A 114,331-nucleotide genomic window follows, 5' to 3' on the forward strand; every position below is an offset into this window, starting at 1 on the left:
TCGAAACAGAAGGCTTTTTATCACAAGACAAGAAATCAGCCCTCAACAACTTAACCGGCGGAAAATATTTTTTTGAAAAAATCCCTAAGGCCCGGGGTCACAATTTCAGCAAAAATCTGACTTTTGGCAATTCACTCAAAAATGGTGCCAGAAGCTTGCAAATGCTCCCCTGAAAGTTTTGGCGATGGAAACAGAAGGCTTTTAATCACAGGACAAGAAATCAGCCCTCGACAACTTAACCGTCGGAAAATATTTTTTTGAAAAAAATCCCTAAGCCCTGGGGTCACAATTTCAGCAAAAATCTGACTTTTGGCGATTCACTCAAAAATGATGCCAGAAGCTTGCAAGTACTCCCCTGAAAGTTTTTGCCGTCGAAACAGAAGGCTTTTTATCACAGGACAAGATATCAGCCCTCAACAACTTAACCGGTGGAAAATATTTTTTTGAAAAAATCCCTAAGCCCCGGGGTCACAATTTCAGCAAAAATCTGACTTTTGGCAATTCACTCAAAAATGGTGCCAGAAGCTTGCAAATGCTCCCCTGAAAGTTTTGGCGATGGAAACAGAAGGCTTTTTATCACAGGACAAGAAATCAGCCCTCAACAACTTAACCGTCGGAATGTTTTTTTGAAAAAAAAATCCCTAAGCCCCGGGGTCACAATTTCAGCAAAAATCTGAATTTTGGCAATTCACTCAAAAATGGTGCCCGAAGCTTGCAAATGCTCCCCTGAAAGTTTTGGCGATGGAAACAGAAGGCTTTTTATCACAGGACAAGAAATCAGCCCTCAACAACTTAACCGGCGTAATTTTTTTTTTTTTACAAAATCCCTAAACCCCGGGGTCACAATTTCAGCAAAAATCTGACTTTTGGCAATTCACTCAAAAATGGTGCCAGAAGCTTGCAAATGCTCCCCTGAAAGTTTTGGCGATGGAAACAGAAGCCTTTTTATCACAGGACAAGAAATCAGCCCTCAACAACTTAACCGGCAGAAAATATTTTTTTGAAAAAATCCCTAAGCCCCGGGGTCACAATTTCAGCAAAAATCTGACTTTTGGCAATTCACTCAAAAATGGTGCCAGAAGCTTGAAAATGCTGCCCTGAAAGCTTTGGCCATCGAAACAGAAGGCTTTTTATCACAGGACAAGATATCAGCCCTCAACAACTTAACCGGCGGAAAATATTTTTTTGAAAAAATCCCTAAGCCCCGGGGTCACAATTTCAGCCAAAATCTGACTTTTGGCAATTCACTCAAAAATGGTGCCAGAAGCTTGCAAATGCTCCCCTGAAAGTTTTGGTGATGGAACCAGAAGGCTTTTAATCACAAGACAAGAAATCAGCCCTCGACAACTTAACCGTCGGAAAATATTTTTTTGAAAAAATCCCTAAGCCCTGGGGTCAGAATTTCAGCAAAAATCTGACTTTTGGCAATTCACTCAAAAATGGTGCCAGAAGCTTGCAAATGCTCCCCTGAAAGTTTTGGCGATGGAAACAGAAGGCTTTTTATCACAGGACAAGAAATCAGCCCTCAACAACTTAACCGGCGGAAAATATTTTTTTAAAAAAATCCCTAAGCCCCGGGGTCACAATTTCAGCAAAAATCTGACTTTTGGCAATTCACTCAAAAATGATGCCAGAAGCTGGCAAATGCTCCCCTGAAAGTTTTGGCGATGGAAACAGAAGGCTTTTTATCACAGGACAAGAAATCAGCCCTCAACAACTTAACCGGCAGAAAATATTTTTTTGAAAAAATCCCTAAGCCCCGGGGTCACAATTTCAGCAAAAATCTGACTTTTGGCAATTCACTAAAAAATGGTGCCAGAAGCTTGCATATGCTCCCCTGAAAGTTTTGGCGATGGAAACAGAAGGCTTTTTATCACAGGACAAGAAATCAGCCCTCAACAACTTAACCGGCGGAAAATATTTTTTTAAAAAAATCCCTAAGCCCCGGGGTCACAATTTCAGCAAAAATCTGACTTTTGGCAATTCACTCAAAAATGATGCCAGAAGCTGGCAAATGCTCCCCTGAAAGTTTTGGCGATGGAAACAGAAGGCTTTTTATCACAGGACAAGAAATCAGCCCTCAACAACTTAACCGGCAGAAAATATTTTTTTGAAAAAATCCCTAAGCCCCGGGGTCACAATTTCAGCAAAAATCTGACTTTTGGCAATTCACTCAAAAATGGTGCCAGAAGCTTGCAAATGCTCCCTTGAAAGTTTTGGCCGTCGAAACAGAAGGCTTTTTATCACAGGACAAGAAATCAGCCCTCAACAACTTAACCGGCAGAAAATATTTTTTTGAAAAAATCCCTAGGCCCCGGGGTCGCAATTTCAGGAAAAATCTGACTTTTGGCAATTCACTAAAAAATGGTGCCAGAAGCTTGAAAATGCTGCCCTGAAAGCTTTGGCCATCGAAACAGAAGGCTTTTTATCACAGGACAAGATATCAGCCCTCAACAACTTAACCGGCGGAAAATATTTTTTTGAAAAAATCCCTAAGCCCCGGGGTCACAATTTCAGCCAAAATCTGACTTTTGACAATTCACTCAAAAATGGTGCCAGAAGCTTGCAAATGGTCCCCTGAAAGTTTTGGCGATGGAAACAGAAGGCTTTTAATCACAGGACAAGAAATCAGCCCTCGACAACTTAACCGTCGGAAAATATTTTTTTGACAAAATCCCTAAGCCCCGGGGTCACAATTTCAGCAAAAATCTGACTTTTGGCAATTCACTCAAAAATGGTGCCAGAAGCTTGCAAATGCTCCCCTGAAAGTTTTGGCGATGGAAACAGAAGGCTTTTTATCACAGGACAAGAAATCAGCCCTCAACAACTTAACCGGCGGAAAATATTTTTTTAAAAAAATCCCTAAGCCCCGGGGTCACAATTTCAGCAAAAATCTGACTTTTGGCAATTCACTCAAAAATGATGCCAGAAGCTGGCAAATGCTCCCCTGAAAGTTTTGGCGATGGAAACAGAAGGCTTTTTATCACAGGACAAGAAATCAGCCCTCAACAACTTAACCGGCAGAAAATATTTTTTTGAAAAAATCCCTAAGCCCCGGGGTCACAATTTCAGCAAAAATCTGACTTTTGGCAATTCACTAAAAAATGGTGCCAGAAGCTTGCAAATGCTCCCCTGAAAGTTTTGGCGATGGAAACAGAAGGCTTTTTATCACAGGACAAGAAATCAGCCCTCAACAACTTAACCGGCGGAAAATATTTTTTTAAAAAAATCCCTAAGCCCCGGGGTCACAATTTCAGCAAAAATCTGACTTTTGGCAATTCACTCAAAAATGATGCCAGAAGCTGGCAAATGCTCCCCTGAAAGTTTTGGCGATGGAAACAGAAGGCTTTTTATCACAGGACAAGAAATCAGCCCTCAACAACTTAACCGGCAGAAAATATTTTTTTGAAAAAATCCCTAAGCCCCGGGGTCACAATTTCAGCAAAAATCTGACTTTTGGCAATTCACTCAAAAATGGTGCCAGAAGCTTGCAAATGCTCCCTTGAAAGTTTTGGCCGTCGAAACAGAAGGCTTTTTATCACAGGACAAGAAATCAGCCCTCAACAACTTAACCGGCAGAAAATATTTTTTTGAAAAAATCCCTAGGCCCCGGGGTCGCAATTTCAGGAAAAATCTGACTTTTGGCAATTCACTAAAAAATGGTGCCAGAAGCTTGAAAATGCTGCCCTGAAAGCTTTGGCCATCGAAACAGAAGGCTTTTTATCACAGGACAAGATATCAGCCCTCAACAACTTAACCGGCGGAAAATATTTTTTTGAAAAAATCCCTAAGCCCCGGGGTCACAATTTCAGCCAAAATCTGACTTTTGACAATTCACTCAAAAATGGTGCCAGAAGCTTGCAAATGGTCCCCTGAAAGTTTTGGCGATGGAAACAGAAGGCTTTTAATCACAGGACAAGAAATCAGCCCTCGACAACTTAACCGTCGGAAAATATTTTTTTGAAAAAATCCCTAAGCCCTGGGGTCACAATTTCAGCAAAAATCTGACTTTTGGGCAATTCACTCAAAAATGGTGCCAGAAGCTTGCAAATGCTCCCCTGAAAGTTTTGGCCGTCGAAACCGAAGACTTTTTATCACTGGACAAGAAATCAGCCCTCAACAACTAAACCGGCGGAAAATATTTTTTTGAAAAAATCCCTAAGGCCCGGGGTCACAATTTCAGCAAAAATCTGACTATTGGCAATTCACTCAAAAATGATGCCAGAAGCTCGCAAATGCTCACCTGAAAGTTTTGGCCGTCGAAACAACTTAACCGTCGGAAAATATTTTTTTGACAAAATCCCTAAGCCCCGGGGTCACAATTTCAGCAAAAATCTGACTTTTGGCAATTCACTCAAAAATGGTGCCAGAAGCTTGCAAATGCTCCCCTGAAAGTTTTGGCGATGGAAACAGAAGGCTTTTTATCACAGGACAAGAAATCAGCCCTCAACAACTTAACCATCGGAAAATATTTTTTTGAAAAAATCCCTAAGCCCCGGGGTCACAATTTCAGCAAAAATCTGACTTTGGGCAATTCACTCAAAAATGGTGCCAACCGGTTGCAAATGCTCCCCTGAAAGTTTTGGTGATGGAAACAGAAGGCTTTTTATCACAGGACAAGAAATCAGCCCTAAGCAACTTAACCGTCGGAAAATATTTTTTTGAAAAAATCCCCAAGCCCTGGGGTCACAATTTCAGCAAAAATCTGACTTTTGGCAATTCACTCAAAAATGGTGCCAGCAGCTTGCAAATGCTCCCCTGAAAGTTTTGGCCGTCGAAACAGAAGGCTTTTTATCACAGGACAAGATATCAGCCCTCAACAACTTAACCGGCGGAAAATATTTTTTTGAAAAAATCCCTAAGCCCCGGGGTCACAATTTCAGCCAAAATCTGACTTTTGGCAATTCACTCAAAAATGGTGCCAGAAGCTTGCAAATGCTCCCCTGAAAGATTTGGCGATGGAAACCGAAGACTCTTTATCATTGGACAAGAAATCAGCCCTCAACAACTAAAGCGGCGGAAAATATTTTTTTGAAAAAATAGCAAAGCCCAAGGGTCACAATTTCAGCAAAAATCTGACTTTTGGCAATTCACTCAAAAATGGTGCCAGAAGCTTGCAAATGCTCCCCTGAAAGTTTTGGCGATGGAAACAGAAGGCTTTTTATCACAGGACAAGAAATCAGCCCTCAACAACTTAACCGGCAGAAAATATTTTTTTGAAAAAATCCCTAAGGCCCGGGGTCACAATTTCAGCAAAAATCTGACTTTTGGCAATTCACTCAAAAATGGTGCCAGAAGCTTGAAAATGCTCCCCTGAAAGTTTTGGTCGTCGAGACAGAAGGCTTTTTATCACAGGACAAGATATCAGCCCTCATCAACTTAACCGGCGGAAAATATTTTTTTGAAAAAATCCCTAAGCCCTGGGGTCACAATTTCAGCAAAAATCTGACTTTTGGCAATTCACTCAAAAATGGTGCCAGAAGCTTGAAAATGCTCCCCTGAACGTTTTGGTAATGGAAACAGAAGGCTTTTAATCACAGGACAAGAAATCAGCCCTCGACAACTTAACCGTCGAAAAATATTTTTTTGAAAAAATCCCTAAGCCCTGGGGTCACAATTTCAGCAAAAATCTGACTTTTGCCAATTCACTCAAAAATGGTGCCAGCAGCTTGCAAATGCTCCCCTGAAAGTTTTGGCCGTTGAAACAGAAGGCTTTTTATCAAAGGACAAGATATCAGCCCTCAACAACTTAACCGGCAGAAAATATTTTTTTGAAAAAATCCCTAAGCTCCGGGGTCACAATTTCAGCCAAAATCTGACTTTTGGCAATTCACTCAAAAATGGTGCCAGAAGCTTGCAAATGCTCCCCTGAAAGTTTTGGCGATGGAAACCGAAGACTTTTTATCATTGGACAACAAATCAGCCCTCAACAACTAAACCGGCGAAAAATATTTTTTTGAAAAAATCCCTAAGCCCCGGGGTCACAATTTCAGCCAAAATCTGACTTTTGGCAATTCACTCAAAAATGGTGCCAACCGGTTGCAAATGCTCCCCTGAAAGTTTTGGCGATGGAAACAGAAGGCTTTTTATCACAGGACAAGAAATCAGCCCTAAACAACTTAACCGTCGGAAAATATTTTTTTGAAAAAATCCCTAAGCCCCGGGGTCAGAATTTCAGCAAAAATCTGACTTTTAGCAATTCACTCAAAAATGGTGCCAGAAGCTTGCAAATGCTCCCCTGATAGTTTTGGCGATGGAAACAGAAGGCTTTTTATCACAGGACAAGAAATCAGCCCTCAACAACTTAACCGGCGGAAAATTTTTTTTTGAAAAAATCCCTAAGCCCCGGGGTCAAAATTTCAGCAAAAATATGACTTTTGGCAATTCACTCAAAAATGGTGCCAGAAGCTTGCAAATGCTCCGCTGAAAGTTTTGGCGATGGAAACAGAAGGCTTTTAATCACAGGACAAGAAATCAGCCCTCAACAACTTAACCGTCGGAAAATATTTTTTTGAAAAAATCCCTAAGCCCCGGGGTCACAATTTCAGCAAAAATCTGACTTTTGGCAATTCACTCAAAAATGGTTCCAGAAGCTTGCAAATACTCCCCTGAAAGTTTTGGCGATGGAAACAGAAGGCTTTTAATCACAGGACAAGAAATCAGCCCTCGACAACTTAACCGTCGGAAAATATTTTTTTGAAAAAATCCCTAAGCCCTGGGGTCACAATTTCAGCAAAAATCTGACTTTTGCCAATTCACTCAAAAATGTTGCCAGAAGCTTGCGAATGCTCCCCTGAAAGTTTTGGCCGTCGAAACAGAGGGCTTTTTATCACAGGACAAGATATCAGCCCTCAACAACTTAACCGGCGGAAAATTTTTCTTGAAAAAATCCCTAAGCCCCGGGGTCACACTTTCAGCCTAAATCTGACTTTTGGCAATTCACTCAAAAATGGTGCCAGAAGCTCGCAAATGCTCCCCTGAAAGTTTTGGCGATGGAAACCGAAGACTTTTTATCATTGGACAGGAAATCAGCCCTAAACAACTTAACCGTCGGAAAATATTTTTTTGAAAAAATCCCTAAGCCCCGGGGTCAGAATTTCAGCAAAAATCTGACTTTTGGCAATTCACTCAAAAATGGTGCCAGAAGCTTGCAAATGCTCCCCTCAAAGTTTTGGCGATGGAAACAGAAGGCTTTTTATCACAGGACAAGAAATCAGCCCTCAACAACTTAACCGGCGGAAAATATATTTTTGAAAAAATCCCTAAGCCCCGGGGTCACAATTTCAGCAAAAATCTGACTTTTTGCAATTCACTCCAAAATGGTGCCAGAAGCTTGCAAATGCTCCCCTGAAAGTTTTGGCCGTCGAAACAGAAGGCTTTTTATCACAAGACAAGAAATCAGCCCTCAACAACTTAACCGGCGGAAAATATTTTTTTGAAAAAATCCCTAAGGCCCGGGGTCAGAATTTCAGCAAAAATCTGACTTTTGGCAATTCACTCAAATATGGTGCCAGAAGCTTGCAAATGCTCCCCTGAAAGTTTTGGCCGTCGAAACAACTTAACCGCCGGAAAATATTTTTTTGACAAAATCCCTAAGCCCCGGGGTCACAATTTCAGCAAAAATCTGACTTTTGGCAATTCACTCAAAAATGGTGCCAGAAGCTTGCAAATGCTCCGCTGAAAGTTTTGGCGATGGAAACAGAAGGCTTTTTATCACAGGACAAGAAATCAGCCCTCAACAACTTAACCGGCGTAATTTTTTTTTTTTGACAAAATCCCTAAACCCCGGGGTCACAATTTCAGCAAAAATCTGACTTTTGGCAATTCACTCAAAAATGGTGCCAGAAGCTTGCAAATGCTCCCCTGAAAGTTTTGGCGATGGAAACAGAAGGCTTTTTATCACAGGACAAGAAATCAGCCCTCAACAACTTAACCGGCAGAAAATATTTTTTTGAAAAAATCCCTAAGCCCCGGAGTCACAATTTCAGCAAAAATCTGACTTTTGGCAATTCACTCAAAAATGGTGCCAGAAGCTTGAAAATGCTGCCCTGAAAGCTTTGGCCATCGAAACAGAAGGCTTTTTATCACAGGACAAGATATCAGCCCTCAACAACTTAACCGGCGGAAAATATTTTTTTGAAAAAATCCCTAAGCCCCGGGGTCACAATTTCAGCCAAAATCTGACTTTTGGCAATTCACTCAAAAATGGTGCCAGAAGCTTGCAAATGCTCCCCTGAAAGTTTTGGCGATGGAAACAGAAGGCTTTTAATCACAAGACAAGAAATCAGCCCTCGACAACTTAACCGTCGGAAAATATTTTTTTGAAAAAATCCCTAAGCCCTGGGGTCACAATTTCAGCAAAAATCTGACTTTTGGGCAATTCACTCAAAAATGGTGCCACAAGCTTGCAAATGCTCCCCTGAAAGTTTTGGCCGTCGAAACAGAAGGCTTTTTATCACAGGACAAGATATCAGCCCTCAACAACTTAACCGGCGGAAAATATTTTTTTGAAAAAATCCCTAAGCCCCGGGGTCACAATTTCAGCCAAAATCTGACTTTTGGCAATTCACTCAAAAATGGTGCCAGAAGCTTGCAAATGCTCCCCTGAAAGTTTTGGCGATGGAAACAGAAGGCTTTTTATCACAGGACAAGAAATCAGCCCTCAACAACTTAACCGTCGGAATGTTTTTTTGAAAAAAAAATCCCTAAGCCCCGGGGTCACAATTTCAGCAAAAATCTGACTTTTGGCAATTCACTCAAAAATGGTTCCCGAAGCTTGCAAATGCTCCCCTGAAAGTTTTGGCGATGGAAACAGAAGGCTTTTTATCACAGGACAAGAAATCAGCCCTCAACAACTTAACCAGCGTAATTTTTTTTTTTTTTACAAAATCCCTAAACCCCGGGGTCACAATTTCAGCAAAAATCTGACTTTTGGCAATTCACTCAAAAATGGTGCCAGAAGATTGCAAATGCTCCCCTGAAAGTTTTGGCGATGGAAACAGAAGGCTTTTTATCACAGGACAAGAAATCAGCCCTCAACAACTTAACCGGCAGAAAATATTTTTTTGAAAAAATCCCTAAGGCCCGGGGTCACAATTTCAGCAAAAATCTGACTTTTGGCAATTCACTCAAAAATGGTGCCAGAAGCTTGAAAATGCTGCCCTGAAAGCTTTGGCCATCGAAACAGAAGGCTTTTTATCACAGGACAAGATATCAGCCCTCAACAACTTAACCGGCGGAAAATATTTTTTTGAAAAAATCCCTAAGCCCCGGGGTCACAATTTCAGCCAAAATCTGACTTTTGACAATTCACTCAAAAATGGTGCCAGAAGCTTGCAAATGGTCCCCTGAAAGTTTTGGCGATGGAAACAGAAGGCTTTTAATCACAGGACAAGAAATCAGCCCTCGACAACTTAACCGTCGAAAAATATTTTTTTGAAAAAATCCCTAAGCCCTGGGGTCACAATTTCAGCCAAAATCTGACTTTTGACAATTCACTCAAAAATGGTGCCAGAAGCTTGCAAATGGTCCCCTGAAAGTTTTGGCGATGGAAACAGAAGGCTTTTAATCACAGGACAAGAAATCAGCCCTCGACAACTTAACCGTCGGAAAATATTTTTTTGAAAAAATCCCTAAGCCCTGGGGTCACAATTTCAGCAAAAATCTGACTTTTGGGCAATTCACTCAAAAATGGTGCCAGAAGCTTGCAAATGCTCCCCTGAAAGTTTTGGCCGTCGAAACAGAAGGCTTTTTATCACAGGACAAGATATCAGCCCTCAACAACTTAACCGGCGGAAAATATTTTTTTGAAAAAATCCCTAAGCCCCGGGGTCACAATTTCAGCCAAAATCTGACTTTTGGCAATTCACTCAAAAATGGTGCCAGAAGCTTGCAAAAGCTCCTCTGAAAGTTTTAGCGATGGAAACCGAAGACTTTTTATCACTGGACAAGAAATCAGCCCTCAACAACTAAACCGGCGGAAAATATTTTTTTGAAAAAATCCCTAAGGCCCGGGGTCACAATTTCAGCAAAAATCTGACTATTGGCAATTCACTCAAAAATGATGCCAGAAGCTCGCAAATGCTCACCTGAAAGTTTTGGCCGTCGAAACAACTTAACCGTCGGAAAATATTTTTTTGACAAAATCCCTAAGCCCCGGGGTCACAATTTCAGCAAAAATCTGACTTTTGGCAATTCACTCAAAAATGGTGCCAGAAGCTTGCAAATGCTCCCCTGAAAGTTTTGGCGATGGAAACAGAAGGCTTTTTATCACAGGACAAGAAATCAGCCCTCAACAACTTAACCGGCGGAAAATATTTTTTTAAAAAAATCCCTAAGCCCCGGGGTCACAATTTCAGCAAAAATCTGACTTTTGGCAATTCACTCAAAAATGATGCCAGAAGCTGGCAAATGCTCCCCTGAAAGTTTTGGCGATGGAAACAGAAGGCTTTTTATCACAGGACAAGAAATCAGCCCTCAACAACTTAACCGGCAGAAAATATTTTTTTGAAAAAATCCCTAAGCCCCGGGGTCACAATTTCAGCAAAAATCTGACTTTTGGCAATTCACTAAAAAATGGTGCCAGAAGCTTGCAAATGCTCCCCTGAAAGTTTTGGCGATGGAAACAGAAGGCTTTTTATCACAGGACAAGAAATCAGCCCTCAACAACTTAACCGGCGGAAAATATTTTTTTAAAAAAATCCCTAAGCCCCGGGGTCACAATTTCAGCAAAAATCTGACTTTTGGCAATTCACTCAAAAATGATGCCAGAAGCTGGCAAATGCTCCCCTGAAAGTTTTGGCGATGGAAACAGAAGGCTTTTTATCACAGGACAAGAAATCAGCCCTCAACAACTTAACCGGCAGAAAATATTTTTTTGAAAAAATCCCTAAGCCCCGGGGTCACAATTTCAGCAAAAATCTGACTTTTGGCAATTCACTCAAAAATGGTGCCAGAAGCTTGCAAATGCTCCCTTGAAAGTTTTGGCCGTCGAAACAGAAGGCTTTTTATCACAGGACAAGAAATCAGCCCTCAACAACTTAACCGGCAGAAAATATTTTTTTGAAAAAATCCCTAGGCCCCGGGGTCGCAATTTCAGGAAAAATCTGACTTTTGGCAATTCACTAAAAAATGGTGCCAGAAGCTTGAAAATGCTGCCCTGAAAGCTTTGGCCATCGAAACAGAAGGCTTTTTATCACAGGACAAGATATCAGCCCTCAACAACTTAACCGGCGGAAAATATTTTTTTGAAAAAATCCCTAAGCCCCGGGGTCACAATTTCAGCCAAAATCTGACTTTTGACAATTCACTCAAAAATGGTGCCAGAAGCTTGCAAATGGTCCCCTGAAAGTTTTGGCGATGGAAACAGAAGGCTTTTAATCACAGGACAAGAAATCAGCCCTCGACAACTTAACCGTCGGAAAATATTTTTTTGAAAAAATCCCTAAGCCCTGGGGTCACAATTTCAGCAAAAATCTGACTTTTGGGCAATTCACTCAAAAATGGTGCCAGAAGCTTGCAAATGCTCCCCTGAAAGTTTTGGCCGTCGAAACCGAAGACTTTTTATCACTGGACAAGAAATCAGCCCTCAACAACTAAACCGGCGGAAAATATTTTTTTGAAAAAATCCCTAAGGCCCGGGGTCACAATTTCAGCAAAAATCTGACTATTGGCAATTCACTCAAAAATGATGCCAGAAGCTCGCAAATGCTCACCTGAAAGTTTTGGCCGTCGAAACAACTTAACCGTCGGAAAATATTTTTTTGACAAAATCCCTAAGCCCCGGGGTCACAATTTCAGCAAAAATCTGACTTTTGGCAATTCACTCAAAAATGGTGCCAGAAGCTTGCAAATGCTCCCCTGAAAGTTTTGGCGATGGAAACAGAAGGCTTTTTATCACAGGACAAGAAATCAGCCCTCAACAACTTAACCATCGGAAAATATTTTTTTGAAAAAATCCCTAAGCCCCGGGGTCACAATTTCAGCAAAAATCTGACTTTGGGCAATTCACTCAAAAATGGTGCCAACCGGTTGCAAATGCTCCCCTGAAAGTTTTGGTGATGGAAACAGAAGGCTTTTTATCACAGGACAAGAAATCAGCCCTAAGCAACTTAACCGTCGGAAAATATTTTTTTGAAAAAATCCCCAAGCCCTGGGGTCACAATTTCAGCAAAAATCTGACTTTTGGCAATTCACTCAAAAATGGTGCCAGCAGCTTGCAAATGCTCCCCTGAAAGTTTTGGCCGTCGAAACAGAAGGCTTTTTATCACAGGACAAGATATCAGCCCTCAACAACTTAACCGGCGGAAAATATTTTTTTGAAAAAATCCCTAAGCCCCGGGGTCACAATTTCAGCCAAAATCTGACTTTTGGCAATTCACTCAAAAATGGTGCCAGAAGCTTGCAAATGCTCCCCTGAAAGATTTGGCGATGGAAACCGAAGACTCTTTATCATTGGACAAGAAATCAGCCCTCAACAACTAAAGCGGCGGAAAATATTTTTTTGAAAAAATAGCAAAGCCCAAGGGTCACAATTTCAGCAAAAATCTGACTTTTGGCAATTCACTCAAAAATGGTGCCAGAAGCTTGCAAATGCTCCCCTGAAAGTTTTGGCGATGGAAACAGAAGGCTTTTTATCACAGGACAAGAAATCAGCCCTCAACAACTTAACCGGCAGAAAATATTTTTTTGAAAAAATCCCTAAGGCCCGGGGTCACAATTTCAGCAAAAATCTGACTTTTGGCAATTCACTCAAAAATGGTGCCAGAAGCTTGAAAATGCTCCCCTGATAGTTTTGGCGATGGAAACAGAAGGCTTTTTATCACAGGACAAGAAATCAGCCCTCAACAACTTAACCGGCGGAAAATTTTTTTTTGAAAAAATCCCTAAGCCCCGGGGTCAAAATTTCAGCAAAAATCTGACTTTTGGCAATTCACTCAAAAATGGTGCCAGAAGCTTGCAAATGCTCCGCTGAAAGTTTTGGCGATGGAAACAGAAGGCTTTTAATCACAGGACAAGAAATCAGCCCTCAACAACTTAACCGTCGGAAAATATTTTTTTGAAAAAATCCCTAAGCCCCGGGGTCACAATTTCAGCAAAAAACTGACTTTTGGCAATTCACTCAAAAATGGTTCCAGAAGCTTGCAAATACTCCCCTGAAAGTTTTGGCGATGGAAACAGAAGGCTTTTAATCACAGGACAAGAAATCAGCCCTCGACAACTTAACCGTCGGAAAATATTTTTTTGAAAAAATCCCTAAGCCCTGGGGTCACAATTTCAGCAAAAATCTGACTTTTGCCAATTCACTCAAAAATGTTGCCAGAAGCTTGCGAATGCTCCCCTGAAAGTTTTGGCCGTCGAAACAGAGGGCTTTTTATCACAGGACAAGATATCAGCCCTCAACAACTTAACCGGCGGAAAATTTTTCTTGAAAAAATCCCTAAGCCCCGGGGTCACACTTTCAGCCTAAATCTGACTTTTGGCAATTCACTCAAAAATGGTGCCAGAAGCTCGCAAATGCTCCCCTGAAAGTTTTGGCGATGGAAACCGAAGACTTTTTATCATTGGACAGGAAATCAGCCCTAAACAACTTAACCGTCGGAAAATATTTTTTTGAAAAAATCCCTAAGCCCCGGGGTCAGAATTTCAGCAAAAATCTGACTTTTGGCAATTCACTCAAAAATGGTGCCAGAAGCTTGCAAATGCTCCCCTCAAAGTTTTGGCGATGGAAACAGAAGGCTTTTTATCACAGGACAAGAAATCAGCCCTCAACAACTTAACCGGCGGAAAATATATTTTTGAAAAAATCCCTAAGCCCCGGGGTCACAATTTCAGCAAAAATCTGACTTTTTGCAATTCACTCCAAAATGGTGCCAGAAGCTTGCAAATGCTCCCCTGAAAGTTTTGGCCGTCGAAACAGAAGGCTTTTTATCACAAGACAAGAAATCAGCCCTCAACAACTTAACCGGCGGAAAATATTTTTTTGAAAAAATCCCTAAGGCCCGGGGTCAGAATTTCAGCAAAAATCTGACTTTTGGCAATTCACTCAAATATGGTGCCAGAAGCTTGCAAATGCTCCCCTGAAAGTTTTGGCCGTCGAAACAACTTAACCGCCGGAAAATATTTTTTTGACAAAATCCCTAAGCCCCGGGGTCACAATTTCAGCAAAAATCTGACTTTTGGCAATTCACTCAAAAATGGTGCCAGAAGCTTGCAAATGCTCCGCTGAAAGTTTTGGCGATGGAAACAGAAGGCTTTTTATCACAGGACAAGAAATCAGCCCTCAACAACTTAACCGGCGTAATTTTTTTTTTTTGACAAAATCCCTAAACCCCGGGGTCACAATTTCAGCAAAAATCTGACTTTTGGCAATTCACTCAAAAATGGTGCCAGAAGCTTGCAAATGCTCCCCTGAAAGTTTTGGCGATGGAAACAGAAGGCTTTTTATCACAGGACAAGAAATCAGCCCTCAACAACTTAACCGGCAGAAAATATTTTTTTGAAAAAATCCCTAAGCCCCGGAGTCACAATTTCAGCAAAAATCTGACTTTTGGCAATTCACTCAAAAATGGTGCCAGAAGCTTGAAAATGCTGCCCTGAAAGCTTTGGCCATCGAAACAGAAGGCTTTTTATCACAGGACAAGATATCAGCCCTCAACAACTTAACCGGCGGAAAATATTTTTTTGAAAAAATCCCTAAGCCCCGGGGTCACAATTTCAGCCAAAATCTGACTTTTGGCAATTCACTCAAAAATGGTGCCAGAAGCTTGCAAATGCTCCCCTGAAAGTTTTGGCGATGGAAACAGAAGGCTTTTTATCACAGGACAAGAAATCAGCCCTCAACAACTTAACCGGCAGAAAATATTTTTTTGAAAAAATCCCTAAGCCCCGGAGTCACAATTTCAGCAAAAATCTGACTTTTGGCAATTCACTCAAAAATGGTGCCAGAAGCTTGAAAATGCTGCCCTGAAAGCTTTGGCCATCGAAACAGAAGGCTTTTTATCACAGGACAAGATATCAGCCCTCAACAACTTAACCGGCGGAAAATATTTTTTTGAAAAAATCCCTAAGCCCCGGGGTCACAATTTCAGCCAAAATCTGACTTTTGGCAATTCACTCAAAAATGGTGCCAGAAGCTTGCAAATGCTCCCCTGAAAGTTTTGGCGATGGAAACAGAAGGCTTTTAATCACAAGACAAGAAATCAGCCCTCGACAACTTAACCGTCGGAAAATATTTTTTTGAAAAAATCCCTAAGCCCTGGGGTCACAATTTCAGCAAAAATCTGACTTTTGGGCAATTCACTCAAAAATGGTGCCACAAGCTTGCAAATGCTCCCCTGAAAGTTTTGGCCGTCGAAACAGAAGGCTTTTTATCACAGGACAAGATATCAGCCCTCAACAACTTAACCGGCGGAAAATATTTTTTTGAAAAAATCCCTAAGCCCCGGGGTCACAATTTCAGCCAAAATCTGACTTTTGGCAATTCACTCAAAAATGGTGCCAGAAGCTTGCAAATGCTCCCCTGAAAGTTTTGGCGATGGAAACAGAAGGCTTTTTATCACAGGACAAGAAATCAGCCCTCAACAACTTAACCGTCGGAATGTTTTTTTGAAAAAAAAATCCCTAAGCCCCGGGGTCACAATTTCAGCAAAAATCTGACTTTTGGCAATTCACTCAAAAATGGTTCCCGAAGCTTGCAAATGCTCCCCTGAAAGTTTTGGCGATGGAAACAGAAGGCTTTTTATCACAGGACAAGAAATCAGCCCTCAACAACTTAACCAGCGTAATTTTTTTTTTTTTTACAAAATCCCTAAACCCCGGGGTCACAATTTCAGCAAAAATCTGACTTTTGGCAATTCACTCAAAAATGGTGCCAGAAGCTTGCAAATGCTCCCCTGAAAGTTTTGGCGATGGAAACAGAAGGCTTTTTATCACAGGACAAGAAATCAGCCCTCAACAACTTAACCGGCAGAAAATATTTTTTTGAAAAAATCCCTAAGGCCCGGGGTCACAATTTCAGCAAAAATCTGACTTTTGGCAATTCACTCAAAAATGGTGCCAGAAGCTTGAAAATGCTGCCCTGAAAGCTTTGGCCATCGAAACAGAAGGCTTTTTATCACAGGACAAGATATCAGCCCTCAACAACTTAACCGGCGGAAAATATTTTTTTGAAAAAATCCCTAAGCCCCGGGGTCACAATTTCAGCCAAAATCTGACTTTTGACAATTCACTCAAAAATGGTGCCAGAAGCTTGCAAATGGTCCCCTGAAAGTTTTGGCGATGGAAACAGAAGGCTTTTAATCACAGGACAAGAAATCAGCCCTCGACAACTTAACCGTCGAAAAATATTTTTTTGAAAAAATCCCTAAGCCCTGGGGTCACAATTTCAGCCAAAATCTGACTTTTGACAATTCACTCAAAAATGGTGCCAGAAGCTTGCAAATGGTCCCCTGAAAGTTTTGGCGATGGAAACAGAAGGCTTTTAATCACAGGACAAGAAATCAGCCCTCGACAACTTAACCGTCGGAAAATATTTTTTTGAAAAAATCCCTAAGCCCTGGGGTCACAATTTCAGCAAAAATCTGACTTTTGGGCAATTCACTCAAAAATGGTGCCAGAAGCTTGCAAATGCTCCCCTGAAAGTTTTGGCCGTCGAAACAGAAGGCTTTTTATCACAGGACAAGATATCAGCCCTCAACAACTTAACCGGCGGAAAATATTTTTTTGAAAAAATCCCTAAGCCCCGGGGTCACAATTTCAGCCAAAATCTGACTTTTTGCAATTCACTCAAAAATGGTGCCAGAAGCTTGCAAAAGCTCCTCTGAAAGTTTTAGCGATGGAAACCGAAGACTTTTTATCACTGGACAAGAAATCAGCCCTCAACAACTAAACCGGCGGAAAATATTTTTTTGAAAAAATCCCTAAGGCCCGGGGTCACAATTTCAGCAAAAATCTGACTATTGGCAATTCACTCAAAAATGATGCCAGAAGCTCGCAAATGCTCCCCTGAAAGTTTTGGCCGTCGAAACAACTTAACCGTCGGAAAATATTTTTTTGACAAAATCCCTAAGCCCCGGGGTCACAATTTCAGCAAAAATCTGACTTTGGGCAATTCACTCAAAAATGGTGCCAGAAGCTTGCAAATGCTCCCCTGAAAGTTTTGGCGATGGAAACAGAAGGCTTTTTATCACAGGACAAGAAATCAGCCCTCAACAACTTAACCGGCGGAAAATATTTTTTTGAAAATATCCCTAAACCCCGGGGTCACAATTTCAGCAAAAATCTGACTTTTTGCAATTCACTCCAAAATGGTGCCAGAAGCTTGCAAATGCTCCCCTGAAAGTTTTGGCCGTCGAAACAGAAGGCTTTTTATCACAAGACAAGAAATCAGCCCTCAACAACTTAACCGGCGGAAAATATTTTTTTGAAAAAATCCCTAAGGCCCGGGGTCACAATTTCAGCAAAAATCTGACATTTGGCAATTCACTCAAAAATGATGCCAGAAGCTCGCAAATGCTCCCCTGAAAGTTTTGGCCGTCGAAACAACTTAACCATCGGAAAATATTTTTTTGAAAAAATCCCTAAGCCCCGGGGTCACAATTTCAGCAAAAATCTGACTTTTGGCAATTCACTCAAGAATGGTGCCAGAAGCTTGAAAATGCTCCCCTGAAAGCTTTGGCCGTCGAAACAGAAGGCTTTTTATCACAGGACAAGATATCAGCCCTCAACAACTTAACCGGCGGAAAATATTTTTTTGAAAAAATCCCTAAGCCCCGGGGTCACAATTTCAGCCAAAATCTGACTTTTGGCAATTCACTCAAAAATGGTGCCAGAAGCTTGCAAATGCTCCCCTGAAAGATTTGGCGATGGAAACCGAAGACTCTTTATCATTGGACAAGAAATCAGCCCTCAACAACTAAAGCGGCGGAAAATATTTTTTTGAAAAAATAGCAAAGCCCAAGGGTCACAATTTCAGCAAAAATCTGACTTTTGGCAATTCACTCAAAAATGGTGCCAGAAGCTTGCAAATGCTCCCCTGAAAGTTTTGGCGATGGAAACAGAAGGCTTTTTATCACAGGACAAGAAATCAGCCCTCAACAACTTAACCGGCAGAAAATATTTTTTTGAAAAAATCCCTAAGGCCCGGGGTCACAATTTCAGCAAAAATCTGACTTTTGGCAATTCACTCAAAAATGGTGCCAGAAGCTTGAAAATGCTCCCCTGAAAGTTTTGGTCGTCGAGACAGAAGGCTTTTTATCACAGGACAAGATATCAGCCCTCATCAACTTAACCGGCGGAAAATATTTTTTTGAAAAAATCCCTAAGGGCCGGGGTCACAATTTCAGCAAAAATCTGACTTTTGGCAATTCACTCAAAAATGGTGCCAGAAGCTTGAAAATGCTCCCCTGAACGTTTTGGTAATGGAAACAGAAGGCTTTTAATCACAGGACAAGAAATCAGCCCTCGACAACTTAACCGTCGAAAAATATTTTTTTGAAAAAATCCCTAAGCCCTGGGGTCACAATTTCAGCAAAAATCTGACTTTTGCCAATTCACTCAAAAATGGTGCCAGCAGCTTGCAAATGCTCCCCTGAAAGTTTTGGCCGTCGAAACAGAAGGCTTTTTATCAAAGGACAAGATATCAGCCCTCAACAACTTAACCGGCAGAAAATATTTTTTTGAAAAAATCCCTAAGCCCCGGGGTCACAATTTCAGCCAAAATCTGACTTTTGGCAATTCACTCAAAAATGGTGCCAGAAGCTTGCAAATGCTCCCCTGAAAGTTTTGGCGATGGAAACCGAAGACTTTTTATCATTGGACAAGAAATCAGCCCTCAACAACTAAACCGGCGGAAAATATTTTTTTGAAAAAATCCCTAAGCCCCGGGGTCACAATTTCAGCCAAAATCTGACTTTTGGCAATTCACTCAAAAATGGTGCCAACCGGTTGCAAATGCTCCCCTGAAAGTTTTGGCGATGGAAACAGAAGGCTTTTTATCACAGGACAAGAAATCAGCCCTAAACAACTTAACCGTCGGAAAATATTTTTTTGAAAAAATCCCTAAGCCCCGGGGTCAGAATTTCAGCAAAAATCTGACTTTTAGCAATTCACTCAAAAATGGTGCCAGAAGCTTGCAAATGCTCCCCTGATAGTTTTGGCGATGGAAACAGAAGGCTTTTTATCACAGGACAAGAAATTAGCCCTCAACAACTTAACCGGCGGAAAATATTTTTTTGAAAAAATCCCTAAGCCCCGGGGTCAAAATTTCAGCAAAAATATGACTTTTGGCAATTCACTCAAAAATGGTGCCAGAAGCTTGCAAATGCTCCGCTGAAAGTTTTGGCGATGGAAACAGAAGGCTTTTTATCACAGGACAAGAAATCAGCCCTCAACAACTTAACCGTCGGAAAATATTTTTTTGAAAAAATCCCTAAGCCCCGGGGTCACAATTTCAGCAAAAATCTGACTTTTGGCAATTCACTCAAAAATGGTTCCAGAAGCTTGCAAATGCTCCCCTGAAAGTTTTGGCGATGGAAACAGAAGGCTTTTAATCACAGGACAAGAAATCAGCCCTCGACAACTTAACCGTCGGAAAATATTTTTTTGAAAAAATCCCTAAGCCCTGGGGTCACAATTTCAGCCTAAATCTGACTTTTGGCAATTCACTCAAAAATGGTGCCAGAAGCTCGCGAATGCTCCCCTGAAAGTTTTGGCGATGGAAACCGAAGACTTTTTATCACAGGACAAGATATCAGCCCTCAACAACTTAACCGGCGGAAAATTTTTTTTTGAAAAAATCCCTAAGCCCCGGGGTCAGAATTTCAGCAAAAATCTGACTTTTGGCAATTCACTCAAAAATGGTACCAGAAGCTTGCAAATGCTCCCCTCAAAGTTTTGGCGATGGAAACAGAAGGCTTTTTATCACAGGACAAGAAATCAGCCCTCAACAACTTAACCGGCGGAAAATATATTTTTGAAAAAATCCCTAAGCCCCGGGGTCAAAATTTCAGCAAAAATCTGACTTTTGGCAATTCACTCAAAAATGGTGCCAGAAGCTTGCAAATGCTCCCCTGAAAGTTTTGGCGTTGGAAACAGAAGGCTTTTAATCACAAGACAAGAAATCAGCCCTCGACAACTTAACTGTCGGAAAATATTTTTTTGAAAAAATCCCTAAACCCCGGGGTCACAATTTCAGCAAAAATCTGACTTTTTGCAATTCACTCCAAAATGGTGCCAGAAGCTTGCAAATGCTCCCCTGAAAGTTTTGGCCGTCGAAACAGAAGGCTTTTTATCACAAGACAAGAAATCAGCCCTCAACAACTTAACCGGTGGAAAATATTTTTTTGAAAAAATCCCTAAGGCCCGGGGTCAGAATTTCAGCAAAAATCTGACTTTTGGCAATTCACTCAAAAATGGTGCCAGAAGCTTGCAAATGCTCCCCTGAAAGTTTTGGCCGTCGAAACAACTTAACCGCCGGAAAATATTTTTTTGACAAAATCCCTAAGCCCCGGGGTCACAATTTCAGCAAAAATCTGACTTTTGGCAATTCACTCAAAAATGGTGCCAGAAGCTTGCAAATGCTCCGCTGAAAGTTTTGGCGATGGAAACAGAAGGCTTTTTATCACAGGACAAGAAATCAGCCCTCGAAAACTTAACCTGCTGAAAATATTTTTTTGAAAAAATCCCTAAGCCCCGGGGTCACAATTTCACCAAAAATCTGACTTTTGGCAATTGACTCAAAAATCGTGCCAAAAGCTTGAAACTGCTCCACTTAAAGCTTTGGCAATGAAAACAGAAGGCTTTTTATCACAGGACAAGAAATCAGCCCTCAATAACTTAACCGGCGGAAAATATTTTTTTCAAAAAATCCCTAAGCTCCGGGGTCTCAATTTCAGCAAAAATCTGACTTTTGGCAATTCTTAACTTAACCGGCGGAAAATATTTTTTTGAAAACATCTCTAAGCCCCGGGGTCACAATTTCAGCAGAAATCTGACTTTTGGCAATTTACTCAAAAATGGTGCCATGCGGTTGCAAATGCTCCCCTAAAAGCTTTGGCCATGGAATCAGAAGGATTTGTATCACAGGACAAGAAATAAGCCCTCAAAAACTTAACCCGCTATAATGGGAATTGGGGTTGCTTGTGCGTAAACCACAAACTGCTCCAAGGTGGTTGTATAGCTAAACCTCTCCCTGGCTGGACAGCCCTTACAACGCGACTGTCTCAGTCACTGGCAGAATCCATCAGTGGGCGTTTCCTAAATTTCTTCCAACATAAAATTTCCTTGACTCCAAGTCTCCTCCTAGATTCTCTGCGCGGAAGCTTTCTGCGCAGCGTAGGCGTGCCAAGCGGAGGTCCTGTGCTCTCCCCACTGATCTCACTGGAAGAGTCTCGGAGCCTTCCCTCCGCAGTACTCTCAGCCTCCCCTTTCTTCCTGGTGTCACCTTGATTTCCTTCCCCAGCGGAAGCTCTCTCTCTCTCCTTGCTTGTTCCCTCCCCTGCATCATTGGGGAGCCTTATCTCTCCTCTTGGCTCTGATGGCAGTTCCCTGACATCCACCTCCCTCCCAGGGCCCTCCCCCTCCCCCGTCCGTTCCTTGGACGGTGATGCGGGGAACCCCACAAAGGAGCTATCCCCTTCCTCAGATGATTCAAACACTGCTTTCCACCTGCTGCTGTCTCTTTCCGCTGCCCAATCTCCCCAGTCGGATTCCTCTCCCTCGGATACCCCCCCTTCCTCTTCTTCGGAGGCGGGCCATCCCACAAACTCTTCTTCCTCATCCGTGGTCCCAAATTGCTCCTCCCAGAACCTCCCTAGTGGTTTAGGCTTCCTTGGGAACGTGCCATGAAACTCCTCCTGCAGATACTCATCCCTGATCTCTTCTGCAGGAACCCAAGTGTTCTCCGACTCTGGTTCCCGCTCCCAAGCCACCAAATATTCCACCCGTCTCCCTCTCCACCTTGAATCGAGAATTTCCGCAGCGTGACCACTAAGTTCCCTTTCCTCCACTCGTGGATGCATGGGGATTTCTCTTTCTCGCCCCAGAAATTCCCTCCCTTCCCGGTATGGTGAGAGTAAGGACCTGTGGAACACCGGGTGCAGTTTCATGTTGGTGGGCAATTTGAGTCTAAAGGTCACAGGATTCACCTGTTGTGTTACCTCGAAGGGTCCCAGTCGCCTTGGCCGTGATTTCTTACAACCCCCTTTGAACGGTAGCCCTTGGGTTGACAACCACACCTTGTCCCCAACCCTTATTGTCTCCCCTTCTCTGCGGTGCTTGTCTGCCTGCCTCTTGTACGCTTCCTTAGCCCTCTCCAGGTTAACCTTAAGTTGTTGGTGTAAAGCTTCCATTTCTTCCACAAATTGTTCGGCCGCCGGCACACTCCACCTCCCCTCCCCCTCCCCTGGGAAGGCCCTGGGGTGACACCCGTAATTCGCCATGAACGGACTCATCCCCGTGGACACATGTTCAGCGTTATTGTATGCAAATTCGGCCAGCGCTAGTTTTTCCACCCAATCGTTCTCCCTTTCGTTGACGTAGCAGCGTAGGTACTGTTGAAGTATGCTATTAGCTCTTTCTGCTTGTCCGTTGGTCTCCGGGTGTCTGGCCGTCGAGAAGCTCACCTCGACGTCCAGCAGGCTCATGAGCTTCCTCCAGAATCTGGAAGTAAATTGCCTCCCTCTGTCGGACAAAACCCTCAAGGGGGCGCCATGCAACCTGAAGACGTGATCTACAAACAGCCTAGCTGTTTCCTCTGCCGTCACTGCATGCGAGCAAGCAATAAAATGGCACATTTTGGTCATCAAGTCAACTACCACCATGACTGCTGTTTTCCCCCTGGACTTGGGTAAATCGGTCATAAAATCAATGGATACCACCTCCCATGGCCTCTCCGGGGTGGGTAAGGGTTCCAGTAACCCCGCGGGTGCTGCCTTCTCCCCTTTAGCCCATTCTGGCTACCAAGTCGAGGCACAGATCAATCCAATGGCCTTCCGGTTGACACTCCTGGAGGGTTCCAGAATGCACCCGGTCTTTCATAGGTCGGTGCTCACACCCTACAAGGAACCCCACAGGTTTCAGACCCCAAGGGCCGCACCAGACCCACTCAGCAAATCACCAACAGGGGAGGGGTCACCGAGGGCGGCACCACTCAACGAGGTCATGGAGATTTTAGACTCGAGATGGGGGGAAGAGGGAGTTGAATATCTTCTCGCCGAGGAAGGTACCCCGGCCAGCGCCAACAGGTGGGTACCGGACTATGCCTTGGAGGAGCACTACCTCAAAGACGAGTTCCATGCACTATTCCCACACAGACCTATGCCGGAAGATTATTTCGACGACTGGCTCTTCACACCCACACTCTCAGCCAGCACGTTCCAGGGGTTCTCATCAGATGAGGAGCCGGCGCCAGACACACGATCCCCGGAGGGATCACTCTCGGGATTTGCCACAGACCGCTCTTATTGGTGGGACAATCAACCGGAGGTGGGGTGGAGCAGGGAACTGCTGAGGGGGCCCTTACACGCAGCATCGCCCGAGGCAACAGGGGGACAGACGGACATGGACGTGTTGGGGGAGGATCCTGGGTTCGAGCACAGCTGCAGAGACATAGAAGCAGAGGAGAGCGACGTCGACGAACCCATCACGGACAGGCCGGATCCAGCTGGCGAGCTGCACACCAGGGGGGAAGAACTGTACCCCGCACTCACCTCCACAGCACTGGAGCACCCGGAACCCACACCCGAAGAAGGGGAGGGGGGAAGGGGGGCTTCGAGGGGGGGATGGATGTCAGGGGCTCAGGAGCAGAGGCGCAGGGGAGAGAGGAAATGGAGAGCGAAGGGGAAGAATCTGAGGGCAGCGGAGGGCAGAATGACAGTGACCCGAGAGATTCCATAAGCCTCTCCAGTGAATCAGAAGATTCCCAGAAGGGGGTGCCGATGGCCAGGGCAAGGGGGGTCCCAGGGGGGACACACCAGAAGCAGGGGGCCAGCGGAGACTCCCAAAGCAGTAGCTGGAAATCAGGACCAGCTTCCCCACCAGAGCGTAGTGGGGGGGAAGAGCCCCATAGGTCAGAGTCAGCGTCTCCTCCGGCAAGCAGGGAGGAGGAGTCAGACCCAGCTGGCATCCCCGAAGAGGGAAGCAGCGACAGGAGCAGTATAACGGTCAGAAGGAAGGTGGCAGGCTGGGCGCGCACGCCAAGTTCAAATGTACAGGCGTGCGGGACAGCAGAAAACCCGGATTGGGAACCGGGTCCTAAAGCTCGCCGGAGGGAGGGGGAAGACTCAGGGGACTCAGCGTCAGAAGAGTCTAGGAAGGGCAGGACCTCGGCGGACAAGCGGACCCAGAGGGGGAGGGAGCAGAGGAAGAGTTGGAGCAAGGCTAGGGTCTTAAACTGGTGTCTGGGGGGAGGAGACTCAGACGGAGCTTCGGCGGTCTAGGGTTTAAGACGTAGAGCTGCGCGCCGTGGCTGTAAAAGAGAAACTGAACTTCAATAAAGACTATTTTATATAACAATGGACTGGCGTTGGTCCTCTGTGAGCTGGGACCTGAGGCAGCTCTGACAGTGGGTGTAACAAAGCCCTGGTAACGTGGTTGTTACCGCCGGCGCCATGGGATGTGGGTGGCGCTGTGGGTTAAACCACAGAGCCTAGGACTTGCCAATCAGAAGGTTGGCGGTTCGAATCCCCACAATGGGGTGAGCTCCCATTGCTCGGTCCCAGCTTCTGCCAACCTAGCAGTTCGATAGCACATCAAAGTGCAAGTAGATAAATAGGTACCGCTCCAGTGGGAAGGTAAACAGTGTTTCCCTGAGCTGCTCTGGTTCGCCAGAAGTGGCTTAGTCATGCTGGCCACATGCTAGCTGTACGCCGGCTCCCTCGGCCAATAAAGCAAGATGAGCGCCGCAACCCCAGAGTCAGCCACGACTGGACCTAATGGTCAGGGGTCCCTTTACCTTTTACTGCCGGTGCCAACTGCTTGATAAAGGTGCACTGCCCCTTTAAGCTGCTGGGGGGCAGGATGGCAGCGAAGGAACCCCTTCCATGCCAGCCCTTACCCTCCTCCCGTCCCCTCAGGCCGGCTCCATGCCCACCAGCAGCGCCTCGCCAACCAGTTGCCCCCTTAACATGCTTGCGGGTCCCATGTGGCGGCCTTGGCAACCTTAAAAGTTAGGGAAGCACCAAAAACACAGGCAACATATGCAAATAGAATTAGCAAGAAGAGAAGTCTGAATCACAACAGTTTATTGTACAAGAGAATCTCCATGTAAATAGTGGTGGGTTAATCTTTAAAATAAAGCTCTCCACCCAAACTTCCCAAACTTTGAAAATAAACTTCAATGCAGGGAAAGTCATATGCATGAGAAACAACAGCATCAAAAATAACCCAGAAGAAATGAAGTATAAAGGTGAGGTATAGGTAACTTATATTATTACTGGTAGCGCCTGCTGTGTTTCTGTTCTGGCTATTATTTTGAAACAAGGTTTTTTTATATATAAAAATATATATGAAAAAGAGCATGTTTCTGGCACCTCTTTAGTCCGGCTCCCAACAGTGTCTGAGGGACAGTGAACTGGACCCCTGTTTAAAAAGTTTGAGGACCCCTGGTTTAGACCAAAGGTCTATCTAGCCAGCATCCTGCTTTTAACAGAGGCCAACCAGATGTCCATGGAAAGCCTGCAAGCAGAGCATGAACATAACAGCCCTCTCTAACTCATGGCTCCCAGAAAGTGTTAGACAGAACCATACACTCTTGGTTACCAGAGGCAGCAGTCACATGAGTCCATTCAATAAGTTCTCTTGATGCCAGATACAAGGCCCCATGACAGTATGCTACTAAGACCTAGCTTGATCTGAGAACTATTGCTAAATCTTGTCTACACACCAGCCCTCCACTGCACCTGAAACAACTCAGCTCCTGAACAGAATTCCATGTAAAACCCAGTTATCACAATGGATAATTAGTGTCCATTCCATCTGGTTCTGTTGAGCAATAGCATCCTAAAATGCCTGTCAATCAGGGTAACCATTGAACTGTCTTGAGATACAGGGCATATTTTTAATCACAATAGCAATAACTATATTCACACAGGAACCCAACTACACACAGAACAGGAATGCTTGTAGATGATGGTTCATGCTGCCAAGCTACCTTTCAGTTTTAAAAACATCTGTGTATACTTTTGGTACTGAAGAGTAGGTCAAAGAAACATCCAGTTACATGTGGGGTTTTCTTATGTGGATGCACATAACCTTCAGTAAAGCCTTGTATGTGCTTTAAAAATAGATGAATGAGTCATGGGGACAGCTTTAAAACACCATTTCATCCTTTTCAAGTCAGCTATAGCACGTTGGGCAGAAAACCTGCAGCCTTCCCAACTCTTCCAAACCACATAGGCTGCTTTGATCGAGCTTCTTCTCTTCCAATATTCAGCTTCCAGAAAAACCTTCCTAGCCATGGCCTAAAATGTTAATATTGCTATCAACTTTCCAAAAATATGTAATGTAGTGGACTAACTAAAAGTGGGCTTTGCCCAGTAATTCTAAGAAACCAAAAAATATTGAGATGTACAAATGGATAGTGTAATTTGGTTTTTTTTCAAGTAATGTGCTGGTAAGGCAGATCCCTGCAACTTATGCGTCAGCGGGGGTTCAGTTCTGCTCAGTTTGATTCCATGTGAATGTGTTCTGCTAATGAGGACAGGCACCCTGTCAAAGTGTGGTGTGGGTCTGTTTAAAAGCCCTCTTGCAAACTTCTGTAGGCTGCCTTCTGGGGAGGCTGCTTGTGTCTCCTTGCTGCCCAGTGCTCCACCCCTGACAGCTCAGCATTGCCCTAGCTGGCCTAACCCAACCGGAGATCTGAGGTGGTCCAGACCCAAGTTGGTTGAACCTCATATCCACCCAAGTTAGCCTGATTTGGTTTGGAATTTGCCTGGATCCATGCCATTTTTTTGTTAAAATCATTACAGTTTTGAAAGGTTCAGCTGGCCACCTTAATTCAAAATGGCAGCCAGTGGTATCGAGTCATAAACTAAAACCTGCTGCTCCATCTCAGAAACTGTTGTGCTAAATTGTGCACATTATCTTCGGAATTTGGAATGGTGTGGTCTACCATATTGCTTCAAAATGGCACCTAACAGTATCCAAACATAGACCAAAACGTACTCCTTGAATTCAGGAACCATCACACCGAATTGGAATGACAGTATAATCTGAGGCATCCAAGTCAGTGCAGTTTGGAATAGTTTGGTCGGCCACCTTTCTTCACAATCATGTCCAATTGTTTTCAAATAAAACCAGAAACCACTCCTCAATTTCAGGAAGTGTTGTGGCAAAATGGGCAATGATATCTTCAGTAGCATCCAAATCAGCCCAATATGGAACTGTCATGCTAAACTGGTCAACAATATATTCAGAGGCTTTCAAGTTGTTGCAGTTTGGAATGGTTTGGTCCACCATCTTGCTTTAAAAGATGGTCCACCATCTTGCTTTAAAATGGCGTCCATCTGTTTTCAAACATAGGCCAAAACCTGCTCCTTGATCTTGGAAGCTATCACACCAATTTGGAATAGTGGTATCTTCAGATGTATCTGTTATGTACTGAAGTTCTCACCCTGGGCCAGCAGGGGGATACTGTAGATAGTTATGCAAATGAAGGATCGAAAGTGATGTTCAGTGATTGGATGGAAACTGTAAATAGTTATGCAAATGAAGGATCGAAAGTGACGTTCAGTGATTGGATAGTTTTAGAAAGTTGTTACAGTAACATGGTACTGGAGCTCTATATAAGCAGGCTGACTGAGCCCTTCAGTTCAGTTCTGTTCTGGCCTCTGAACAAAGAAGAGCTGTTTGAAGTATCGCTGTGTCGTCTGATATGTTCACCCACAACTTAACAGTATCCAAATTGGTGCAGTTTGGAACCAGCACACCAAACTAGGTGATGTTCTTGGCAGTGCAGTTCACCATCCTGATTCAAAATGCCGTCCAATGGCTTGCACTCCAAAACCCACTCCTTAATCTCAGGACCCATCACACCAGATTGATGGACAATATCTTCAGGGGCATCCTGATTGGTGCAGCTTGGAACTGACTTTATTCCTACTACTTGCCCCCTGCCCCACCCCCACCCTCTGCCTGCTGCTGGCATGTACATCAATCTTTCACATCGTAGAGAGGTGACGAACCACATCCCTGTGAAAATGAGCACCAGAGGATTTTATATTAGGGGCAATTTTAGTCAGACTGATTTCATAGATGTGAACAGTGCGAACAGAAGTACAACAGCTTCCACACTGTCCCTATTGGCACACCAGCCAATTCAGATTGCACAACAAAAGTGGATTTGGTGCTTTTGCATCACAAACCTTTCTCCCCCCCCCCTTACGCCCCCCCCCCCCCATAAAAAAGAAGATTGAAATATGATGGGCAACGCGGCGAAAAGTGTTGCGTAATAATTGCTTGAGATGGTATCGTATAACTTCCCACAAATGAAGGAGAATGAATGCTCAGTAAACAAGGAGACGCCTTAAAATCTCCCTGCCAGCTTAGTACAAACAAATCAGGATGAACGCTCAATAAAACAGGTTCTCTGGAAGCGGCCTCAGTCCCGCTGGGTCCCGCATGAGCACGCACAAAACTGCAGCTGTAGTTAAAGCATGAGGCGCCCTCCCCTTCCCTCCTCCCTCCAGCTTCAGAAGCATTTACAGGAATAGCCGAGCTTCCCCAAAGCTGCAGCTTTCCAGGGCCGTCTTTGAAGTAGAACAGCAGGCATGGTTTGGGGACACTTTGGAGCAAGCACTAATTGCCTACAGCTGTGCGCTGCCTCCCCCTTGGGGGGAACTTGGCCTGCAACGAGGAGGAACCGTAGAAATGGTGAACTGTGGCACATCTCGGGTGTGAAGAAGATGCTGCGCCCCTGACAATTTAACTCTCGGCTGCCTGGCTCTGGATGACGGCAGATGTGAAGCCCTTGCCGTTAAGCGCACCTCTCCGTGCTACTGCACAGTTGCTAGCCTGGCTTTGTTCCTGGTGATATAAGACAGCTGCAGGCATTAATTAACACCCCTCTTTTATTTTATTTCGCTCTAAAGGAAGTCATTCAGACCCTGGTGATGGGAGACTTCTGAAGGCATTTTAAACCTATCGCTTGTAATCACTGGCTCCCAAATCCACGATATGATCTTTTCCAAATGGGCGGGCAGAGCCTCCTATTTCATTTCCAAGGAAGTGACAACAGCCTTGGCAAAGAAGGAGCCTTAATGACACATCCAGCCCAAAGAAGCGCCTTGGAGCCTGGGATTAACTGTTCACAGGGCAGCCCTTAAGCATCTTCATATGTTTATTATACTGGGGGTGGAGAAGAGATTGCTTTCTTCCTGAAAGCTCCCCGTGCTCATAAATCACATCAAAAAGAATACACCAACATGTACCTTCCATGCTAGTGTACCAGGACCAGCCCAATGTAGTCAGGTCTGTGCCAGAAAGGAAGGTGGCAAAAAAAAGCAGGATTTGGGGAGCTCCAATTTTAACTCATTCTCCACCTGACCCTTGGAAGAAGGTTGTCTCTAAGCTGTAGGGTCAGCTGCCCATTTCACTGCCGTCTCTTTCTGCTCGCTCCATAAAAACAAATGGAATGAAAGCCCCTTCACTCCACTTGCTTGCGTGAAGGTGGAGGTGCCACGAGGGTAGGACTTCAGGGCAGAGGTCCAGGTCCTTGCACGATGAGCAGGACTGTCCCAATTGCAGGTGTGCTGGTGTGGCACGTTTGGAAGTACAGTGGTACCTCAGGTTACAAACAGCTCAGGTTACAGACTCCACTAACCCGGAAGTAGTACCTCGGGTTAAGAACTTGACCTCAGGATGAGAACAGAAATCGCACGGCGGCAGTGGGAGGCCCCATTAGCTAAAGTGGTACCAGGGACGTCTTACCCATAGAGGCTAGTGGCACAGGGTGCCAGGGCGCCAAGTTCTGGAGGGCGCCAGGGAAGAGGCAGAGGCTGGACGCGGCACCTGCCGGCATCAGCTCACCACCTTCGCCTGCCTCCGCCATGCCACGCCAAAGCAGTGCCACGCCTGGAGCCTCCACCTGCTGTGGCCACCACAGCACAAAGCGGCCAGCTAAGCCGGGAGCTGCCGCGTCCAGCCTCTGCCTCTTTCCTGCCAGAGGAGCTGCTCTCCAGCCGCTGTCCACCTCCTCCAGCCCCACCGGCAGCGCCGTCCTCCCTAAAAAAGGTCGGCAACTCTGGGAAAGCGGGGAGGCCACCGGCAGGATCTTCGCACCACGGCGCCAGATACGCTTAAGATGGCCCTGAGTGGTTGTTGTTGTTTAGTCGTGTATGATTCTTTGTGACTCCATGGACCAGAGAACACCAGGCCCTCCTGTCTTCCACTGCCTCCTGCAGTCAAATTCATGTTCATAGCTTCAAGAACACTGTCCAACCATCTTGTCCTCTGCCGTCCCCTTCTCCTTGTGCCCTCAATCTTTCCCAACATCAGGGTCTTTTCCAGGGAGTCTTCTCTTCTCATGAGGTGGCCAAAGTATTGGAGCCTCAGCTTCAGGATCTGTCCTTCCTGAGTGGTGCCTCAGGTTAAGAATGGTTTCAGGTTAAGAACGGACCTCTGGAACGAATTAAGTTCGTAACCAGAGGTACCACTGTACACATTGCTGCCTAAAGCTTGGGGCTCCTGGAAGAGCAGTAAGGCCAGAATCTGAAGCTACCTAACTGTACTTCTGCATGGATCAGAGAAAAGAAACTCTTGAGGTAGCACTCCCCAAAGCACACACGCACGCACACTGCATAAGACGAGATGCTGGGGGTCCCATAAATTACACTCTACCTCGGGCAGCAAACTAGCCTGAGCCACCCCAGCAACGCACAGCAGATGCCAATTTGTCTTTCTCTCCCATTACAGAAAGCCAATCCCCTGACACAAGCAGGGTGGCCTCCAGGCCTGATGATAATCACCTTGCTTCCCAGAATTGCTTCACTCCGTAAACGGTGCCGTCCACCCGCATCTGGGTTGCGAGCTAACTGTTTTGAGGCAACCACGGAGGATGTCAGTAAAATGTTGAATAATATTCTTTTAATGGGGAATAATCATGTCGACCTGGCAGCGCTCACGCAGCATCTCCATATGGCAGGCACATGATCCGCATTCTGCACTCTGCACCAGTCCTCTCTCCGTCGGGTTTCAAAACTGCTTCAGTCTAGGCGATGATTCCGCAGCCAGTACGTGATTTGCGATAGCTTGCTGGAAGAATGACTGAGAGAGACAGAGAGGGAGACACGGGGAGATGAGAGCGGGGCAGTATCATGCACTGTTTGAGCCATGGGGATGCGCTGGACTCCTGGAGCTGTCACCGAAAATGGCCTCCCCACAGCAAGGGCTGCCCATCTCACTCGTAGTGCTTGCGAGTTCTTTCCATGGGTGGGATTCAGCTAATGAGTCCCATCAGTGGAAGCCCTGCCCAATGACTTCTGCTTGCATGACAGGGTTTGCCTCACTGGCTCAGAGTGTGTGTGTGTGTATCAGAATCCATGTTGTGATTGCGGCATGGCATGTGAACTTTGCTGGTTGGGTGGGGTTATTCGACTTGTGGAGCGCATTTCCCCTATGAGAACCAGTGGTGCAGTTGGGTAATCACCCCCCTGGTTTACATGTCAATCTATATTCGGTGCCGGATTTATAGCTATATAGCTATATTTGGTGCCGGATTTATAGCTATAGCTTAGGGCCCCACTCGCTTGGGGTCCCCCCAAAAAAATTTAAAGGGAAAAAAACTGGATGTACATTTCCAAAATATAAGATAAAAAAACAAATAAATTAAAACCTACATACGGCAACAGTGTTTTGTGTTGCGTAGGCTCCTATGATGTAAGTAATGGGCCTTGCCGGCTCCCTAAAATATTACTGGTTTTCTCGTTTCTATATATAGGGTGCCTACATTCTGCATGGACTGGTTGCCTGGCAATATGGGCAAATGGCTTTAGATACCTGTTAGGTCCATAAATTACCACATAGCATATATTCAACACGAAAAACAGTGACAATTTGTTGCTGACAAAGGACAGCGGGACATATAAAGGGCCCCATTACCTTCAGCAGCTTAGGGCCTCATCAAAGCTAAATCTGTCTATATTATTGCACTGACTTCAAAATGCGGTATGCCAGCATTGCTGTATCTGGGTGCCTTGCTGAACATTAAGCCAAGTGAGGCCTTGGCTTCTGCCTAAATGGTGCCACTGGCAACCACCTGAGGTTGCTCAAGCCCAGCTTTTCTTCCTTCTCATCTGAAGAATGACTGTAGATCCTACTTTGCATTTGGGTGGGTGTTGTGGTGTCATTTTGGTGTGAATTAATAGAAACAATCACTCACTTGCTTGGGTGAGTGGTGTTTTTGTGCAGTTGTATTCTGCAGCACCTCATTGACACCACAATAGTGAATTAGCGGTGGATCAATACTGGACTGGCCACACATCGTTCTGCTTTATTTAGTTGTTATATTTTGCCCCAGTGTTACTGCATTGTTGCTGTCAGAGGGAGGAACACTCTTGTGCTATAGTACAACCAAACAGGACAAAGAAACCCCTGAAAAGTTATTGGGATTCAGCAGGAAGCTACAGGACTTGCATGGATTGGAAATGAAGGAGGATACTTACCACGAAACCTCTGCAAGTGTCAATAGTATTGAAAGTGGGATTTCTGCCCTGATACCATCATGAGCACACATTCTCAGGAACGCACAATAAAAAGGACTTTCGGAGGGACAGCTTGGAAATAATATAGGAATCTGCTGCTCTGATTCTATCTACGTTTAATTATATATGTCAGGATAAATATGAAGGGGTGTGTATGTGTGTGTGTGTGTGGGTGAGAGAGAGAGAGAGAGAGAGAGAGAGAGAGAGAGAGAGAGAGAGAGAATGAGTTGTAACCTTTCCCTCAAGGCCATCATGATAAAATGTAAAAACATTATCCCATCTTAAAAGTTAAGTCCTAACAAATTACAGTACGTAATGCACATGCAATGGGAGGTTAATGGGAGGTTGCCTGTTTTTTAAAACAACAATCACAGAGGAAGCCAGGTCCAAAGTAAGTAGGTGGATTATTTTTTAATAGGTCATAGGATGAAATGCAGCTCCAGCGAGAATTATCCACAGCTCATTGCCATTCGATAGCTCTTTGGTATTTCCCCCTCCCCTTTTTTTAAACTGAAGGATCACAACATTGTCAACCAAAGCTTAGGCAACAAATCCATCGCTGATTGACTATTGTAATGTGAGAAGCAAGCGGGGGGGGGGGACTTCATGGCTGTAATCCAACAGAGGAAGCGCAGAGCAATTGCAGGGGTGTGCAGGTACCTTGCTAAAGAAAGCTGAAACCCCACCAAGCAACTGGCAGGAGGGGAAGGGGGAGGCTATTGGACTAAAGTCGCCCCCTCCTCCAGTCCCTTTCCGAGCAGACTGGCAGCATATGAGCTTCTAAAAAATAAAATAAAAAATGCTAGATATGCGCAGCCTCACTACTGGAACAGGCAGGAGAATTGTGCTGTGTCTTCCCATCCAGCAATGTGTGTGCATGTCTGATAATAATAATAATAATAATAATAATAATAATAATAATAATAATAATAATTTATTACTTGTACCCCGCCCATCTGGCTGGGTTTCCCCAGCCACTCTGGGCGGCTTCCATAGAAACCAAAAAACACTAAAATATCATACATTAAAGACTTCCCTGAACAGGGCTGCCTTAAGATGTCTTCTGAATGTCAGGTAATTATTTATCTCTTTGACATCTGATGGGAGGGCGTTCCACAGGGCGGGCGCCACTACCGAAAAGGCCCTCTGCCTGGTTCCCTGTAGCTTTGCTTCTCGCAATGAGGGAACCGCCAGAAGGCCCTCGGTGCTGGATCTCAGCGTCCGGGCAGAACGATGGGGGTGGAGACGCTCCTTCAGGTATACTGGGCCGAGATACATGATTTCACATGTATCTTGTCCCTAGCGGAGTGGGGCACATCAATGACTCCAGACCAGCATAAAACTAGGGCACTGTCAAGTCCCCTTCGTACATTATTTTTAATATGCATTCATGACTGTTTGTTACAGATAGGTAGCCGTGTTGGTCTGCCATAGTCAAAACAAAAAAAATTCCTTCCAGTAGCACCTTAAAGACCAACTAAGTTAGTTCTTGGTATGAGCTTTCATGTGCATGCACACTTCTTCAGATACACTGAAACAGAAGTTGCCAGATCCTACTGAAACAGAAGTTGCCAGATCCCAGGACATTCTATACAAGATCTCAAAGTAGCTGTTTTACTACAAAGGAATTTCAGAAATAGACTGGAAAGAGAAGCTGCTGAATTGCAGCTTATTACCAAACTTAAAACCATGGAGAGACCTGGTCTGAACAAAGACATTGGATTCTTATCTCATTATACATGACAAAGCCATTTTTCACCTTCTCACCCCTTGCTTTTTCCTGTAAGACCTATTGCAGTCGTTAAGAGCCGTCAACAGGCTCATCACAGCTATCTGCCAATCACCCATTCCCACCACCCTTCTGAGTAATACCCCTCCCCACCTTCTCACTATATAGAAGGATCTGGCAACTTCTGTTTCAGTGTATCTGAAGAAGTGTGCATGCACACGAAAGCTCATACCAAGAACTAACTTAGTTGGTCTTTAAGGTGCTACTGGAAGGATTTTTTTTTTGTTATGACTGTTTGTGTTCATGATGGTATCAAGCCATTTATACACAATCACACTTTGAATACTGTTCGTGACTGCAGAAGTTTCAGGGTGGCATACGGCTTTGTTTCCATTTAGTATATGTCCCGTAGGTACCCGCTGAAGACTTTTTTCGGCCACCAATGTTCTGTTGTGCATGTGTTTTGCCCTGCATTTGTTGTGCATCTTCAGGTAGCGATGGTGCCCCAGCTGAAACCTGCACAATAAACTCCCAGGCTTAGCACTGCAATGTGCTTCCTGCTTTGGGTGTGAGCGTCACACACACAGAGAGAGTGAGAGTTTACAAGTACAGCAATCCTACACCCAATTTCTTGCCTGAGCTCAATAGACTTACTTCTGAGTATGCATGCATGCATAGAATTGCATTGTAAACATACTAGGCTCAGCATTCCTCTCCTCAATTTCACCTCTCTGGACTCAGACCCTCCAAGTGTCCCTATTTTCCAGGGACAGTACCAGATTTACAGACGTCATCCCAGTTTCAGATATGATCCTGGAATGTCCCACTTTTCCTTAGGATGTCCCTATTTTCATCGGAGAAAGGTTGAAGGGTTTGGAGTTATGTGACCCCCTGAGCCAAGGAGATAAGTAACTTTACAACCTTTAGAAGGCATCTGAAGGCAGCCTTGTATAGGGAAGGTTTTTTTTAATGTTTAATGTTTTATGATGTTTTTATATATGCTGGAACCTGCCCAGAATGGCTGGGGAAACCCAGTCAAGTAGGGTAGAATAATAATAATAATAATAATAATAATAATAATAATAATAATAATAATAATAATAATAGAATAGGATGTCCCTATTTTCATTGGAGAAATGTTGGACGGTATGTGGGCTGTCCACTTTTGATGTAGTTCTGCACTCAAATTCCCACCATATAGAGAACGAACTCTCAGGGAGATCTACCTTATCTTTCCCCCATTTCTATATTTTGGAAACTGTTTTTGCATGTGGGTGGCTGGGGGAAGCTTTTGTTGTATAAGCCCTCACATGCTCATCGTCTCCTCTATAGTTGCAAGAAGGAGGCCACAGAAGAAAGGGAGCGAGAGGCCGGTGGGTGGAAGTTGCATGCTTGGAACTAGTAACATAAAACAATATTGCCCTCTAGTGGGTTCATGACAAGTTACTTGTCAGGCCATTCAAGAGAAATGGGATGCAGCAGCAGCAGCAGCAGCAGCAGCAGTCAACTAAATGTGTTTCGCACCACAAAGAACTCATAACCCACCTACTTTCAGCAGTCAGAAACACCATAACCAGACACTGGAGAGACCTGTCAGGAGTAAGCATGGACCAATGGTACCAAATAGTATGGGAAACAGCCCTACTAGAAAAATTAACTAATAAACTGAAACTGACACGGGGACAAACAGAAGAAGACACCTTCACCCCGGTATGGCTCCCCTTTATCACATACACAGCCCAACAGGACAATGACAATAATCCACCAACAGCATACAAATCAATATGGCTAACCTGATCCAAAACACCCACCCACCTCACTCACACACGAAAACAAAGATCACCACAGCCAATCACAAGCAAACAATCACACCCTAGGCCAACCCCAACCTCTCTCACCACCAAAGGAACACAAGTGAACAACACAAGCATGCTGACACCAAACTCTACATACATTAAGCATAATAGAAACACCGCTACCCGACCCCACCCCCATCCATCTCCCCTCCCTCCACCCCCTTTTTTTTTCCTTCTCCCCCTAATGCCTCAACAAATGAAACGGATTTGTAAAAATGTTACATGGGGGGGGGGGAAATACGAGGCATTACACTTACACTGTAAACAAGAAAACCCTTAATAAAATATTTTTTTAAAAAAAAACCTAAATGTGTTTCGGATCAGGATGGCAGACAGAGAGAATAGGTTATCTCTTTTATGCAACCAATGTTTATTTGTTAGGAAAAACAAGCATGCTTTCCATTAATGTTTCATCATGCTCTTCTGTACCACAAAGAGCATGTGTGTTTTGCTTAAGCCTGGAGACAGATCTGCAGAACTGCTTACGTTGTGGAAAAATATTGTGTTCCTTCATTCCAACATCCCCAGGTGTAACTTGAAACCTGCACAGCACTCAGAAGATTATTGATCTATTAAGGCTGCTATCTCTTCCACCTATGGATGGGGAAGAAATTTAATTTTTGTTTGCATTTTTAAACCAAGATATGAATGGAAACACAATCGCCCTTTGAAATTCACACTAAACGATTGAGTTCCTACAAATGCAGAACCGGTATTATGTGGCACCTGTAATTCCACTGGCTGAAGCAGTCAAACAGGCATCTGTGGAGTAAGGTGATCTCATAGGTAAACTGGTCTCAAGGGCTTTATACGCAAATAGCAACACCTTGAACTTGGCCCAGTAGCAAACTGGCAACCAACGAAGATCTCTGAGCACAGGTGTTCTCAGTGTTATATGCTAACAAAGCTTCACTCCTGTCAGCAGTTGTGCTCCAGCATTTTCACACTAACTGCAGCTTCTGGATCAAGCATGATGGAAGCCCCACATAGAGCGCATTGCAGTAATCTGGTCTTGAAGTAACCAGCGCATGAACTACTGTGGCAAGGAATGCATGCCCTCCAACTTTTTTCCAATGAAAACAGAGACATCACCTCCAACATTTCTCCAATGAAAATAGCGGGTGGCACTGTGGTCTAAACCACAGAGCCTAGGGCTTGCTGATCAGAAGGTCAGCGGTTCGAATCCCTGCGACGGGGTGAGCTCCTGCCAACCTAGCTTCTGGATCAAGCATGATGGAAGCCCCACATAGAGCGCATTGCAGTAATCTGGTCTTGAAGTAACCAGCGCACGAACTACTGTGGCAAGGAATGCATGCCGTCCAACATTTCTCCAATGAAAACAGAGACATCCCCTCCAACATTTCTCCAATGAAAATAGCGGGTGGCACTGTGGTCTAAACCACAGAGCCTAGGGCTTGCCGATCAGAAGGTCAGTGGTTCGAATCCCCGCCACAGGGTGAGCTCCTGCCAACCTAGCAGTTCGAAAGCACGTCAAAGTGCAAGTGGATAAATAGGTACTGCTCCAGCGGGAAGGTAAATGGCATTTCCATGCACTGCTCTGGTTCACCAGAAGCGGCTTAGTCATGCTGGCCACATGACCTGGAAGCTGTCCACCGGCTCCCTCGGCCAATAAAGTGAGATGAGCGCCACAACCCCAGAGTCGTCCACGACTGGACTTAACAGTCAGGGGTCCCTTTAACTTTACAGAAAAGTGGGGCATTCTGGGATCAAATCAGAAACCAGGACAGTTTCTGTAAATCCAAGACTGCCCCTGGAAAATAGGGAGACTTGGAGGGTCTGGAATGGCTATAGCTGTGAAACCAGGCACAGTTTGTAAAAGGTCCTTCTAGCTGCTGGCGTGTTTATTGCAATTTCAGTCTCTGGGCAATCCCTCAAATGTGTGGGAATGTTAAGGACAGTAGGAATTATCCTTCCTTCACTCACGCTAGTGAAGTGATGTAGCAAAGCAAAAACTAGCTGGAAGCTAGTTTGCAGATTCCTTTGAATCTCTTAGTTAAGATCATTTCCTGGTGTCCCCTTTAATCCTTCTTTAAAGAATAAAGACACAAAAGTCTTTCTGAGTAAAGTAACAAAAAGTTTACTCACTTTATTTCAGTTCACGATACGATCCCTGAAAGGCAGACTTTACTTGGTAGTTACACAAAGAAACTGAGTTTATTTCCTATGGAGACCGAACTCATGTGCTGCTGGCTGAGAGCCAGCAGACAGCAAAAATTACATTAAGAGAATACAAAATGGCTGCAGGAGAGCAGCATGGCAGCAAGAGATAGGACAAGACAACAGACAAGAAGACAACAGACAAGAAGACAAAACAGACTGATCAAGACTCAGAAAATAGCTGCATGACTGGGCTCTTTTATGGAGTCATCTACACGCCACAATGAGCAGCACTGATTCCACATTTAACCACCACCACCCCGGTCTGGAAGCACCCTCAGATAACCTGTCTGGAATTCAATTAAATGCTGGTTTAGGTTCTCGATTGATGTTGCCTTGAGATTAATGCAGCCTGTCTGTGTGCTTGCTGCTGCTGGTGGTCTCATAATGCCTGTTCATGCAGGTCATTTGCGAATAAGTAGATCACTACAGAGGCAATATATATTTCTGGTGTAAACCATCCCAGGCAGATTGAGCTGTGTAAAGGCTGAAATGAATTCACAGGGTTTGGGGAAAGGAAGAAGGCAAAATACTGTTCTTCAGGATCAGATTAGATGCGATTTTAATTGCATTTTTGTATCCTGAGCTTGTCATCAGCTACATATTTCTTCACAAATAATATTTCTGCCGCCACCCTCCCCTTATTGGAAAATTAATGTCATAGTGATTCCTATTCTCATTGCTCCTCTCCCTGATCAGAACTGTGGTGAAATTACATGGAACCCTCTCATAGGGTTGTTCTGTGGATAAAATGAGAGGATGAATAACCCTGAGTAACTGGAAGGAAGGGTGGGATATATATTTTTTGAAGTGTAATCAAAATAGTGTAGTGTTCATGTGGTTACTTTACCACAAAGTGGTCAGCAGTTGTTTGAATTATCGTGGGACTATAAACGTGGCTTTTGTTGTATGTTGTGTGTTTCGAAGAGCAAGATGCTGAATTCTTTATGGACTCTCAGCATGTGGAACTGGTCATGAGGAAAAATGGGCCAATGGCTGATTTTGCCACAAGAGAAATACCGGTAATTTCCTTGAAGGAAGAGCTGCTCCATGGCTCAAGAATCTTTGCTTTCCAGAGCAGGAAACCCAAGAGTGCTCACCTCAGCAAGTGAAAAACATAAGAATTTATTTATTTATTCAATTTATATCCCCTCTTTCTTCCAAAAAGCTGGTTCTAACCCACTTCTCCATTTATCCTCAAAACAACTCTATAAAAGTAGTTTAGACAGAGAGACTGTGGCTGGCATAAGGGCACCGAGGTGGCTGCATAGCTGAGTGGAGATGTGAATCCTAGCCTCAGAGATCCTAGTCCAGTACTCTAACCATTACCCCACACTGCGGTTTTAAAAATGGGGTTTTGTGTGTGTGTGCCATGTTACTCTGTGATCTTCTGAAACTGAGTAGGCCATGCTAAGGTAAATTCCAACCTGTTTTTACTTCCTTATTGACATTTGCGGCAAGCACTTCTCATGGGAAGGAGAGAACTCCTGATATAAACGCAGTGTAATGTAGCGGTTAAAATATTGAATGGAGACTGGAAGAATCTGAATTCAAATCTTCACAAACTCATATAATTCACTTGGTGTACCTGTCTCCCAGCCTAACCTGATGTGATTGGAGAACAATGTGCAAAACCCTGAGCTCGTTAGAATAAAGGTGGAATACAAAGGGACGCGGGTGGCGCTGTGGGTTAAACCACAGAGCCTAGGACTTGCCGATCAGAAGGTCAGCGGTTCAAATCCCCATGACAGGGTGAGCTCCCGTTGCTCACTCCCTGCTCCTGCCCACCTAGCAGTTCGAAAGCACGTCAAAGTGCAAGTAGATAAATAAGTACCGCTCCAGGGGGAAGGTAAACGACATTTCCGTGCGCTGCTCTGGTTCACCAGAAGCGGCTTAGTCATGCTGGCCACATGACCCGGAAGCTGTACGCCGGCTCCCTCGGCCAATAAAGTGAGATGAGCACCGCAACCCCAGAGTCGGTCACGACTGGACCTAATGGTCAGGGGTCCCTTTACCTTTACCTTACAAAGGTGAAAAATAAAAATATTTTCCAGCAATAGCTGACTTATCTTAGAATAGCTGTTGCATGAAACAGTAGATTAATAACCCCAGTGTCATTTTCAATAGCTCAGAGAGCTGTAATAGACAGATTCCTGGCTTTATCATTTCAACAAGGTCAAGCGATGGGAGGATTTTAGACAAGTGTGAGAAAACGTCTCAGTGTATTTCATTATCTTGTCATTGCTTTTGCAGTTGCATTTGGCACAGAAACCCAGCTGAATTTTTCTAAGCAGCTACTTTCGGAAAAGGCATGTATCCTGAAAATACATGCCGCCATTCCAGCTCCAAGGCCCAATCTGCCCTAGATCGCCCCAGAAGTTCCTTCAGGCTTTGCTGCGACACCACAATAAAGTATTTCAGGCAAACGGCACATCAAATTCTTTCTCTTGCGGGTGGTCTTTTGAGAACAGTAGGGCCCTGTCTGTCCTGCCAGTCATGATATTAAGAGTGTTTACAACACTGGAGATCAATGGTTCACTTAAGCAAAAAGATTTACTGCACTGTAAATTGCTTGTCTAGACAGATTTGCTGCTCTGATCTCTGTAAAAGTAAATCTTTGACTCTCTTAAGGCCGCAATCCTCAAGCCACTTACCCCAGAAAAGTCCTACTAACTAGGGTGGGATTAGACCACAGCAAGTGACTGCAGAGCTGAAGCCTTAGAGCTACAGGGCAGATGTAATCTGCCAGGCTGGGAGCACATTGTACATGGTCATGGGTTAAAAGCAGTTTCCCACCCTCTTAATCTGCTTTTCGTTGTGACTGACAAAGTGCAAATATTCTGCACGAAGCCGTGTCCCCTTGAGGCAAGCTCAGCGACTGGAAAGTCTCAAAACGTAGTACACCTGGCTGAGCAGAACCAGTTGACCTTTTTCTTGCAATTTCCCAGGGAAATACTGGCACCCTGTTTCCTGTGAGAGCTCATCCAAGATGCCACCAACATTGTCTTATGAGTCTAAGGCAGGCATAGGCAAACTCCAGCCCTCCAGATGTTTGGGACTACAATTCCCATCATCCCTAGCTCACAGGACCAGTGGTCGGGGATGATGGGAATTGTAGTCCCAAACATCTGGAGGGCCGGAGTTTGCCTATGCCTGGTCTAAGATCTTGAAAGCTAGGGTCAGAGCTACTGACACCATGCCTCTCCTGGCTTGTCTTTTTTTGAAAGTAAAAAGCCCCATGCAGGAGTGTCAACTTGGCCCTGTGATCATGGGTGCCCAGGGCTATGGATGCCATACAGCATGGCCCTGGCACCAAAATTTGTGGGTGCTCGGCCCCTTCATGGGAAATTTTGTAGGCACTCAGGGCCCCATATGTCTCTAGAGTATCACAACACTTCAGGCAAAATGATCCAACAGCGAGCTCATTACAAGTGTCTGGACTGAACCAAACCCAAATAAATGTTGAGAAATTAACTATCAACTAGGCCACATTTCACTGACGTTTTAATGTTTGTTATGTGGGTTTAAAAATGGAGGCAATGAACATAAAACAATAAAACCAAAAGCAAACAAAGTGTAATATTCTTTAGTTTATAAGCCTCATTTATTAGTTTATCCTACTGGATATTAGCCATAACAGATGTATTAGTTAACAGTAGTTTGATAGTCTATGACTCGGCTCAAACTAGGCAAGATCACTACATTATAGATCAGCTAAGTTACCAGCCTGAAATGGTTAATTGGTTAAATTAATAGATTAAACACTTTTAACCAAGTAAGAAGGTGTTCCTGATTTTAAAATTTATATATCATTTTAATACAAATCTTGATAACTGCACGTAGAAAATACCGTTTTAAAGGAGGCAGTTTTTCTAAGATAGCGCCTACTATGTTTCATATTAGCTTCAAGCAGAGAAATTGTGCAACCTGATTCAGGACATTTGCTTTTGTCCACATGCAACTTTAATCAATTAATTAAAATTTATTAAGTCATATGATCAAACAGCTAAGATTTGTTGACAATGGTCCCACAAAGCACTCATTTCTCCCTCTTGCTCCTCCTAATAACTAATAGAGTCCAACCCTTCACAGGGCTGGGGCTGACGGAAGTTTAGACCAAAACATCTGGAAGTCATTAGGTTGGTGAACCTGTTTCTTCCCCATGCTGGTGGAAGGAGCTTCTGAACACGCTCTTTGAGCCCCCCTCCTCCACCATCTCCTCAAAAACTCTCTTCATATTTTTACATTTTAATTCTTTCAGACGTAGTGAAATAAATCTTCAGAACAATACTACACTGTTGTGATCAATGTTAAGATCAAATCAACATCAAAATCAATGTTGCAAAAATCAAATTACATCTAAGCGTGCACCATCTGTAAACTCTGGCTCCAAAGGGACTACAGAAGCAGAAATACTTAATATATGGCATTGAAACAGGACAAAAAAAGACAGAGGTTGTAGGGCTCTTCTTACTCATAATGAAAGCCTTTCAATGAATCAAGCTCACTCCTGGCATGTTCATACCAGACAATCCAGACAGGATCTGCAGCAACATAAGCTCCAAAGAAGGCTTTCTCAGGTACTCTTTCCATTCTTCTTCTCTTTTTCTGTAAATCTAACTAGTATAGTCTCTTGTAACCAGTCACTGTGGATGATCCATTCAGGAATGCACTTTATGATCCTTGCCTTTAGAAGGTATATATAAAAATGGGGAGACACATTAATATCTCATGCATATGGTTAGGTCTCATAAGATTCAGGCTGATCGTTTTTGCATGTGATTTTTACAGGATAGCACATTGTGGGTGAATGGTAAACGCTACTGCTCAGATGACGGCCTTCTCGGTGGTGGCGCCTGCCCTGTGGAACGCCCTCCCATCCGATGTCAAGGAGATAAACAACTGTCTGACTTTTAGAAGACATCTGAAGGCAGCCCTGTTTGGGGAGGTTTTTAATGTTTGATGTTTTATCATGTTTTTTAATATTCTGTTGGGAGCTGGGTTTCTGGGGAAACCCAGCCAGATAGGCGGGGTATGTATAAACAAACAAAAAACATTATTATTATTATTATTATTATTATTATTATTATTATTATTATTATTAATCATCTGCCTTTTTTAGGGTGGCAGTGAGAAAGGTGCAATGGGAGTTTCTAGGCCAGCTGTCTATTAAGCATCCATGCAGAGACGCTCGCACAAAAACTTGTGCTGAAGTTATAGGACATTGCCTATTTATCGTGCAATGCACCTTGCATCTGCTTGCTCAGTCCACAAGCTGGCAAGGGGTTGGGATGTGGCAGATTGTCCACCATTTCACTCCCTAGCCCCCTTACCCATTTAGGATTGCACTCCTAATTTTCATTGGGGGATAAGTCCCACTGGACACAGTGGGACTGACTTTGGAATAGGCATGGATAGGATTGGGCAAGAAATAATGTTATTGAAGAATAGTCTTCAAAAGCCACCAGGAGCCCCTAGATGTTGGTGATGGGGAACCCTAGCCATCTCCTTCATCTGATTAAAGTTTGCAGTTCAATTACCAAGAATTCATGAGATAAGGATCCACATGTCTCGTCCCCAAATGTGACACACTCCAACGATTGTCTAGCAAAGTCTTCTGCTGACTTCATGAAGAGATTGGTCTTTGCCCAGTTGGTCATTGGAGTAGAGACACCCAAAGGAGTCAAAGCCTAAACCAAGAAACAAACACAACAGCAGCAGCAACCTTTTCACAATCTTGAATGCTTTGTACATTATAGGAGGCTTAAATGACAATTAGTGGAAAAAGGCATCTCCTAGGATGGACTAAAGGAGAGGAATGGACATGTTTCGCATAATTAAGAAGAAAGAATAGAAAATGGCAAAAACATCCAAGGTCTCCCGGTATCTCATCTATGCAGACGATTTAGATTTATTGTAAAAGCAGAGAGATATAAATTACCTGTATGATAATTCCCTTTCCTTTATATTCTGCTTGAAGCACTTTGGAAAACATACATACAAAAGCCTAGACAGACAAAATTAAATACATGTTAGTGTTTTGCACTTTAATTAATTGCCGAAACATCAAGAATCCCATCCCCACCCCCCCCAAACACTCTGATTTATCTTTCTTATCACTAGAGATAGAAGGATTTGTTAATTTTGGATATCCCAGTTTCTAATTTTTCCAATCTTAAATCCAGTTTGCTGGATCCATTTCTACAGCAAATTTGTGAATTTTCTTTTTTTAAAAATCCTGATGAAAATTCATCAGCATTTTAGTGTGACTTTCTCCTAATAAACACAAGTTTTGCAAGTCATGCTTCCTCATATAGCACGATTTTGTAGTTTTTAAATGAATACTGTATATTCCTTTATATGCACACTTTTACCTAATATGTGCATTTCTGTAAACATTAGTTAGATGGAGAGCTGCATTGCCAAATTCGGATCAATGCAAATTTCAAAGGCTACATGGTGTTAAATGCTATGATTTGGGGTGATTTGTGATATGGAGGAAGAATATAAGCTGCAAAGGAATTTCTGGGTAGTCTGGCCAAACTAGGGCCGTTAAGAGAGCCACTGTGGGTCATGACCACAGACTGGAGTATCTACTCTGAAGGAGGCAAAGGGCTTCTGGGAAGAAGAAAGGGGAAGAAACAAACCAGAAGCTTTCTTATTAGGAATTTTAGGTCCAGAAATACCAAAAGAGCAGAAAAAACTGTTTATGTACTCTACGACAGCTGCGCGGATGTTGCTAGCCCAAAGATGGAAGAGAAGAATGGTTGCAAAGATGATGGGCTATGCCAAAAATGACCAGAAAGATCAGAGATGAAGAAGATAATAAATTTAATAAAGAATGGGGGAAATTTATAAGTTACTTAAAAGAACACTGTAAACATTGGCCGGATTCTAAAAAACACACCTGCAATGTAACAAGACCTATGGTGAGAACTGAGTTTTAAGGAAGTATGGAGAACATTATAAGATGCAGTTGGAAAAGAATAACCAGGGAAACTATGGAGGGGTGGAGGGGAGTCGAGGAATTTGGAGAATAATACATGTACATGATTATGACTTATTTGTGATGCTAACTGTTAAAACTAAAAATGAATAAAAATATTTTTTTGAAGAAAGGGGAAAAAAGGGTGAAATCCATCTTGGCAAGGGAGAAGGACAGACTGCCTGCGATGCTTTGGGCCATGCTGTAAGATCTGGAACCCCTCCATGCAGACTGAGGGTGAAATAGGCGAATAAACCTTATTTCTTAAAGTGCAAGAGTCTCCACTGTGTCTTCTATTCTCCAAAGGGACACAGATCCTGTGTTGATGCCTGTGATCCCATGTGCTCTGGACACTGCTTGGCAGTGGGCTTTTGTAATAATACGTTTTGTTTCCTCTGTAGGTTGACGAGCATGCAGAAGAGAATCTTTTCTCCTTGTGGCACCCAGACTGTGGAACTCACTTTTCCCTCAGAGATCTAGCAGATCCCCTACCTGATGGTGTTTAGACACCTAGCAAAACAGTTTTATTACAGCATGCCCACAGTATATGAGCAGTGTTTGGGTGTTTATTCCTATCTTAGCTTCTTCTAATGTGCTGCTCGTACTGTCTCTACATCCTGTTGCTCTGAGCTGCCTCAGGTGACCCATTAATGGGATGGAAAGGCAGACAGGTAACCCCCACACACATATTTACATAAATATACGTGTGTTAGAGTGTGGAGAATTCGGTTTGAGGTGCGTCTCCTCCCTTTCACAGAACTGCACTTCTCAGGGGACATTCCAAGGCCCATGTGAAGATGCTGAAAATCACGCCAGGGACCTTCTGCCTGCAAATCATAGGCTTTACCCATGAGTTGCTACCTTGCCTTTGCTTCCAGTAGATCCTACTTCCACTGGAGATAAGGACAGCAGGCTGCTGCTGTAATTTCAATTTCCTTCTGGTCCCATAAATCCTAGAACGACGCAGAAAATGTCTAAAGCAAGCACAGAATTCTTACCTTAGAGGCAGAATAGACTGCATATAACGGACAGACGAAGGTGGCTACGGCAGAAGAGACGTTCAGAATCAGTCCCTTTTGTCTGAAAAACAACATGACATAAAACTTGCAATGTAAACACTCTTTCGTTTTGTAACCTAATGTTAAACATACCAAGGGCTTCCCATAAAAGGTAATGGTAAAGGACCCCTGAATGGTTAAGTCCAGTCAAAGGCGACTATGGAGTTGTGGTGCTCATCTCGCTTTCAGGCCAAGGAAGCCTATGTTTGTCCACAGTGATCATGATGTTCTCCAGGGAGACATGCCCCTGCTTGCACCAAGTAACACAACTGGGTTCTGGAAGTTAAACCAAAGTTCATTCCAGTTCGAAAGCTTCTTCTTGGTTTTTTCCTGTTTGTTTGTTTGTTTTTTAAAATCTTGAACATAAGAAAGAGGTTTACCTTGACACCATCTGTTTCAAAATCATCCGTGTCATCTAAAAATATATATATACATGAATAAAACAACAACAACAATTTATTTATACCCCACCCATCTGGCTGGGTTTCCCCACCACTCTGGGTTGCTTGCAACAAAATATAATAATTTATACGAGCCAGAGCATTAATACAGAGTAGGCCATCTGGAATGTGCTATGTACCAAACTCCACAGCTCAACATTTCATGCAAATCCACCAAATTCGCACTTCCTAAAACAATACTTTAGCCAAAACACAGCTATCCTTTGGAATCCAGGCTTCTCTGAATTTTGTGATCCAGTTCCCCAACCAAAAAACTGCGTACAAAAGTGAATATATTTGGGGACAGGTTGTAATTTGTAAGCAATTTTCCCAATATAAATATATATATTTAATGTTATATTTGCTAATCTGTGCCTTTTTATTAACATTTCCCGTGTTAAACACATTCTTAGCACATTTTTGGGTTGGAGAACTGCATCGCAAAATTTGGAGAAGTACCATTTTCAAAGCATATCTGCCTTTCGGTTCATGTATCATTTTGGGAAGTGGAAATCAGGTAGGTTCGCATTAAACTGTGAACTGAACGGAATGTTCCTTCATCTTCGTGGCTCAGACAAGGCTTTCTAAGAATGACAAGCATTCCGTTCAAATGTTGCACTTTTGTTCTGGCAGGCACACAACCTGCAACATGTCTCCATAAAGTGTGAAGCAGCCCACAGCAACCACAATTCAGTTTGGTCCTCAAAAACTCCTCCAGGATCTTTTCAGTGAATATGAAACATAGCTATCACCAGCTATCCACATTGTGTGAGGAAAACATCTTTGACCACAGCCGAGATGTCTGTGAAATCTCCCAACCCCCCAAAAAATATCTTTATTTTCCACACATGCATAGCTATTGTGTGGTACATACCTTGGTGACAGAGAAAATGTTGCAGTTGATGAGGTCCTATAGGGAATAAAAAGTAGATTACATGAGAGGCTGACTGATCTGGTGGGGAGAAAGAGTTCCAGAAAGTTCAATTGCACATACAGTGGTACCTCAGGTTACATACGCTTCAAGGTTACATACGCTTCAGGTTACATACTCCACTAACCCAGAAATAGTGCTTCAGGTTAAGAACTTTGCTTCAGGTTGAGAACAGAAATTGTGTTCCGGCGGTGCGGCAGCAGCAGGAGGCCCCATTAGCTAAAGTGGTGCTTCAGGTTAAGAACAGTTTCAGGTTAAGTACAGACCTCCGGAACGAATTAAGTACTTAACCCGAGGTACCACTGTAATGTCTAAAACGGGAATGGAGCGCGTTTGGTGCTGCAAGCGCTGTTGAATTTCATCTCCTGTATTCTCCTACCGTTGGCCATCTGGCTGGAGCAGGACAGGGGTTGAAGTTCAACAACATCTGGCGGGCCACAGGAAAGAAAGGAAACATTTAAGGATGAATAAAGGTTGTCTGTGGCCAAACATGCCTTTTAATATAATGTGGAAGAAAAAGAATGAATTTGTTTGCATGGGGCCACCCCACCAATAGGGATGAGGCGCCCTGCCTCAAATAACAGGCTTTGGGAGACCATTAAATGGGCCACAAAGTGTCAGATATAGCTTATTTATAAAAAAAAACAAAAACCCAATACTCTCTCTGTGCATGGGGGGGGGGGGTATTTTCTACCTTGGATATCAAGATGTTGTGGGCCATTTTTCCATCTGCAGAACCATCTTTTGAGCTATGTAGTATCAAGAATGGGATGATTGTTGCACAGTGAAACATCGGCTGCCCAGAGTGGCTGGGGAAACCCAGCCAGATGGGCAAGGTATAAATAATAAATTGTTATTGTTCTTGTTGTTGTTGTTAGATGCACAGTGAAGATGCACTTGATTTATTCCCCAGTGATTAGGGCCAGCGGCGGAGCAAGCCAATTGTGGTGTAGTGGTTAAGAGCGGTAGATTCATAATCTGGTGAACCGGGTTCGATTCCCCGCTCCTCCACATGCAGCTGCTGGGTGACCTTGGGCCAGTCACACTTCTCTGAAGTCTCTCAGCCCCACTCACCTCACAGGGTGTTTGTTGTGGGGGAGGAAGGGAAAGGAGATTGTTAGCTGCTTTGAGACTCCTTAGGGTAGTGATAAAGTGGGATATCAAATCCAAACTCTTTAAATTGGGTGCCTGGGACGGCAGCATGCCCTGCGCCCTGGGCAGGGGCAGCCACCTGTGGGGCGGGGTGAGCCGGGGCAGAACATCCCGCGGGGCCTCCGCAGTCTGTTTGCCTTCTCCCACTCAGCTGCCCTACAGCTGAGGGGGAGTGGCGAGTGGACCATTTGGGCAGCACGGAGCCTGCGGGCGCCCAAGCAACTACGTCACTCCCAGGAGAGCTGCGTGGCTCAGGCGTGCTGCAGGCCCCGCGGTGAGTGCCGCCCGTCATTTTGTCACCCCCCTCAGCGGTGACACCCGGGGTGGCCCGCCCCTACTGCACCCCCTTCGTCCGCCCCTGATTAGGGTGGCCATGTGTCCCACTTTGAGCGTTGACCAGTACACATCTGGTTTAAAGTGAAGGAATAATCAGGTCGCACAGGCACGGCTGAAACAGGAAGCAGCTCAACTCTCCGTGTTTTACTGCGTGCAAAACTGCATGGTCACCGCACCCTCCCCTCGCTAAAGTTACTGTAATCTAAGCAGAAAAGATATAAATCTGGCTAGTAAATATAAGGCAGGACACTGTCTGCTAGATCAAAACAGCTACTCGCTGGGACCAGTGAGATTTATAATATAGCCCTATTCATGTTTGTTCAGAAGCAAGTCCCATAGTTTTCATTGAGACTTACTCCCCGTAGGTGTGCATAGGATGGCAGCCTCAATTTTGCTTTCTCTGTTATGTTCAGGCCATCATAAAGTTGGGCAATATAGATTAATTCTACTGCATTTTCCCATTCCCTTCCCTTATGCTTGCAGGTTTTTTTCCTATGGATTCTGCAGAGACTTTATCATTTCTGCACTATGGTCTTCAGGGAAATAAAGGAAGGTTTAAGGGCTTTGGCTAAAAATAGCTGGTCCAGTAACTCTGTGGAAATGTCATATTCTAGGGGGAGTCCATCTGGTGCCCTTCAAATGTTGCTGGACCACAATTCCCATCATCCCTGTTCACCGGCCATTCAGGCTGGGGTTGATGGAAATTTGCATCTAAGAACACCTGGAGGAACTTGCGATACCGGCTATACTTGCTCTGTTCAGATCAAATGTAACTTGATTGAAATTAATTCAATGAACAATAAATGTTGTTGTTTAGTCGTTTAGTCGTGTCCGACTCTTCGTGACCCCATGGATCAGAGCAAGCCAGGCACTCCTGTCTTCCACTGCCTCCCACAGCTTGGTCAAACTCATGTCCATAGCTTCGAGAACACAGTCCAACCATCTTGTCCTCTGTCGTCCCCTTCTCCTTGTGCCCTCAATCTTTCCCAACATCATGGTCTTTTCCAGGGAGTCTTCTCTTCTCATGAGGTGGCCAAAGTATTGGAGCCTCAGCTTCAGGATCTGTCCTTCCAGTGAGCACTCAGGGCTGATTTCCTTCAGAATGGATAGGTTTGATCTTCTTGCAGTCCATGGGACTCTCAAGAGTCTCCTCCAGCACCAGAATTCAAAAGCATCAATTCTTCGGCGATCAGCTTTCTTTATGGTCCAGCTCTCACTTCCATACATCACTACCCTTGTCTACCATCACTACCCTCATGGATCAGTGCCTTGTCGTGGCGAAGGGGCTTGAATAACTCAGAGAAGCTATGAGCTATGCTGTGCAGGGCCACCCAAGATGGACAGGTCATAGTGGAGAGTTTTGACCAAACGTGATCCACCTGGAGCAGGAACCGGCAAGCCACTCCAGTATCCCTGCCAAGAAAACTCCATGGACAAAGACAATAATAAATAAATAAACTAATTTCTCCGTTCCATATGAAAGGAAATTGTGGGCCTTCTGAGCAGTTGCTTTCAAGAGCACAAACATAGAATAATCCTTACCCCGTCATTCTCTGGTCCATTAAGAAAACGGGTTGGAGAGGGGCGAGGAAGCATTCCAACGTTGTTAACTAATAAACAGAAACACAGTGAGTCACACAACTAGTTGGCACAACTACTTAGACCAGTTGCTGCTGGTTTAACCTGGTGCCTTCCAGATGTTTTGGACTAAAGGACGCCTGGACGGTTAAGTCTAGGCAAAGGCGACTATGGGGTTGTAGCGCTCATCTTGCTTTTCAGGCCAAGGGAGCTGGTGTTTGTCCACAGACAGCTTTCTGGGTCATGTGGCCAGCATGACTAAACTGCTTCTGGTGCAATGGGACACCGTGATGGAAGCCAGAGCGCATGGAAGCGTCGTTTACCTTCCCACTGCAGCGGTACCTATTTAGCCACTCGCGTTTCTGTGCTAAGTTGGCAAAAGCTGGGACGGAGCAATGGGAGCTCACCCCACCGTGCGGATTTGAACCGCCGACCTTCCAATCGGAAGCCCAAGAGGCTCAGTGGTGGTGCTGTGTTTGGGACTACATCTACCTGGGACTGATAGGAGTTGTAGTCCAAAGCATCTGGAAGGCACCATTAGTAAAAGTTGCCTTAAACTGAGCTACTGTGAAGGCATGGCATCTGTTGAACTCATTCAGAAGATAATAGGCCCTTTAAACATAATACAAAATTGACCCCAGATCAGCCACTTGTAGGTCTGATGAGGGCCAGTTTGACACAATACAATTTCAATAACTATGAGAGAAGAGTTTGTTTTATTTACATATTTGTTGCCTTTATCCCACCTTTGTCCCCTTCCAAAGGAGCTCAACGTGTTCCTGGTGTTCCTCCCTTTCCATTTTATCCTCACAACAACCCTGAGAGGAAGGTTAGGCTGAGAGGCGGTGACTGACCCAAGGTCACCCAGTGAGCTTCAAGATGGCTGAGTGGGGATTAGGAACCCTGGTCTCCCAGGTCCTAGTCCGACAATCTAACCCAGGCATAGGCAAACTCCGGCCCTCCAGATGTTTGGGACTACAATTCCCATCATCCCTGACCACTGGTCCTGTTAGCTAAGGATGATGGGAATTGTAGTCTCAAACATCTGGAGGGCCGGAGTTTGCCTATGCCTGATCTAACCACTACACCACACTGCCTCACTGCAACCCAAAAGGAACTCTTGAAAAGCGCTATTGGAAACTTTACCCAAAATTCCAATTTCTAATCCTTGAAGACCATCTTCAATGTCATTGTACACGTTCCTTCTGGTAAAGTCAGCTTGTATAATTTTCACTTTTCTCCCTGTGGACTGCTCTGCATTTGGGGGGAGAGAAAGAGAGTCATTTTTGTGCTCTTTAAGAATTTCCTTGGCTACTGCTAAGACAGCAATGCATTTAGGCAATATGCTAGGTCAATGGTTCTCAAAGGTGTCTCCTCCTCCCAAGACCTCTTGAATATTGTTGGGGGTCTCAGCTTTCTATAAAGCAAAACACATACATAAGTCATGTTTTAGCAACGCTTTCCCTTAAGCACAGGCAGAACCACCAAAACTACAGTAGTGCTGTATCATGAAAATCGCAGGCCCTAGGCCAGGATATTGACAAGGGATTCTTTAACTGGTGATTTTAAAGGGGAAAATTAGTAGACTGTAGCAAAACTGTATTATGGAAATCACAAGACTTAGGCCATAGTCTTGAGAGCATCACGGCCCTGCTCAAAACGACCCCTTATTGCCATCATCATAAATAAACAAAGTCAAGTGCAGGATGGAGTAGAAATATTACCGAGTATGTTTTTCTGTGAAACTCTTTAATGAAACAAGGTCACAGTTTGAAAACCTGCGTGCTGGATCCTGCCTTACACCAAAGCAATGGCTCCAACTATTGCACCAGCACAAGAGCTCTTAAATTTAATTCTACATATGTACAGCCAGCTCACAACTTCAAATGCTCTGTCAAGTCTGGATCAACTTTTATTTGCCAGCAAAATGGGTTGTCGGGTTGGGCTGTTAGATACAACATACACTTTCCTGGCAAAGGAGAATCTGGGATGCCCCACACTCCATGCAGCAAAGGTTTTTTCCTAGTCAGGCTATCGCCTAATTAAATAATTCCTAGTTGATTAATAAAATGAATTTTACAGGGCACTTCTAAGCCTGTTTATACAGCAAAATGTCCCACTGAATTCAAAGGTACTTCCTCCTGCACACTTAGCAAGTATGCTTCGGATTACAGTGGTACCTCGGGTTGCATATGCTTCAGGTTACAGACTCCGCTAACCCAGAAATAGTATATCGGGTTAAGAACTTTGCTTCAGGATGAGAACAGAAATCGTGCAGCGGCAGCGCAGCAGCAGCAGGAGGCCCTATTAGCTAAACTGGCACTTCAGGTTAAGAACAGTTTCAGGTTAAGAACAGACCTCCAGAACGAATTAAGTACTTAACCCGAGGTACCACTGTACAACCTAAGGCATAAAGATATCAAGTGATAACTTTTTCACATATTAGATACTTACCAATTTCAGAGGCTACCTTCTGCATTTTTGTTAGTGTTCTGCTAATCAAAACAATATTTAATCCACGTCTGGCGAGCTATGGAAGCAAGTCGTAAATATATTAGTATTTCAGGAATGATTGGGCTGCACTGATATGGCAGAAGCTACCCAGATGCTTGTTGCATTTGTTGCAAACTGCAGAGGATACACAAGTTCAGCTGAAAGGAAGCAATTGCTTTCCAGTCGTGCAATGCAGGTCAGAGTGAACTGGGAAATTCTGACTCCTAGTGGCAAAAGTATTGAAATGCTAATAAAGGGTGAGATTATGAGCACCATTCAAGGTGCTCATTCACTGTCTCTATCTCCTGGTGGGATTCAATCACGTGCTGGCAAATTCAGGCTGAACAATTATAGTGGACTGGGAAGTTTCATGTAACCAAAAGATGAAACTTTTTGCAAGAAGGGAAATGATGGGGACCTGAACAGGAAGACACAGAACACTTGCTCTGATCAATGGCTTCTAATCTTCCCGCAAACAAATCAGGTGAATGCTTTAAATAGCCAACATCATCTAATCTTCCTGCAAACAAATCAGGATAAATGCACAATAAGCAGGTCATAAGGAAGTTCCCTAACTCACTTCTTTACATTCTCTAACCTTCCCTCTCCTCTGTAGTATAAAAACTGGGAACCAAATAAGACAAGACTGGGGTGGGTGTGAGAAGTACAAGATATCACTCTTAAAATACTTGAAATAGTGTCACATAAAGATAAAGGTAAAGGGACCCCTGACCATTAGGTGCAGTCGTGGCCGACTCTGGGGTTGCGGCGCTCATCTCGCTTTATTGGCCGAGGGAGCCGGCGTACAGCTTCCGGGTCATGGGGCCAGCATGACTAAGCTGCTTCTGGCGAACCAGAGCAGCGCACAGAAACGCCGTTTACCTTCCCACCAGAGTGGTACCTATTTATCTACTTGTGCTGGTGTGCTTTCGAACTGCTAGGTTGGCAGGAGCAGGGACCGAGCAACGGGAGCTCACCCCGTCGTGGGGATTTGAACCGCCGACCTTCTGATTGGCAAGTCCTAGGCTCTGTGGTTTAACAGGGCAAAGACTTCTTCTCTGCTGCCCTAGAGAGCAGGACTAGATGAAATAAGTTTAAATTACAGGAAGGTGGGTTTTAGTTGAACACTAGGAGTAAATGAATGCAGGCCAATTATGGGACCATTTGTTTATTTGGAAATAATACCACAGGAGGCGGTGTTCAGTAAAAAACACACACATTTAAATTCAAAACAACAACTCATAAGCAATTAAATATACCAATAATAAAAAAACCCACAATAGGCAGATGAAGATGATGGACTATATGGAACTTGCCGAACTGACTGGGAGACTCCGAGACCAGAGAGAAGAGATGGTGGAAGAAGACTAGAAGAAGTTTAAGGAATATTTGAAAAAAATATGTTAATATTTAAATCTTTGAATAGCTTTGGAAGTGGATATAGGCTGTAGGGTTAGAAGCAGAAGAAAGTGTATTTTAAAATAGTATTATTTGTGATAAAATGTGAAGTTATTTTAAGTTTGATTTAAAAAAAGATGGTTAGAAACTATGATATATGTAAACTGCTAAAGATGAAGTAAAATGAAAATCAGATAGGTGGGACTTGGGGAAGCCCACTTAACAATGTTTAGAAAAATAAGGATATGACAAGAATTTGTTTGTATTGGAGTTTTTTTGTGTTCTTTATTTGTGTTATAAAATGAATAAAACAATTTTGGGGGGGGAAACAAAATAAAAACAACCTATCTCAATTATAGCAGTCAGGAATCATTCAAGTGGGATCAGGCCAAAGTAAGTTTGAGTAAGTAAGTTGCATTTTAAACAGCCGGCAGGAGCTCACCACAGTTGGTCCCCAATGTGTCTGGGTGGAGAGACAAGCTCTCCTTCCCTGGAAGTCTTCAATTAGATGCTGGACAGCATCTCTTTGGGATGATTTGGTTCCAAGACTTCTTGCATCCGACAGCAGGATAGACTAAGTGGTCCACAAGGCCTCCACCCCAAACTCTATGATTCTCTGATGTGTCCACACAGGGGCGAAGGAAGGAGAACCGGCACCCGGGGCGGGGGCGGGGCAAAGTGCCCACCGGTGCATGCACACACAATGTACGTATAGCACATGCGCACGTGCCGCTACTACCACGTGTGGCGATCACACAGGGTCCCAGGGCGTTTCACCGTCTATTGATCCCTGTGCCACCACTTTATTTCTCACTGCCACCACCCAGGCCCTACCTGGTACAGTACTGAGTCCAGTCAGGGTTAAATTGGAACATAAACTTCTGTTTATTTATTGCAGTTTAACAAGTGTGTGGTTTCATAAACGGTATCGGTCAATTACATTCATGGGGAGCCTATCCAGACCTATAACTTCTGCTACCTGCTCTCACCTCTCAGATATTTACTTGTCTTCCAAGCCCCTAACTGTTCCTGACTCAGCCTATTTCGTTACACTAACTCAACCTACCCACAACTCTAGCCCAATTCACTCCCACTCCAACCAACCACCCAACTCCCAACGAACTCCTAACGAACTCATCCCTTTGCCCCTCCCAGAGCTGGTTTTATAGTCCCTCTGACTCCACCCCTGGGTTCTGATTGGGTAACCTGTTTAACTATTTCACCTCCAGCACTCTCATATGTTAACGTCACGCCACGCATGCCGCTACATACAGTGCATGCATGCACACAGTACGCACAGTGGTGGGATCCTCTGCTCGCGGCAGCAGCGGCGGCAGAGGGATCCCACCGCCATCCGTACGGGGCAGGCATGCACGGTATATAGCGGCGCGGATACCGCCGCCGTCCATATGGCACATGTGTGCAGCCCGCATGTGCGGTATGTACAGCACACGCGCATGTGCCACTCGGCGGTTTGCTGACGGCACCACTCGAGCGCTGAATAGACGGTGGCGGAGGGTGCTGCCGTGAGCGGAGGATCCTTCGCACGCAGCTGCAGCGGTGCGATGGCGGTGGCTTGTGCTGCCGCGCCCGGGGACGGTGGGACGAGCCCCTTGCGGGGTGCCTTCTTGTCACCCCTCCTCAGAGATTGCACCCGGGGTGGACCGCCCTCCCACCCCCTTCCTCCACCACTGTGTCCACATCAGTCTGACCCTTATGTTTCCCTCCCCTTATGGTTTTGATCTATGGGCTACTATTAAAACGAGGCTGCATTTTAAATTATATTTTAACCTGTATTTTAAATTGGTTTATTTTTAATTTTTATTTTTAATTGTAATTTTACTGGTGCTAGCCGCTCTGAGCCTGGCTCTGGCCTTGGAGAGCGGAGTATAAATAAAAATTTATTATTATTATTATTTCTTATAGAAGCTTCTCTCTTCCTGCCTCTTCAATACATCAGTGTTATGCACAATGCAATCCCCTTGCTCCAAAGACTGTTGGTTCCATGTTGCAGGAGCTTTGGGATAACATTTCCCCTGATTTCCTTTGTGAAGCACCATGGGGAGGCTGCAAAGAATGACTTTCTGTAGCAGACAGTCCCTGAGCTGGCTTGAGCACTAAGCTGTTCATCCCATGGAATTCCACCATCATGTTGCTGTGCCCTTAATTCCCATACATCGAGGGAGCTTCCCACATAGCCACATGCACTCTCCTGTCCCTTGGATAAATATAGTTTTACAGGACTGTAAGGGTTGCTGTGAGAAACTAAGGTCCGCTGGCCAGAACTCCTCTGACATGATTTTATATCTCCTCACAGACACAGATAAGTATGTGACCTGGCGTGTAGCACTCTTTGCAACTGCCGCTAGGAAAATTAGAGCAAATTAGAGCAAAAAGATAGCCACCAACTGTAAAGGAGATGAATTTATTTGACCCTATCGACATCAAGCTATATTCTATCTTTATCACCAAACTCCGAATATAATTGCACATTGTACTAATTAATATTATTTTTTAATATATTAGTGACCATGTGACGATTTTAGCCTATAAATTTTATTGTTTAATTTCTTAACCTGTATATTAAGGTACTCTTATAGCTCTGTTTACAGTAGGTAATAATAATAATAATAATAATAATAATAATAATAATAATAATAATAATTTATTATTTATACCCCACCCATCTGGTGGCTGGGCTTCCCCAGCCATTCTGGGCGGTTTCCAAAAAAATATTAAAATACTGTCTTGATCATATAAATGTTTTACGTTTTTTGTATTAATCCAGCATATTTTAATTGTTGAATGATTCTTGTGTATATTGCGGCAGCCTTTGGCTATGTGCAATAAACTAACTGACTGACTGACTGTGAGAAACATGTATGCAAAGCCCTATGAATAGTCCAAAACGTGACATAAATGCAAAGAGATTCTGTACATGTTTATCATACCTCAAAGGAATAGGCTTTTCCAATCCCATCGCCAGATCCTGTGATTACTAAATAATGAGACAATAAAGACAGTATGTGATCTTTAGTTGGCTTGTTATTTCTTGCATTTCAAACACTGCGATTCCACGTGATTTTTTTTTTTTGGCATCCCAGTCTCATTGATGGAGAAATGCAGAGACAGCATCCATTGAGATATTGCTGGGCAATAGCTCCCATCATCTCTGACCATCGGTTTGGATGTTGGTGGGTTTCAATTATATAAAATTGTGCCCCCCCCCTAAACGACCTATATGCAGGGATTTGTTTGCTTTTTAGGCAGGGTGGAATCTAGACATATATAAAAAATGCTGTGAAAATGCTTTTTTAAAAAAAGTTTTGAAAAATATATTGAATTTGCCATAGCTCACCATCGCCATCTAGTCTCACATTTGTATAATGCACTTTACAACACACTTATTTGCGAGTTCCCTTACCTTTTAAAAATTAAACAATTGTTATTTTTGGTAATGGATATACAGTGGTACCTCGCGTTAAGTACTTAATTCGTTCCGGAGGTCCGTTCCTAACCTGAAACTGTTCTTAACCTGAAGCACCACTTTAGCTAATGGGGCCTCCCACTCCCGTCGCACGATTTCTGTTCTCATCCTGAAAAAAAGTTCTTAACCCGAGGTAATATTTCTGGATTAGTGGAGTCTGTAACTTGAAGCATATGTAACCCGAGGTACCACTGTACATACCCCCAGTGCCTGAGCCAAAAATCCCCTATATCTGTAATCAATAAAGTTGTGGCCATTTCTAATCCAGATCACTGTCTGGGTGTGGGTGTGTGGCAGCACTGTGACTGGGCCCACAACAAACAAACAAACAAACAAACAAACATTTTGGTGAGTTCCTCCCTTTTCCTCCCAGAAGAAAAGCACTGCATATGTATGTGTACAAGCTACTCAACTCCTCACATGAACAGAACACATACTTCTAAATATGGGTTCTACAGGAAAGGGTTTAGGGCAGCACTATATATTTTGGAGGTCACTATATATTTGGAGGTCCCAGGTCGCAAGGATGTTAGATTGGTCTCAACTAGGGCCAGGGCCTTTTCAGCACTGGCCCCGATCTGGTGGAACACTCTGTCCCAAGACACCAGGGCCCTGCAGGACTTGACATCTTTCTGCTGGGCCTGCAAGACAGAGCTGTTCCACCTGGCCTTTGGTTTGGACTCAGTCTGACCCTTATGTTCCCTCCCCTTATGGTTTTGGTCTATGGGCTACTTTTAAAATGAGGTTGCATTTTAAATTGCATTTTAACCTGTATTTTAAATTGGTCCCCCCCCCCATTATGGTTTTACTTTAATTTTACTGGTGTTAGCCGCCCTGAGCCCAGCTCTGGCCGGGGAGGGTGGGGTATAAATTATTATTATTATTATTATTATTATTATTATTATTATTATTAAGGAAATGGTAAGAAGTATGACTAGAAATGGGACGGGACGCGGGTGGCGCTGTGGGTAAAACCTCAGCGCCTAGGACTTGCCGATCGCATGGTCAGCGGTTCGAATCCCCGCGGCGGGGTGAGCTCCCGCTGTTCAGTCCCAGCTCCTGCCCACCTAGCAGTCCGAAAGCACCCTTAAGTGCAAGTAGATAAATAGGTACCGCTTTCTAGCGGGAAGGTAAACGGTGTTCTGTGTGCTGCGCTGGTGCTGGCTCGCCAGACGCAGCTTCGTCACGCTGACCACGTGACCCGGAAGTGTCTCCGGACAGCGCTGGCCCCCGGCCTCTAGAGTGAGATGAGCGCACAACCCTAGAGTCTGTCAAGACTGGCCCGTACGGGCAGGGGTACCTTTACCTTTACCTTTATGACTAGAAAACTTGTGAGTTTTAAACTAAATTGGGAAACAGATTTTAATTATGATACGTATTGAGAACAGAATGTGGACCAATAGACTAATCAAACAACTTTCTGTAAGGGTGAGGGAACTCGCTCTCAAAATAAACCGCAAGTCTCTCTTTCATGTTTTACCTCCAGGCTAGTGCTCCAGATTGCTAGCAGGGATGTGGGTCCTCTTGAACTCACTTCCATTTATGGGGGGGGGGGCATGTCTACTAGTTAAAGTCTTTGGTTTAAATTAGCAGGCATGTCCAAAGTCCATTTCGGGGGCCTAAACCAGCCCGCCAGTCGACTTAATCCGGCCCCCGTGGCAGTATATGTCCTGGGGTAAAATCCTAAAAAAAGCTGAACAACTTTGGGGTAAAACTGTAAAACTCTTTAATCCTAAATTAAATCAACAACTTTGGTCGGCCCTAACGCATGTTCACTTCATCAAATCTGGCCCTCTTTGGAAAAAGCACCCCTGGAAGTTTTTGAAGAAATCTCTAAAATTATTAAGGAACCTATTCAATTCACCCCACAATTGGTACTCCTCTCTTTATTTGAGGAGGGTAATCATGACATAAAAGCAAAATAAAAAAACTGCTTCTCTTATTCGCAGCAGCAGGTCTCTCAATTGTACAAAAATGGAAAACTTTGTCTAACCTCTGTGTTTCTTCTTGGTTGAAAAATGTTTGGAATATTCCTCTTCTGCAAAATATTCCATGGCATGTGAGAGCTTTCTTGGACGTTTGGAATGTGTGATTCTCATTTTTTCAAAACCCCAAGGACAAAATTATTTATCTGGTGTTTGTTGGCACCCTTGACAAAAGCTGTGCAACATGTCCATGTCCATGACCTCTTTTCACTTTGTTATATTTTGTGTTTTACTTTTGGGGACTCTTTACTTTTTTGTTTCTTTGGAAAATCACTGAAAATTATTATTTTTTAAACTACTTTTACTCAGAGTAGATGTATTGAAATTAACAAACACGACTAAGTTAGGTCCATCCATTTCTTTGGAGCTGCTTTGCATAAAGGTTTACAAAGCATCCATTATCTTAGCATCCAAGCCCATGGGTTTGTTTTTATTTTAAATTATCAGTTTGTAGTCACATCACTGAGCAGGAGATCTCTCTATTCACTCATAAAAAATGATAATGGCCGGAGAACTTAGGTTTGTAAATCGTATTAAGATGATGTGAGTTAGGAAGCTGCCGCAGGCAAACCAGTCATTGCCATAGGCAAAAGTAATTCTCATTGCTGTCCTGCATGTGTCTGTTCCAAAACAAGCTCCACTGAGTTTACTGGAGCTTAAAGGTAAAGGTACTGTAAAGGGACCCCTGGCCATTAGGTCCAGTCGTGGCCGACTCTGGGGTTGCGGCGCTCATCTCGTTTTACTGGCCGAGGGAGCCGGCGTACAGCTGGTCATGTGGCCAGCATGACTAAGCCGCTTCTGGTGAACCAGAGCAGCGCACGGAAACGCCGTTTACCTTCCCGCCAGAGCGGTCCCTATTTATCTACTTGCACTTAGGGGTGCTTTCAAACTGCTAGGTGGGCAGGAGCTGGGACCGAACAACGGGAGTTCACCCCGCCGCGGGGATTCGAACCGCCGACCTTACGATCAGCAAGTCCTAGGCACTGAGGTTTTACCCACAGCACCACCCGCGTCCCCTTACTGGAGCTTACTTCCAGATAAATTTGTGTAGGACTGCAGCCTGAATTTCTTTGTATTTCAAAAAGATTGAAGTTGCATATTAACGCTTCTCTTTTTTTTTATAATAAATTTTTATTAGTTTTCCATAAATAAAGAATAAACAAAACAAAAACATAGACATAAACAAACAAAAACATGACTTCCCCATACCACCCCTTTCCTGCATTCTTGTTTCAAGATTTTTTAGCAACCCTCTGATCTTAACTTAAATATATTTCATGTATTTAACTTCAGTTAATTATTAATACAACTGTAGTTCTTTATCTCTTATAACTCTGAGCCCCTAATTTTCCAAATTACAACAGTTTTTAAGATAAACTTTGAATTTGTTCCAGTCTTCATCCACCGCCTCTTTCCCCCGGTCTCGAATATTAACGCTTCTCAGTTACATAACTGCATTTAAAAAAACATTTCAAGGGTGCATGTGTCAATATTATAATATGTTTTTTGCGTTGAATATATGCTATATGGAAATTTACGGACCTAATAGGTATCTAAAGCCATTTGCACATCACAAAATATGTATTTTATCGAAGTAATTGTTGAACTAAAATACAATTAAGAAGAAGTACAGTGGTACCTCTGGATGTGAATGGGATCTGTTCCGGAGCCCCGTTCGTATCCTGAAGCGAATGCAACCCACGTCTGTGCGTGTGTGGGTCACGATTTGCCTCTTCCGCACATGCGCGTGACATCATTTTGAGCGTCTGCACATGTGTGAGTGACAAAACCCTTAAGTAACGCGTTCCGTTACTTCTGGGTCGCCGCGGAGCGCAACCCGAAAATGCTCAACCCGAAGCTACTTCAACCCGACGTATGACTGTATATTAATAATGAAAGAATTATTAAGTGATTCTTAAAATGATTGGTGGCCTATTACTTACATCATAGGAGCCTAGACAACACAAAACACTGTTGCTGTATGTAAGTTTTATTTTATTTGTTTTTTATCTTATATCTTGGAAATGTACATCCAGGTTTTTTCCTTTAAATTTTTTTGGGGCCCCCAAGAGACTGGGGCCCTAAGCTATAGCTTGTTTAGCTTATACAGTGGTACCTCGGGTTACAAACACCTCGGGTTACAAACACTTTGGGTTACAGACTCCGCTAACCCGGAAGTAGTACCTCGGGTTAAGAACTTTACCTCAGGATGAGAACAGAAATCGCGCGCCAGTAGCACGGCGGCAGCGGGAGGCCCCACTAGCTAAAGTGGTACCTCAGGTTAAGAATGGTTTCAGGTTAAGAACAGACCTCCGGAACGAATTAAGTTCGTAACCAGAGGTACCACTATACGTAAATCCGGCACTGCCCATGAACCTTTGAAGATTGAGAGCTAGTGTCGTGGTTAGAGGATTGGAATAGGTCCATCTAGATTCCAGTTCAATACTTCCCACTCTGACTGGCATCAACTCTCCAGGATTGCAGACAAGAGTCTTTCTTAGCCCCGTTTGGTGATGCCACAACCTGGGACCTTTTGTGTTGCAAAGCTGGTGCCCACTGAGTTGATCCCCTGCTCCCATCCCTACACATCAGTTCACATTTCCCCAGAAATAAAAATATGAGGAAAAGTTGCTTTACCTGCCCATTCTCCCATTGACCGAAAAAAAGACTCAGGCACAGTCCTCCATACAAGCGGAGAGAAATATTTCAAAAGCCGAACGCATTTCACCAGGAAAACGAGACAAGTGATGCCTCCAAGGCAAGCGAGGAACTGCTGCAGGAATTCACCCATGATGAACCGATGCTGTGGGGCTCAGACAAGATACTGCCACTGTCTCTCTTCTGATGCACTGCTACTTTTCCCTCTGGTAAAAGGAAGAAGAAGCCTGTCTAATCATAAACGTGTGAGTCATGTGAATTTTTTTTACCCATAGAGATCATAGAATAACTTTCTTGGCCCAGATCATAACTTTCTTGCATGGAGAGATGCTCATTCTCAGAGCACATTGTGGTCAGGGTCAGGCCAGCTGGTTTGCAGGATGATGTTGCCTTTGGCTCTCTGCTGTCTGTTGCCGAGATAAAAGATGTTCCGGAACATAACCCCCCTAAGGATACAATATGCCTACTCCTAGTTAAGATACTCACATACGGGTACCGAAATCACAGTCGTCTGTTATTCCAGACCTGGAATAAATCTCATTTCCAGCATCTGGGCTTTTCTCTCCGGGTTCCAGTGGTGCTCTCCTAGTTTTGTGGTTGGTCCCTGTGACAGGACCACTTAACCAGCTCTTGAATGAACAGCGCAATTTTGTACACTCTTAGTTGGCTCTGCCCTTGAATCCAGTCTGGAAGCCGAAACTAGTAAACAATGTAGCAGCCAGATTTCTCACAGGAGCAGGTCATTGGCAAGATGTTATTCTCCTGTTGAGAGAGCTACAATGGCAACCAATCTGCTATCAGGCCAGGGGCCTGTGTTAATTCACAATGACTTAAATAACTTGCACCCAAGGTTATTTAAGAACCACCTCATTCCTTACATTCTGTCTCAGTCACTGAAGTCTTCTGATGGGGGACTGTTTGTGGTCTCACATGCCCCTGAAGTCTGGCTGGCCTTTACTTCACTTCACTTCACTTCACTTAACTTCACTTCACTGCCTGGTGGAGGGGCTGAACCACTAGTATGGCAGGCTGTGTCTTGTGGTACCCCTTGCTAATAGAAGTTCAGCAAGAGTCATACCTTTCTCTTTTTACATGTCTTCTAAAAACTATATTTATTAGGCAGGCTTTCTGAATCTCTGTTTCTTTGCCAACCCTCTCTCACTGATGTCTTTGATTTTTATTTTGTAATAGGGTGCTTTTAGCCTTATAGGAAAGTGCAGTGCATACAATTTTAAAATAAATACTCAAATGTAAATCTCACTGATTTCAGTGGGGCTAATTCTCAGCCATTTTGCTGTCGTTTAACTGTGTGATGGTTTGTTTTGCCTTTGGGCAAAAAAGTGGTCTAAACCACTGAGCCTCTTGGGCTTGCTGATCAGAAGGTCGGTGGTTCGAAAGCATGTCAGCGCAAGTAGATAAATAGGTACCACTGCAGTGGGAAGGTAAACGGCGTTTCCGTGTGCTCTAGCTTCCATTATGGTGTCCCATTGCACCAGAAGCAGTTTAGTCATGCTGGCCACATGACCCGGAAAGCTGTCTGAGGACAAACGCTGGCTCCCTCGGCCTGAAAGCAAGATGAGCGCCGCACCCCACAGTCACCTTTGACTGGACTTTAGCTTTAGCTTTGCCTTTAGGACAAAGGACTCATTACATGAAGGCACAAGGATTCATCACCAACCCTGGTGGCTGAGACCATCCAGGATCTAGAATGACCATCACAAGCCAGTTATTATGCAACCCCCTGAGGTTCCCATATGGACCTCCTGCCGGCATTAGAAACAGCAGAACAGCAACCAGTTCCTTGAGAAAGAAAAGCTATAGCATTGAGCAGAGGCTGGAGGCACAAGACACTTTCTTTGACCATTGTTGACTGCTGGAAAAACCTGCTTTATCTCAAAGTACCTTGAAAGCATGTGCATAATGTGGGCTGAATCGTGCATGTTTTTAGTGCTTACTACCACCAATCACGGGTGGGGACTGGGTGGCGCTGTGGGTAAAAGCCTCAGCGCCTAGGACTTGCCGATCGAAAGGTTGACGGTTCGAATCCCTGCGGTGGGGTGCACTCCCGTTGCTCGGTCCCAGCGCCTGCCAACCTAGCAGTTCGAAAGCACCCCCGGGTGCAAGTAGATAAATAGGGACCGCTTACTAGCGGGAAGGCAAACGGCGTTTCCGTGTGCTGCGCTGGCTCGCCAGATGCAGCTTTGTCACGCTGGCCACGTGACCCGGAAGTTTCTCTGGACAGCGCTGGCCTCTTGAGTGAGATGGGCGCACAACCCTAGAGTCTGTCAAGACTGGCCCGTATGGGCAGGGGTACCTTTACCTTTACCTTGAAAGCATGTGCTTGAGGGGGTGTGTGTGGGAAATGGTAACTGAATCTAACACTCTATGCTAGAGCTTTCCAAACTGTGTTGGCCGCAGGGTGTAGGTGTGTTGCGCAAATGCTCCCCACGCTCTTCCTGGGGCTGGAAAGGGGTTAGTTTAACCTCTGGTTTGTCAGCAATACTGAATTATTGTGTTGCGAAATGATGCATGCCTGCAAAGTATGTCGCCAACATGAAAAGTTTAGAAAGTTCTGCTCTACGACCTACTCCCATACCCATATCAGCAGTGCTAGGCATTGTCAGTTGCAGCCCAAGCTCCCGAATCGAGCATTCAACCTGGGGAATCTCAAGTGCAAAGCTCCATTACTAGGTCAGGGTAAATAGATTTTGGGGGTAAGTCAGTTTTGATGAGATTGGCACAGGGTTAAGAGTCAAGCTTCCTCTCACTGCATTGTAGCCCCAATCCAATTCCATCCTTTTCTTTGGGTGCTCATGAGGTGCAGTGAGGCTGTGATCTCAGGCGGGAATCTGGAAAGGTGTTGATTAAAAATGAGACTGCTCATGGTAGACTTAGGATCATAGAACAGAGTTGGACCACAAGGGTCATTTAGTCCAACTCCTGAACCTGCCTGAAGGCTCATAAAAGCACAAGGGAAAAGGGACAAGGAGGGGAGAGGCCAGGGCAGGGATCAAACTCAGGTACAGTGGTACCTTGGGTTACATACGCTTCAGGTTACATACCCTTCAGGTTACACACTCCGCTAACCCAGAAATAGTGCTTCAGGTTAAGAACTTTGCTTCAGGATAAGAACAGAAATCGGGCTCCAGCGGCGCGGCAGCAGCAGGAGGCCCCATTAGCTAAAGTGGTGCTTCAGGTAAAGAACAGTTTCAGGTTAAGAACGGAACGAATTAAGTACTTAACCTGAGGTACCACTGTACCACCTTTTAAACAGTTATTCTTATAATGAACAGTTGGAATTAGGAGGTAGCTAATTTCTTCTGCTGAGGCAGACAAAAGATATCTTATTATTGTCAACATATGCATTCTTATGTATACAGTGGTACCTCAGGTTACATACGCTCCAGGTTACATACGCTCCAGGTTACATACACTTCAGGTTACAGACTCTGCTAACCCAGAAATAGTGCTTCAGGTTAAGAACTTTGCTTCAGAATGAGAACAGAAATCTTGCTCCGGCGGCGCAGCAGGAGGCCCCATTAGCTAAAGTGGTGCTTCAGGTTAAGAACAGTTTCAGGTTAAGAACGGACCTCCGGAACGAATTAAGTACTTAACCTGAGGTACCACTGTACCCTATTATGGCTGGAGAACTGTATTGCAAAATTCAGAGAAGATCACATTTCAAAGGACGGCTGTGTTTGGGTTCTCATATTGCTTCCGCAAAAATGCAGATTTGCATAACTGTCAATGTTTCCCTTTTTTAAAGGGAAATTCCCTTATTCTGAATAGGATTCCTCGCAAGAAAAGGGAAAGGTTGACAGCTATGGATTTGGTTGGTCTGCCTTTAAATGTGAACTAAATCGAATTTACCCCCCAATGCTACTTGATCTGCTTAGTAAAATCCAGCACCAATTTTTCACTCACCCAGGGTTGTGCTTCCACTGGGAAATCAAGGCACAATGGAGTCTGCAGATATGGTTTATTCACACATACAGTACCTGTGATTCTATGATATACACCTGAGTTGATGGAGAGTTCTGCCCACTTCCTGCTCCTTCCTGTGTTGTAAGAAGGCACCCTCTCTTCCCGTGGTGACATCGTGGCCCCTGTTACCCTGGCAGCTTCTCCCTCTGTGCCTGACACAACCTTCGACCTGGTTGAGGACTTCCATCGAGCGGCTGGCTATCATCCCCATCGTTTCGACCCACCGCCACCAGGATGGCCTCATGAGGAGGTTAGCTGGCATTGCTCTCAGCCAAGTCCAGGAACCTGTGAGTTTGCTCAAATTCTGACCCTCCCCGAAGGCAGAAGACATTATGGGGAGTCTGACTGGCCTGCCAAATTAATTACAATACGAAATGTAGCTTGACTTACATGCCACTTACTCAGCAGTGGGCCACAGTAAACAGCGCACTTGCTAGCAGCTCAGAGGAAGCTACCTGAGAACAAACTCTCACCCGTCACATTCCCTCACCCTTCCTTTCTTCAGTTGGAGGCAAAAGGTGCCAGGGAAACCTGTCACACCCATATCTGATAAGCAGCAGCCTATCATGACAGAGGCGGGGAACATTTAATCACATTGAAGTTTAACTTTTATAGGCTAAGGTTCAAAGGGTGCTGCATCTATCAGGAACGTGGAAACGAGAGGAATTTGAAAGTGCCCTTCTCAAACAAAAATGCCCCTTGCTTCCTCCATAGACTTAATTTGAAACGAAGGGAGAGGTCTTTTAAAGGGTGCAAAATGCGTCTGGCCTGTCTAACTAGATTCTAGTCGTAGGCTTTATCCACAAGAACTGTTTCAAGCTCACGCTCAGCAACACCCCAAGAATTCTGGGAAATGTAGTCTGTTAAGGGTGCTGGGAATGGTAGCTTCGTGAGGGGGTAAACTACAGTTCCCAGGATTCTTTGGGGGGGGGGTTACTTTAAATGTGCTTGAGAGGTATGGTGTTCACAGCCATAGACCGCATTTGAAATACCACATGTTGCTAATACTTTCAGAAAATAAACCCTCCCATCCACAGGGAGAAAGGGTAGTATAAAAGTCCTTTGACCTGTGAAAGTTGGGCTCAGGTGATGAAACAGTGTCTGGGTACCACTTTAGATTGGAGGTGTGAAGAGTCCCATATGTTGGTGCTGACCTTTAAAGCCCTAAAAGGCTTTAATAAAATTAAAATGTGTCCGCAAGAACAGAAAGGTTGGTGGTATTTGCCTTAAGTGAATTCAACTTTCCTTTTTACATTATAATCCTGCATTTAATATATTCTTCTTCTTTTTAGATGCCAGGCTTTTAGAAGCTGGTGGGTTAAGTAATTTTAATGATGTTGTTACTTATGGAATTTATGGAAATTATTTTAATGTTTCTGTTTATTGTGTACAGTACTATCTATTACCCTAGATTTGTAAACCACCCTGTGACCATTTTTGGTGAGATATAGATTCCCCAATAAATAAAGATGCCATAGCTCTTTAGAAATTGTATGAATTTTGAATTATTGATCTCAGCAGTTGATTGGTCACATGGAACTTTAGGTCAGATATACAAAATATTAACAGAATTGCTATAAAGCAAGATGGCAAGCAGATTTGTCTATTCAAATACTGACAGACAAATGGTATTTGATTTGGAAGCTCTTAAAGGAACGTTCTGTACGGATTTGACAGGATGGTACCTGACTCCTGCCAGGTTGAGTAAAATATTTTTGAGGGCCAGTGACCCATGAGGGAGATGTGGAACTTCTGATGCAAACATGTTTCACGTCATGTGGGCATACTGAGCAATCAGATTTTGGGAATTTGTGCTGACAGAAATAACAAGCATCCTGGGCTATCATTTCCCAAAAGATCCTGTTGTAATTATAATTGGACAGAGTAAGGATATTAAAGCAGAAGAGGATTGGGAAATGACTTTCAGCTATTAATAGCGGCCAAAACAGTCATCTGTCAGAGACAGAAAACTCCCATATCATTATCTCTAGGTGCCTCGGGAGCTAAAGTTTGGGAAGGTGCTTACATGATGAAATTTGCTAACTTCTAGGAAAGGGCAGGCAAGGCAGTTGGAAAGGGGAGACAAAAAGACAGCGAATTCATTGCAAAAAGGATTTTATTTATTTTTAATTAAGTACAAGATGAAAGAATTCCCATTTTTTTATTTTGAGACATATAAAAGGTTGTAGTACAATGTGGTAAAATATAGGCAACTTCGTTCTTATAAGAGTGGTCTATAAATTTTAAGGACAAACCTAGACAGCATCTTAAAAAGTAGAGACATCACCTTGCCAACAAAGGTCCGTATAGTTAAAGCTATGGTTTTCCCAGTAGTGATGTATGGAAGTGAGAGCTGAACCATAAAGAAGGCTGGTAGCCAAAGAATTGATGCTTTTGAATTATGGTGCTGGAGGAGACTCTTGAGAGTCCCATAGACTGCAAGAAGAACAAACCTATCCATTCTTAAGGAAATCAGCCCTGAGTGCTCACTGGAAGGACAGATCGTGAAGCTGAGGCTCCAATACTTTGGCCACATCATGAGAAGAGAAGACTCCCTGGAAAAGACCCTGGTGTTGGGAAAGATTGAGGCCACAAGGAGAAGGGGACGACAGAGGGTGAGATGGTTGGACAGTGTTCTCGAAGCTACCAGCATGAGTTTGACCAAACTGCGGGAGGCAGTGGAAGACAGGAGTGCCTGGCGTGCTCTGGTCCATGGGGTCACGAAGAGTCAGACACGACTAAACGACTAAACAACAACATAAATTTTAAGTAACAGAAACATCAATGTAACAACCCTTTTCTTGAGGTTTTCTGTACCAGTGCACCATATTCTCTACAAACTAAGATGAAGTATTTGGTTGCTTCTATAAATTTATATGTGTATACAATCATTCTATCTATGGATTTATTTGTAATTATTTTGCAAAAATTTAAAGGAAAAGAACCCAAAATAACAACAGTGTCTAGGATCTTTCACACTATACTTGTCCTGGCTAATGTAAGATTGCTCCCCAGTTAATACTGGGGCTCTTTTCATCAGATCATTCTGAATATGGCATCTCTGTTGAACATGCAGAGTCGTGGAAGTGTACTCAGCTTTTAACAAGTTTTGACTCATTGGGCAGGGAGGAAGCAGCTGTGGTCTTCAAAAGTTGTTGGGCTAGACCTGTCATCACCCCTGGCCATTGGACATGTTCCCTAAAGCTGATGGGAATTGGAAAGTAATATATACAGAAGGCCACAGGCGCCTCAGCCCTAACTTTAAGGATCACACAATCAGGCTGGGAGGAAACAAACAGGTCTCCACACTGATGTTTTAGAACAGGCATCGGCAAACTCGGCCCTCCAGATGTTTTGATACTACAATTCCCATCATCCCTGACCACTGGTCCTGTTAGCTAGGGATGATGGGAGTTGTAGTCCCAAAACATCTGGAGGACCGAGTTTGCCTATGCCTGTTTTAGAACCTGGCCTGGATAGAAAAATCTAAAGCACGAGCTGGGTCAAAGTGAAGCTGTAGCGTTGCCCAAGTGGATTTTTCTGAACCACGGAAGAAACGTGGTCTGGGTGTTTGTTTCCTATTCCTGATATCTCCTGCTCTGCACAGAGTTCCAGAAACCAGCTCTGATCTGTGGTGGAAGATTGATGGTCTCCTACATGCCCAGATGCTCCTCACCTAGCATGGGTGAATCAAACCCAGAAATGACCAGACCAACAGCCATTTAAGCCTGGAGAAGCTACAGGCCAGCTCTGCCCCTTCCATTGCAAGGTTGAGAATGCTCTGCCTACATGTTTATGCTCTTTGGCTGTTCATTGTTTTTTCTCAAGTGATCCAGCAGCAAAAGGGAAAACAACCTATCTGTGACTGTACAGCAAATGATTATGGAAATAGGTTTGGATATCGCTGAAGAAAACAGTTTCATGGAGAGAATTAAATGACTAATAAAAATGAACTCTCGTACTCAAGTATACTGGCTTGGGTCAAAAGATGCCATTGCCTAAGAGGAAATGAATAAAGGGGCTTCCTGATGTTGTCTATTTCCCAACTCCCACTGAAGTCGGCACCAAATTCTATGACATTCCATATGGTCCCCTAACCAGAGAGGCTCTTCAGTGGGTCCAAGAGGCTGGAGCAGACAGGTGGGAAGCAGGGAAGGGCCCACACTGCTGACGCAGGATCCCATATCACTCATATCTCCACTGGGAGAATCACACAAGGAGTGTTGGGGCAATAAGAGAGAAATCCTCAATGCAAACAAGGCACGCGGGTGGCGCTGTGGGTTAAACCACAGAGCCTAGGGCTTGCCGATCAGAAGGTCGGCGGTTCAAATCCCCGCGACGGGCTGAGCTCCCATTGCTCGGTCCCTGCTCCTGCCAACCTAGCAGTTCGAAAGCATGTCAAAGTGCAAGTAGATAAATAGGTACCACTCTGGAGGGAAGGTAAACGGCGTTTCCACGTGCTGCTCTGGTTCGCCAGAAGTAGCTTAGTCATGCTGGCCACATGACCTGGAAACTGTACGCTGGCTCCCTTGGCCAATAAAGCAAGATGAGAGCCACAACCCCAGAGTCGGTCATGACTGGACCTAATGGTCAGGGGTCCCTTTACCTTTACCTCAAGCAAACATATTGAACACTTAAGCCTGTCCTTCAGGCACAGCAATTTTTTGGGCACCAGATCTGCTCGTTCAGAGTGTGCAAGCCTCACACAGTTCACTACACCAGGTAGTGACGATGGAACCATACACGCCCCCAAACCTGAAAGGGATGCTCATGGCACCATCGTAGGTTATGCAATCAGCAAAGGACATTTCTTTCCTTTATTTGACAGTAGCATCATAGAACTGACTGGAGCCAAAGGGCATAGACTCCAACCACTTTTCATGAGACAGGATATTTTGTATGCAAGAAACAGTTGAGAGAGTTGGGCATGTTTAGCCTGGAAAAGAGGAGACTGAGAGGAGATATGGTAGCCATCTTCAAGTATCTAAAGGGCTCTCACATGGAAGATGGGGCAAGCTTGCTTTCTCTTGCTCCAGAGGCTAGGACCCAAACCAATGCCTTCAAGTTACAAGGAAGGAGATTCCAACTAAATAAGGGAAGAGCTGTTTGACAGTGGAACAAACTTCATTGAGAGGTGGTGGACTCTCCTTCCGTGAAGGTTTTTAAGCAGAGGTTGGATGGCCAGCTGTCATGGGTGCCTAGTTTATAAAGATTCTATGATAGTTCAGTATTGACTATTTTGACTGGCAGCAGTTTCTTCAGGGTCTCCCAGCCCTCTTACATTCATTTTTTCTTCTTTTTTAGCTGAGTGAAACATCCATCATACAGACTACATACTCTGCCACAAAGCTGCAGATCCCATTTTATGTATTGTAGCATGTGTGAAATGTGGAATTGGTTACATGAATGATATATAATTGATACAGTAAATTGAATTTTAAAAATTTCTTCTTAGATTTTTCTTTTCATATTCATATATAGAATAACGTAAATATTATTCATTTTCATTATTATTATTATTATTATTATTATTATTATTATTATTATTATTGAAAAGCCATAAAGGGAATTGACGGTTTAATTACAGATATAAACAAGTTATAAACAGAACAGATACTATTTTCATGACTTACAAGAAGGTATCCTATTACAAGATAGTTGTGTGCTTTCATATTTAGGGATATTTCCATTTCAAGATTTATGTCTGACTATCATCAATCACCACATAATTATCTCCTTTGGCAACCTGCCGACAAAATACATTCAATCCGCCATGTTCCTCTCCCTGAATTTCTGGATATTTCCATTTTTCTAGAACAGGCATAGGCAAACTCGGGCCTCCAGATGTTTGGGGAGTACAACTCCCATCATCCCTGACCACTGGTCCTGTAAGCTAGGGATGATGGGAGCTGTAGTCCCAAAACATCTGGAGGGCCGAGTTTACCCATGGCTGCTCTAGAACATATGTGCCACAATATTCATGTACTTAATCAGAAGTACTTACAGCATCTCTTTTCAATGCATTTGCACCGTGCAGACTGGCTAGCAAAAGATACCCAAAACCTGATTGTCTCAGATATATTAATGAAAACCATTCTAGTTCCTCTTGCTTCCTTAAACTGCAACCTATTCAAAGCTCCCAATTTAGGGCTTTTATGGGTGGGGAAAGGTAGTTGAATGAAATAGTAAGAACATTTCCCCAAAATTTCTCCAAATGGTAAAGAAATATCAGAATCTCCTCCCTGCTTGTGTCATTTGCTGGTGGTGTTCTGGTCAGAATCCTGAGGGTCAGACAGAGACCTGGAGGGGCCACATTTGACTCCACTTGGCCTGAGGATCCCAGCTCCTGCCAGGGAGATTTAAGCAAAAGCCAAGTGACTTGAACTGAGGTATTAAGCAGCCAATTCATGTTCTGCAAACGGCAAGCAGCCAACCTCTGTACCTGTGTTATTATTTTATGCCACTAGCTATGAACGTTCTATACCTCTGTCTCCCATCTAAAATGTTCCTGTTCTAAAGGTGAAAAGTGTCTGAGAAAGGAATTTTAAGGAACTTTGCCCTGCACTGCAGCTTGCCTAATACTTCAACCTCCATTGGCTTTCTCCCAATTAACCCAATTAGCCCAATTAACCTGGAACAGCCCGACCAGGGCAGCATAGCAAGAGATGATGGAGTCAGGTTTGGATCTGGCTGAAGACAATTGTCCCACTGGGAGAATTAAACAAACAGAACCAGCACAGTAAGAAGGAAAGCCCTTAATTAAAAACACTCTGGCTTGGACCCAAAGCTTGTGTTGTGCCATTCTAGAGGGTTCCTTGACCTTCATGGGCTGCCAGAGGCTCAGCTGGAAGCAGGAGAGGGAAAACCCCAATTCCATGAGCAGAACTCCATTCAGAGAAGTTAGGGTCCATGCCAGTGAGCACCAACCTGCTATTCATCCTTAAGGCACAGAATGTATTTGGTATCGGATGTGCCCATGCCCTGCATGGCATATTTGGCATCCAGCGAGATCATTCAGTGCAAACAATCCCCAGGCCGCCCAATGTATCTGGAGGTTGCAGATCATACTGGAGACCTATGCTCCCACAAAACTGGTGGGGCACATTCACAAGACCACATTAATCTCTGCAATCGAATGGCTAGTTTCTGGATAGCACTGGAGTTGCCTTTGCAAATGACATATTTCTTGCCCTTTCGTCTCCAGCATCCTAGAGCTGGGGGGAACCAAGGGGACATCTAAGTCCAGGGGTCAGCAAACTTTTTCAACAGGGGGCCGGGCCACTGTCCCTCAGACCTTGTGGGGGGCCGGACTATGTTTTGAAAAAAATAATATAATAACCCAGAGATGCATTTTAAATAAAAGGACACATTCTACTCATGTAAAAACACACTGATTCCCAGACTGTACACGGGCTGGATTTAGAAGGCGATTGGGCTGGATCTGGCCCCCAGCCTTAGTTTGCCTACCCATGTCTAAGTCCATCCTCCAACCAGTACAAAGCAGCCCAGATCTCTAAAGCTCTGAACTGAGGCAGCTAAGATGTGGGCATGACAGATGTGTGCCGTCGAGTTCTTAACCGAAGTCCACACATGTGTGGCTGTTAACACAACAATATTTTGCAGTCTGTATCTTCTGGTCAATCCTTTTCAAAAATTTAAGCAAGGAGTCTACCCACAGCTACAGGCAGTCTGGGAGAAAAGGCGATTCAACACCCTCAACAGAATAAACCCCTGGATTTGACCCAGTGCAAAGATTTCCAGTGGAAGGAGCAAATTCCCAAACCCTGCCACCCATCCATCTATTGTAATTAGTCTTGCTACATAAATAATGATCAAACATGCCTGCGGCTGACTGTTTTCCAAGATCATGCCTTGTCTCACAAGGATGCCCTGGACCGCAATGCGAGATGAGGTAGAACGTCCACTCCTCAGCCACTTCTGCGTTGAACTTCCACAGGATCCTGCATCTTCCCAGATTCTCTTTCCTTTTGTTTCTGCTAGCTCTTGGCACCTGGCAATGCTTTTTCTTCATCTGTGGAGATCTTAGGACTGTCGTTTCCCCGTATGGTTAGAAACGAGTATCTCAGTCCTCCTGCCATGCTGAAGGGGGAAAGCAGAGAACACACACACACACGGTCAGAAAGCCATGTCTCCTGTCCTCCGTGTGAACTGGACATGCAATTCAAAAACCCCACTCACCAGATATTGAGCCCTATGAAGTTCAGCACGGAAAAGATATAGTCTCCACCAATTAGCATTCCAATGTAAGCGATGGACACATTCTGAAAAAAATAAAGAGGCATGCTTTAACTTATTAACCAGCGAAGGCGGTGAAGGTCCTGTGTGAGTGTCTGGAGGCAGTTGGAGGATGGATGGCAGCTAACAGATTGAGGTTGAATCCTGACAAGACAGAAGTACTGTTCTTGGGGGACAGGGGGCTGGCTGGTGTGGAGGACTCCCTGGTCCTGAATGGGGTAACTGTGCCCCGAAGGACCAGGTGCGCAGCCTGGGAGTCATTTTGGACTCACAGCTGTCCATGGAGGCGCAGGTCAGTTCTGTGTCCAGGGCAGCTGTTTACCAGCTCCATCTGGTACACAGGCTGAGACCCTATCTACTCACAGACTGTCCCACCAGAGTGGTGGATGCTCTAGTTATCTCTCGCTTGGACTGCTGAAATGCACTCTATGTGGGACTACCTATGAAGGTGACTCGGAACTGCAATTAATCCAGAATGCGGCAGCTAGACTGGTGACTGGGAGTGGCCGCCAAGACCATATAACACCGGTCCTGAAAGATCTTCATTGGCTCCCAATATGTTTCCAAGCACAATTCAAAGGGTTGGTGCTGACGTTTAAAGCCCTAAACGGCCTCAGTCCTGTATACCTAAAGGAGCGTCTCCACCCCCATCATTCAGCCCGGACACTGAGGTCCAGTGCCGAGGGCCTTCTGGTGGTTCCCTCGCTGCGAGAAGTGAGTTTACAGGGAACCAGGTAGAGAGCCTTCTCGGTAGTGGCGCCCACCCTGTGGAACACCCTCCCACCAGATGTCAAAGAGATAAACAACTATTTTACTTTTAAAAGACAACTGTTTGAGGAAAGTTTTTAATGTCTGATGCTGTATTGTTTTTAATATTCGGTTGGAAGCCGCCCAAAGTGGCTGGGGAAACCCAGCCGGATGGGCGGGGTATAAATAAATTATTATTATAATTATTATATTCTCCTAGTATCACTGTGCTGTAAGGCATACTTGTTCCCAAGAATTACAAGCACTTAAGAAAATATTCTGATTGAAACTAACATGTACTTTTGGGTTGTCAGTAATGGCCACTACAGTGGTACCTCAGGTTACATATGCTTCAGGTTACAGACGCCGCTAACCCAGGAATAGTGCTTCAGGTTAAGAACTTTGCTTCAGGATGAGAACAGAAATTGTGCTCCAGCGGCACGGCAGCAGCAGGAGGCCCCATTAGCTAAAGTGGTGCTTCAGGTTAAGAACAGTTTTAGGTTAAGAACAGACCTCCGGAACAAATTAAGTACTTAACCTGAGGTGCCACTGTATGTCTCAATAAAACTTCAAAATAATAATATGTGGGATCCATGGCAGCAGAAGAAAAAGATTCCCCCATGCTGTTCTGTTTTTTAATACACACAGCAATCTCCCTTCATTTGATACATTGAGTTGCCCTCCTGGGGAAACAAGAGATATTTGTTCAGTGAGTAACATCTCATCAGGCTATGAACTGCACAAACTGCAGATAAGAAGTATTTGGCCTTCAAGATGGCACTGTCCACATCCTTTAGAATCCTAGGAATGTCCACAGTATTTATAACCCCCCAGTTCTCATGATAAAGTGTTTTTTTTTAAAGGGCAATTAATGAATACGTCTTTGTTCACCTCTCAGGGTTTGCTTTTCTTCACCAAAATAAATAAACCTTTATCATATTTCTAAATTTTGATTTTCAAAAATAACAATACCAAAAATAGAAGAGAGGCGAAGAAAGCAAAAATGGTAAGAACTGCCGCAGTACAATGTCAATAGAGCACAGCATCGCATAGTACAGATAAGCACAGACATATTAGAGTCCTAATATGGTTTCCCCTTAAGAAATCATGTCTGGATAAATCCTAAGCATTAATTCCACCCCCTTCCAATTTATTCATACGTCTTGTACTGTCTTCTATTGTATAGAAACATGACCTCTTAGGTGTTTGTTTTACTGGTCCAAGATGCCTGTTTGCCTATCATGATAATATAGGCTCAGGAACAATTTGTCTCTGCCATTTTACGAGCTAACCAAAATAAAATTCACGCGCCCACAAAAAGAATCATCTGTGGCGTTTCCTGCTGAATCCATTTCTCTTTAGCAAATGCACCGTCCTTCAAACAAATTAAGTTTCCCTATCGGAAGACGAAAATGAAATCTAAATGGATTCCATAGCTAGTTCTGATGCTGTCACTCATCAACAGGTCCTGTTGGTTTCGCTTACCTTTATAGCGCCAACCACTGTGGTTGTGAGGGCAGAATTATAATGGCTGCAGAGGACTGTAGAATACATCAGAAGGAACCTAAAGTAAAAGGGGGGGAAAGTATCTTGATCCTGTGCACCTTTTCCCAGAAGCAAGCATGCACAGGATTACAAACTTATGATACCATCATTTCACTGCTCCTCTTAAACAGGGCTGTATATATTTTTAACTCCTCCAGCGTGATCTAAAAGAAGTTGAGCTGGGAGACTTATGTATAAAATGATTAAATAAAAACCTGTGCTTGTGTGGACTTCACCACCCAGGTTTGACTATACAATTTTCACATCCTTCCATGTGGGTCAGAGTGGATAAAAATAAATGATTTAAAAAATAATAATTTTTAAAAATCTGATTTCTTTTATTTAAATCCAATTTTTTAAATTAAAATCTGATTTTATATATATATATATGTATTGGATTTTCAAAATAAAATGCTTTTGGAGGAAAAATCTTACTAAAGATAGTTTTCTATTTAAGTTACATTATGGTCCAAAGGCTATTCATCAGGAAATAAGGATTTGTTTTAAGCTTTTCATGTGCGCAAAAACTCAGTCTAAGTTTTCTTTTTTAAAAAAAACTAACTACATCAGTTAACAAACATGGATACATATGCTATAATGTTTTCGTTTTAGTTAAATAAATTGTTTGAATTGTTCTTAAGGAAGTGATTATTTTCCTCCTTCCAATAAAGTACAGCAGAAAAGTTGTACAGATATAAACAGTTAACTTATTAAACCTCACAGTAATTTCATAATTATCTGTCTATGTATTTCTAATAGTATACCCAAATCAGTAATTTTTGGTATAACTGTAAAAATTACATACTCTGAAAATTTATTATGCCAAAAATGAAACCTTCATCTGGTTGTAAATATTAAGATTATACCAGCAAGAATGAGTCTTTCTGTAAAAAAAATGATGTAAATCAAGCGTTAGTGACTAGTGATTTAAATTGTAATTTAAATCAATTTGATTTAAATCAAATCCACCCTGATGTGGGCTATCCAAAACTGCCACATGACTTGATGTCAGGGACTGGACTGAAGGGGACGAGATTGAGGAGGAATGGTGGAGATGCACCCCCCCCCCTTTCTCCGGAAGCTTCCAGAGAATAGGAAGGCAGTACAGTCATACCTTGGTTCTGGAACGCCTTGCGACTCGAATGTTATGGCTCCCGAACGACGCAAACCCGGAAGTGAGTGTTCCAGTTTGCAAACGTTTTTTGGAAGCCGAATGTCCGACGTGGTTTCCGATTGAGTGCAAGAAGCTCCTGCAGCCAATCGGAAGCAGTGCCTTGGTTGTAAAACTTTTTCGGAAGTTGAACGGGCTTCCGGAACGGATTCCGTTCGAGAACCAAGGTACGACTGTATTGAATTAGAGCGGCGGTTTGAGGAAGGTCACAGCTCAGAGACAGGTGAACAGAAGAGTTGGGAGGTGTTGAGAGAAGAGGAAGGGGAGACAGAGTCAGAGCAGCCTGCTGACACGTTATAACTGGAGAGTATTTCTGACCCCTCTTCTCCCAGAACCTGACACCCATTGAGAGTACAAGAGCAAAGGACTCAAGAGACAATTAGCCCTTGTCGGCCACCCTAGGGGAAAGTGCTGTTGCTAGGAAAGGACGGGGAAGGAGCTCAGTTGGAGCAACGCCATTAATGGGAGACAGACTGCATTCTTTTGTCTCGTTGTGATGATTGAATAAACTCATTAGTCAGAACTCTTCTTTGTTTTCTTTGCTTCTTGTTGCCACTGGGGAAGAGATAGAATTCCCAGAAGCCTGACGCTTGCTCAGTCAGAGACAAATGAAATGAGGGCCACTGCTCTGCATCATATAATCACAGAGTCATAAAACTGTTGAGTTGGAAGGGACCCCAAGATCATCTAGTCCCATGTAGGAATCACAGCTAAAGGATCCCTGATAGATAACCACCCAACCTGCAACGAAGAGTCCACCGCCTTCACAACTTTCCTTGTGCTTCAGAACACATGGTTCTGAATTTCCTGGCAAATAAACTGGGGCATTGCCCTAAAGATGGGGAATTAAAACCCTATTTGAACCAATCGGGTTTCTGATCTTCCTAGGTTTTTGCTGTAGTTATTAGCTGTTATCCCAACCTACTTATATAAAGGTCAATAGCAGCTTTGCCGGATGAAAAAACCAAAAACCAAACAGAACCCAGTCAGCGATTACTTGTCAAAGACACCTTACCCCAGTACACAGGAAAGAAGAAATTGAAAGATAAATAAAACATTTGTCCACTCCTTGAAGTTGGTGGCCTATAAAAATAAAGAAGGACATGTTTTAGGTATGTTTTATTGAAAATAGATATTCTAATAACCCAGTTAAATAAAACAGAAAGATGACAAGGTTGATATATCTGATGCTTGAGAATTGCACCAAGATGTCTGCTCTAAATTTAACCCCCAGCATTCTTTGAATATCACTTGCACTCAAGATGGATCTAAAGACCTATTCCTTATGACCTCCACAAAAGGTTAGGTATGTGCTGTTTTCATGTCAGTTTCAACCCCAGACATGCATTTAGAATGTGCAGAGAAGATAAAATAAAGGAAATTTAAGTTGTGCCCCATGTCTACTTGCGATCTCTCTAATTTCTCAAACCTGTTGCATCAAGTTTGCATAATGAGGACTTGTTTGCTGTTGGCCGCTCTGCAGTTGGGGAACTCCCTCCTCTTGTAAATTTGAATCAATTCTTTCCATTTACATTTGGCTTCAATGGCCATTTTCAGGAAGATTCAAAGGATTAACCCCTTCTTCTTCTTCTTTAAAAAAGTGTTGCTACCCAATCCCTGAAACCATCTGCATAAAATATTCCCCTAGTTAAAACACACTTGTTCTCGATTGGGCAGAAAGACTGCTAATTTACATTTTTTTGTTGCCAATTGTTATTTGCAATCATGCTTCTAATTTCCAGTGGTTATAGTCCCTCTTCATTGTCAAAATCATGCGTGCCTTGATGAATTTTAGGGTACCGTCCCATAATGCTGACCCTGGGCTTTGTTGACCAGCTGAACATGGTTACTGGAAACCCTCCCCCACCCCTGGATTTTTTACTCAAAACTTTCCTAAGTTATCTTCTTTCCATGAGCTGAAGAGAAACTCCTACCATTCTGAGAACAGAAATGAGGGTCCAAGACAATGGATGTATTACAATGACTTAAGTGGTTTGCAAGCACAGCTTACCTGTTGGAAGTCTCCACTGAAGAAGCTTATGAGAACTGTAGGAATTACCATAAAACAGGCATTATAAAAAATGACTCCATATTTTCCCAGCTCCTGTATAAAACAGACACACCTGTTTGACAAGCTAGTTAAAGATCACTTAACAGCCACGGGGGGATTTTGTATTTAAAGCTCTAATGGCACTCTAGCAAGAAAGAAATTCACCCATTTAATATATGCTTGCCGTTTCTGTAATATATGCTTCTGTAACAAGAGGTTTCTTACTAAATAATCAACTCAGTGAAGTCCCACCTATGAAATGCTTGTGTAGGCCTGGTTAAAACTGACCAAAATTGGAATAGACACTCACTCAAATATCTTACTATCTTTTGTTTATTTATATACCACTTTACTGTAAAAGACCTCAAAGCGGTTTACAAAGGGAATCTCTCTCTCTCTCTCTCTCTCTCTCTCTCTCTCTCTCTCACACACACACACACACACACACACACACACACACACACACACACAACTTATTGGTAAAAAAAATTAAAACAACGATTTAAAACATTCAAATAAATTAAACCCTGCAATAAACTAAAAAATGCATCATCATTCCAGACATATAGGCAGGTTTGTCTAAACAAAATGTTTTTGCAGGCGTCAAAACACTGCTTGCCTAATATCAATATTTATGTGGCACCTATCATAGGAAAAGGGAAACGGGTGGCGCTGTGGTCTAAACCACAGAGCCTAGGGCTTGCCAATCAGAAGGTCAGCAGTTCGAATCCGCACGATGGGGTGAGCCTCCGTTGCTCGGTCCCAGCTCCTGCCAACCTAGAAGTTCAAAAGCACGTCAAAGTGCAAGTAGATAAATAGGTACCGCTACAGCGGGAAGGTAAACAGCATTTCCATCCCCTGCTCTGGTTTGCCAGAAGCGGCTTAGTCATGCTGGCCACATGACCCGGAAGCTGTCTGTGGACAAACGACAGCTCCCTCGGCCAGTAAAGCGAGATGAGGCTGCAACCCCAGAGTAGTCCGCGACTGGACCTAATGGTCAGGGGTCCTTTACCTTTATCATAGGAAAAGTTCTGCAGATAGAAGCAGTCAAGTAGAATATATGGAGTAAAACATTATGTCAGGTAAACTGGTCCCAAGTTGCTAAGTGCTCTGTATATTAATAGTAGCGTTGAGAGCTAGTGTGGTGTAGTGGTTAAGAGCGGTAGACTCGTAATCTGGGGAACCAGGTTCGCGTCTCCGCTCCTCCACATGCAGCTGCTGGGTGACCTTGGGCTAGTCACACTTCTCTGAAGTCTCTCAGCCCCACTCACCTCACAGAGTGTTTGTTGTGGGGGAGGAAGGAAAAGGAGAATGTTAGCCGCTTTGAGACTCCTTTGGGTAGTGATAAAGCGGGATATAAAATCCAAACTCTTCTTCTTTGAACCTGGCCTGGTAGCAAATAATTAAACCAGTGCAGGTCTCTGAGCACAAGTGTGATATGGTGAGAAGGTCTCACTCCTGCCAACAATCGTGCTTTGTCTAGCCTGTGCTCTGTCTATCATATATGATGTGAACTTCCTTTCTACCCTCCCTCCCCCAAAACAAGCTGAACCCAGCAAAGGTGGTGACAGCAAATGGATAAGATAGCAAATACAGAAGTAGATTTCCTAGGAAGCAGAAGATCAATATTAGGCGGGAGGATGGAAGAGAAATATGTTACAAGCAGGTGGGGAAGGAACTGCCAGTAAAAGCCCATTTACATGCTACTATGCTCTGCTCATTTTTTCTCATGAAGAAACATGGCCTGAATTTTACTATCTAGTGGTTATGTGCCTGTTCTAATCATCTCCAAACTGCAACACACCAGGGCCGTTAAAAGTCTTCCCAAAGTGAGTTCAGCAAGGATTCGAGGAATAACATTCTAAAACCACTGCATGGCTGCCATATACCGTGCACTCTTTTTTTAAAATCCAAAAAGATCTCGTAACAGTTATGTGAAGATCTCTTGAATTAGTCTAATGAAGGATAAGGTAAAGGTACCCCTGCCCATCAGGGCCAGTCTTGACAGACTCTAGGGTTGTGCGCCCATCTCACTCAAGAGGCCAGGGGCCAGCGCTATCCGGAGACACTTCCGGGTCACGTGGCCAGCGTGACGAAGCTGCATCTGGCGAGCCAGAGCCGCACACGGAAACGCCATTTACCTTCCCGCTAGTAAGCGGTCCCTATTTATCTACTTGCACCTGGGGGTGCTTTTGAACTGCTAGGTTGGCAGGCGCTGGGACCGAAAGACGGGAGCGCACCCCGCCGCGGGGATTCGAACGCCAACCTTTCGATCGGCAAGCCCTAGGCGCTGAGGCTTTTACCCACAGCGCCACCCGCGTCCCCCTAATGAAGGATACAGGGAGTGTAAAGGCAAGAGAAGCTAATGAGATAACTGAATTTTGCTGATGGTTGAATCATGGGCTGGTCAACCTAGCAGCAATTCCTTGGGCCCAATGCAGCCCAGCTTTCCCAAGACTTTAGCCCAGATTTACAAAGCTGCTTGTGTCTGTGTTTGCATAAAGATCAGTTTCCTTCTTGATCTAGCAGCTAGCCAATCTTAGATTTCCTTTTCTGAGATGTTTCTGGCTTCTTAGAAAGATGACACATCCTTTTAGAATCATGACATCAGTGTGAAGGCCAAAGCTGGAAAACCATTAACTAAATACCTAAATATTTAACTCCTGTACTGTCAACCTCTTAGCAGGGACAGTATGTACAAAATTGAAGTTGACTTTCACAATCTTACTCAAGTCCTAATTCAGGCTGTCTATGAACATATTCATAAACTCTTAGAACAAAGATGATCATTCCTTGGTTTTCCGCGGAAATGAAATCCCCACATAGTTACCTTGGGGTCAATTTTTTGTTTTGTGTAAACACCGTTTGCTGCTGTGAAGACGTCGTTCAGCAACACAGAGGCATAGCCTTCCATGCTGAAAGCTAGGTCTGATCTGGAAGAGAGAATATAGAGATGAAGGCATTTAAAAGGCATCCTTTGAGCAGTGTTGTGCGTAGCTGGCTTCCCAAACCAGTTCCATATTATAAAACCTGATGACGCTAACGGCACGTTCAGAAGTCCGTAGCAGTAAAGACAACAACAAATGAAACGAAACAGCTAGACTATTCCAGATAACATTTCCCTCAGAAATCGCTCCGATTCATTCCTGGCAACTTCTCTAATGGTGACTTAGCTGATCTATGCAACCAACAGCCAAAATCAGACTAATTCTCAAAAGAGATGGGCAGGAAATAGCCATGAGTGGACTTTTAACAAGTGCTACAGCTAAATATCCCCTGTTCATTTCGACAGAGCTTGTGCGGTGCAAACCTCCCAAACAAGTTGGTAGTAGTTTATTGGTGGGTCATGACTAGGGTTTGAATATTCCCTTAGGTCTGAGACCATTTCCCCACCTATTTAACTATCACAGATTCATAGAATTGTTGGGTTAGAAGGGACCACAACTATCATCTAGTCCAGGGTTTCCCAAACTTGGGTCTCCAGCTGGACTACAATTCCCATCACCCCTGACTACTGGTTCTGCTAACTAGGGATGATCGGAGTTGTAGTTCAAAAGCAACTGGCGACCCAAGTTTTGAAAACCCTGATCTAGTTCAACTCCCTGCGATGCAGAAATCTTTTGCTCATTGTGGTGATGAAGGAAAACCATTTGCCTACCGTAAAAAGGTAAAGGTACCCCTGACCATTAGGTCCAGTCACAAACGACTCTGGGGTTGCGGCGCTCATCTCACTTTACTGGCTGAGGGAGCCGGTGTACAGCTTCCGGGTCATGTGGCCAGCATGATTAAGCCACTTCTGGTGAACCAAAGCAGCGCATGGAAACGCCATTTACCTTCCCACCGGAGCGGTACCTATTTACCTACTTGCACTTTGATGTGCTTTCGAACTGCTAGGTGGGCAGGAGCTGGGACCAAGCAACGGGAGCTCACTCCGTCGTGGGGATTCAAACTGCCAACCTTCTGATTGGCAAGCCCAAGTCTCAGTGGTTTAGACCACAGCGCCACCCGCGTCACCTACTGTGTCTTGGGGCAATTCCCAGCAGAAGTACAAGGTTAGTAAATGAGAGTAAAGCGAAGAAATGACTTTGCTTAGGAGAGCAAGCACTCTTTATGTTTAGCAGAAACATGAAATGCAGTATTGACTCAGCTGAAGCTAGTTTTTAAGTGATTTTCATGTTTCATAGCCCCAGATCCAAAGAACAGTGCAAAGCCACTTCCGAGCTAGGGAGGAGATGGGATTGTGGGGTTCATGGCCGTCCCACCCCCGCGGGGCTGGACTCAGCCCCGCGTTGACCTGGGGAATCCTCGGATGCGTCTTCCCCAGCCCAGCCAATCGGCTGGGCAGGGGGGCGTGGCCTAGCCGCATTTAGGTCTGGCGTGGCCGAGGCTCTTCCTCTTTGCTGCGCAGCTTCGCGAGCTTGGGCTCGATTGGCGGTTAGGCATTGGTATGGGTATTGATCTATTGTTATGAAGATGATGGGGTGGGAAGGAAGCGCCATCACCTTCCCCAAAACTAAGGGTAGTCCGGTAAAGGATTCCGGGGGGGGGCGTGGCCTCGTCCTGAGCCTAGGGAGGTGTGGGCCCTCAGCACACCCCCAAGCGGTAACTCCGGGGGGAGCTCCTAGCTGATGTGCCTCAGCGGGACTCCCCCTATTAGTGGTTAACTGGTTGAAAAGGGTTAGTTGTAGGTAGAAATGGTTTCATTCTTGTGGTACGCTCAAGAAACAACCTTCCAACACAGAAGGAAAGGGCTTTAAAATCTTACCCTGCTGCTATGAAAGCTCCAAGGATGATTGCGAACACACTAATTACAATGCTCAGTGAATAGCGCTTCCTGTAAAGAGAAACCGTATGGTTGATCCCATTCAGCTTATAATTAGGATGAACACTAATCAAACTAAACACTTATCTGAACCAGCATTATGCATCTCAGAAAGTGGTTTGTGACACAGCAGAACGAAACAAAAGAATTAGGTTTATTTCTTTTAATCATAGAGCACCTGCAGGCTGACAAGATTCCAATTTCCCCCTATTCCAAAATATTTTGAAGCTTCCTTTAAAAAGGGTTGTAGAACCCAGATTCAATCCCTGGGATCTTCAGGGAGAGCTGGGAAATATTACCACCTGAAACCCTGGATAGCAGAGCAAAAAATGCTGAGCTAGATAGAGTAATGGTCTGGCTCAGTGAAAGGCCTATGCTCCCATTGTGTCTTACAAATAGGTCAGTCAAAGCCAGGGATCATTTGTGATGCCTTTCCAGGGATTTGTTTCTGATGCACAAGCTGCAATGGCTTAGTGGAGTTCCCAGGGGATAGCTCAAAGAAGAGGGAAACTCCAGCCATGGAAAGGGGCAATGAAGTATCTCACACAAACAAAAGCAAATGCATCTCCAGACAGAGTCATCTGTATCTTATGAGAGCCAGTGTGGTGTAGTGGTTAAGAGCAGTGGACTCGTAATCTGGTGAACCGGGTTCGCTTCCCCGCTCCTCCACATGCAGCTGCTGGGTGACCTTGGGCTAGTCACACTTCTCTGAAGTCTCTCAGCCCCACTCACCTCACAGAGTGTTTGTTGTGGGGGAGGAAGGGAAAGGAGAATGTTAGCCGCTTTGAGACTCCTTCGGGTAGTGATAAAGCGGGATATCAAATCCAAACTCTCTTCACTCTCTTCATCTTACAATGCAAATCTGAGACAGGTCTACTCACAATTTTGTCCCGTGGTACATAGTCCCAGACAATTGTGTATAGGACTGTATACTTAATGATTCAGTGACAAGAGACAGTTACAGTAAGACATGGGTAGGCAGACTAAGGGCAGGGGGCCGGATCTGGCCCAATCGCCTTCTAAATCCGGCCTGCAGACGGTCCAGGAATCAGCGTGTTTTTACATGAGTCAAATGTGTGCTTTTATTTAAAATGCATCTCTGGGTTATTTGTGAGCCACAGGAATTCGTTCATTATTTTTTTTTCAAAATATAGTCCAGCCCCCCACAAGGTCTGAGGGACAGTGGACCGGCCCCCTGCTGAAAAAGTTTGCTGACCCCTGCAATAAAACAAGAGTATATGTAGAATCCTTAAAATACTCTATGCAAATTGCTAATTGGTTTTATGATGAACTTCTTGCAATGCACTGGGCTTCTTGCAAAAGCTCAGTGCTAACTTTGAGTTGGGATTACATCCTCCCTCTCTGCTATGAAAGCATTTGGGAACTCCCATAATAAATCCCAATAATCTACATTCCAAACTTGTACATGATTCATCTGATTTCGGCAAGAATGCAAAGCGTTGCAGCTCTAACATCATGCTTGTGGCAGTGCCTGATGCTCCACAGAAAAGGGAAATCCTTTTCCTTTCATGTGTGAGTGAAATAAATTCGATTTGGGACATTAATAGGAGAAAACCCCTTTATGACCCAATCATTAAGGAGCCTGACTCAAAGGCATATTGCAGTCTTTCCTGTATTGTGACACAGCCTGGCTGAGATGGTGTGATGTTATAATGTTCACAAATATTCCAAATGCTCTGGAAGCAAGGAATCTTTGTGATCCAAATTCTGTGAGGTGGAGAACAGCTGTCACTTTCGTTGGGATCATTTCTCCCAGGCCCTCGGAACAGGAAAAGCACGATAGGCAGGCTACTGACTGGAAGGAAAAGATGAAGGAAGGGTGTCATGTTGGCAATGAACTGAGAACAGGAACCTGAAGAAGGTTCGAGAAGATAGAATACAAGGAGGTCAAGGTAAGGAAAGGAAATGAAACGAAGAAAGCCGTGTGCTAAAAAAATCTGGAAAACAATATGTGATTGGGGCATGGATATATCAGGAGCCAATGAGAAGGAGAAGATAAGGGAAGTCTGGGAGGACAAGGTTATGAGGTCCAGATGTGCACAGTACCTTTGAGAGTTTTGCAGAAGATGTGGCTTCTGCTGTCATTCTACTGTTGGGCCGAGAAACCAGCGGGGTATTATGGGGTGGAGGGCTGAACTTCACATACTGAGTCAAACTAACAAGCCAGTTCTTTTGCTGCAAGTTTCTAGTGCTCGTAGATTAACTGGTGTCTGTTTTGTACCCAGTGCACAGTGTTCTGAGAAGCCCGAATATTATCGTCAAAATTCAATTAGGAACTACTCATCCATGCATTCTGGCCAGATACCCTATCTGATAGATGGCAGTGGTATTTCAAAAATGGGAGGCAAATACTCACCCAAGAACAATCACTTCCAGCAGTAATGTAAGAGGAATGGTAAACTTCCTAAGGACTGTAAACATTGGCAAACTGGATTGTTTAAAATAGAAAGAGAGGAAAAAAATATCCATGTCATGTCAGTTTCAAGGTTTTTTTTTATTACAATTAATGCTTCTTTGTCTCTGCTAATGATAGCATCCTGCATTAAGAAACGTGCCTGAACAAATTCTCAGCCTCTGTCACGGCCAAATGTCAGTCTGACACCACAGGCCAAATACACAACAGAATAGCTGGAAGTGACAATTCAAAAAATTAAGCAAAACTTGGAACTCTGCACAGCGCAATATTCAATGAAGAAAAAGTCATAGTGTCAACCAATGAGGGCTTTAAGATCAGCTGGGGAGGCTCATAACATGCAGCAGAATAATTCTTAGTGGCTGTACCCCACTTATAGAATTCCCTCCCAGTACAGATCTCCAATTGTCCCTCACATTCTATGGATGTCAGGTGCCGAGTTAAAGTGAATTCATTTATTTTCATTGGCTTTTGGAGCACCACGAGGATGGCTTTGTTGCAATGTTTTATTTTGCCACCGCCTGCTTTGGACTGCAGCAATTGTATTTCATGCCAACTAATTCATTTTAATATTGTGCTGTTTATTGCATCCATTGTTAGCCACTCTGGGCTCTGCTCAGAGAAAGAGCAAATTATAAGCAAGAAATAAGAAGCAATGAGTCAATTAAGGTTTTGTGCAAACCATTTAAGAAGAGATTTTTTTAAAAATATACTCATTTCCACTTCTTGTTAAATAAATAAATAAATGATATAATGTCTCCCACCAATCAGCAGCTATAGGCCAAGGCATCAGGACAGTCGCTGCCAAAGATACTGGGGCTGAATCAGCCTTGATTGCCCTAATGGATGATTTTTATTGAGAGAGGGTGTGCCACTCATGTCTTTCAGCCACTTTTGAGACCACTGACTATGGTAACCTCCTGGGCTGAGTGCTCAGGATGGGTACCGGAGACACTGTATTTCAGTGATTTCATTCCTCCTTGCACTGAAGAGTCCGGAGAGCAGCAGATTCCACAAGGCGCCATTTTGTCCCTGAGGACAAACATCAACATTGGGTAGGGTCTCCATGAACCCAACTCCAGAAGTGGCAGGAAAAACCCACACTCGTTTATTTTCTCACACAAAAAGCTGAGAATAAGCCCCAGATACCTGTACCTCCTCCCCCCAGGAGGAGGATGGGAAATCCCCAGCGTAGAATCATATTACATTGCCAGCCAAGTACACCACATAATCCGGCATATTCTAGAAGACGAGGCGAAACAATGGGTCTATTTGGAGAGAGACGCCATCGAAAACATCCCCCGCAACAGCATACCCATTTCTCCAAAAACAAACTAAAGAAAATCCCCACAACTCTGAACAGGTTCACACAGGGAAAAGTAGGCAAACTATCCCCATCCCCCTGGCCTATCACCCACTATTCCAACACGCAGCACAAAACCTCCCGATAAAAAGCTGGAAAGCCAAAGGCCTACACTGTCTGAAGGACTTCTACAAAAACAACAAACCCATATCAAGACAACATTGGATATGGTCCCTAGGAGTTTTGGAGCATGATGGCATCAGTACACTGGTGACACCTAAGCTTTATTTCTCATCTGATTTAGGAGTGGCTGCCCAAGCCCTGGGCCGGTGCCCAAATGCAGTTGTGAGTGGGCTGAGCTCCAGTAAATGGAGTCAGAACTCTGGAAAGATGGAGGCTCTGTGGGCATTGGTTCCCATAAACACTGTTCAGGCGGCTGACAGCATGTGACATCTCTGCTAAAGCATCTGCACCAGTTGCCCACGTGTAACGATGGGGGTCTCAATTTTTTACATGCTTCCTTTCTTGAGATCATGGAGCTAGCATGAATCAAATATAAAACACTAGCTTTTACTTGAAACGTGGCCGGGAAGGTACATCATGATCGTTAATGCTTACGGAAAACATCAGCACACTAAACTTGAAGTCACCAGAAAGTTAATCATCACCCTCCTGTACGTAGGAACCAGGCTTCACACACACAATAAAATCCTCTTTCAAGGGTAAAATTATGATTTGGGAAGCATACGGTCTTCCTGAGATTAAGGTTGTGTCCCTTCTGCTTCAAATATATCTCAGCAAACAGGAATATTCAATGGTTCAAATGACTAAAGTATTGTGATATTCGCTCAGCCAGGAAGTCCCCTCCCCTCTCCACAGATTACAGTAGAACCCAGTGCTTTTTTCCTGGGGGTATGCATACCCCTAAATGCAGTCATACCTCATGTTATGTTTGCTTCAGGTTGAGCATTTTCAGGTTGCGTCGTGCGGTGATCCGGAAGTACCGGAAAGGGTTACTTCCGGGTTTCGCTGCTCGCACATGCACAGATACTCAAAATGATGTCACACGCATGCGCAGAAGCGGCAAATCTCGATCCGCAGGCGCGGGTTGCGTTTTGCTCATGTTGCGAACAGGCCTCAGGAACGGATCCTGTTTGCAACCAGAGGTACCACTGTATTTTGTGAATCTAAATTTGGCCTCATTGAGGGGCAGTATTTCAATATGAGTAGGAAAATGAGACTACAGTGGTACCTCAGGTTAAGTACTTAATTCGTTCCGGAGGTCCGTTCTTAACCTGAAACTGTTCTTAACCTGAAGCACCACTTTAGCTAATGGGGCCTCCTGCTGCTGCTGCACAATTTCTGTTCTCATCCTGAAGCAAAGTTCTTCACCCGAGGTACTATTTCTGGGTTAGCAGAGTCTGTAACCTGAAGCATATGTAACCTGAAGCGTATGTAACCAAAGGTACCACTGTACCCCTAAACATTTTTCTTAGAAAAAAAAGCACTGGTGGAACCTAAACTATAATTAAACACCAAATTTCCAATGGTCAGGTAGCTCACAGCTCCAACGGGATCCCTGTAGCTGATTATCTAGGTTCTCTTACTGGAGGTCATATTTTGGTCTCTTACTCCCCCTTCCCCCCCTCCCTCGTCTTCCTCCCTCTTTGCTCTATGATCTCAAGGATTATCCCTGCACTTCACTAGACCGCAAATCAAAGAATGGGTGTGAGATTCTGCTGCCTCGCTGGCATAGGAAACAGAAGGCGACAGCTCAGCTCGCATGGAAGGCATATATCTCTATCTCTGACTTGCACTCGGCTTGCTTCAAGACCGAGTACAGCCTCCCCTTTTTCTTTTAGCATGGGCCTGTGGCACATCGATACACCCACTCTCCAGGCTGAGGTAACTAAGGACTCTCTTTGCACTTTACAATTAAGCTGTGTATGTGTATTGTGCGATTTGCTGCCTGAGTGTTTGCTACCTAGCAGCCCGAAGGAGAATCTATGTGCTCAGTCTCTTTTATTTTCATGCAATAAACCTCTACATCCTGGTGCGTGAACTTCTTTACTGGGCATAAGGTTCAAGGGAGGTGCGCAATGACTCCAAATAAAAGATTCAATTCCTCTCAGAGCTGTACTTTCGGTAGGGTTTCTCTTTTTCCAGGACCTGCCCTCTTTTTCAGGGGTAAAATTTGAGACAAATTGCGTTTATTTGCTTTGAATGGCCGTCACAGCATCCTTTTTCCCCCCTCTCTCTTCAAAATATGGCAACCCTAACTTCACATAGATGGTGGACATACCCCTGGTTACACATATGCCACAAGGCCAGGTTCAAGGCTCTTGCATTGATAAACAAAGCCTTTATATTCCAGCTCAGTCACTGAGTTCATCAGGAAGAGCGCTGCTAGTTCTCCATGTTTCAGAAGCCCGACGGGCTTCGACTAGAAAACAGGACTTTAACGTTGCTACTCGTATGCTGTGGAATACTCTCCCTGCCCTCTCTCTGCAAGCCTCCTTGCTGTTAACTTTCAGACGTCTCTTCAAGATTTTTCCATGCTTTTCATAGAATCATACAGTTGGAAGGAATCTTTCGAACCCTTGACCCTGAGATTAAGACTCTCATGCTCTACCGACTGCGCTATACTGATAGGCATATTCAGTGGTTTAGATTTTTTTTTTTTTAGCCAGTCATTCTTCGTATTATTTTTATTGCTTTATATAGCTTATGTTTTACAGTGGTACCTCGGGTTACATACGCTTCAGGTTACAGACTCCGCTAACCCAGAAATAGTGCTTCAGGTTAAGAACTTTGCTTCAGGATGAGAACAGAAATCGTGCTCCAGCAGCGTGGCAGCAACAGGAAGCCCCATTAGCTAAAGTGGTGCTTCAGGTTAAGAACAGTTTCAAGTTAAGTACAGACCTCTGGAACGAATTAAGTACTTAACCCGAGGTACCACTGTATTGCATTTGTATATATTGTTGAACAGCACCTTGATATTTTGAGTGGAAGGTACATAAATATTTTTTTAATAAATAAATAATAAATAAAATAAAATAAATCAATGGAAGGTATGTACTAATCCTTTCTAACTGCCTCACGCAGCAATTTTACCCAGTGTGTGTTGTCCAAAACAATCTGCGGATGTGGCAATATGGCTCTCATTCAGTCAGCATGTAGCTACAGCACGGCTCTAATAGTCTCAAAACATTTTCACTTACAGGGGCTAAATAAAAACCAAACTGCCCGGCAACAACCCAACTTATGCTGTACCTTAACTTGCTTGTACTTGATAATCCACTTATGTGATTCCCGACGTAAATCAGAGGAAGTGGAAACAGCTGCAACAAAATGAGGGTACCATTTAGAATGAAACCAGTCCCCCCCCCCCTGAAACTGTGGAAGGAATCTATTCAAGTTAGTTCATACACTCCAGCACAGAGAGAAAAAAGTAAATACAGCAAGTGGCAAACTTTGTAAATGATTGCCACTTTTGAACTTTGGCAATGTTTTATACAACATTCCAGGCCCTGCTTTTTTCAATAAAAGAAGTTTGATCTCACAAAAATTAAGATTACCAGGAACCATGAAAATAAAATAAAATAAAAAATCAACACGTCGTGTTTACACCAACCACAATTTTGACTCCACTAAGCCTAACAAGGGGACGTGGGTGGCGCTGTGGTCTAAACTACAGAGCCTAGGGCTTGCTGATCAGCAGGTCGGCAGTTCGAATCCCCGCAACGGGGTGAGCTCCCGTTGCTCAATTCCTGCTCCTGCCCACCTAGCAGTTCAAAAGCACGTCAAAGTGCAAGTAGATAAATAGGTACCACTCCGGCGGGAAGGTAAACAGCGTTTCCGTGCACTGCTTTGGTTCACCAGAAGCGGCTTAGTCATGCTGGCCACATGACCCGGAAGCTGTCTGTGGACAAACGCCGGCTCCCTCGGCCTGTAGAGTGAGATGGGCGCCGCAACCCCAGAGTTGTCTGCAACTGGACCTAACAGTCAGGGGTCCCTTTACCTTTACCTTTAAGCCTAACATGAGGGCAGCAAAAGGCAACCATTCCACATTATAAAGTAGGGGTGGAGAACATGTTGAGACTCCAAATCCTATCATCCCACACTGACTAGGGCTGATGGGAGTTGGAGTTAAACACCATCTGGAGGACCAAAGGTTCCACACTCCTGCTCTAAAGATGCAATAAACATGGGCCAAATTGAAAAAATTAAAGATCTAATGGATGTTTACTTGGAGCACTTTGTGTTTAATGGGGCTCATTTCCGGATGACTGTAGAGAATTGCAGACTATGTTTGTTCTAACGTTTCCAGCCCAACATTTGGGCTGAAAAATATAGATCTACATGGCACACAATTCGCCAGGTGGGAGCCAATTCAGAGGCAGAATTGAACACAAAGTCTACTATTTAATTGAATAGGAGCGCGAGAGAGGAAGAGCCATCCCAAGCCTGCTGCTACCCTCTGCTCTTGCAAGCGACTCCTGCCTTTTTGGCTATATAAGAACTGGTACAGGGAGAAGCAAGGATGCTATTCATATACAGTCGTACCTCGGAAGTCAAACAGAATCTGTTCCAGAAGTCAGTTCGACATAAAACAATTAAAATAAAATAAAATTTATTATTTATACCCCACCCATCCCAACAGAATATTAAAAGCGCAATAAAACGTCAAACTTAAAAAAGTTCCCTAAGCAGCCCTGTGGAACACCTTCCCAGCAGATGTCAAGGCAATAAACAACTATTTTACTTTTAAAAGACAACTGAAGGCAGCCCTGTTTAGGGAAGTTTTCAATGTCTGGTTCTGTATTGTTTTTAATATTCAGTTGGAAGCCGCCCAGAGTGGCTGGGGAAACCCAGCCAGATGGGTGGGGTATAAATAAATTATTATTATTATTATTATTATTATGCCTGCAGTAAACCATGGTTTAGCATTACATACTTTGTTGGAGAGAAAAACTCAGTACTCCCTATGGCGGCGAGACAAGCATGGGGAAAAAAGCTCTAAAGCACTGATTATATTATGCAACATATAACACAGCATCAGATTAGGAATTTCACTTTCTAAAGTTATGCACTTCGTCTTACCTTCATAGGAATACTCTTATCAAAATCGGGGAAGTGAATGATTCTATTCAGTTTTGACACATATAAGATCAGAATTGTGGTTACCATCTAAAAAACAAAATAATAACAGTCATGTACGCAACAGCAGAATACTATTTCAAATATACGGGGGGGGGTGAATGACAAAACACTTTGTTTGTCTGCAGAAAAGCTGCATTGCTGCACAGTGGGTTCTCCTTTCAGTGACTCTAACAGGCATTCCATGTTTGCAGACTTCATCAGTAGAGGCAGAGCCTAACCAATGGCAGCAACCATTTTAGGCGTGTCAGATTTGTGTGTGACCGCGCACATTTTGGAGTAAATATATGAACTATTTGAAAAGTAACTGTAATGAACAGACTACGCTAGTAGGACAGCAAGAAGTTTTGTAAGGAGGACTATTTGAAATATTGCAAGAAAGACTATGAGGAGAATTATTAGCTAATGATAATTAAGAGTAATAGGGAAATTAAGGAATGTAGAATAAGTGATAAAGAACGAAAAATCATCAGAGGTGTTGATGGAAGTCTAAAACATTGTATAAGATAAGAAGTTATGTTATATGATTGTTGGAAATGATATGTTAAAAAAACCAATAAAAATGTATTTTAAAAAAAGGAAGGGGGAGGAAAGAGGCAGAGTGGCCTTAAGCAGGCCCACACATGGGGGTCCAGAACATAACCACTGTGCAAATTGGTCACAGTCTGCACTGCACATCCAGAACGGCAGTGCCACTGGGAAGCTTTGAATGTACTGTACAGTGGTACCTCGGGTTACATACGCTTCAGGTTACAGACTCCGCTAACCCAGAAATAGTGCTTCAGGTTAAGAACTTTGCTTCAGGATGAGAACAGAAATCGGTCTCTGGCGGCACGGCAGCAGCAGGAGGCCCCATTAGCTAAAGTGGTGCTTCAGGTTAAGAACAGTTTCAGGGTAAGTACGGACCTCCGGAACAAATTAAGCACTTAACCCGAGGTACCACTGTAACAAGCTAGAATGAATCCGAGCAAAGCACTAGGCTTGTGCTCTGTCCCTGCCCTCCCTCCATATGGCCTGAATTCTGCAGTGTTTAGTTTTGCTTTCAAAGAATCTCCAGTTAAAGGGAAATCGCGGTTGAAAACTCTTGTGACTCAACAAGGCTATGGATTGCAATTGGCTTGTTTAGAAAGTAAATGGAGTTTGTTTTAAGCCATAGTTCATATCCAGCACTAAGTCAGCATTCTTTGAAAGTGAAACTAAACACTGCAGAAGTACTTTTCCTGGCTATGCAGAAGTGGAAGTTCGAGATTCTGGTTGTGCTCATTCTAGTTCATGCATGCAGCGCTAAACCATGGTTCAGTGTTACATGCTACCATGGTCACTGTATCCCAGCTTTATGGCTGGAGCACACCTCACGTTGTACATTAGTGACTAGGTTGTACGGTCCTACCTTGGTTTTCGAACAGCTTACTTCTCAAACGTTTTGGCTCCTAAACCGTTTGGCCGCAAACTTGGAAGTGACTTTTCCGGTTTGCAAACTACAGTCATACCTCGGATTACAGACGCTTCAGGTTGTGTTTTTTTCAGGTTACTGACCCAGTGAAACCCAGAAGTACCAGAATGGGTTACTTCCGGGTTTTGGGGGTTGCGCATGCGCAGAAGCACTAAACCGCGCTTTGCACATAACTGCCAAATTGCAACCCGCATAGGCGCAGGCGTGCTGCTGCGGGTTACGAACGGATCACGTCCGCAACCTGAGCGTCCACTGTATTTTTGGAAACCGAATGTCTGACGAATTGGAAGCTTCCATGGCTTCCAATTTTCTCCAGGAACTTCCTGCAGCCCATCAGAAGCTGTGCTTTGGTTTCCAAACATTTTGGATGTTGAATGGAGTTCAAGAACGGATTTCATTCGACTTCCAAGGTATGACTGTACCTTCTGCATTTCATCCCTTTCGAGATGAAGGTGAATAAACATACTACTGAGGTGTTCCCCTCACACAATTTCAGTCATGTAAGTGCAGAGAGCTGGGGCACTATTTTTGGCCCTGTCCCCTCTGCCACATTACTGTCACATTGCACGTGTCGAGAAGGTGCATGTCTGTGGCAGGAAACCTTCAAGAGTAGAGAACGCCCCTGCGACAGACATGCACCTTCTTGACACATGAAATGTGGCATGTGATTCAAGATCCTGATCAGGTGATGAAGCCAGAGATGGTGGTGCAATATAGGGGAAGCTCCAGGGGCCCTGTCTGGGCTCTCCCATCTCAAAGGATGGGACATATGAAGCTACCATGTCCTGAGTCAGACCACTGGTCAACGTAGCTCAGTATTGACACTGACTAGCATTATGGTGCTGGAGGAGACTCTTGAGAGTCCCATGGACTGCAAGAATATCAAACCTATCCATTACGAAGGAAATCAGCCCTGAGTGCTCACTGGAAGGACAGAAGAAGAAGAAGAAGAAGAAGAAGAAGAAGAAGAAGAAGAGGAGGAGGAGGAGGAGGAGGAGGAGGAGGAGTTTGGATTTGATATCCTGCCTTTCACTCCCCTTCAGGAGTCTTAAAGCGGCTAACAATCTCCTTTTCCCTTCCTCCCCCACAACAAACACTCTGTGAGGTGAGTGGGGCTGAGAGACTTCAAAGAAGTGTGACTGGCCCAAGGTCACCCAGCAGCTGCGTGTGGAGGAGTGGAGACGCGAACCCGGTTCCCCAGATTACGTGACTACCGCTCTTAACCACTACACCACACTGGCTCTGATCCTGAAGCTGAGGCTCCAAGACTTTGGCCACCTCATGAGAAGAGAAGACTCCCTGATAAAGACCCTGATGTTGGGAAAGATGGAGGGCACAAGGAGAAGGGGATGACAGAGGCTGAGATGGTTGGACAGTGTTCTCAAAGCTACCAGCATGAGTTTGACCAAACTGCGGGAGGCAGTGGAAGACAGGAGTGCCTGGTGTGCTCTGGTCCAGGGGGTCACGAAGAGTCAGACACGACTAAACAACTAAACAACAACAACAACAAAGCAGTACCACTCCAGGGTTTTGGATGAGAGTCTCTCCCAGCTATACCTGGAGATAACAGAGACTGAACATGAGATCTCCCGTGTGCAAGACTCTACCACTGAGCTTCAGCCCTTTCCCACCCAAAGTTACAGAATTGCATAAGGTAAAGGTAAAGGGACCCCTGACCATTTGGTCCAGTCGTGACCGACTCTGGGGTTGCGGCGCTCATCTCACTTTATTGGCCGAGGGAGCCGGTGTACAGCTTCCAGGTCATGTGGCCAGCATGACTAAGTCACTTCTGGCGAACCAGAGCAGCGCACAGAAACGCCGTTTACCTTCCCGCCGGAGCGGTACCTATTTATCTACTTGCACTTTGACGTGCTTTTGAACTGCTAGGTGGGCAGGAGCTGGGACTGAACAACGGGAGCTCACCCTGTCGCGGGGATTTGAACTGCCGACCTTCTGATCGGCAAGTCCTAGGCTCTGTGGTTTAACCCACAGCGCTACCCGCGTCCACCGTGCATGAATAGGCCTTAAACCTTAATCGGAAGTCATGCAACACTGATATCCCAAGCCACTGATATCAACAAAACCCACATTTTGGAACTAGCTTTAAGCTACCTGTCATTTAGAACCTTTTAATCTTTGAACATACCTGTCCTACTCCAAGGAACATTGGAGATGGGAATCTAGAAAGAAAAGAAAACTGTATCAGATGCAATTTAAAAACAAAACAAAACAAGATTTAGACAACTCTCTTTTTATTTCAGAAAGAAACAAAGCTCTTGAAGACGTTGATAAAACGAAAGAAAATATAACAGCTCTTCAAGTTAGGTTCTGATATTGCTTGAAGGAAAATAAAATTGGCTTATTCCCTTTCAAAGAAGGTTAGTGCAAATTAAGGGGGGGCAGTTAGCTTTTCAATACAATATTTTCATGACATTTGAAAGACAAGACAAGCAACAGTTGACAGTACAGATTACCGTACTTGGCAATTATTTTTCTGTGCAATTCTCATCAACAGCATATGAACCTATTTCTCTAATCTGGCAGGAATTTGTTTTTCCTTTGGCAAAGAAAGATGAAAAAGCTGCCTGGTTCTGAAGCTACAGAATAAAACTTTCATTGTTTTCACTAGCTGCTTGGAATCGTACTTTTGTGATCGCATTGAACATTTCCTGCTACAGAGATGTGGTCTACTCATAGAACTTTATAGTTCCCAGCAAGCCTCGGGAAGAAACCACCGCTGTAAAACTATTTATCATTACTTAGAAATAAAAAAATAAAATGTGACACGGTGGGATGCAAAGATGCCCTTTTACAAGCAGAAAGTCTCTTCCACTCCCAAAAGGGCTATTTCTGACTTGAGGGAAGAGTTTTGCACATGGAAGGTGACCCCAAAGCCAGGAGTTATTTTGCTTGTACAGGCTCAAGACTGTGATCCAGTGGAGTTTACACGTTACAGAAGGAATAAGGAACCTTTCGTCCTCCAGATGATGTTGAACTGCAACTCCCATCTTCCCTGACCATTGACCATGCTCGCTGGAGCTGATGGCAGTTTAATCATGAATCTGGCAATCTTTCACGTCCAGCTCCCATATCCCAACTGAGGAGGCCTTTTCCTCTCCCAGCAGCCACCACAGGGCTTTCTGAGTACCACCTGGCCCTATGGGGAAAGCTGCCCCCCATCTAGCTCTTGCTGTTCTGTGTGAGATGGGCTCTCTCCTCCCATCAACTGCAACCACAGGACTATTCAACAGCCATCTTACCCTACGGGAAGTTCTAGTTTTCAAAGAGCCCCCTCTCCACACAGCTCAAGATGGAGGATCTATGGTTGAGTGGCTCCTATGGGATGCGGGTGGCACTGTGGGTTAAACCACAGAGCCTAGGACTTGTCGATCAGAAGGTTGGTGGTTCGAATCCCCGCGACAGGGTGAGCTCCCGTTGCTCGGTCCCTGCTCCTGCCAACCTAGCAGTTTGAAAGCACACCAAAGTGCAAGTAGATAAATGGGTACCACTCCGGCAGGAAGGTAAATGGCGTTTCCATGTGCTACTCTGGTTTGCCAGAAGCAGCTTAGTCATGCTGGCCACATGACCTGGAAGCTGTACGCCGGCTCCCTCGGCCAATAAAGCGAGATGAGCGCTGCAACCCCGTCGGCCACGACTGGACCTAATGGTCAGGGGTCCCTTTACCTTTACCTTATGTCCAGGAGATAGGCCTGTTGCTGGTTCTAGATGGGGCTGCACTCTCTTTGTAGGAGAGCTCCACATTCTGGGGGTGTTACTTGATCCATCTTTTGTAACCTTGGGTGCAGGTCCCCCCTGAGGCTAGGAATGCCCATTATCAGTTCCGGCTGATGCAACAGCTGTAGCTGTTCCTGGACCAAGGAACTGCTGCTTAAAGATCTCCGCTGGCAGTCAATATGCTCTCAGGTCAAATTGAAGAGCTAACTATTCACATATAAAGCCCAGCCTACTTAAAGGACCACCTTTATCCATACATTAGGGTTGCCATATTTCAAAAAGTAAAAACCAGGACACCCCAAACTTGCTGGGCTTTTTTAAGACCCACCCCCCAAAAAGTGGTTTTCCTATTGACTTGTCCAAGATCAAGGACAAAGTGCCACCTTTCAGAAATTCTCCTCGGACGTCAATTCCACCTTTGAAATCCCAGTAAAGTCCGGGAAAATCAGAACGTATGGCAGCCCTAATACATGTCTGCCTGTCCTTTGTGATCTGCTGGAGAAGTACTGCTAACTGTCCTGTGTGATATTTGAGTTTGACAGCTAAAAGAAATGGAGTTTATAATGTAGTACAGCCTGTATTGAGGAATTCACGTATTAAAGGAGGTGTCTTCTGTGCTTAGCTTTAGATACCATCTTAAAACATCTTTATTTGCACAAGTTTACCTTGCCATGTGGTCTGCGTACACTGCTTTGAGAAGCCTTTTTTTGCATTTGATTTAAGGGTTTAGAAATGTATGGATAAACAAAGTAAAAAAGAGAAGTTCCTGAAGAATGCATTCTTGAACCATGAAAGCTGTTCGTTTTGACTGTATGTGTATGATTCATGAAACATATTCCTGCATTTCCACTCTCCCAGGCTGGCTAACCACCAGAAAAAGCAACAGCTGAGCAAGAACTTTGGACTGAGAAGCTCTGGAGCTCAGTTCAACCTTTGCCACCAGAGCAAAAGCTGTCCATATTTCGAAGGATATTTATTGAATTCTCTATCTCACTTTTTCCTCTAAGGAGGGACACATTGTTCTCTGCCTCCTCATTAATCCCTACAATAACCCTCTGAGGCTGAGATAGAGGGACTGGCCCAAGGTCACCCCAGAGCTTCATGGCCCAGCAAGGATATTTTGAACCCTGGTCTCTTCCAGCGCCTAGCCCAACACTCTAACCACTACACCACACTGTCTCCCCAAAGAGACCTGAACAGGAAACCTGATGCTCTCACATTGAGCTTCCCAGTCACCAAACACCTTGCAAAATGCAAGTGTGAGTTCAAGAAGAGATGGGGGGCGGCATTATTTGCAGAGGGGGTGAAAAAGAAGCACCGATGAAGGAGCTTTGTGGCCCAGCCAGGAAACTACGGGACAAATGGGGTGGGTGGGTTGCCGTCGAGTTAGCAGGATCGGTGCCCAGAGGCGGCGGGGACGGACGCTGCAAGGAAGTCTTGGGTAGAAAAGTAGCTTTTGAATGGGGCAGGGGCAGGAAGCGGATCTCACAGCCACGATCGGGCAGGGGGAAGTTGGGGGTTTTGTCCCCCCACCACCTCCGACGGTGCGCGGGATCGCCAGCCGTCCAGGTGCTGGTCCTCCTCCTCCTCACCTGTAAGCCGTCAGCACCGCCTTGTTGACCAGGACAATGCAGAAAGAGCAGATCCCGTAGAAGAGGGCGGAAAGCAGCCGGAGCAGAGGGGAAGGGGCGGCGGCGGCAGAAGCGGCCGGCTCCGGCTTCTCCTCTTGGCTGCCTTTCATCTCTTGGCGAGACCCGGGCGCCTGGCCATTCCGCGCGGCATCCCCGCCGCCGCCGGAGGAAGCCGAGCCAAACAGGAAGGAGATCGTGCCCTGCCAGCCAGCCAGCCAGCCTCCCCGTCCCCACCCACTCGGCGGCGGCGGCGGCGGCAACGCGCCCTCTTGCGCTCCCGCGGAAACTTCTCGCCAGCGCTGAGTTTGGGGCGCCCTCTGGTGCCGCTTTCGCCTCTCCAGGCAGCGCAGAGCGCAGGCCGCTCGGGTTAGGGCGCGCTGGCATTTAACGCGCCACCCGTGACCCGGGCAAGAGTTATGGGGACTGTGGTAGGAATTTTGAGGTCTTGTTGTTGTTGTTTAATCGTTTAGTTGTGTCCAACTCTTCGTGACCCCACACAAAAAAGAGTTGTCTAAATCTTGTTTTGTTTTTAAATTGCATGTGATACAGTTTTCTTTTCTTTCTAGAGTCCCATCTCCAGTGTTCCTTGGAGTAGGACAGGTATGTTCAAAGATTAAAAGGTAAAAAGGTAAAGGTACCCCTGCCCGTACGGGCCAGTCTTGCCAGACTCTAGGGTTGTGCACTCATTTCACTCTAGAGGCCGGGAGCCAGCGCTGTCCGGAGACACTTCCGGGTCACGTGGCCAGCGTGACAAAGCTGCATCTGGCGAGCCAGCGCAGCACACGGAACGCCGTTTACCTTCCCGCTGGTAAGCGGTCCCTATTTATCTACTTGCACCCGGAGGTGCTTTCGAACTGCTAGGTTGGCAGGCGCTGGGACCAAACGACGGGAGCGCACCCCTCCACGGGGATTCGAACCGCCGACCATGCGATCGGCAAGTCCTAGGCGCTGTGGGTCCCTCAAAGATTAAAAGGTTCTAAATGACAGGTAGCTTAAGGCTAGTTCCAAAATGTGGGTTTTGTTCATGTCAGTGGCTTGGGATGTCAGTGTTGCATGACTTCCGATTAAGGTTTAAGGCCTATTCATGCAATTCTGTAACTTTGGGTGGGAAAGGGCTGAAGCTCAGTGGTAGAACCTTGCACACGGGAGTCTCTGGCATCTCCAGGTATAGCTGGGAGAGACTCTCATCCAAAACCCAGGGGTGGTACTGCTTTGTTGTTGTTGTTGTTGTTGTTGTTTAGTCGTGTCCGACTCTTCAGGACCCCCTGGACCAGAGCACACCAGGCACTCCTGTCTTCTGCTGCCTCCCGCAGTTTGGTCAGACTCATGCTGGTAGCTTCAAGAACACTGTCCAACCATCTCGTCCTCTGTCGTCCCCTTCTCCTTGTGCCCTCCATCTTTCGCAACATCAGGGTCTTTTCCAGGGAGCCTTCTCTTCTCATGAGGTGGCCAAAGCATTGGAGTCTCAGCTTCAGGATCTGTCCTTCCAGCGAGCACTCAGGGCTGATTTCCTTAAGAATGGATAGGTTTGATCTTCTTGCAGTCCATGGGACTCTCAAGAGTCTCCTCCAGCACCAGAATTCAAAACCATCAATTCTTCGGCAATCAGCCTTCTTTATGGTCCAGCTCTCACTTCCATACATCACTACTGGGAAAACCATAGCTTTTACTATACGGACCTTTGTTGGCAAGGTGATGTCTCTGCCGGATTTACAGATAAGCTAAATAAGCTATAGCTTAGGGCCCCACTCTCTCTCTCTCTCTTTTTCAAATATTTTTTATTGGTTTTCACAAAATTATAAACAAACGAACACATAAAACAAACAAACATAAATCATAACCTTATTAAAAAGTACATTTATTAACATGGTTAAGTGACTTCCTCGCTTCCCCTTGGTTGAATTTCAGTGCATATCCTTTTAACGGCTTTCCAAATCACAGTTCTTATAAAATTTAACTTGAACATTATCATCCTTAGATCTTTTCATTTTGAAATTAAACATATAAATTCATCTCTTAACTTATATAAAATCCTAAGCCGATTAAGTATCTGCAAGCTGTTTCCAATTAATTTAACTTGACATATTTAATTCTCTCCCCCCCCCCCCGGAAGAAATTTAAAGGGGGGGGAAACACCTGGATGTGCATTTCCAAAATATAAGATAAAAAACAAATAAAACTTACATACAGCAACAGTGTTTTGTGTTGAGTAGGCTCCTATGATGTAAGTCATGGGCCTTGCCTGCTAGCCTGCTCCCTAAAATATCACCGGTTTGCTCATTTCTATATATAGGGCGACAACATTCTGCTATTAATAATTATTAGTAGTTTGCATCATATATTTACACCTATTATTATTTCATGTTATAGCAAGTTTCTAGGGAAGCTTTTAAAGTTTAATAGGTTATTGTATTTTAATATTCCATTGGAAGCTGCCCGGAGTGGCTGGAGAAACCCAGCCAGATAGGCGGGGTATAAATATTATTATTATTAGATCATTGGTAGGCAAACTAAGGCCCGGGGGCCGGATCCGGCCCAATCACCTTCTAAATCCGGCCCATGGACAGACCGGGAACCAGCATGTTTTTACATGAGTCAAGTGTGTCCTTTTATTTAAAATGCATCTCTGGGTTATTTGTGGGGCATATGAATTTTTTTTTCTTCAAAATATAGTCCGGCCCCCCACAAGGTCTGAGGGACAGTGGACCGGCCCCCTGCAGAAAAAGTTTGCTGACCCCTGGACTAGATTATGAGTCTTTGTAAATTGTGTTTCTAAAGGAACTTATGTTGTTGCCAAATGCCAATGTGTTTATAATCCATTATTATTATTATTGCATTTTGGTGCCTTTGTTGTTAAGAACTCAGGTTGCTTTCTTACCTGTTACAATTTGTTTTCTGAGAGATCTTCGGTTCCTAATCCATTACAAAGCACAGCAACACCCATTATTAAAGGTTCATTCCTGGAGACCCCACCAGCAAGGCCGCAAATGGGGTCTTGTCATCTCGGCAGCCCAGGACCCCCATACACACTGCCCAGGTTTGCACCCAAGAAAGGTCCCTTTGGTGCTACTAACGCAGCGGTTAGACTTCACCCTCAGAGGCGAACTCCATTGTCTCATGACTGATGGATGCCAATAGTCCTGGGGATCAAATGCTTTTGCACACTGCCATGAGAATGGCAAACTGAAGTGACAAACATTATTCAGCCTTAACAGCCTTTGTATGACCTACACATATTTCCCCTTCAGCAAATCCTAGAACCCATTTCATTCTATTTCACAACCGATCCATGTTTAACTTTCTCAGCCCTTCACAGCAGCAGGATTGATGTTCACATTCTTTCTTGAGAGATCAAGATCTAGGCATCTTATTTTGAATGCATACTTATGAACCTATAATAGCACGTTAAAAAAATTCTCCTAACCATACACTAACACACTCAACTCTTCATATGTTGGGCAGGGTAATAATAATAATAATAATAATAATAATAATAATAATAATAATAATAATTCGGAGCTGGCACAAGTGACTCAACATCAACACACCTGGCACTGAATTGCTAAAGAAGTTTGGGTGAATATTCGAAGAGCTCAAGAATGATAACTACAAACTGATCAAATATATAGAACAATGACAAGTGGTACACTTGCTGATGATCAATTAAGCAAGGGCATTTGATTAGCAACCCTGCGCCTGCTACTTAGCCTCTTAATTCCTACGGAATCAGTCAGGGTGTACTTCGATTTTACACATGATTTCTCCATCTTGGCTTTATTTCTCTCAAATAAATCATGACATGATGTAGTATATGTGGTGTTGTTGTTGTTCATCACCTGAGGTTTTATGTACCCAATTTTAAGACCTGCTAAGGAACAAATAATTGCTTTTATGTCCTGATATGCAAAACCACAGAATTCAAAGAGCACTTTCTTTTTCCCACGGCTGTATTTGTAGCTCCTTCTCCTCACTCACACAGTTTAATAAAAATATTTTCCAGTGCTAGAATAAGCCCCTAAGAAAGCATATGAACCAAAACAGGCTTACAGTGGTACCTCAGGTTAAGTACTTAATTCGTTCTGGAGGTTCTTAACCTGAAGCACCACTTTAGCTAATGGGGCCTCCTGCTGCTGCTGCGCCACCGCCGCACAATTTCTGTTTTCATCCTGAAGCAAAGTTCTTAACCTGAAGCACTATTTCTGGGTTAGCAGAGTCTGTAACCTGAAGCGTATGTAACCCAAGGTACCACTGTATAAGTCAAGGTTTCAAATGCACACAAGGTGCTTTGCATTTCCTGTTAAATAACTTTTTAATTAGAGAGAGAACTGTACCAACCAGTTCTTCAACGTACAAGAGTCAGAGACACAGAACTATTGTGCATGCACCAGAACTTCTGAATGTAGCATACATTCTAGGATACAATGCAAAGCAACAGTATCATCATAAACAGTTTTAAAACTCAGGCAACTTTTTATTCAAAGCTTATTAGAATTACAGCATTTTAATTCATGCCAAAAGTACAGCTTAATCATATGAAGCAGAGAATTCTTGAACCACCATTTCAAAATGCCAATCTTTTTCACAAATGTAACTTATTCTAGAGTTTTTCCAAAGATGTATTTTATACATAATTGGTAAAGCAGCTCAACTAGCCTAGAGCTAGTCAGTATGCAGGGTTTTCTTTTAAAAAATAATTAAATGCATATTTTCAATATGCATTCTGTGTAAATATAGACTGAAAAAAAGGGAATGTGTTTGTGTGTACCAACAATGAATTAGGCCTTGCTCGCAATACCAGATGTTGCAGTCGTAACTTTACCTTCAAGTTATCAGTTGGATTCCATGAAGTGCAAAATGTCTTTCCCCTTTTGGGGAAAGCATCAAAGTTGGCATTTGAGGGTCCTTAGCCTTTTTTCCCCAAGGACTTCATGTCAATTGTTATGAACTCGAAAAATCCAGGTTGAAGTGCTTTGCTTTAAAGAATCAGAGGTGGCAAACAAACATAAGAAATTAACAAGCCAAAAAGTGACAGTGTAATTTAAATCCATCTACTGCACTACCTTCCCCCTTTCTAGCTGTTTGCCAGCATTAATACATAATTCTTAAGGATATACAAAAATGACTTTGACACTATATAAGTAGAACCCTGGAAATGTATCTTTATCGTGCCAATGACAAGACATCTGTAATTAAACTTTATACTGGGAAATAACATTCTTTGCTCATTTGTTGTGGTCAGAAGGAATGAAGTCCAACAAATGCTAATAGGTGGCTGTTAGGTCAAGTATCACATAGTTTATATTTTTATGCCAATAGCCTTAATTTTTTTCTAAAAACAGGAGCATAAAATTCTCTTAGTCTATTATGCACCTCTACTCAATTTGATCACAAATCGCTATAAAAGGCACATGCCTGGCATATGATAACTTAAAACTATTAAGGCTATACCTTTTTTCCCCGTTGAGTGCTCAAGAGCACTAAGTGCTATCCCTATATCTTAATTTGGGGGGAAAGGGGGGAAAATACTAATCCATATATCTCACACTTGCAACTACTTCCAGAAGCCTAATTTACTAATTGTATAGCAAATATTTTTATCAATAACTGTACTAGCTAGTGAACACAAAACTTGGTATGTAACGTTTCAAATGGAAGCAATAAGGTGGCGTTATGCAAGAAATATCTATCTGCAATAAAATCTTCTGAAGCAGTATTAGTGTTTGCTGTCTTTTACTAAAACCAATGCTACCCTGTAAATATCCCCATTACCAAAAACAAACCCCATTGCTCTAGGGTCTAAATCTGAAAGAAATCCTCAATTGATGGAATGTTACCATGATGCCTAGAATTTGCAAGATGTATAGGTGAGTCCAACAATGTGCAAATGCTCCCAATATTCTGTTGGGAACAAGAAGTGCTACTCAACCAAGAGACCGCCAAGACCTCAGCCTACTAAAAGGAAAGTCAGTCTCCATGTCAGTAGTCACAGTGAAGATTCTGAACGACATACTACCCAGTTATTCTATGCTGCTACAAGGTTACAACAGCTATTTCTAGCATTCTAGCGAGCAATGCTAGGTAAAATATTGATGTTTGAAAAACCATGGTTGCATCACTGTTTACATCCAATTTTTTTAAAAAAATGTTTCAACTATTTTCTTTGAACGTACGTACCATTATTCTAATCTAATGAGTTCAGAAAGTGCTTCCTGTGAAAACTTTATCAAAGAATGACAGGAATTCTGACTTTAAACACTTTTACATAGAGGCAAGCCCCACTGATTGCAGTGACTTACTTCCACATAATTGTGATTAAGAGCAAAGCCCTAACTTTGCAAATCTAGCTTTCCATAACATGAGCATTTCCCACTCTGCATTATACAGTCTCCTATTTACAAAATACTTTAAAAAGCTTTACATCTGACTTTCTCATACAAAAAAAAAAGTGCAATTCTCTTACCCCATTTTCTGGGGCAACAACATTCTTCATAAATTCTACAGAATAGCAGCCTATAGAAGCAAATAAGGTGCTTAGCTTATGCCCAGGAGCTAACTGGTTTTAAGTACCAAATGCAGTACTTTTTATCAGCAGGTCCAGTTCGCCTATTACTGTCGTAATGGTGCCCCAGCCAAGTTGGCAAGCTCAATTAGTGCCAGTGCTCCATGCAAGCGTTCGCGCTGTTCTTGGAGGCGGCTACAGGAAACTGAATGGGCAATATTTTTTTCCTCCTCCTCCTCATCTTCAGACTGAAGATATTCCATGGGATCCTGCTGCTCCTGGTCAGGCTTATGAGTAGTTTTGCTTTTCAACGTAGGAGTGCGCTGTTCTCTCATCTCCCAGTACCTGTCAGTAAAGATGAATGTTAGCATTATAAATAGCAACTGAAAACACTGTAGCCTGATAGTCCCTTGGATTTCATGTAATTAAGCTAAGGAAAGGATTGGTTCATTCAAAGCAAAGACGACCGTGAAGTAAGAGGGAATAAGAAGCCTTTAAAAAATAAGACTTGCCGAGTGTGGTTTGAAATGCCATACTTACAATACATCCAACATGACATGACAAAATGTTCCCAATTCTCAATGCTTTTAAACTTATTTCATTTACGAATTGCTTTTAAACATTGCAAAGTATTTAAATAGTAATAATAATAAAATAATAATAATAATAGTAATAATAATCAGAATTGCTTTTAAACATTGCAAAGTATTTAAATAGTAATAATAATAAAATAATAATAATAATAAGCTTTGCATTTTATATGAAATAACTTACTTTGCCAGCCATTCAGCAACAGCTTTGTTCTCTGCAGTTTGTTTTTTATTCAGTCTGTCTGTTGGTTCTTCTCTCCTCAGCTTTGCATATGGATGTTTGGGACAATGACGGTTTGCATGCGTGAATCTGCTTACGCATCCTTATTAAAAAGACAAGACAGACATACCAATAATTTAAACAAAGACATTCTACTAACTTCCCATGTTTAAAACACAAACACTGCTTGGCCCAGAAAACATAACATTAAAAACATACACCAAGTGGAGTTTTTCTGTAATTAGTGTTACAAAGTAGACACTAGCACTTGGCAACCAAAATTCTGGCTTATGTGTTCCTTTAGCCCCTTTAGCTTTCCAAATTTCTCTTGCATGCCCTCCCCACTTATTCCAAAGATGTATTGCCCTATGGCCACACATGCTAACTGGCCATGAAATGGCTCCCCCCCTTCAAGCTACATAATCCCCATAGGTCCCTCCTTCTAAGGAAGCAAGGGGCCTACACAAAATACTCCCCTCCTCCGTATTCAAGCACACAGCTTCAGCTTTCAGCGATCCCAACCCCCCCACGCCCAGTCCTAGTGCTTCACTACATGATGCATTCTTTCAAAAATGCTTTCTTTTCACACATTCCAGGCAAAGCACTCAGTATCACCAGTTTTAGCTGAGGAATTAAATATTAGTTGAACACCCTCCCATAGATTTCAATGGATTTTTAAAGCACTTTATTTTACTGTTAATACCGTTATTTTTTCAAACTACTAGTATACATAATCTTCCTTCCCTCTCGTATAATACATATTAGAAGCAGGCACGTCTTATTCCCATTGTATTCACGGCAGTTTATTTGAACAAAGGTTAATTCTGTCTTGGCTCACCATTTTCGGCGCACACAAAAGGTTTTTCCCCTGTATGGAGACGTTGGTGCGTTTTAAGTTGCCCACTCTGAACAAAAGCTTTCCCACACTCTGGGTAGTCACACAAATAAGGCCTTTCACCTGGGGGAAAAAACAATCACGGGGTTGAAAAGGGTATTTGTAGAAATAAAAGCACTGAAAACTCATTCTGAAAAGTGTGTTCTTTTTGTTAGTATTGTAAAGCTGTCAAATTTTAAAATGTTTTTAGTTGCTTTGAAATACAATTAAGGGACAACAACAAAGATGTACATAAAATTCAGAATGGACCAAGTGCTGATGCTCTAGCTGGCATGCTACTTGACTACACACCTTTAATTAATCGCTCTGATATACAGTCTCTGCTTCCAGGTTACTGCAAAAGGTACATCCTATCATGGGCGTAGGCAGGATATTTGTTTGCGCGGGGGGGGGGGGGAGCAGAACCTCAGTTTGCTATTTTATTTTTGCTGGGGAGCAGCTGCCCTTTCTTGCCACCCCCCTGGGCTGGCTATGCCCATGCACCCTATATTTCCTCATTCAAACAATTCAACAGAATGGGCATTATTCAAAGTTAAGATTCTTTGAAGTCCCATTGGTTTAAAGTTCTCCCATTGAAAGGACAATCCTATAGCCCATGGGTAGGCAAACTAAGGCCTGGGGGCTGGATCGGGCCCAATCGCCTTCTAAATCCGGCCCACAGACGGTCCGGGAATCAGCATGTTTTTACATGAGTAGAATGTGCCCTTTTAATTAACATGCATCTCTGGGTTATTTGTGGGGCATAGGAATTCATTCATTTCCCCCCCCCCTTCAAAATATGGTCTGGCCCCCCACAAGGTCTGAGGGACAGTGGACCGGCCCCTTGTGGAAAAAGTTTGCTGACCCGTGCTATAGCCCTTTGGAGGGTGCCAGAGATCTGACACAGCAGGGAGTTCTGCTATTGGATTTCCCTTATGCATCACCCCTGAAATCTCAAGTGTGTTAGTCCAACATATGTCAGAGCTTTGATGCTGTAGGCCCAATACGGGGTTTGTTGGGGGCATGCCAGGGGAGGAATGAGAAACTGCAGAATGCACAAACATTCCTCCTTCACTTTTGCTCTGCTGGGTTGAACCTAGCAAGCCTTTGTATTGGGCACCTGAACTGCCTTAGGTTCACTCCCAAATCTTAGCTGGCTAGTGGCCATAATTCCAAAGCAAGTGTCAAAAGCTTCAGAGTGTCTTGTTGTCACCTTCTGCCTGGATAAACTTGAAGAAGCAGAATCCTTGTGACCAACTTAGGAGTTTAAGGAAAGAGAAAAAAAGAAGAAGATTCAAACCAACCACCTACTTCCCACCTCAAAATGACAGGTCATCATCTTGTGTTTGTTCACTTGGAAGCAAGACCTAGGCCTAGTATAAATGTAATTAAAAGACTATCACAACCCCTCGCAGTGCAGGAATCTTTTGCCCATTGTGGGGCTCGAACCCACATCCTTTAGATTAAGAGTCTCATCCACTACCATGGACAGAATATCCATGCTTGATTTTTCCTTCTTGACTTGTTCCACTTACCAGTGTGAGTTCTTTTGTGGGCCTGTAAGGACTTTTCTCGTGGGAATACCCTGTTGCAAACACTACAACGAATCCTGCTTGAAGAGTGCTCTCCCTCGCTTATTAGATCTCGGACGGTGTCTGCTCTTGGTCGACCTCTTCTAGTCCCATCCTGGTAAATAAACAGGCCATTATCAAATGCTTCCCAAGAACTACTATATAAAACGTGGTGGGGCATTAGACCTCAGCTCGTAGGCCAGTGGAGCTCTTGCAGGCGTTTCCTGGCACAAATCTACGGTATTCATCCGTCACAACCTGCTAGAGCCCAAAACACTGGCATTTTTGTCTGCACCTGTTTGCTGAATGTGCGATCAATACATTTAATAGGTACATTATATCTAATTATATCTAATTGTATCTATATTCTATATATAAAAGGTAAAGGTAAAGGTACCCCTGCCCGTTCGGGCCAGTCTTGCCAGACTCTAGGGTTGTGCGCTCATCTCACTCTATAGGCCGGGAGCCAGCGCTGTCCGCAGACACTTCCGGGTCACGTGGCCAGCGTGACATCGCTGCTCTGGCGAGCCAGTGCAGCACACGGAACGCTGTTTACCTTCCCGCTGGTAAGCGGTCCCTATTTATCTACTTGCACCCGAAGGTGCTTTCGAACTGCTAGGTTGGCAGGCGCTGGGACCGAACGACGGGAGCGCACCCCGCCGCGGGGATTCGAACCGCCGACCTTTCGATCGGCAGGTCCTAGGCACTGAGGCTTTAACCCACAGCGCCACCCGCATCCCACTATTCTATATATAGAATATCTATATTCTATAATGCTGCCGATAATTTTTTTATTTATACCACGACCATCTGACAGGGTTGGCTCAGCCACTCTGGGTGGCTTCCAACATAAATAAAAACTAAATAAAACATTAAACTTTTAAAAACTTCCCTATACAGGGCTGCCTTTAGATTTCTTCTAAAGGTTGTATTACTTATCCCCTTAGTTAAATGCTGGCCTACAGCTGAAATAAACAGATTGAATTGTATCTCCTTAGTTCGGGGATCACATATCTCCATACCCTCCAACACAGGGGCACTTGGAGGGACTGGCATTGTGAAGATGCTCGCGCCTAGGTCAGCATGTGGCTCCCTTATCCCTGCCTTTCTGCTAGTCTCAAAAGAAAAAGAACAAAGAACAGTGTTAAATTGTGGCAGAGTTCGCAACCACTATCCAGGGGTATGTGTGTGCCACTTATTCAGGAAACGTGTTCTCTATCAAGCTGGTGTGGTGTAATTTTACACATTACTTGGGAAGACAGGCGAACTAATTCCAGCGTACTGGAAGAAGCAAAGATCAACAGTGTTGAAGCAATGATTCTTCAGCACCAACTTCGATGGACTGGTCATGTTGTGCAAATGCCTGACTATTGTCTTCTAAAGCAACTACAGTACTCTATTCTGAACTTTAAAATGGAAAGCGTAATGCTGGTGGTCAACAAAAGAGGTTTAAAGTCTCAAGACAAATCTAATAAAAATGTAGTATAAACACCAACAACTGGGAAACACTGGCCTGCGAGCGCTCCAGTTGGAGAACAGCCTTGACCAAAGGTGTCATGAGCTTTGAAGACGATCAAAACATGCTAAGAGGAAGGCACGTTTGGCAAACCCTCAACTTCCGCCTGGAAACCAATGTCCCCACTGTGGAAGGATGTGTGGATCCAAAATTGGCCTCCACAATCACTTATGGACTCATTGTTAAGACTGTGTTAATGGAAGAATGCGGCAGCTAGACTGGTGATGGCCGCCGAGACCTACATTGGCTCCCAGTACGTTTCCGAGCACAATTCAAAGTGTTGGTGTTGACCTTTAAAGCCCTAAATGGCCTCGGCCCAGTATACTTGAAGGAGCGTCTCCACCCCCATCGTTCTACCAGGACGCTGAGGTCCAGTGCCGAGGGCCTTCTAGCGGTTCCCTCGCTGTGAGAAGCAAAGCTACAGGGAACCAGGCAGAGGGCACCTGCCCTGTGGAATGCCCTCCCACCAGATGTCAAAGAGAAAAACAACTACCACACTTTTGGAAGCTGCCCAGAGTGGCTGGGGAAGCCCAGCTAGATGGGCAGGGTACAAATAACAAATTATTATTATTATTATTATTATTATTATTATTATTATTATTATTATTATTATTATTATTATTTGGATCGCCAAAGGAGAAAGAAGTGAGCCTCAGGCTGGAACATGGGAGGTCCAGGTTCAAACCCCAATTCAGGTGGGTTATAAATGTAAAATGTAAAAAGAAACAAAACGTGTACGCCAAATATTCAGGAAGCAGAAGATTGCCATTTATTTAGGAGTTGTATCGACTGGACATAAGGAGGCGAAGAAGAAGAATGGCAGATGAAGATGATGGATTTTTCGGAGCTAGCCGACCTAATCGGAAGAGTCCGCAACCAGAAGGAGGAGTAGTATCAGGAAGTTTGGATCAAATTTAATGATTACTTAGTTAAACATGTTAAACTAACTGAAAACAGCTTGCAGATACTTAATTGGCTTAGGATTTTGTTTAAGTTGTGATGAATTAATAGGTTTAATTTCATAATGTGAAGATCTAAGGATGTTAATGTTTAAGCTAAATTATTTTAAGAACTATGATTTGGAAAACCGTTGACATGCAATGAAATTCAACCAAGGGGAAGCGAGGAAGTCACTCAATAATGTTAATAAGTGTAATTTTTAATAAGGTGATGATTTATGTTTGTTTGTTTGATGTGTTTGTTTATAATGCTGTGAAAATCAATTTTAAAAAAATGAAAAAAGGGGGGGGACATAAGGAGGCGAGGTTGCTACCGTCGTTGTTATTTAAAGGGCGCAGAGAGTGCGCGCGCGCGCCCTCTTGAGCACCGCAGGTGCCAAAGGGAGCAAGAGCCGCGAACTTCGAGCGTGAGCGCGCGCTACCACGCGGGAAAAAGCGGCGGCGCGCGCACGGGGGGGGGGGAAGGAAACCTCTCCATACATACACACCAAAAAAAACACACACACACCACAAGCCCGCTTTTGGCGCGCGGAGGTGTCGTCACCCAGAGCGTGAATCACTCGCGGAAGTGACTTAACTGCACTCAAACACACACCAAAAAAAAGAGCACCCGAGGGGGCGGGGCCGGCCGGACGTTGGCCAGAACCCTTTAAAAAAAGGATCCCTTTCCCCTCAACCGCCGCGCGCGCCTTTCCCTGCCCCGCCCCCTCCAGGGGCTCTTAACCCCTTCGGCGCCGCACTCACCCTCAAGTGCCCGCCGCCCCCGATGCCGCTGTCCGGGCTGCCCGCCTCCTCGTCCTCTCCGCCCGAGCGCCCCGCGGCTCCACGGACGCCGCCGCCGCCTGCTCCTC

The 114,331-nt window shown here is 44.1% G+C and overlaps 3 protein-coding genes across 12 annotated transcripts in view; all 3 read right to left on the reverse strand.

The window, feature by feature from the left end:
• Positions 1-42,036: 42,036 nt before the first annotated feature.
• HSD17B3 (hydroxysteroid 17-beta dehydrogenase 3) lies at positions 42,037-67,491 on the reverse strand. 6 transcript variants are annotated; one of them, XM_077936025.1, is made up of 12 exons: positions 67,346-67,491; positions 62,940-63,166; positions 57,782-57,828; positions 53,394-53,469; positions 52,086-52,193; positions 50,904-50,971; positions 47,817-47,852; positions 46,883-46,917; positions 46,443-46,524; positions 44,401-44,466; positions 44,000-44,149; positions 42,037-43,146 (listed from the first exon to the last, which is right to left on the reverse strand). In XM_077936025.1, the coding sequence occupies exons 2-12, from the start codon at positions 63,091-63,093 to the stop codon at positions 43,036-43,038; spliced, it is 933 nt and encodes a 310-aa protein (XP_077792151.1). In that variant the 5' UTR covers positions 63,094-63,166; positions 67,346-67,491; the 3' UTR covers positions 42,037-43,035. The 6 variants fall into 6 exon arrangements, with proteins under 6 accessions (XP_077792151.1, XP_077792149.1, XP_077792154.1 ...); XM_077936023.1 differs by having other exon boundaries at positions 67,335-67,491; XM_077936028.1 differs by lacking the exon at positions 67,346-67,491 and adding an exon at positions 66,980-67,311.
• A 1,551-nt stretch (positions 67,492-69,042) lies between these two features.
• SLC35D2 (solute carrier family 35 member D2) lies at positions 69,043-101,650 on the reverse strand. Of its 5 annotated transcripts, XM_028748992.2 has the most exons (12): positions 101,213-101,447; positions 98,032-98,065; positions 94,376-94,462; positions 92,546-92,613; positions 87,913-87,984; positions 85,479-85,547; positions 83,544-83,646; positions 80,675-80,767; positions 79,679-79,746; positions 77,433-77,511; positions 75,144-75,226; positions 69,043-75,044 (listed from the first exon to the last, which is right to left on the reverse strand). In XM_028748992.2, exons 1-12 carry the CDS (start codon positions 101,359-101,361, stop codon positions 74,942-74,944), a joined length of 1,008 nt encoding a protein of 335 aa, XP_028604825.2. In that variant the 5' UTR covers positions 101,362-101,447; the 3' UTR covers positions 69,043-74,941. The 5 variants fall into 5 exon arrangements, 3 of the variants coding, with proteins under 3 accessions (XP_028604825.2, XP_028604830.2, XP_028604827.2); XM_028748997.2 differs by lacking the exon at positions 98,032-98,065 and having other exon boundaries at positions 101,213-101,650; XM_028748994.2 differs by lacking the exon at positions 94,376-94,462 and having other exon boundaries at positions 101,213-101,503.
• Positions 101,651-105,698: 4,048 nt separating this feature from the next.
• ZNF367 (zinc finger protein 367) overlaps positions 105,699-114,331 on the reverse strand; it is a 9,141-nt gene continuing 508 nt past the window's right edge. The window contains exons 1-5 of the mRNA XM_028748936.2: positions 114,225-114,331; positions 110,970-111,120; positions 109,399-109,518; positions 108,525-108,663; positions 105,699-108,095 (exon numbers count right to left, since the gene is read on the reverse strand). The exon at positions 114,225-114,331 is cut by the window's right edge and continues 508 nt beyond it. Of these exons, the coding sequence (XP_028604769.2) occupies positions 107,858-108,095; positions 108,525-108,663; positions 109,399-109,518; positions 110,970-111,120; positions 114,225-114,331 (755 nt within the window). The 3' untranslated portion in view covers positions 105,699-107,857. The remainder of the gene's footprint in view (positions 108,096-108,524; positions 108,664-109,398; positions 109,519-110,969; positions 111,121-114,224) is intronic.

This window comes from Podarcis muralis, chromosome 11 (genome assembly GCF_964188315.1).
Source record: "Podarcis muralis chromosome 11, rPodMur119.hap1.1, whole genome shotgun sequence".
NCBI lineage: Eukaryota > Metazoa > Chordata > Lepidosauria > Squamata > Lacertidae > Podarcis > Podarcis muralis.

Excerpts from the sequence above, each read along its gene's own strand:
- HSD17B3 (XM_077936025.1), bottom strand. The coding sequence starts at position 63,093 with ATGGGTGAATTCCTGCAGCAGTTCCTCGCTTGCCTTGGAGGCATCACT. Across the intron at positions 53,470-57,781 it reads GAAAAGCCTATTCCTTTGAG|CTCGCCAGACGTGGATTAAA; the intron begins GTATGATAAACA and ends TTGCTTCCATAG. Across the intron at positions 52,194-53,393 it reads GAAGGTAGCCTCTGAAATTG|AGCAGTCCACAGGGAGAAAA; the intron begins GTAAGTATCTAA and ends CCCCAAATGCAG.
- SLC35D2 (XM_028748997.2), bottom strand. The coding sequence starts at position 101,635 with ATGCCAGCGCGCCCTAACCCGAGCGGCCTGCGCTCTGCGCTGCCTGGA. Across the intron at positions 94,463-101,212 it reads GCGGTGCTGACGGCTTACAG|ATGGTAACCACAATTCTGAT; the intron begins GTGAGGAGGAGG and ends TTTGTTTTTTAG. Across the intron at positions 79,747-80,674 it reads TCAGTGGAGACTTCCAACAG|GCCACCAACTTCAAGGAGTG; the intron begins GTAAGCTGTGCT and ends TTATTTTTATAG.